The 144179-nt window shown below is 42.4% G+C and overlaps 6 protein-coding genes and 1 long non-coding RNA gene across 10 annotated transcripts; 2 read left to right on the top strand and 5 right to left on the bottom strand.

Moving 5' to 3' along the window:
- Positions 1–19960: 19960 nt before the first annotated feature.
- Positions 19961–23190, bottom strand: slc25a6 (solute carrier family 25 member 6; the record flags this gene model as incomplete). Its single annotated transcript, XM_080785253.1, has 4 exons — positions 22988–23190; positions 21155–21641; positions 20458–20598; positions 19961–20118 (listed from the first exon to the last, which is right to left on the bottom strand). The coding sequence occupies exons 1-4, from the start codon at positions 23096–23098 to the stop codon at positions 19961–19963; spliced, it is 897 nt and encodes a 298-aa protein (XP_080641379.1). The 5' UTR covers positions 23099–23190.
- A 16204-nt stretch (positions 23191–39394) lies between these two features.
- LOC308331120 (NACHT, LRR and PYD domains-containing protein 3-like) lies at positions 39395–73992 on the top strand. 3 transcript variants are annotated; one of them, XM_080786298.1, is made up of 13 exons: positions 39395–39480; positions 41199–41312; positions 53823–53936; positions 60717–60830; positions 61791–61904; positions 63407–63465; positions 63788–65570; positions 66253–66426; positions 68073–68246; positions 68328–68483; positions 71912–71961; positions 72351–72932; positions 73461–73992. In XM_080786298.1, the coding sequence occupies exons 1-12, from the start codon at positions 39413–39415 to the stop codon at positions 72911–72913; spliced, it is 3483 nt and encodes a 1160-aa protein (XP_080642424.1). In that variant the 5' UTR covers positions 39395–39412; the 3' UTR covers positions 72914–72932; positions 73461–73992. The 3 variants fall into 3 exon arrangements, with proteins under 3 accessions (XP_080642424.1, XP_080642425.1, XP_080642423.1); XM_080786299.1 differs by having other exon boundaries at positions 61794–61904; positions 72351–73992; XM_080786297.1 differs by having other exon boundaries at positions 72351–73992.
- Positions 73993–81587: 7595 nt separating this feature from the next.
- Positions 81588–84003, top strand: LOC308331062. The gene is made up of 5 exons (XR_013965540.1): positions 81588–82712; positions 82870–82961; positions 83369–83432; positions 83682–83732; positions 83909–84003. It is a non-coding gene; the product is annotated as an uncharacterized lncRNA (long non-coding RNA).
- Positions 84004–89672: 5669 nt separating this feature from the next.
- On the bottom strand, positions 89673–100936 carry asmtl (acetylserotonin O-methyltransferase-like). Of its 2 annotated transcripts, none has more exons than XM_080785503.1 (15): positions 100877–100936; positions 99317–99436; positions 98812–98943; positions 98616–98663; positions 98466–98530; positions 98309–98370; positions 98113–98221; positions 97329–97731; positions 96986–97222; positions 96737–96899; positions 92765–92964; positions 92501–92633; positions 92244–92384; positions 91273–91395; positions 89673–90948 (listed from the first exon to the last, which is right to left on the bottom strand). In XM_080785503.1, exons 2-15 carry the CDS (start codon positions 99407–99409, stop codon positions 90743–90745), a joined length of 2115 nt encoding a protein of 704 aa, XP_080641629.1. In that variant the 5' UTR covers positions 99410–99436; positions 100877–100936; the 3' UTR covers positions 89673–90742. The 2 variants fall into 2 exon arrangements, with proteins under 2 accessions (XP_080641629.1, XP_080641630.1); XM_080785504.1 differs by having other exon boundaries at positions 100881–100919.
- A 525-nt stretch (positions 100937–101461) lies between these two features.
- p2ry8 (P2Y receptor family member 8) lies at positions 101462–103450 on the bottom strand. Its single transcript, XM_080786719.1, has 2 exons — positions 103160–103450; positions 101462–102679 (listed from the first exon to the last, which is right to left on the bottom strand). Exons 1-2 carry the CDS (start codon positions 103441–103443, stop codon positions 101965–101967), a joined length of 999 nt encoding a protein of 332 aa, XP_080642845.1. The 5' UTR covers positions 103444–103450; the 3' UTR covers positions 101462–101964.
- Positions 103451–107659: 4209 nt separating this feature from the next.
- upf3a (UPF3A regulator of nonsense mediated mRNA decay) lies at positions 107660–113296 on the bottom strand (the record flags this gene model as incomplete). The annotated part of the gene is made up of 10 exons (XM_080785380.1): positions 107660–107833; positions 108634–108934; positions 109215–109348; positions 109937–110095; positions 110191–110246; positions 110675–110785; positions 110978–111076; positions 111551–111657; positions 112537–112643; positions 113153–113296. 10 exons carry the CDS (start codon positions 113294–113296, stop codon positions 107660–107662), a joined length of 1392 nt encoding a protein of 463 aa, XP_080641506.1.
- Positions 113297–115377: 2081 nt separating this feature from the next.
- On the bottom strand, positions 115378–128818 carry cdc16 (cell division cycle 16 homolog). The gene is made up of 19 exons (XM_080785590.1): positions 128655–128818; positions 128380–128434; positions 126640–126737; positions 126047–126085; positions 125742–125882; positions 124933–125092; positions 124686–124780; positions 123704–123837; positions 123343–123422; positions 123152–123201; positions 122999–123072; positions 122752–122877; positions 121684–121836; positions 120758–120821; positions 120570–120631; positions 119365–119500; positions 119031–119121; positions 117069–118028; positions 115378–115460 (listed from the first exon to the last, which is right to left on the bottom strand). The coding sequence occupies exons 1-18, from the start codon at positions 128700–128702 to the stop codon at positions 117769–117771; spliced, it is 1866 nt and encodes a 621-aa protein (XP_080641716.1). The 5' UTR covers positions 128703–128818; the 3' UTR covers positions 115378–115460; positions 117069–117768.
- Between the last annotated feature and the right edge of the window lie 15361 nt (positions 128819–144179).

The raw sequence follows: 144179 nt of genomic DNA, 5'->3' as shown, positions 1-144179 counted from the left end.
GCATCTATTTGTCCGATAGAAGCCAACGGTTGGTAAGAGGTTTGAGTTGAGTGGTGAGGTTGCTATTTGCCTAGAGAGTGCCTGAGGACGAGTGCCGATCAGGCTGCCAATGGAATCGGGCTGTCAGCTGGCAACTGGCATCCAGCAATAATTGCTTCCCATGGCAGGACCCCCTCGGCCGCGAGAAGAGGAGCAGTGTGGAGAGGCGACGCGGGAATCCATTTCTTACCACTGCACACTCATAATTGTTCCGTGAGCACAAGGATACTTGTTGCCAATCTGCACGAGGGCCAGTCTCTGATTGACATTCATTGACCAGAGAGAGCTATATGGAGTGGATGCAGGAGAGGACGGAGAAAGAGGGATGCACATGCTTCCCGTGGACCTCGACTATCACGCCGATTGTCACTCAAACATGAGAGGCAGAGAAGACACAACGTGACGGGAGGGTGTGGTAGAAGCTGAGGGAATGCATTGTCCTGTGAACCTTATCTCAGTATAGAGAAAGATCTGTGTGGAAAGGAAGGTTTGCAGGGAATGGGAAAGGTTGCTATTCCTCACAGTGTATGGCAGACAATTATCCAGGTTAAATCATGATTATTTCTTCTTTAATGTTTATCTTTTTTTAAATCCAGCTGCTCCCTAGTGAATGATCACTTACATACGTCAATAAAAGGCAGTAACCCTGACAACAGGAAGCATATACCAGTGATTTTCTCTGCCCTATACTCTTTGGGGGCAAATGTATATTTTATTCTACTTTAAGCTGAAGGAGAGCTATTGATTAGCAGTTGGTAACATCATCTCTTTAAAGAGGCGTGAATCCCAGTCCTCTTTATCGAAGAGATCCTTAACATTGATCGTGATTACCATACAGCTCAATTTGCTCTCCCAGGCACAACTTAATCTGTGCAGCGCTTGGCTGTCGTGCTCTGTGTGAACGGACCTAGATCTGTATCTAGTGAAAGCACGCAGTGGTCGCGGGGAACATATCACTCACCTGTCCAAAGCTAATTTCGCCCGGTGTCAAGCATGGAATTGGATTCAAGGACAGTGAAGTTGCGCGGGTCTGTCTGCTGTCAGTTAGGTCACAGTGCCCCTCACACATGTCACTTCAGCGACGGGTTAACATGCTAAATCTTTAACCGGCTAAAGGGCTATCACAGGCTATCTGAGACCCTGGGCAAATCTCTGATGACACTCTCTATTCCCTGTATACCCCACTACTTTTGACCAGGATCCCTGTGTATAACTCTAAACAGATAAACAGAAGCAGCAACACTGTATGGGGAATAGGAAGTCACTGCAGGCCTGACCCTGTGACAGTGATGTCCTATTATCTGTCAGGGAGACGGAGAGGGAGAAAAGGGCACTGTGTCATCAGGGAACAGTATTGCTCCACATGCTCGTCATACCTGGGGATCTTCACTGATCACAGTGCATTGTAGGTTTATATAACTGACCACTGCACACATAACGTAAGGCCTGTTGCATAGTGCACGATGCTGGGAATGATGAGCATGCTCGTTGTGTGGCTGGCTGCATCCAGAGGGCAGAAGTAATGTCCGCGCAAGAGCAGAGTAATTGCCGCGGTAACGGAGTTGTTTACAGACTGCTCAGGGTCAAGGGTGAGGCATTATCCTGAAGGGAGAAAAAAGATGGCTGCCATAGTACCTTGGCCTGCCGGCTGCTTAGCCTTGAGGCATTCAAATTGACAGGTCTCATTATCTGTGAGCCCCCCCCATATATTCCCTTTCGTATCCTATGGCCTGTCAGTCTCCACGCGCCTGTCCATCTCACTGCTGGATCACTGACAGACAACCTCCCATCACCAGCTCGCAGTTGAGAGCAAGCTGAGGAAGGAGTGAAAGAGAGGAGTTTAATGCGTTCGTATGTGTGTGTGTGTGTGTGTGTGTGTGTGTGTGTGTGTGTGTGTGTGTGTGTGTGTGTGTGTGCGTGCCCGTGACCGCATGCATGTGCGTGTGTGTGTGTGTGTGTGTGTGTGTGTGTGTGTGTTGTGTGCGTAAAGGCCTCAACTATAGCTACTGACCATCTGACAGGGCCCCTCTTGTAAATACTCCACTGTGGGCATACCTACAGTACTGAGCTGCAAATTCCAAATGGGACTGAACAACTCACACAGGAACAAACCTACACACGCACGCACACACATACACACACGCACACGGCCACACGCACACACACGCACATGCACGCACTCACTGGTACCTTAGCAGAATCTTAAGTACCTTATGCAAACTGTGTGTTTGTTGGGGAGGCACAGGCACTGATGAGTGGCTCATTATGGCAACACCAGCGCTACACACTGGGTATCGCATAATCAAAGCCTGGGGGTACGTATTAATTATCCTTTTGAATAGTGATGAAATTTTAAAAAGCCTCTCTCCTTAAGGCTCACATCACGGGTAGATGAAACAAAGCGTCGGCACAGCTTGCGCGCCCAGGCTCACATGTGTTTTTACATCTGTTCAGGATATTTCAATTTGATGCTCAACAAGCTGAGACCGAGATTAAAGGATAATAATGTGTCATCTTCCACACAAACATCTCTTCCAGAGTGAGTAATGGTACATCAGCAGGCAGGCGCGGGCGCAGCAGCGCAAGCATCTAGAGGAAGCTAGCTAGAAGCCATCACAGACACCGTCACGTATGTGTGCGTCTTCTTGTCTCGAGTCAAGGTTGGCTGAGGCACCATCTCTCTCTCTCTCTCTCTTCACATGTGTACCAGTTGTCTAGGAAAAGAGAGGGATAGGAAGGGGAGGGGGAGGTTTTGTATTGAGATTTGCTTGAAAGAAATATTTATGAGCCGGATTTCTTTATAAGAAAGCGATGTCTTTAATGAACATGCTTAAAGATTGTGTTGCGCCATCTATAATTTATGTGGTATGGCTTCGTCAGGCGAACGGGGCCAGTTTGTATGTGTGAATTCTTAATGGCGAGGAAAATGGCTATTCTACACATGTGCTCTCCTCCAGTAGAATCGTATAATGACACAAGTAGGGCACATGAGAATGCTCTACAGAGGGACTTACATGCATCAGAGGCTGTATCACCTTGTGTGTGTGTGTGTGTGTGTGTGTGTGTGTGTGTGTGTGTGTGTGTGTGTGTGTGTGTGTGTGTGTGTGTGTGTGTGTGTGTGTGTGTGTGTGTGTGTGTGTGTGTGTGTGTGTGTGTGTGTGCGTGTGCGTACATGTGCGTGTGTGCGAACACCAATCTATAGGAAACCGTATATGTCTTTGTTTTCTTTTCCTTTTTTCAATCTGCCTTGAGGGATAAAATGTACCCTATAGTCAAAAGAATGACAAGGTAAATGGTCACACAAAGTATATGGCAAAGAAAACAATTTGGCACAAAGTAACGAAGATACCAGATGAACATATAAAAACTGTCACTTTGTCTAAAACAAAATAATTGGCGGCCATAACTTAGTCTTCGTATAGGTCACCTGGGAAACAGAAGGTCCGCGGTTCGCGGCCCTGGACTATGTGTCGAAAGTGTCCCTGCATGAGCGAGATACTTAAACCCTGCCTGCTCCCCGAACGTTAACAGTGTCCGCTGCTCCTAATAATTAGGAGAGGACACATTTCACATATTATGTTGAAATATATATGCAGTCACAAAAATACTGTAATTATAGGGGTCGGGGCCACATTTGCATATTTTGTGTTCGTGGACAAGTAACCAAAGTGCATATTATAACCATACTATCTATCGCCACAGGGAGCCAGGAGGGAGAAGAGTCGGATGCTTGGAGCTTTGGCCAGGGTGTCACAGCTAGGGAAGGTACGTACTGACATTTTGTGTAACATAGCTGATCTTAGTGTGCAGGAAGGGGTACCCAAACGTTTCAGGTCGAGACCCAAAAGAGAGATTAGACGTTTGCCTATATATAGAACCCAAACTATAGTGAAAATAGCGGATCTACAAGCGCACAACGTGTCGGGCCTCGCGCGGCATTGCAAGCTTGTAGATCGGCTGTGTTCACTACTTCGTATTTATAATATATATTTTGTTTATGATATTTCTTAGATTTGTTTGTTTTAGAATTAATACAATAAAAATGTACACTTTTGAAATATTTATATATATTTAAATGTAGTATAAATTTTGTTTTTTTTTAACTCGAGTCGTGACCCATAAAAAATGGTTTGTGACCCACAAATGGGTCCCCGACCGCACTTTTTGGTAGGCTGATGCTAACGGGGTGCCATTCCATTAATTGCCTCATGTTTGTAATGGAATGTGGGGAACAACCGGAAGCCAGTGAAGGGAACGCGTATAGGGGCACGTGTGTGTAGGCTACCTGTAGCCTAGCCAATGTAGCCATGATGCAATTCCCCACCCTGTTAATTAAGTCCTTCATTACACAGAAGAGATACTGTATATGGAATCGAGCACCATAAAACCAGCTGTCACTCCTTTTTATCAAACACCATACAGTACCACCACTGTAATAGAATTGAGAGCTGATTTCTAAAGAAGGAAATATGCATTTGTGTGTTTCTGCAGCATCTAACGAGATCTAAAGTCACGGAGCCAAATCCTAATGACAACATGCATCAGCTCTCATGGGGTTCATCCCAGCAGCATTTGTCTCCTCCAATGACCAGAGTGGATGATCCAATTGAGGGAGAAGTGTAGATAATACACTCCATGATGACAGCATGGGGTGAACAGGTGAGGTCACAGTCAATTACACACTAATAGGAGAGAGATCAGCGACTGGCACTGGCAACTGTTCCGAAACTCTAACCATATCATTCTCAAAGCTGCACCTCCGACCTTATCAGCCTCAAAGGTGTGCAATGCCTTCAGTATAACGCCTAGCTTGGCCCGGGTGAACAGAGATTATCACGGCTAGAAAGGAAAAAGAGGGAAACACACACACTGTACTATAATACAGTATACCTTTGCTGTCAAGATTTCACTCTGACTGAGTTTCTTCTTTTTGAGTCCCTCCACTCGCTCGCTACACACACACACACACACACACGCGCGCACACGCACGCACACACACACACACACACACACACACACACACACACACACACACACACACACAGTCAAGAATGTTAGCAAACCTGTCACCCCGATCTCAAAGGAAAGTAAACTTATTTATTTATTTGAGTGCCGAGTAATTATAGGCATTATACACCTCTGTGCTTGCCGGTGACATTTCTTTATAAAATCAGCTGTGAGGGACTCAGGGTGTGCAGAGTTAAGACATGCCAGCAGAAAATGTGAGTCTCTTATCCGTATCCAATCTGAGTCTCTCTAATCAAATTAAATAGGTGAGCACTTTTTTCCCCCTTCCTCTTTTGCCTCTCTCAAAAGACATAGGACGTTGCAGAGGAGGAGCATTTGCCAGAAACTGCCAGGATTACATTCTAGATACTATGAAACATTCTGCTTGTCAGCACTTCCATAATTTTGGGGTCTTCGGGTGTTTTTCAATATGACTGTGCGAGTATACACATAGAGCCGGCGCATGGGGAAACACCATGAGCCAAGAATCCAATTGAAGGTATTTGTTTCCATTTCCGGCTATTTGGCAAAAGACGAGACTAGATAAATGTGTTATTCATTGCTACGGAACACAGAGGCTTCAGAGGAAATATGTTACTCTAGCCCCTTTTCTTTGACTCTAAATAATTGAACAGAGAGAGGAGGAAGGCCTCTGCAGGGTTCATATTGAGTTTTTACTGACTTTTGCACATCTGTTACTGCTGCTCATCTTTCTTTCCATTGACGCGCGCACACACACACGCACGCACGCGCACACGCACACGCACACGAGCACGCACACGCACACACAAAATGACAAAGTGCCTGTCTGAAGTTTATGTATACTTTGAGCTTTTGACATAAACGTGTGAGGATGAGCAGCGCAGGTATATATGCACAGTAAATTCCTTAATTCACCCATTTAGTAACTCTTGAGTACACCTATACAAACCTAACCATGAGGGTCCATTTGGTTTCATCTGTACACTCTCAGAGTTTAACGAACGCTGAGGATTTTTTTTTACTGTGCACAATATGGTCCGACTCCGCCGGGCGTATATAGCGACTGTAGCATTCCTCCTTTAGCAAGCAGCAGCAACCAGGCGCCCCAGGGCCCTGACAGAGGAGACATGACATATTAAAAAACTAGAATAGAGGAATGAAAACATCCCCCCCGCCCCCCCCACCCCCCAACCATCACCGCCGTTGCAAAGAGCTTGTGTTTTACATCTCCCCATCACAACGACAGCTTCAGGGACAGTTTACTGTATGTGTGAGCGACGACGGCACTTTGACACTGTCAGCTTCTGTCACTTGAAGCTATAGCGATGGTTGCTATATAGCGAGTTGCTACAGCAAAGCTGTTCCTGTTCCACTTGTGTGCGTGCGTGCGTGCGTGCGTGTGACTCACAGTCATACACATGCACACGCAGCCACGTGTGTGTGTGTGTGTGTGTGTGTGTGTGTGTGTGTGTGTGTGACAGTGAGTTGGTGAGTCTTCTGTGTGTGACTTGATGTCTAGGGGCCTTTATGATAATGAGCACCAGGTCTTTTCCCCCCACAAAAACATATCAATAAATAAAACATTGGCGCTTCTCCACTGTAGCTGATTCACATAGAGCTAGGGGAGAGGTATGTATCACTGTAGCTGATTCACATACAGCTAGGGGAGAGGTATGCGGGCCTTTCAGCTCACTGCCACTTTAAGGGAGCTATAGTGCAGCTGAGCTGTGATACGTGAACACACGTGCACACGCGCGCCGCGCACACACACACACACGCACGCGCGCGTATACGCAATCATAAACACTTAAGAGGAACAATCCACCTGAGACCAGTGAAGCATCCCTGTTATCCAGGGTGAAGGGGAACAATATACATAATTAAGAGAGGAAAGTGTAAAGATGTAATTGGTGGGATGTTGATAATCTTGATTATCATCATTAAGTAGTTTTTAAAGATACATGACTGTGAGCCATATTTAGAGGACCTAACTTATTAATCAGGCAGCTGTTTGCTGTAGCTCTTAGGAGAGATACAGTAGTAACTGCGTGTGTGTGTGTGTGTGTGTGTGTGTGTGTGTGTGTGTGTGTGTGTGTGTGTGTGTGTGTGTGTGTGTGTGTGTGTGTGTGTGTGTGTGTGTGTGTGTGTGTGTGTGTGTGTGTGTGTGTGTGTGTGTGTGTGTGTGTGTGTGTGTGTGTGTGTGTGTGTGTGTGTGTGTGTGTGTGTGTGTGTGTGTGTGTGTGTGTGTGTGTGCGCGCGCGTGTGTATGGTGGTGGTGGGGGGGGAGGGATTATTACATTGTTAAGTCACACTCCATCAACAATCACGCACGCGTAACCAATAACAAATTGATGAGTCATAAATCCATTCTCAAACTGACTGAGTCAAAACTCAAAACAGAGCTGCAGTATATGTTGTGCAGCATTCTAACGCTGCTCAGATCGAGGGTCACAAGCCGGATCCCCCTGCCCCCCCCCTATCCCCCCCCCCCTCTGTCTGAGTAATCAAAACTAAAGTCTTTGTTTCTTTGTCTTTCCCCTTGACTGTGGAGGTCAGGGCACTTGCCCTATACCCTCAGGTTTGAGGTTAGCGCTCAGGTGCTGTCTGCTAGCCAGGCATAGCATTTTACCCTTCCCACCCCCAGGCTGTGCACACTGCTCTTCAAAGAAGGCTCAAAACATGAAGTGGACGGGGGAGGAAAAGGAAAAAACATTGATTATGAAGAAAAAAATAGTTTACTTCCAGAGGCGTAATACTCTGTGAGTTGGAAGAGGTACACTGAGTAAATGTGAAGCACGTCTTGCATGAGTACCTAATAAAATGGGTTTTTGTACATGGATTGGTACAGTATCTCTAGATTTGTAGTAGACAGGGAGCATAAAAATGAACACGACAAACAATGAGTTGGAGACTAAATTACTGCCGTCCTGTTTCTCAACCATATCGATATAAATCACTCCAACGCAGTTGCACAGCCTACAAAAGAAAACACAGTGGATAATGATGCATTAAACGCTATTAATTCAGGGTTCTGGAATGTTATAAAGCAGTAGGTGGGTGGGGGTCAAACAGATTAGACAAACAGGCCAGCAGACCTGGAACACTATTCTGGATCTGATATCAGATCCCAGAGGAACATGTTTAAATGCTCATTAAAAAAAATACTGTAGAGAAAAGGACAATGTTTTCAGTCAGAATATTTACAATAGCTTTCCATCTAGATCTAGCATTCTTTATATGAGATCTGTTGTTATGGTATCCCGCTGAGTGGGAGTACACAGTTAATTGTTTTTCTATGTGACGCACAATGACCCCGTTCACATGTTAGATGAATCTGGAAATTAACCTATTCACCAGCGTTTCAGGGTGATGAAGAGAGCTCGTTTGGATGTCGGCTCCAATCTGGTGTGGTGTTATCATTATAGTCATACTGCCCTCCTTTGGCCGATGAATGATATTTCAACCTGTTAAATTCACTTCAGGCTTTTTGCTATTCAACCAAATAATGCAGCTGCGATAATGTTCAAACGTAGATTAACCGATTTAATATTTTGTGGAAATGATATTTATAAAGACTTATTTTGGCCACATTTCCTGCATTTCATCACAATGTATCCAATGAGCTCCCTTGTTTACTAGACTGGGGCAACAGTAGAGGTCTATTAAACTACTTCATTCTGCTGGAGGGTTTGGTCCTGTTCCTCTGTCCTCATCTCACCTTCATCTTCACCTTTCTCCTCCTCCTCCTCCTCGTCCTCCTCCTCCTCCGCTCTCACGTCAACTTCTGTCCTCTCAGAGTCAATGATTTCTATATCTACAGTATCACAGTCCATGCTGGGCTCAGTGGGAAGGCCATACTGTACCACTGTAACAATTTAGGCATTTAGTAGACAATCTTTATCCAGAGCGACTTAAAAATAAGCAAGATAAACACACATTAAATGCACAGAGACGGCCTGGGTCGTGGCTCAGCGGTCCAGGCACTTTGTCTGGTATTCCAAGTCTGGCAGTGTGTGGCATCTCTCACCCCCATTTATATAAAATAAAGGTGAAAGCCACAAAAAATTTTTTTAAATGCACAGAGACAGTGCCTCAGTAATCTATATGCTCATAAGTAAATGAAGAACCTAGCATCAGTCTAAACAGTATAATATTATATAAAATGGCTAAACAACAGACATGTAGTTTGCGATGAATTGGTGTATGCTACTTTAATTCTACTGTAGGTGCGGCCAAGTATCTTACCTGGGTTTGTTGTTCCAAACTTGTAAAATTGTAAATTGCCACACTATACATTCTGGTTCTGAAATCAATCACACAACTTTGAGTTGAAGAACTCTGTGTCATTCAATACAGTACATTACATGAATAAAAGCATTATTAGTCAATCTGAAATACCTGCCAGTCATGGTCACAGTTGTTCTTGAATCGTATTTTGCTCTCATTGCAGTGATCAATCATGCTATCTTGATTTTTGTTTTAGTGTTCCCCGACACCCGGACCCCTTCTAGGGTTTGGAGTGGCTCCTTGGAGCTTTATAGCTGAAGAGGGTGAAGAGTATAGTATAGTATGTACTGTATATGCTGTAGATTCACTGGCAGCATTTTAGTCTTTTAATATCACAGTCTAGCTGTTATTGAAGGATCCGCTGAAACTAGGACACCGTATACAGTATTTTCTTTCATGAATATTAAGGCAGATATGGGCGCACGGTGGTTCACCTGCATGGTAGACGGTGTATCAAATAAAGCAGACGAAGAAGAAAAAGAAGACAGGAGGTGGTGTTGATGCGCCACAGATTAAAATACAATGCAACCTTTTTCACAAAAAGGCATTTGGCAGGTTTTATTTAGCGAATGCAAAGTCCTTAAGCCAAGCAGTTGCCTCCTGGTCTGCTGTATGGAGGGTGATTAATCCTCCTTCCAGTCTTTGGAGAGGACACAGTGGGCTTGGGCTACTGCCCCATTTGTGGAGGCTGGCCAAGCAGGGGCCATGTCCAGTCCTGAATCTATTGAGCGTAGACCACTGTCTCCTTGGGAGGGTGGTGCCAGGGACCTGTTGGTTGGGGTCTGACACCAGGTGTTTGTTTGGGACCTCATTGGACTCCCATTTCCTTTTCCAAGCTGATTTGATGGTGAAGTCAGCTGATGGGGGGTTCCTCCAAATTGGTCGTCTCGATGGGAGTCGAGCAGTGGGTGGGTTGAATATGTCTGCATGGATTGGTAGATGGGGAGAGTCTTTGGCCTTTTGAAGCATCCTTTGAGAGACTGCTGCTCGCTGGATGTGTGGGGGTGCTATGTTTGATAATACTGGGAGCCAGGGGAGTGGTGTGGAGCGGATAGTCCCGGTTATGGTTTTCATGGTGGTATTGAGCTGGGTGTCCACTTGGTGTGTGTGTGTGATGACCTAGACCTTTCCACATTTCAGGCCCTGCAGGACTTTCTCCAGTTCAGCAACCACGAAAGGTTCAGGGTTTCTTTCCTCTTCAAGTGTTCTCTGATGTTTTAGCTCAGTTGTAGTAACTGCTCTTCTGGTGTGTTTGTCTTGCGTTGCCTTTGCAATAGAAAGTAGGTGGGATGCAACTTGGTTGGGCGTAACAAATGCTCGGCTTTGGCTAGGGGGCTTCTGTGCAGCTCCTAGGCGACGGATGAGGCTCCAACATGTCCTGCTAGAGTGGGTAAAGTTCAGGTCAGCTACTGTCTCCTCCCATTTCATTTATTTTCTTTTTTATGGCCAAGTGAAACACTGTACTGCAACTATCTTGTCAATTCAATAGTCAATACACTTTGCCAGTGTATTTCATTCAATTTAATGCAATATTATTATAGTGCCAAATCACAAGTTGAAGTTGTCAAGACCTTTTACAGTATGTATAAATTAGTCTAGGTTTCCCCCTGAGAGAGTTATTTGGCAACACCCCTGAGAGAGTTATTTGGCAACAAGGACATCGAAATCTTGAGCCAGAACCAAGCTCTAGGGTGGGCGGCCATCTACCTTGACCATGTCAGGGAGAGAGAGAGCGAGAGAAAGGGGGTGGACACCAATCAGAAGAGGGCAGGTTTAAGGCCTGGCCAATCAGAACAGGGCAGGTTTAGGGCCCGGCCAATAAGAAGAGGGCAGATTTTTTGTGCCCAGCCAATCAGCAGAGGTATTATAAAGTAGGCTACTAATTAATGACCTAAGTTAGCAGTTACTCCTTGGACTTGCGTCATGTGACGCCTACTTTTGAGAACCACTGATTTGTTACCCACTGTAACTCGTATCTTTCAGTGTGCTGTACGTATTTTTATGTTGACATTAAGACATCCTCCTAATTAGGATGAAACATACAGTCCACACAGGAGCAGAAGGCACACAGTATATGGTTTAAGCATGCTCTGTCACTCATTATTGCTTGACTGTTGACACCTGTGCTGGACCTCTGCTGGCCTCTCTGTCTTCTCTCCTTCCCTCTCACACGCACGCACGCACACACACACACACACACACACACACACACACACACACACACACACGATATCCTACTACAGTGTCTGTGACTGTAAACTTCAAAGCATAAGTGCTAACTGTCTGCACCGGAGCATAATGAACCTGCTCTGAGTCTGTAATCTCTCTCGCTCTGATTTCATCAGTATACAGTACATGTGCTGGATAGAGAAGTCATTCAGCCACGTCAACATCAGAAATTGTGTGGAATTATGACGTTTATAGACACCCCCCCCCCCCCCCCCCCCATACCCTTTATGTACCGTATACAGTATCTATGATATTACCATATACTCTACGTGGAAGAACATGGTCATTGGATAATTTTACCCTTTCTTTTATAATACAATACAGTACATCCATCCATGTACCATGTGTGTATGTGTGCATGCGTTGTGTGCATGTGCGTTTGTGCGTGTGCGTGTGCGTGTGCGTGTGTGTGTGTGTGTGTGTGTGTGCATGCGTGCGTGCGTGTGTGTGTGTGTGCGTGAGAGAGAGATAGAGTGTGAGTGAGAGACTGCACATGCACATGTACGTGTGTTCTGAACTGACAGCACCAGACTTTCCTGTGTTTCTTTCTTTAACTACTTCCAAGGTCGTGCAGTCAAGCTTAGCTGACACCTAAGTTCACCTCTCTTATCACAGATACAGTATATACTGTGTAGTGAAAGAGGAAGTCCTTGAGTTCTGATTGACTCGTTGCAGCACACCAGCTGTTTCTGTGAAGGTTGTGTCTCTGATTGATTGGCTGCAGCAGGTACCTTGACAAATAAGTCAATGTTCTAGAAGTACAGTATATAGTAATGATAAAGCCCAAGTAGTGTAATGACAGGTGGATGTGTCCATGTGAAGGAAGCTTGCCGACAATGATATTTAATAGGAACACCCTCCCATTGCCAACACAAAACCAACTCACCAAAAGTGAACACAGTAGTGTGTGTGTGTGTGTGTGTGTGTGTGTGTGTGTGTGTGTGTGTGTGTGTGTGTGTGTGTGTGTGTGTGTGTGTGTGTGTGTGTGTGTGTGTGTGTGTGTGTGTGTGTGTGTGTGTGTGTGTGTGTGTGTGTGTGTCTGTGTGTGTCTGTGCGTGTGTGTGTTAGGCTGCGCAACAGTTACACTTTAGGTCACCAAGTGGTATTGTCGTACTCAATACATACTGTACATATTGGCACATACATAGGGAAACACAAAGCTGTTTTCTTTTTGGAGACTGTGTGGCACTGCTCAAAAACAGGTACTGAAAGACCCACCCACCTCAGAAAGCATCAACATTATGCAAATTTCCAAAGATATTTGTTTGGGTGAAAGTCACCCGTGTTTAGTGTTCTAGAATCTAGAGCACTATAGTATAAATATTAAATCTCAAATTGGATGAGTAGGGAGTAAATGGAGGGTATTGCAACTCTAGATTCATCTCATTATTAAAAAATCTAGAGTTGCAAATTGTGGCTACGCTCCTTCCACCCTTCCCCCCGGATTTCCAAAACCACTTCCAGGATTCCCCATATGCTCCTAACAAACCACCCGTGACGTAAAGCTTTGAATTAAATTCCCTTTTGTTTACTCATGTCTCAGTGTCTTTGCCTTTGGGGTCCCTGGCACTTTTGGCCACTTAACACATTGAGCGTAACACCGACATACATATACATACCCAACCGATCACCTTATTGGCCGATGGAGTACTCCGACATACATACATTACTATTGACATTATACCAATTTTGAAAGATATACTTTAGTTAGCCCATACATCATCGAGAATAGTGGTCCCTCATTGGCCGGTGGAATATACCGACATACTGTACATACCCTAGCGATCGCTGTTCTTGGTCCCTGATTGGCCAATGGAATACACCGACAGACATACATGTCGGTGTATATTCCATCTGCTTGCGCAAGTAATAATTTAACTATACCCCATATTATAACACCAAGGCCGTGTGATGGATAGTGGCATCTATAGATAGTGTATACTGTAGAGCTCAAATGAAGAAAATAAGTTATTTTCATATTGTGATGATGACATTTAAAAATAAGATGTAGAAGTATAACATCTCTGTGGAGAGGGGACCTATACCAATGAAAAAGGCAAACTGTAACTGCTGTTGGAGAGAGGCCTGACTAGAATAACGATTAGCCTCAAGCTCTTGTCCCGGGGACGTAAGCTGAAGGTATGGGTGAAGATATTGCAGTGAATGATTGAATCCAGATGGTATTGAGAACGAGAATACCCCTACTTTGCATGTTCTGTTATACACCGTCATTTTGTATATGAAAGCCTGTAAGAAGTATAGCATCCATGCTCTGTATTTTTAGAGTTGCTCGGTGGAATCCAGAGCAGTGTGCTGTATGTAAATTGTAAATACACTGGTAAACTGTCTCTGTAAGCAACAATGATTAACACGGTCTATACATTGGACCAGACGTATCTACGTATACCTTCAGTGGGGGACAAAGTATAGGGCGACCCAACCCCCGTACTTGAGTTAACCCATTCTGACCTGAGATCAGATTCTAAAAATGTCTATTTGAAAATGACAGTTTTCTGAAAAAGCTATGTTTCTATGTCAGTCGTTCTTCGATTTAAAAGAAATAGCAGACCTACAAGCTCCATGTCGTCTATGAGCTTGTAGATCTGCTATTTTTCAATAGCTAAAGCATAACATAATGCTAACACCAAAAGGGGTTCCCGCCCAAAATGGGTTTCTCCTGGTCAAATATTACTCAACTACAAGTTTGTAATTGAGTTAAAGTACTAGAGTACTTGCTTTTAAAAATATTAACTATATAATAGTATTCAAAAGTACATGTTCTCAAAATACGTAATAAGCACAAAAAGTACAAATGTATCTTTTTAATATCAACACATTGCTGTATTACAATTTAGACATGCCTACAAATGATTTTCCAGAACTTCAAACATTATCAATAATTGTGAGCTAGTATTTTCACTATGAAATAGGGCTTAAGGTAATTAATTGTGTACTTTTTCACTTCCTACAAATGCAGCGCAGTCAGAAGTACAGTCTGCGAAATACAGTGGAGTGAAAATGTCATCCAGAAATACAGCTACTCAAGTAAAATAGCCTACAGATACAAACCTCAAGTACAATATTCAATTAAATATACTTTGTTAGTGTGCATGACTTCCTTGAACATTCTTTCAGGAAACAGTGAGGCTTGTATAGCAAGTTATAGCAATATATAGCAATATGCACTCATGTGGCTGCATACCTGGAAACATATAGGCTGTGAAAAAGAAAGAGATTTTCTGATGAGGTATCGGGAAGTGGCCTACCTTCAACACACCTGCCCCATATAAGCCTATACACTACAGATTAAAATAATAGTCAGAAAATACAATAATTCCTATATTACTAGTATTAGTATTAAATCCATATCCTACAATAACATGAATGAATATAACAATGCAGACAATACATGTATACAAAAACATGTACAAAAGAGTAATCGAAAGTCAATATCTAAATTTCAAACATTGTTGGAGAGCCTCCACTCACTGTTTGCTGCACTTCATGATGGTGTGCGCGTGTGTGTGTGTGTGTGTGTGTGTGTGTGTGTGTGTGTGTGTGTGTGTGTGTGTGTGTGTGTGTGTGTGTGTGTGTGTGTGTGTGTGTGTGTGTGTGTGTGTGTGCGTGCGTGCGTGCGTGCGTGCGTGCGTGCGTGCGTGCGTGCGTGCGTGCGTGCGTGCGTGCGTGCGTGCGTGCGTGCGTGCGTGCGTGCGTGCGTGCGTGCGTGCGTGCGTGCGTGCGTGCGTGCGTGCGTGCGTGCGTGCGTGCGTGCGTGCGTGCGTGCGTGCGTGCGTGCGTGCGTGCGTGCGTGCGTGCGTGCGTGCGTGCGTGCGTGCGTGCGTGCGTGCGTGCGTGCGTGCGTGCGTGCGTGCGTGCGTGCGTGCGTGCGTGCGTGCGTGCGTGCGTGCGTGCGTGCGTGCGTGCGTGTGTGTGTGTGAGGGTGTAGAGCTACAGCTCCGGTCCTCCAGGGCTATGGCAGGATGAGAGTCGGTGGGGTCCATGAGCCTTGAGGAGCAGGTCAACACAGGGAGTGAGGGGAAGGCGAAGGCAAGACGAAGCAGTCAAAGAAATCCGGAGAAGTCTTTGAATAGAGCGGAATTCCTCCTCCTCCTCCGCGGCTCCTCTGGGGAGGCGTCAGGAGCCTGTGGAGAGAGCGAGGTAAGACGGGGGCCTGTCAGGAACAAAGCTCCAAATTCACATGATATGTTTAGCTAAAAGGGTGAAAGAGAAATGAATCAAAGCTTGGCGGGGATCAAAGAAATGCAACAATAAAGTCAAGCCGGTTGCCATGGGACCAGCAGGAGATGCATATCATTTTTTAGGTGGTTCGTTGGCTGTGTCAGGTGTGTGTGTGTGTGTGTGTGTGTGTGTGTGTGTGTGTGTGTGTGTGTGTGTGTGCGCAGGGGTGTGATTGCTATTGTTTGGAAGACTGAACACTGAACTGATGCTGGATGGGGTTAAGAATGGGGGTCACCATCTCATAGTGAGAAGAGTAGATTTTCCTCATTTGTTTTAAGCAGCAGCCTCCTGTGATGTGTCAGAGGCCGTCACATGAACACATTCAACTCAACGATAATAGATGTCAAAACAGACACGGAGGCAACCATGCATGTCACGTCACCCCATAAACGTCATCGGCAGCCGGCACAAACAATTGATAGGCTAAACAACAGCCTTCATTTGTTTTTAACCTTTTGCTGACCTAGGTTGTTAATGTTACTGTTTGAATGTGAAATCAAATATGGGTGTGCAATGCATTTTCCTTCATGCAGTGTAGATTTCAATGGGAATATGCTTGGAGCACAACAGTAGTGAGAATACACTGCAGTTCAAAATGAATAGTTTTTCTTTTCTTTCTTTCTCTTCTGATTTTTTTTATAGGCCTACCAGTGATACAGCTTACAACTTATTCCCCAGGTGAGAACCACAAACTACAGGTTCCTTTCGCAGCTTACTCAAACCTTGAGTTCAGTTACATAGAGGATAATCTTAGAACTAGTCAAACTTAAAAGTTACATTTCATGCAAAATCTCCCAGTCCTTGTAATTTACTGTCTTTTGGTATCGATTCGATGTTATGTTATTGTGTTTATGGTAGAGTAAAACGCTTAGACATTGGCTTTAAAGTAATTAACTACGATCACTTTAATCAGTAGGGGTAAGCCTATATGTCATTCTCATAACCTTCCTGCCTTGCGCGCACGCAAGCACGCGTGCACACGTGCACGCACTCACACACGCACACACACACACACACACACACACACACACACACACACACACACACACACACACACACACAGATAACAGAACCCATGTGACTGACATAACAGTGAACATATCATTGGAGTTTTCGTGTGTGTGTGTGTGTGTGTGTGTGTGTGTGTGTCTCTCTCTCTGCTGGTCTGATATTGCACCCGTGAGAGATCCCAAAATAACAACAAAGGGCCCTCAGTGGGTAGGATGAAAGCCCCTGCCACCAACTATTTCAATACATATGTCAGAAAGTCCCCTTCTCACAATTATAGCATCATAGAGAAACAAATAGTATCCTTCTTCTTGACCAAAATTGATTCTTTCCATAATACAATTGTCCCAAATGAGTGGTGCTCACTGATTTCATTTGCTACAGTGACACACAGCCTGTTCGTCAAATTACGCTGTAAATGCTCCATCAAAGAAATTTGAAATTTGAAATCCATAAACTTTTTGGATATGATTTTTACACTCACAATTTCCACTTGATCTGACAGCAAGATCCAAAGAGAGAATAATTCATGAAATAGAAAAACAACACTAGTGTTTAAGCAGTGCCACAGAGTTATACCAGGGTTCAATATGACTGAAGAACTGAAGTCACAAAATTGAATTCCTATGCTATCACATAGTCACCGAAATCAGTTAAATCCATGTAAAATTCTTTCCATGTTCAACTTGTTTCAGTCTAGGAGTCTATAAAAGTACACACAGCCGAGAAAGACTCTATTGTAACATGGTAGAAGCCCTGAGGTTATTTTTTTCTCTGTCTTGAAACAAATCAATGGAGCAAAAACTCGCTTTGAACAATTGCACATTTTCTAAAATCAAATGTGGGTTGAGGAGCTGGCCATGGTCTGCCTTATTCTTTGTCGACATACTTGATAAAAATATGCTCTTTGAAACAGGCACTCAACAGAGTTAACATTTGAGACAATAAATAAACTATTAGGATCATTTGTTTTGTTGTTTTTTACGTGTATTACTGTGTAAACGTGTGTTTTCCTAAACACACGTGTACTTTATTAGCATGGCAAATGTTTTTGCTTTCACTTCTCTATGAAGAAAAAAAAGGAAGAATAATCAAATAATACATGTTTCAATAATCTCCACAGCAACCAATTACTTTTGCTTTGATACTCATTTGCTAAAAATGCATGGAAAACACCTACATTTACCTTGTCCAATATTGCCCCCAAGTGGCCACACAACAAAGCACAAAATTACACCAATGCGTGACAGTTTATTTACACTGCTAGAAGAATGTACTTTTTAAGGCCTGTATTTCCATCATTAGCTTCATCATAACAACAGTGTTATGACCCAATTTAATGTCCATTATATGAATAGTGAACATAGTCTATTGAGTTCACAATTCCAGCTTATCCTTGATATCAACATATGGAAGTGATTGCAAATCCCTTGCTATCTATGAGCAGCAAATGGCCTTAAATCAGTCATTTTAATATCAAAGCACTTAACACTACGATGGTGATTACTTGCAGGTGGGTGGATATCCGTGCTGCTTGTCAAGTCTGCATTTGAAGAAAATGACTGAGCTCTTATCCGACACGTACAGTACAGCCAGTATTCAATAGGCAAGATCACATTACAGAAGATTACTTTGGAGTTTCAGCAATTTTCCCAAATTACACTGGCCTTTGGTCTCTGGTAAACTTGATTGACTTGAATGGTTTTCATTACAAAGCCTCACCGAGTCCTTGGTATTGATGCTAGTAAACAAAACCTTCAGTGTTCAAGGGTGAGTGAGTGCAGCTGGTACAATAAGGAGAAAGGATACCCAAATCCTTTGAGGAAAATCATTGGTCATGTTAGAATATGTTAATCTGTATTTCTCAGTGTCACTTTGTTGTCTTTACACAGAACACTAATGTAACGTTTATGAGGTATTGAGTTTTATTGAATCAATACAGGCATTCACACTTAAGTCAATGTAGGGCCGAAATATTGCAAATATATGGCCGCTCAATGCATACAACATACATACGTGTATTCAGCTTACAACAAAGCTCATGTGCTATACACAAAGTGCCATGTTTGAACTTCATCCCACCCTCCCTGTCTCTCCCCATTGCAGGGACTGTCTGGGTAATGAGAATCAGCTTGATGTCACAAAGAGTCTAAGCCCAGACTGACAAGAAAATAGCCACAAATAACATGACCACCCTTATTACCTCTAAGAAAAATACTTAGAGAGGGATCCAGAATGAAGAATAATCGGGATACACTTGCAGTGTCACAAAGAATGAGAGCTATTTATTCTGGCTAGAGATATTCCCAGATTCACATCAACTGTTTGGCTGTTTCAGCCACTGCCACAAAGCTGACTGACAAGATGTGTATCTGAAAGGAATTATGGGCTGCTGTCATACACTTTCATGTATTTAAGAGATCGTGTAACCCAACCTGCACTTTTTCAATCTGAAACTTGGCAACATAACCCTTAATTGTGATAGTTATGCCCCCTAATTCTGATAGTTCCCTTTCATTTTATTGTCAAACGATTGCTTTAGCACACTCATCTAGTTACTGGAGAACATTCAACGGTGCAACATAGGCAAGTCTGTGTGTGCTCCTTCCAGTGAATCTCCAGACCCTCTATCCTCTTATGCGATTTAGTGATGCCATCTTGAGGCGCTTTTCTGACATAGCAAGGCGCTAAATAGCTCTGCAATTCTTTGAACTGCAAAGAAAACATTTGGGCAACATTCCTGGAATATCACATATCATTTAGATGGTCAACTACAGCAACAAGTGACATGGAAGCTATTTTCCTTACGACATCACTTGGGACAGATTAGGGTCAGGGAAGAAAAACAAGAGTCAGACTTTGATCAGTTTGTGCAAAAAATAATAATAATATAGAGAAAAGTAAAGACAATCAGTTATGGGCAAACAGACCAAAATGATCAAAAATATATGCCATATTAAAATAGTCTGTGTTTTGATGGGTTTGTCTGCTGTCATCATCATCTGTTCGCTATCATATTTGCGACTTAAGCCACTACCAGGTGGATTTTCTTTGAGATGAGTTAGTTTAAAGCTTAAATAATGCCAGTGGAACACCTATTCTACATGGTCAGAATTGTTGCCCATTTGCTGTGGTGGGAGGAGGAGAGAGGCTCAAGTTAGTTAGTGAGTTAGGCTAATTTCTTGAACTCGTCATAGAGGACCAAGACAAAGGCTCCGCCCATGCCTCGCAACACGTTGGACAGGGCTCCCTTGAAGAAGGCCTTGCCCCCCTCATCACGGGCGATCTTCTTCCAGCAGTCAATGGTGCCGCTGTACATGATGTCCGCTGAGAACACACAAACCGCACAGCGCGTGACACTCACATTACAAAATACAAATGCTCTGTATGCTTCATGGCCATAGGGCATAGGCAACAATAGGCAGTAAAATCACCAGTGTTCATTCAACCGCTTTGAAACCTGGAGTCCATATTTTGGGCATGTTATAATAGGTCAATATTTTTTTAACTTTCCAAATTCTTTGGGAAATAGCTAAAGTAGACGATCCACAAGCCACGACGCAATGCGTTGTGAGCTCGTAGAGCAGCTATATGTTCGCTGTGTGATTTGACAGTCTGATTTGACTGTGTACAAAACAACATGTCATCTTAGTTTTATTTAATTACCTCCTTTGCGTCCTGACTGCATCATCATACGACGCCTCACGGTGTCAAACGGGTAGGACACTATACCGGCCACGGCGGTCACCGACTGGGCGATGGCCCAGCTGACCACAATGTGAGTGTTCTTGGGATCAGGAAGCATACCTGTGTGCACAAAACAATCACAATGTGAGTGTTCTTGGGATCAGGAAGCATACCTGTGTGCACAAAACAATCGCAGACACAAGCTCAGATTTGGACTATAGTTTCGTACAAATAGGAACATGATTTAATCCGTTTTTTACAATTATAAAATGCAATTGGGCTTAGTTGAACCTTTGAACACTTTGGTAGTTGAATCCTTTGCTCCCCGACCCCCACCCCTGCTTTCTCTTGTAATGATGATCTGAGTTTTAACTTTTTACTGATATGTTTTGTATTCTATGTATCCTGTTTTTACCGACATGTTTTGTATTCTATGTATCCTGTATTACTGATGAATTGAGCAAAATGGTCCACAATGGAAACCTTTTTGCATAACCATTGACTGTACAACTGCACTAATTTAAAATCATAAATTCAATCAATCAATCAATCAATGTACCCCGAAGCCAACCATTGTACGATGAAGTATACATTTGACTCAATTCTCAACTGCTATGGATCTAGTGCACTTCGGTAGGCCTATTGGTGAGACACCATTATGTGACTTTCTTTGTACCTTTAGCAGTGTCATAAATGCCAAAGTAGGCAGCCCTGTAGATGATGATGCCCTGCACAGAGACACCAAAGCCCTGGTACAGGCCTCTAACCCCATCTGACTTAGAGATCGACTTCAGGCAGTCTGCCAGCCCATTGAACTCCCTAGTGGCGCCTGCTTTCCCCACGTCGGCGGCCAAACGGGTGCGGGCAAAATCCAGTGGGTAGACGAAGCACAGAGAGGTGGCTCCGGCAGCACCGCCGGAGGCCAGGTTTCCCGCGAAATAGCGCCAGAACTGAGTGTGTTTATCCACTCCTCCGAGGAAGACCGTCTTGTACTTGTCCTTGAATGCAAAGTTGAGGGCCTGGGTGGGGAAGTAGCGGATGACGTTGGCCATGTTTCCGCGCCAGAATGACGCGAAGCCTTGCTCTTTGGGGATGCGCACGAAGCAGTCCACGATGCCCTTGTACCGCTGGTCAACGCTGATCTGTTTGCTGACATGCTGGACCTGATTGCAGAACAGGGAAATAAAAGGTTATCAGCTCAGTAAAAGCTCTTTGGTTAAAATAAGTGTTATGAAGCCCTATATTGTGAGAGTACTCATTAGTGTTTGTTGCAGTAACAGGAGTCTCCATGTCTCTCCAGCATTTTATTAAACAGAAAAGGCATTTCATCTTCAGAAATGGGATACCAATTTTATCCAATCAGGATAGAGAACGCAGTCAGGATACAGATTAAACAAGCGGAATTGTAAGAGATGACACAAAGAAATGAGCAGACAAATTTGGAATTGGAACACTATACAAATTAAGCTCATTAATAGCTATACTCTCTCCTAATTAGCTGAAATGTTGTCACTTACATGAAAATGTATTTTCTGTTTATTAAAGAGCTGGACAGACATGGAGACCTCTGTTACTGAACACACACTACAGAATATAGTGATTTGACCTTTTAACAAAACACATTTTGTTTTTACTAAAAAATATCACTTACACTACCTTTAAAATAGGTTAATCGTCTTCATTGACATCAAAAATACAAAAGAAAATGTCAAAAGATTCCAATCATCCTGTCCACTTGATCTAAGTAGGCCTTGGCTGCTGTGCGACAGTGCGAGTGACGTCATGACAATGTACGTGTATTGCCAAGTGTCAGTCAAGTGTAATCCAATTCCTCTAGATTAGAAAATCTGGCTAGACCTTTACATAAATATAGCAGCCTGATGACACACTTATTTTAATTTCTAAACAAATGTGTTATTTATACATTCTGAGCATCATTCATTCATCTTTTGTGTTTGTGTTGTGTTGCAACTGTTTATTGTTGCCCTTCTTGGCCAGGTCTATAAAATATAATTTTAATCTCAAAATGGGACTACCTGGCAAAATAAAAATAAATAAATAATGCCATAGCCTCGTGACAGACGAGTATAGGCCCGCCCAATGTATGACACTGCAGTTATTTCTGCACCATATACTGTAGCCTAGGCTATACTGTAGTGGGATATGAGAGGACTGAACTGAATAATGTTGTCATCGAATTGTGCGTGCCTGCCTTCTATACAACATAACAGGCAGTAACATTACATTTTATAAAGTATATGCACTCAAATTCAAAACTTGGTCGTCTAGCTATGCAGTGGCTTTAATAAGCGCGTATCCTACTATACTGCAGCCACGCAGCTGCAATGGATGCAGACTAGCCTGAATAGGACTTAAAAACATGGCTCCCAAGGATAATATTAACGCGACAATAAGATGTCCTTTATGTTTAGTCTACAGCAGTGAGTGATTTGTGGACTATCATACTTCGATGACCATGCCAAGCCAACCCGAGAGATTCGCGATTTACCTGAAGAAGCAGTTTCACTCGCTCGATTGGTGCCACTGCAGTTTTAGAAATAGCTGCTGCGAATCCACCTGCCAAGAAGTCCTTAGCAAATGAAATAGCTCCTTCTGCCATGGCTGTTTGTTGGTGTGCACTGTCTGAAAGTCGAGTTGAAGTGCCGAGAGCTGAAATTAAGACAGCGGCGGATGAGTTTCAAACGTTGGGGTCGTTGGGGTACCACAAGTTCTGCATCCGTGAATGATTGAATGGACAAAATGGGAGAACAACCTGTCCTTGTAGAATATCGCGAGAGGATACAGGAAATGAATGTGCATGGGAGCAATGAGCATCCTGTGCCATTTAAAGGACGACTTCACCCATTTTCAACTGATCTTCATATAATATAAATAATAATATAATTTGGCCTAATATAATAATCCTCACTATAATGCTCATGATAAATGGTACTTTTTTGTCTATTCGGTGTGTTTCGATTTCGAAGTGCCTTTCAAAACAATTGTTAAGTTGCTGTACAATAAATTATGCTAAAACAAACAAGCGGCATGCAACAATAAAAAATAAGACACAGGAGCAGCAAAAACAGCATACATACAAAGAAACAAATACATAAACATAACAAACCAAAAATGTTTACCATACAAATTAGTTTCTTAGCAGCTTTTTAAAGGCATCCCCTCCTATGCCCAGGTTTGTGGTTCTGTGTGAACACAAATATTGGCTTGTGATTGGCTGGTTACCCCATAGCATGATAGCGATTATTTGATTGGCTGGACAGAGTACATATTGAAGAAAAGTGAAGACGCCAAAAGTGATTAGCCGGAATGACTTTTGTGATGATTTGATTGGCTGAGCACAGAATGTGATGTATAATGATATATGTTGATAAGAGCGCCCCTCACTTCACTCACAAGTGTGATTTTTGAGGGGCGCTAGGCGCTAGCCCCTCCTATGTCCAGCTTTGAGGGTTTGTGTAAACACAAACATTGAAGACAAAAGTGAGACAGTAATACCATGGTCATTACACCAGTTACTAGTCGTTTTGGCTCTGTGGGCAGGTGCCAAATTGAGCTGGAACAGACAATTAGCATCTTCATGAAGCTTGTCAACATACTGAAGCACAATCTACTCTAAAAAGATGGCTGTGTTGAAACCGTTGTTAACTTTTCACTGTCAGTGGACCAACACCATGCACATAACATGGCCTAAATCAGCACTGTGTAGTTTTGGCTCTGTGGGCAGGTGCCAAGTGCTACTGGAATATCTATTATGATATTTTACAGCACTGTGTGCCTCCGTACATTGACAAGCTTTATGTTGATGCTGATTTTCCTTTTCCAGCAGAACTTGGCACTCTGCCCACAGAGCCAAAACTACTAGTAACTGGTGTACTGACCAGTATTATTGTGCTTAACTGACCAGCCTGAACCTGGCCTGACCTGTCCGTTCAGGACAGGTCAGGCCAGGTTCAGGCTGGTCAATACAACAATACAACCTAGATTCTCTGTGGGGTTCACCCACAGAGAATCTAGGTTGTATTGTCAAGAGGAAGGTGTGAGACATAAGACTGAAACAATACAAATTAATTTACGGCTGTTATCAAAGCAAACCTGGGCTTCCATAACACCTCAACAATGCCACAGGTTGATCACCTCCATGCCACGCCCCATTGATGAAATAATTTCTTAAAAAGTAGCCCAGACCAAAGTATTAACTGCATACATTAATATACTTTTCAGATGGTCAACATTTCTCATTTAAAAAAAACATTTTTTTAGTGGTCTCGTAAAATATTCTAATTCATTGGGTTTATTTTATTTTATTAGCCATGATCATCAAGATTAAAACAAAAAAAAGGTTTTAAATGCTTCACTTTATGCACAATGAATTGAGAATAATAATGAAAGTTTCACTTTTTGAATTATATTACAGAAGAAAATGTACTTTTACAAAATATTATAATTCAGTGAGATGGAGCTGTATAGCTACAATCCCAAAAGACTAACCCTAGTGATAGGGAGTGTTACCCTGAGAAATATGACTTTTGGTCATGTTCTGACCATGATATTGTTTTTTTAAGTTTGGACAAAGTTGTACAAATCCATACAAAATCACACTCATGGCATCTGATGCGACTTTGAAAGGCCTTTCTTAGTGTATGTCGTTCAGTGCTGATAATTACTGCAAGCTGGAGAAATAAAATAAAAAACCTAACCCTTTGTCACATGTAAACATTGCAATTGCAACATTGCTCAATGCTCATCAGGCTGCACACCTGCTGCTCATTTGTGATTGCAGATGCTGCTCCGCCCAACACCCTATAAATACTGCTGACTTCCTGACTTCAAGTTTTCCACACTCATGTTCTCTCACTCACACTCATGTTCTCTCACTCAGTCAGTCAACTCCTCTGACACTTTTTTTTGTTGGGGAGAGTGCTTAGAATGGTCCTATGTGGGGCTTGCCTAGCTACTCTCCTTTATTTTTCAGTTTGGCTGACATATCCATTATCCAGGCACTTTTGGTTATTTTTCTTTCTTGATTGACTCCTGAGTATAATCGTACTTTAAAATGAGTCCTCATCCACATATTTCCTGCATTGCAAGAGAGTGACCCAAGACATATCTTTTCACTTTGCCCAAATTAATCCATGAACTTATTAGCAGTTTTTTGGAAACTTGACTTGAGTTAAGGAGTCCCAAAATTATATGTATGGCTGTGCCAGGGACCCCCCCAGAAGAGAATGATTCAACATAATAAAAAAAGGACAAAAGCATTGCAGCATAGCTTGTACAACTGCAATTTTTTCAGAACCGCTGTTCTAAAGAGTGTTCTAAAGAACATGTTGCTATATAGCTAAAGTCCCAAGACAGATGCTTTCCCTGTTTTAATGGGTTAAAGTAGTATGCTACTGTGTTATCCACTGAATAATCTTTCTTTCTTTTATCAAAAAACAACTTGTTGTGGAGGATAAAAACATGTGATTGATTTATTTACACACACTGTAGTTAGCAGAGCAGTGTGTTGACATGCCATAATCACAAAAACAAAAGGGAACATATTTAAGTTAAGTTTAAGTTACTTATCATTGTGGTCATTTTAGTCTGTGGGGACAGACTAGAGAAACATTCACTCTTAAAGCAACAGTATTCCTCCCTGGTCTGAATGATGACATTAATCTTACATTAATGTTGAGTTATTGATACTGACTTCACTCTAGTCCCCTCAACAACTCAGTCACAGTGTTGATTTCATCGACTAAAACTATGACGAAGAATGTTAGTCGACTACCCTTTTTCACTGATAAAACAAAACAACTGCTATGATGACTAGAGCAGGGGTGGGCAACTGGCGGCCCGGGGGCCACATGCGGCCCCCACCTTCACTTAATGCAGCCCGTGTTTACTATGTATTGAATGACTAGTACTAAATGTTGTTGTCTTTTTGTGTCCAATGTAGATGTTAACAGTTCATAAAGTTAAGTCGCATTGCGACGTGTTTTGAGCTTGTAGATCGACTATTTTTGCTACAACAGTATGCACTGTGGCCCCTCTGGAGTGAGTGTGGAAATATATTGGCCCTCTCCATCGTCAAAGTTGCCCACCTCTGGACTAGAGGGTATGCGCGTGACATCATCATCAAACCCGGAAGTTATGCAGGAATGCCTACTGAGTTCTGGCCTTGACAACCCATTCATCAAAACAGAAAAGTCCAATATGATTGCATTAAACGTTAAACAATGTTAAACTCACTTTGCATGTTGCTTTGCCACTCACTTTAAGCATGTGCATACCCTCTATTGACAATTTCATCAACAAATAAAAACTAGACTAAAATGTTAGGGAGGTACTAGTGGAGAAGAGATCCAGTAGAACTAAGCGCTTGGGTGTGAAAATAGAAGATTTTCTGAACATCTTAAAGCTCAGCTAGTAGAACTGCTATTTTCAGCATGCAACAAAGTGTAAATTCATCATCCAAGCACATTCTAGTCAACAAAATCAACTGTAGATTTAGTCGACTAAAATATTGTCCAATCATAGTGATATTGACTCATACAGAACTGGCAGGATAGCAGCTTGAAGGGAAGGGAGGAATATTGAATATTCTACACTGGTGTGACAAAACACTGCAAGGCTGCCTCCTAGTGGCACAATAACACCACCTCAGTGTCAGTATCTGAGCGGTGGAGGTAGCAGTGCACAACAAAACAAAGAAGTGATGGCTATTTATTTAGCAATTAGCCAAGTAGTCAGTGTGCAATGTGCATTCTCAAAGCGTATTTACGACTCAAACCAGACAGATTGTGCCACCTAAGGTCAGATGTCACCCCCTGACACACCACGGGATGTCGGGATGGGGCACAAAGACAAAAACATGTCAATGAATTCAAACTGTGTGTACTAGGCTGTACCATGTTGTTTGGTTACCCAAATAATTCTGCTACCCTCATTCTATTTGACCAACAGTCTCATAATATTACTGCTGTATAATGAAATGTATCCAGAGTTGTTTGCTCACTTTTCTGTCCATTTTGATGGATGTTTAAAGCTATTCAGGCTGTTAGCATATTCATTTCAAATAATCTGTTTCACAGGTAAAAATAAATGCAAAAATGTAAATTTCACACACTAATTTATTTACAAGAATGTATTTACAAGAACAAGAAATGTATAAACAGTACAATAACAGGCAACAGCTAAATACACAATAAAAACAATATAAAAGTATTTACAAAGATATATATATACAGTATATACAAGTCTCCAGGCCCAGGGCATCAAGGCGTCACTCTAAAGCCCAAACCACACCAAAGGGTCGGGTCGGGACAACACCAAGGTCAACCACTGCAATGAGTTGCATTAATGTGGTTGAACTTAAAAAAACGTTTTGACACGACTCGACCCTTTGGTGTGGTTTGTGCTTTAGTGGTAACTAACCCTTCCGCCGGGCGAGTTCTGCGACTTCTGTGTCCATTGAACCATTGTCCATTGTCTTAAGTTTTAGGGTGGATGAATCCACCCTAAACAAGGCTTGGGTTCATGGCCAGAGGCTGCCCATACACCTCTCTCAAGACGTCGTCCCACTTGAACGTCACCACATTCTGCCTCGGGCCCCTCCTACGTCTCACCAGGTCCACTCCTGCTCTCACCAGGAGTAGAGCGAGGACCTGTGCGTTGCACCAGAGTCCCAGCACCAGACATAACAGTTCATTCAGGAGTGGTGGGCAATGGTTCCGCTGGGTCATGGTGCTGCGGTTCCGCTTGCTGCTTGCATGGCCCTCCCAAAGGCCTCACCGAGGCTTTAGTGGTAACTAACCCTTCCGCCGGGCGAGTTCTGCGACGTCTTGTCCATTGTCTTTTAGGGTGGATGAATCCACCCTAAACAAGGCTTGGGTTCTTGGCCAGAGGCTGCCCATACACCTCGCTCAAGACGTCGTCCCACTTGAACGTCGCCACATTCTGCCTCGGCTTCCTCCTCGCCACCCTAACCCTAGGAGGAACGGGTGACTCGAGAGAATCAGACTCAGAATCAGGTATGATTATGAGTCTGATTCTCTCATGGGTCTCCCGTTGGAACTCCTGCACCTGTGTAGAAAAGAAAAAAGAAAATGGGTTAGTTTATTATTGTTGTTAAGAAGCTGTTATGATTTTATGTGTTTACATATACTATATATAAATTATCGTTGCTGTCTGGAGGAAACCACCTAACTCCATTTTTTATTGGATTTGATTTTTTTTGTATTATATATAAATCAGTGCTATTGAACTAGCATATTGAATTCTAGCTATTGACGCCAGAATTACGTCTGTGAGTCGTTTTGAAAATATTGAATCAATGGAAAGTAGTAAAAAAACGCTTTAGACATAACCTCTTGACTCCATTGGACCCTCAAACTGTATGCCAAAGCAACTAACTCCACCACTTCTCCCCCTCTCATGCAAGTAATTGATAATATATAAAGTCACACTCACAACACCAACTGATGAGGCAGTATTGCTTTGTTTTCAAAATATAAGGTTTTCTTAATTTCCTGAAACATTTAGGTGGTTTCTTCCCGACAGCAGAGCCAGAGATATGCAATCATGCCAATGTAACTAACGTATTATTAATGAAACACTCGTACCTGAACTTGAGGGTTAAATGTGACTCTCTTCACAGGCTTCTTGGAGCTGGGGCGAGTCGTGCGACCACGGACTGTCTCCAGAGTGCCGTATCCATCATCGTTTACTGCAACCTGGCAGAAGAGAATATAGTGTTAACCATTTTAATACTTATTTCAGATTAACTACAATATTTCATTTAAAGTAGAGCTGGTAGTAAAACAAAAAGATATGGTTACAATTTTATTTATTTTTTATCAAAGAGCTTGAGAGACGGGGGAACCCCAGTTACTGAACAAACACTCTAAGCGATGATTTAATACAATCAGAATGTAGAACTTCTATGTGAAGTGCCTTGGATAAAGGAGCTATATAAATGCACCATTTACCCAAGTGTACAGTAATTTTGCTTTAATGTGGCAAGCATGTCCATTCAACATTAGTAAATACACGAAATGACATTCATGGTCATTTCCTCATATAATTCCTCATGAAACACTTACCTTCAGTGTGGGACCTGTAGCTGGGAGTGGCAGGATGGCACCATTCATCTTCAGATCAACCTGGAAATTAAACAGATGAGAATATTGTTATTTATTTACTTCTCCAAGATTAATCTGATTGAAGCACACACACACACACACACACACACACACACACACACACTGAGAAAGCAGCCCGCAGTTAATGTCCTTTTCACATAGTTGCATTTACCTCTCCACGGACAGAGCCAACGGAAACGTTTCAACCTAACAGGTGTACCTGACTTCGGACCATGTTGGTTTCGGACGGTTAATACATTAGGCTAGCCAAGGACCACCATTTGATACTGCAGTACAATCTCACTGTAAAGTGTCAATTTAACTCTGAGAGAACGTCCTAATCACAACAAAGTATGTTAGCCAGAAATTAAGGAGCCAATGGTCAATCCATTTGGTTACATTTGTATAAGTCTCCGCGTTAATACAGACCTGTAATACGTTTAACGTCCAGTCTATTTTCAAATCAAAACGTGCATGTAGGACGGACAGACAGTCCGGTTACCGGTCTAATTTAAAATCAAAATTTAGCTAACTACATTTTGATTTACTATGCCGTTAACACAAGCTCAAACGATATCAAAATAATAACCACTATATAATAAATAACATATAGCGCAGAAGTCCACAACTTTAGAGCTAACCGCCACCGGCTTCCATTTTTAAACGCCCGTTAGAGCTCAGCCACCCACGGCCACAGGCTCCCATACAAAACCGTAGTGTGGTCGCACAAGCATATGTCGTCTCTAGTCTAAATGCACCGTCATGTCAACTTCCCCATCAAACTAAAACAGGTTGGACGACGATGATGATGATATTAATGACATTTACCTGATTAAAGGGCTGAAGGGAGTCCAAGCTGGTCTGGGTGTCGCTGACTGGATCCGGACGACGGATGCACTGGCCCATGATGGAGCAGTTAGGTCGGTTGGTTAGCAGCAAAGCAAAGTTACTATGTTTACCCTGCAGGGTAACTGGATTAAGCTCAACTGGTCGGTCGGTCAGTTCGTTGGTTGGTCCGGGATGGTAAGTTAGTCAGTCGGTCGGTAGTATTTGTAGTGATAACAGTTAACTGGTTCTGAGTCTCTCTCTTTCCGTGCCTTCTCTCTCCTCTCTCGCTACAAGACTACACCTGCTCTGCTAGCGTCGACGGTATTTGCCGCTGAAGCGTTCAAAGTTTGGCCAATCGGTTGAGTTGACCAATCAGAATCAGGAATGAGGCCCGTGGCGCATGTGTACTGCGGTTTCTCTGAGTAGACGTATGTACGTATAGTATCGCGATACATTTTCGAAATAAATGAACTTTTATCAGTCATAATTTTAACGTTGTTACATTTACAGATCGACTGTATATGTGCTAATGTGCGTGGTGCACACGCAACCAAAGTTCTTTGTTTACCCAGGGAAGTGGACTAAACTCGAGATGCTTGTTTACAGCCACACCCTGGCCTGCTCATAGAACATTTCATGGTAGGGGTTCATGTAGCCCCTCTCGGAACCCCCTGGGTTAGCCCAATCTATCGTGCAGAACCGGGCTGGAGTCTAAAAAATGTCAGAAACTTCAGTACCATTGGGTTCTGACTCGCGGGGCTAGTGTTCATGTATCTCTGAATATTGAATACTTTACTTTTTCTAATACTAACTAAACTAAGCAACAGCTACCTATAGCCTTAAATATGTTCAATATTATTAGCCTGCACTTGTATTATGTCTTCTGTAATCTCAGCATCCTTGAAAATGAAGACTTTGTCCTTTTTTATGAGAAAATAAATAAAGGTTAAATGTACTTTTCTGAGTTTAAGTTAGTGACAGTGCAATATAATTAATATTATACACCAAAGACAAGTCCCTTGGCATTTTATCTGTTGAATTATCCTCCATTTTCAATTAATCTGAACATTAAAGACATACAAATACACTGAAAAACATGGAAAAAAGGAATAACAGTTAAATAAAGTTACGAATTACAATACGATAATTATTGCAGATTTGCAGTTTGGCCACACAGCCTTATTTATATCCTACCAAAACGTTTGAACTGATGCTGGAAAAACATGCAGGGAAGATGGCCCATTTTTAGCATTTCAATTCATTCAGTGAGTGAGAGAGACAGTCATTTGAATGCTTAGCATAGTAGCCTAAACCCACCATCACAACTTGTTTAGAAGTCCATTCAAAACATTAGCATCTATTCTAGACACTCACTGGCAGACAGTTGATCACAGCCTGACAGAAGTGGGTATGGGTAAGGGAGGGAGCAGTGCTCCACCTTGTGGTACCAACTGGGATTGGCTGTGCTTCCAAAGCACAATCACAGATATGACAAACAACAACATAATATCAATTAAATTTAAAAAAAATACTTGTGGCAGGAATTGACATATTTTGCAGCCAAAACTGCACATTGTTTCTGTTCCCCCAGAAGGAGTGGTACTTTCTCCCTTTGTCTGTCTGTCTGTCTGTCTGTCTGTCTGTCTGTCCGTCGTGTCCGTGCACATTGTCAAAGTCTTTCTCAGGTTTGTATCAGTTACTGTGGTTAGGTGTAGTCTGCCACAGTATACTGTCTGTTTAGAGCCACATATGTTTCTAGTTTGTGTTGTGATTGATTGTGTGAGTTCGTTCCAATATGTGATGCATTTATCTTTTTCTTTAGTTATAATATAATAGTCTCTCTCTCTCTCTCTCTCTCTCTCTCTCTCTCTCTCTCTCTCTCTCTCTCTCTGTCTCTCCGCCCATCTCCACTTTATCTAATCAGGACACGGAAGTCATTTTATTATCCAGTCCAAAGTCTACAGTACAGAAGCAGAACCAAGGGTGGTGTACAGGATGGACAGGATTCATGACAGGTAAAGATTCAAACAAACATTTGATGACTTGTAGGTCTACATAAAATAAACTATAAAATACTAGTATTTTAATCAGTTCAGAGCGAGCCTTTGGGGGGTTTTATGTTACATACGCATAACATCTTTGTGGTGTGAAGTTGTCCACAGTGGGACAATAAAGATGAGATTTCATAAGATGAAGCGGTGAATTAATATTCATAACTGGACATGTAACATTTTATTCAAAGGATTTACTCTTGTTTTCTTTCTTAAGATTTATGTTTTGGGGCTTTTATGCCTTTTATTGATAGGACAGTAACTCACAGCATATGGGGAGTAACACGCAGCAAAGGTCGTCTGGATCGGGATTCGAACCATTGCAGCCTAGGGCGCCCGTACCACCACACCGGTGAACCGGGGTGTCTTTAAAAAAAAATGTTGCTCATTTTATCGTCTACTCGTGCTTATGAGAACACCACAGACAGTTTTAAGTTGCTCGAAACTCCTTCAACTTGTTTTGTTTCATAAATATGTTAGTAACAACATATCAAAAGGTCCTATAAGAAATCCCAGTGGCGGAACATATTGAAAAATGCTGAAATAGGTCATGGTTACCTTCACCAGTATTCACCCATCACCTATTAACAATCAATGTTTGGTAAATGTTTAATAATTCTGTCATTTAATTAAGTTACATTAAAAGGTGAAGTGTATTGTAACAGGTTTCTACTGCTCTCCAGTGGTGGAAGTAGAAAGTGAAACGTAACGGGCCAGCAATGCATTTCCCAGTAAAACGAAACTCTGTAGGGCCAGCATTTCACCACGGAACAGTGAGCTGTGCGCATATAATTATTATTTAATGCTTTGCCTTGGACATTATTGTCTGTAAGTACTTTGAAGTTCTAGTTAATCGGTTCAAAGAGTATATTTCATTTAGAATGTGATGTTTGCAGAATGCCTTTGTAGTTGGTTATTATGTGTTTGGAAATTGTGTAAACACTTGTGGTCTGCATGTCAGTTTCCTGCTGCAGTAGCAGTAGCCATTTTCTGTGTTTGATTTCAACATTGTGTACCTAGTTCAGTGCAAATAGCCTACTAATAACTATGCATACTATATTACTCACACATATTCCCTGTGTGTTAATTAATTTGTTCGTGTATTTCTGTATTGTTTCAGTTTTACAAAATGACCTGCAGAGACCCAGTAAATTCAACAAAGTCAAGCCTCTCAGAACACTGTTAACTAGCTGTCTAGCTACACATGGGCACGACGTGTTGCAAGGGCAGCATAGAGGGTTTCACTAGACATTATACCACAGACTGGTTGTTAGAGTGTTTCACTAGACATTATACCCACAGACTGGTTGTTAGAGGGTTTCACTAGACATTATACCCACAGACTGGTTGTTAGAGGGTTTCACTAGACATTATACCCACAGACTGGTTGTTAGAGGGTTTCACTAGTGTAGTGACCACTTATCCTTTTGTTTAAAAACACTTTTCTCCCTTTGTGTGAGCCACTTCTTGGGCAGACTGACTATACTAAAGACGCTTGCTTGTTGTTGTTTGAATGAAATGATAGAATGTCCATTCCAGGTTGGTTCAGTTGTTAAATTAAAGTTGTTTATTTTCTTCCTTTACAGGGATGCAAAAACGGGAAACTTAAACTTGTAAACAAAAATGAAGTAACACAGAGATCCTTCAGTTGCAAGGTCAAAAGACTGGGTGCTTGCCAGTCTGTCACGCCCCTATTGTGAGTTTGTGACACACAGTTCCTTATAAGGTATCCTGCAGTGGGCAGAGAGCAGACATCATTAATTTACAGAACACCACCACCAGAGGGCCAATAAATAAATAAATAATAATTGAATATGAGGATTTGGCTCCTACAACTAGGACATTATACCCACAGACTGGTTGTTAGAGGGTTTCACTAGGACATTATACCCACAGACTGGTTGTTAGAGGGTTTCACTAGGACATTATACCCACATACTGGTTGTTAGAGGGTTTCACTAGGACATTATACCCACAGACTGGTTGTTAGAGGGTTTCACTAGACATTATACCCACATACTGGTTGTTAGAGGGTTTCACTAGGACATTATACCCACAGACTGGTTGTTAGAGGGTTTCACTAGACATTATACCCACATACTGGTTGTTAGAGGGTTTCACTAGACATTATACCCACATACTGGTTGTTAGAGGGTTTCACTAGGACATTATACCCACAGACTGGTTGTTAGAGGGTTTCACTAGACATTATACCACAGACTGGTTGTTAGAGGGTTTCACTAGGACATTATACCACAGACTGGTTGTTAGAGGGTTTCACCAACCTGGGATTCCCCAAAAGGAGGTAAAACACCATATATGGCGGAGAAACTGTTACTTTTACCCATAGAGTGCTGAGTGACATGTCTATTGTATCATGAAAACACATCCCATGGTTTTGTAAAAGTAACTCTACTGCACCATTAATATTTGTGCCCTTCGATGCATCTCCTTTGTGTTGACATAAATAGATGGTTAAAATGTATGTCTGTGTGTGTGCGTGTGTGCGTGCGTGCGTGTAATCTTGACAGGTTTCCTGAAGACCAAAGATGAGTCAGTGTGAGGAGAGAGAGGAGGAGGAGGGAGCTGACAAACATCACATCCACAGACCAGAGTCTCCACATACAAAGTATGTTAATCCTGCTATTGGATTTTACTTATAAACATCACGGTTACATTTTTTTTGCTGCCGCTGAACCAAGTCCAATCCGGGTGAAATTCACATCGTAAAATGTATATAACGGCGCGTCATTCGGCCATTCATCGTTTTAAGCCAGCTCACCTTAATTCATTATAATATGGGCAACTGTAGCTGTGTAGGCTGTAGGCTACTACATTGATCTCATCATGAGATCAATCAGGTTTGGTGCCAACTAAAGCCAAATGTCCCGCGGATCATTTTAATATGAGGACATCATGAAATGAACCTGCACTTATACATCTGACAAAGAGGATTTCATGATTCTGAATCCATTCCAAGCACACTTAGTGTGTCAGAAACAGCTTTCCATAAAGCAATTATACATTTTGAACTCCCAAAAGTGACTACTGGCCAATATCAGCGCGTCTTTTCCGGTACTTCTGTTTATATTAATAATGAAATAAAAAATGACGCTCCTTAAGTTATTCACATATTGTACACATATTGAATAAATGGTCTTCTTCGTTTCTGTGATTCCAGAAGCCTGTACCACAGAGCAGGGTCTCCAACACCCAGCCTTCTGTCTATGAAGAGTGACGTGTCTAAAGGAGAACCTCCTAACTTCAGTAATGAACCTGGACCTCCACGCACACAGTATGTCAATCCTCCTGTTCAATATACACACTATGGACCTCATTTACAACAGCATTTACGCTCATATCGTGAGCGGAGCGTGAACAAACGGGCATTTACGAGGATTCCCACATTACGTTGGTCGTTAACTCCGCTCAGTTCCACGTCAGCTCAGAGGGTAGTGTACTTGCGATCAATGCATGCGTATATTTATTCAGAAGGCTTTAGTCTTCATGCTGAATCAATTAATAGTTGCCAGACCCATATAAAATATGTAGGCATGTGTCCCCAACATTGGTCAGCACATACATGTTTTTAAAGCAGAGTATCACGCATGGCTTGCGCTTGTATGCCTACAGTATATGCATGCATTCTACAGGCATTGGTCAAGTTAGCCTACAGAAACTGCCCCGCAGCCGAAGCCCGACACCTTTTTATTTATTTATTAGGATATTTCTAGCATGCGACTCACTCTCAGCAGCCTTCTGCTCGCAGTGCAACGCGTTGTGAGCTTGTAGATCGGCTATGGCAGACTCGCGCTGCATGTTAGAAAACAAACTCACAGTTATAATAAGAACGTGCACTTATCTGCACTGTACAAACCCAACGTTGTTTAGTGTAGTAATGCCTGCAGTATAGGCCTATTTAAATTGTTTTGTTACGGAGCTCCTCTGAGTCAGTTATGACTGTGTGTGTGTGTGTGTGTGTGTGTGTGTGTGTGTGTGTGTGATTCAAGATTCAATAATTTATTTGCCATGTCAACAAATTGATAGGAATTTGTCTTGGTTCATACTCAACATATACAGACAGTCAGACAACCATAGATACACAAACAAGAAGGACAATACAAAAACAAAAACCAGCAGCATAGGAAATTACATTCAGTTTTTTAAAGTGCTATAATTATGCATATACTATGAGTTCAGATGTCTAATGGCTACGGGATAAGTGCTATCCCTGAAGCGACATGTTGAGCTCTGGATACTTCTATATCTCCTGCCTGATGGGAGGAGATTGAAGAGGTGATGTGCAGGATGGGAGTTGTCTGCAATGATTTTATTTGCCGTCCTAATTATTCTGGTGGAATAGAGTGAGGAAAGTGTAGGGACGCCTGGCTCCTGTGTGTGTGTGTGACGGACGGACGGACGGACGGACGGACGGCAGCATGCTGCCGCTGAACCAAGTCCAATCCGGGTGAAATTCACATCGTAAAATGTATATAACGGCGCGTCATTCGGCCATTCATCGTTTTAAGCCAGCTCACCTTAATTCATTATAATATGGGCAACTGTAGCTGTGTAGGCTGTAGGCTACTACATTGATCTCATCATGAGATCAATCAGGTTTGGTGCCAACTAAAGCCAAATGTCCCGCGGATCATTTTAATATGAGGACATCATGAAATGAACCTGCACTTATACATCTGACAAAGAGGATTTCATGATTCTGAATCCATTCCAAGCATTAGTTTTGCATGAAAAACTCTCCTTGGACTTAGTGTGTCAGAAACAGCTTTCCATAAAGCAATTATACATTTTGAACTCCCAAAAGTGACTACTGGCCAATATCAGCGCGTCTTTTCCGGTACTTCTGTTTATATTAATAATGAAATAAAAAATGACGCTCCTTAAGTTATTCACATATTGTACACATATTGAATAAATGGTCTTCTTCGTTTCTGTGATTCCAGAAGTCTGTACCACAGAGCAGGGTCTCCAACACCCAGCCTTCTGTCTATGAAGAGTGACGTGTCTAAAGGAGAACCTCCTAACTTCAGTAATGAACCTGGACCTCCACACACACAGTATGTCAATCCTCCTGTTCAATATACACACTATGGACCTCATTTACAACAGCATTTACGCTCATATCGTGAGCGGAGCGTGAGCATACGGGCATTTACGAGGATTCCCACATTACGTTGGTCGTAAACTCCGCTCAGTTCCACGTCAGCTCAGAGGGTAGTGTACTCGCGATCAATGCATGCGTATATTTATTCAGAAGGCTTTAGTCTTCATGCTGAATCAATTAATAGTTGCCAGACCCATATAAAATATGTAGGCATGTGTCCCCAACATTGGTCAGCACATACATGTTTTTAAAGCAGAGTATCACGCATGGCTTGCGCTTGTATGCCTACAGTATATGCATGCATTCTACAGGCATTGGTCAAGTTAGCCTACAGAAACTGCCCCGCAGCCGAAGCCCGACACCTTTTTATTTATTTATTAGGATATTTCTAGCATGCGACTCACTCTCAGCAGCCTTCTGCTCGCAGTGCAACGCGTTGTGAGCTTGTAGATCGGCTATGGCAGACTCGCGCTGCATGTTAGAAAACAAACTCACAGTTATAATAAGAACGTGCACTTATCTGCACTGTACAAACCCAACGTTGTTTAGTGTAGTAATGCCTGCAGTATAGGCCTATTTAAATTGTTTTGTTACGGAGCTCCTCTGAGTCAGTTATGACTGTGTGTGTGTGTGTGTGTGTGTGTGTGTGTGTGTGTGATTCAAGATTCAATAATTTATTTGCCATGTCAACAAATTGATAGGAATTTGTCTTGGTTCATACTCAACATATACAGACAGTCAGACAACCATAGATACACAAACAAGAAGGACAATACAAAAACAAAAACCAGCAGCATAGGAAATTACATTCAGTTTTTTAAAGTGCTATAATTATGCATATACTATGAGTTCAGATGTCTAATGGCTACGGGGTAAGTGCTATCCCTGAAGCGACATGTTGAGCTCTGGATACTTCTATATCTCCTGCCTGATGGGAGGAGATTGAAGAGGTGATGTGCAGGATGGGAGTTGTCTGCAATGATTTTATTTGCCGTCCTAATTATTCTGGTGGAATAGAGTGAGGAAAGTGTAGGGACGCCTGGCTCCTGTGTGTGTGTGTGTGTGTGTGTGTGTGTGTGTGTGTGTGTGTGTGTGTGTGTGTGTGTGTGTGTGTGTGTGTGTGTGTGTGTGTGTGTGTGTGTGTGTGTGTGTGTGTGTGTGTGTGTGTGTGTGTGTGTGTGTGTGTGTGTGTGTGTGTGTGTGTGTGTGTGTGTGTGTGTGTGTGTGTGTGTGCACGGACGGCAGCATGCTGCCGCTGAACCAAGTCCAATCCGGGTGAAATTCACATCGTAAAATGTATATAACGGCGCGTCATTCGGCCATTCATCGTTTTAAGCCAGCTCACCTTAATTCATTATAATATGGGTAGCTGTGTAGGCTGTAGGCTACTACATTGATCTCATCATGAGATCAATAAGGTTTGGTGCCAACTAAAGCCAAATGTCCCGCGGATCATTTTTATATGAGGACATCATGAAATGAACCTGCACTTATACATCTGACAAAGAGGATTTCATGATTCTGAATCCATTCCAAGCACACTTAGTGTGTCAGAAACAGCTTTCCATAAAGCAATTATACATTTTGAACTCCCAAAAGTGACTACTGGCCAATATCAGCGCGTCTTTTCCGGTACTTCTGTTTATATTAATAATGAAATAAAAAATGACGCTCCTTAAGTTATTCACATATTGTACACATATTGAATAAATGGTCTTCTTCGTTTCTGTGATTCCAGAAGTCTGTACCACAGAGCAGGGTCTCCAACACCCAGCCTTCTGTCTATGAAGAGTGACGTGTCTAAAGGAGAACCTCCTAACTTCAGTAATGAACCTGGACCTCCACACACACAGTATGTCAATCCTCCTGTTCAATATACACACTATGGACCTCATTTACAACAGCATTTACGCTCATATCGTGAGCGGAGCGTGAGCAAACGGGCATTTACGAGGATTCCCACATTACGTTGGTCGTAAACTCCGCTCAGTTCCACGTCAGCTCAGAGGGTAGTGTACTTGCGATCAATGCATGCGTATATTTATTCAGAAGGCTTTAGTCTTCATGCTGAATCAATTAATAGTTGCCAGACCCATATAAAATATGTAGGCATGTGTCCCCAACATTGGTCAGCACATACATGTTTTTAAAGCAGAGTATCACGCATGGCGTGCGCTTGTATGCCTACAGTATATGCATGCATTCTACAGGCATTGGTCAAGTTAGCCTACAGAAACTGCCCCGCAGCCGAAGCCCGACACCTTTTTATTTATTTATTAGGATATTTCTAGCATGCGACTCACTCTCAGCAGCCTTCTGCTCGCAGTGCAACGCGTTGTGAGCTTGTAGATCGGCTATGGCAGACTCGCGCTGCATGTTAGAAAACAAACTCACAGTTATAATAAGAACGTGCACTTATCTGCACTGTACAAACCCAACGTTGTTTAGTGTAGTAATGCCTGCAGTATAGGCCTATTTAAATTGTTTTGTTACGGAGCTCCTCTGAGTCAGTTATGACTGTGTGTGTGTGTGTGTGTGTGTGTGTGTGTTTGTGTGTGTGTGTGTGTGTGTGTGTGTGATTCAAGATTCAATAATTTATTTGCCATGTCAACAAATTGATAGGAATTTGTCTTGGTTCATACTCAACATATACAGACAGTCAGACAACCATAGATACACAAACAAGAAGGACAATACAAAAACAAAAACCAGCAGCATAGGAAATTACATTCAGTTTTTTAAAGTGCTATAATTATGCATATACTATGAGTTCAGATGTCTAATGGCTACGGGGTAAGTGCTATCCCTGAAGCGACATGTTGAGCTCTAGGTACTTCTATATCTCCTGCCTGATGGGAGGAGATTGAAGAGGTGATGTGCAGGATGGGAGTTGTCTGCAATGATTTTATTTGCCTTCCTAATTATTCTGGTGGAATAGAGTGAGGAAAGTGTAGGGACGCCTGGCTCGTGTGTGTGTGTGTGTGTGTGTGTGTGTGTGTGTGTGTGTGTGTGTGTGTGTGTGTGTGGGGACGGACGGACGGCAGCATGCTGCCGCTGAACCAAGTCCAATCCGGGTGAAATTCACATCGTAAAATGTATATAACGGCGCGTCATTCGGCCATTCATCGTTTTAAGCCAGCTCACCTTAATTCATTATAATATGGGCAACTGTAGCTGTGTAGGCTGTAGGCTACTACATTGATCTCATCATGAGATCAATCAGGTTTGGTGCCAACTAAAGCCAAATGTCCCGCGGATCATTTTAATATGAGGACATCATGAAATGAACCTGCACTTATACATCTGACAAAGAGGATTTCATGATTCTGAATCCATTCCAAGCATTAGTTTTGCATGAAAAACTTTCCTTGGACTTAGTGTGTCAGAAACAGCTTTCCATAAAGCAATTATACATTTTGAACTCACAAAAGTGACTACTGGCCAATATCAGCGCGTCTTTTCCGGTACGTCTGTTTATATTAATAATGAAATAAAAAATGACGCTCCTTAAGTTATTCACATATTGTACACATATTGAATAAATGGTCTTCTTCGTTTCTGTGATTCCAGAAGTCTGTACCACAGAGCAGGGTCTCCAACACCCAGCCTTCTGTCTATGAAGAGTGACATGTCTAAAGGAGAACCTCCTAACTTCAGTAATGAACCTGGACCTCCACACACACAGTATGTCAATCCTCCTGTTCAATATACACACTATGGACCTCATTTACAACAGCATTTACGCTCATATCGTGAGCGGAGCGTGAGCATACGGGCATTTACGAGGATTCCCACATTATGTTGGTCGTAAACTCCGCTCAGTTCCACGTCAGCTCAGAGGGTAGTGTACTTGCGATCAATGCATGCGTATATTTATTCAGAAGGCTTTAGTCTTCATGCTGAATCAATTAATGGTTGCCAGACCCATATAAAATATGTAGGCATGTGTCCCCAACATTGCTCAGCACATACATGTTTTTAAAGCAGAGTATCACGCATGGCTTGCGCTTGTATGCCTACAGTATATGCATGCATTCTAGAGGCATTGGTCAAGTTAGCCTACAGAAACTGCCCCGCAGCCGAAGCCCGACACCTTTTTATTTATTTTTTAGGATATTTCTAGCATGCGACTCACTCTCAGCAGCCTTCTGCTCGCAGTGCAACGCGTTGTGAGCTTGTAGATCGGCTATGGCAGACTCGCGCTGCATGTTAGAAAACAAACTCACAGTTATAATAAGAACGTGCACTTATCTGCACTGTACAAACCCAACGTTGTTTAGTGTAGTAATGCCTGCAGTATAGGCCTATTTAAATTGTTTTGTTACGGAGCTCCTCTGAGTCAGTTATGACTGTGTGTGTGTGTGTGTGTGTGTGTGTGTGTGTGTGTGTGTGTGTGAGAGATTCAAGATTCAATAATTTATTTGCCATGTCAACAAATTGATAGGAATTTGTCTTGGTTCATACTCAACATATACAGACAGTCAGACAACCATAGATACACAAACAAGAAGGACAATACAAAAACAAAAACCAGCAGCATAGGAAATTACATTCAGTTTTTTAAAGTGCTATAATTATGCATATACTATGAGTTCAGATGTCTAATGGCTACGGGGTAAGTGCTATCCCTGAAGCGACATGTTGAGCTCTGGATACTTCTATATCTCCTGCCTGATGGGAGGAGATTGAAGAGGTGATGTGCAGGATGGGAGTTGTCTGCAATGATTTTATTTGCCCATTATTCTGGTGGAATAGAGTGAGGAAAGTGTAGGGACGCCTGGCTCCTGTGTGTGTGTGTGTGTGTGTGTGTGTGTGTGTGTGTGTGTGTGTGTGTGTGTGTGTGTGTGTGTGTGTGTGTGTGTGTGTGTGTGTGTGTGTGTGTGTGTGTGTGTGTGTGTGTGTGTGTGTGTGTGTGTGTGTGTGTGTGTGTGTGTGTGTGTGTGTGTGTGTGTGTGTGTGTGTGTGTGTGCCCATTATTCTGGTGGAATAGAGTGAGGAAAGTGTAGGGACGCCTGGCTCCTGTGTGTGTGTGTGTGTGTGTGTGTGTGTGTGTGTGTGTGTGTGTGTGTGTGTGTGTGTGTGTGTGTGTGTGTGTGTGTGTGTGTGTGTGTGGGGACGGACGGACGGACGGACGGACGGCAGCATGCTGCCGCTGAACCAAGTCCAATCCGGGTGAAATTCACATCGTAAAATGTATATAACGGCGTGTCATTCGGCCATTCATCGTTTTAAGCCAGCTCACCTTAATTCATTATAATATGGGCAACTGTAGCTGTGTAGGCTGTAGGCTACTACATTGATCTCATCATGAGATCAATCAGGTTTGGTGCCAACTAAAGCCAAATGTCCCGCGGATCATTTTAATATGAGGACATCATGAAATGAACCTGCACTTATACATCTGACAAAGAGGATTTCATGATTCTGAATCCATTCCAAGCATTAGTTTTGCATGAAAAACTCTCCTTGGACTTAGTGTGTCAGAAACAGCTTTCCATAAAGCAATTATACATTTTGAACTCACAAAAGTGACTACTGGCCAATATCAGCGCGTCTTTTCCGGTACTTCTGTTTATATTAATAATGAAATAAAAAATGACGCTCCTTAAGTTATTCACATATTGTACACATATTGAATAAATGGTCTTCTTCGTTTCTGTGATTCCAGAAGTCTGTACCACAGAGCAGGGTCTCCAACACCCAGCCTTCTGTCTATGAAGAGTGACGTGTCTAAAGGAGAACCTCCTAACTTCAGTAATGAACCTGGACCTCCACACACACAGTATGTCAATCCTCCTGTTCAATATACACACTATGGACCTCATTTACAACAGCATTTACGCTCATATCGTGAGCGGAGCGTGAGCAAACGGGCATTTACGAGGATTCCCACATTACGTTGGTCGTAAACTCCGCTCAGTTCCACGTCAGCTCAGAGGGTAGTGTACTCGCGATCAATGCATGCGTATATTTATTCAGAAGGCTTTAGTCTTCATGCTGAATCAATTAATAGTTGCCAGACCCATATAAAATATGTAGGCATGTGTCCCCAACATTGGTCAGCACATACATGTTTTTAAAGCAGAGTATCACGCATGGCTTGCGCTTGTATGCCTACAGTATATGCATGTATTCTACAGGCATTGGTCAAGTTAGCCTACAGAAACTGCCCCGCAGCCGAAGCCCGACACCTTTTTATTTATTTATTAGGATATTTCTAGCATGCGACTCACTCTCAGCAGCCTTCTGCTCGCAGTGCAACGCGTTGTGAGCTTGTAGATCGGCTATGGCAGACTCGCGCTGCATGTTAGAAAACAACAGACATGCAAAAGTGTAGCTTTTCGGCGAAAATCGCCGTTTTTATCCCAAATATAGGACCTGTGTGATTCATGCAAATCCGTTAAAAAAATGTTTGGGGGGGGTGAGGGGGTCTGTGGAGCCCGAGCTCGCTGCCCGGAGAATTATCTGACAGACTACTCTCGTGAGTCACTAATGATTCTGAGCGATATTTCTGCTTGCATCTGGGCGGCATGATGTGCGCAGCCGCTGGTCGCTCCGCGGAAAAAAAACCTGTTTGTGTGGACTCGGCATGAATTTTGACACACTGTCTGTGACTCGCCAGTCGATCCATTAGTTTAGCTGCTACAGTTAGCATTAGCAACGTTAGCACTTTGCGTTATACTGTCTGTGGTGTGGACGCGCCGGCGTCAGTTTCTCTCGCTGTGTGTGTGTGTGTGTGTGTGTCTGTCTGTGTGCTCGTGTGTGTGCATGCATGCGTATGAGTAAATAAATAAAGCACGCGCGCGCGTGTGTGTGTGTGTGTGTGTGTGTGTGTGTGTGTGTGTGTGTGTGTGTGTGTGTGTGTGTGTGTGTGTGTGTGTGTGTGTGTGTGTGTGTGTGTGTGTGTGTGTGTGTGTGTGTGTGTGTGTGTGTGTGTGTGCGTGCGTGCGTGCGTGCGTGCGTGCGTGCCAGGGCTTATACTAAATGGATATATTAAAAACGAAAACATGCAGCTCAACTGTTGAATAAGGAGAGGATGTTACTCTACATGTCTTAAATTGACTAAGGCTAAAATAATGAAGTAAACTGACCCTGTTGACTAAACCATCCCAAAACATTTTATTTGTATTATAATTCATTATTTTGCCAGTGAATATAATTTTCTATTTTACATGATGTGAAGAGTGAAAAGTGTTTCTTTAAATCACACCTGTGTGAAGTGACCCTTATCATCATACATCATCCATTCATTGTCATTTTTGTGACAATGAATGTGTAGGATTGTGTAGGACAAAAATAGCCGATATATGACAATTCATTCATTGTCAATGGCATTTAGGACACAAATCTACTGAATATAGGAGGGGCTAGTGCTCCTCGAGGGGCTAGTGCTCCTGTTGGAGTAAATTAATTGTTCTATGACTATCAGGACATGAATGTTAACATCTTGCTCAATACTGACTAGATTTGTACTGATTTAGTAAATAATCATCTGTCATTTTTGAGTGGTGCAGCCACTCAACCACACTATAGACAGCTACAGTATGTGTCCCTGTGTCTGTCCCTGGCTGGGTCCCTGTGTCCCTGGCGGTGTCCCTGTGTCCCTGTGTCACTGGGTCTGTTCCTGGCTGTGTGCCTGTGTCACTGGGTCTGTCCCTGGCTGTGTCACTGTGTCATTGGGTCTGTCCCTGGCTGTCCCTGTGTCACTAGGTCTGTCCCTGGCTGTCCCTGTGTCACTAGGTCTGTCCCTGGCTGTCCCTGTGTCACTGGGTCTGTCCCTGGCTGTCCCTGGCTGTGTCCCTGGCTGTGTCCCTGTGTCACTGGGTCTGTCCCTGGCTGTGTCCCTGGCTGTGTCCCTGTGTCACTGGGTCTGTCCCTGGCTGTCCCTGTGTCACTGGGTCTGTCCCTCGCTGTCCCTGTGTCACTGGGTCTGTCCCTGGCTGTGTCCCTGTGTCACTGGGTCTGTCCCTGGCTGTGTCCCTGGCTGTGTCCCTGTGTCACTGGGTCTGTCCCTGGCTGTCCCTGTGTCACTGGGTCTGTCCCTGGCTGTGTCCCTGTGTCACTGGGTCTGTCCCTGGCTGTCCCTGGCTGTGTCCCTGGCTGTGTCCCTGTGTCACTGGGTCTGTCCCTGGCTGTCCCTGTGTCACTGGGTCTGTCCCTGGCTGTCCCTGTGTCACTGGGTCTGTCCCTGGATGTGTCCCTGGCTGTGTCACTGGGTCTGTCCCTGGCTGTCCCTGTGTCACTGGGTCTGTCCCTGGCTGTCCCTGTGTCACTGGGTCTGTCCCTGGATGTGTCCCTGGCTGTGTCCCTGTGTCACTGGGTCTGTCCCTGGCTGTCCCTGTGTCACTGGGTCTGTCCCTGGCTGCCCCTGTGTCACTGGGTCTGTCCCTGGCTGTGTCCCTGGGTCCCTGGCTGTGTCCGAGCACGAAACATAGCGTTATAGCATTTGTTCACCACCAAGTGTCACTGTTGCACAGCCTAACACACAGACACACAGGCCGGGAGGAGGGCTAGTACAGTACAGTGTAGTATATACTGTCCCCCATGACACCCCCCCCCCCCCCCCCCAAAGTGGGTTTAGTACCGATAAACGCTTAAAAGATTTGCGCCGCGGTTTTGCCCGCGGCACAGCGTTGGCCCCGCACACTGTCACCTTTTTCACCTTGGGCCTGTTTGCATGCCTGAAACAAACTCACAGTTATAATAAGAACGTGCACTTATCTGCACTGTACAAACCCAACGTTGTTTAGTGTAGTAATGCCTGCAGTATAGGCCTATTTAAATTGTTTTGTTACGGAGCTCCTCTGAGTCAGTTATGGCTGTCGGTGTGTGTGTGTGTGTGTGTGTGTGTGTGTGTGTGTGTGTGTGTGTGATTCAAGATTCAATAATTTATTTGCCATGTCAACAAATTGATAGGAATTTGTCTTGGTTCATACTCAACATATACAGACAGTCAGACAACCATAGATACACAAACAAGAAGGACAATACAAAAACTAAAACCAGCAGCATAGGAAATTACATTCAGTTTTTTAAAGTGCTATAATTATGCATATACTATGAGTTCAGATGTCTAATGGCTACGGGGTAAGTGCTATCCCTGAAGCGACATGTTGAGCTCTGGATACTTCTATATCTCCTGCCTGATGGGAGGAGATTGAAGAGGTGATGTGCAGGATGGGAGTTGTCTGCAATGATTTTATTTGCCTTCCTAATTATTCTGGTGGAATAGAGTGAGGAAAGTGTAGGGACGCCTGGCTCGTGTGTGTGTGTGTGTGTGTGTGTGTGTGTGTGTGTGTGTGTGTGTGTGTGTGTGTGTGTGTGTGTGTGTGTGTGTGTGTGTGTGTGTGTGTGTGTGTGTGGGGACGGACGGACGGCAGCATGCTGCCGCTGAACCAAGTCCAATCCGGGTGAAATTCACATCGTAAAATGTATATAACGGCGCGTCATTCGGCCATTCATCGTTTTAAGCCAGCTCACCTTAATTCATTATAATATGGGCAACTGTAGCTGTGTAGGCTGTAGGCTACTACATTGATCTCATCATGAGATCAATCAGGTTTGGTGCCAACTAAAGCCAAATGTCCCGCGGATCATTTTAATATGAGGACATCATGAAATGAACCTGCACTTATACATCTGACAAAGAGGATTTCATGATTCTGAATCCATTCCAAGCATTAGTTTTGCATGAAAAACTCTCCTTGGACTTAGTGTGTCAGAAACAGCTTTCCATAAAGCAATTATACATTTTGAACTCACAAAAGTGACTACTGGCCAATATCAGCGCGTCTTTTCCGGTACTTCTGTTTATATTAATAATGAAATAAAAAATGACGCTCCTTAAGTTATTCACATATTGTACACATATTGAATAAATGGTCTTCTTCGTTTCTGTGATTCCAGAAGTCTGTACCACAGAGCAGGGTCTCCAACACCCAGCCTTCTGTCTATGAAGAGTGACGTGTCTAAAGGAGAACCTCCTAACTTCAGTAATGAACCTGGACCTCCACACACACAGTATGTCAATCCTCCTGTTCAATATACACACTATGGACCTCATTTACAACAGCATTTACGCTCATATCGTGAGCGGAGCGTGAGCATATGGGCATTTACGAGGATTCCCACATTACGTTGGTCGTAAACTCCGCTCAGTTCCACGTCAGCTCAGAGGGTAGTGTACTCGCGATCAATGCATGCGTATATTTATTCAGAAGGCTTTAGTCTTCATGCTGAATCAATTAATAGTTGCCAGACCCATATAAAATATGTAGGCATGTGTCCCCAACATTGCTCAGCACATACATGTTTTTAAAGCAGAGTATCACGCATGGCTTGCGCTTGTATGCCTACAGTATATGCATGCATTCTAGAGGCATTGGTCAAGTTAGCCTACAGAAACTGCCCCGCAGCCGAAGCCCGACACCTTTTTATTTATTTATTAGGATATTTCTAGCATGCGACTCACTCTCAGCAGCCTTCTGCTCGCAGTGCAACGCGTTGTGAGCTTGTAGATCGGCTATGGCAGACTCGCGCTGCATGTTAGAAAACAAACTCACAGTTATAATAAGAACGTGCACTTATCTGCACTGTACAAACCCAACGTTGTTTAGTGTAGTAATGCCTGCAGTATAGGCCTATTTAAATTGTTTTGTTACGGAGCTCCTCTGAGTCAGTTATGACTGTGTGTGTGTGTGTGTGTGTGTGTGTGTGTGTGTGTGTGTGAGATTCAAGATTCAATAATTTATTTGCCATGTCAACAAATTGATAGGAATTTGTCTTGGTTCATACTCAACATATACAGACAGTCAGACAACCATAGATACACAAACAAGAAGGACAATACAAAAACAAAAACCAGCAGCATAGGAAATTACATTCAGTTTTTTAAAGTGCTATAATTATGCATATACTATGAGTTCAGATGTCTAATGGCTACGGGGTAAGTGCTATCCCTGAAGCGACATGTTGAGCTCTGGATACTTCTATATCTCCTGCCTGATGGGAGGAGATTGAAGAGGTGATGTGCAGGATGGGAGTTGTCTGCAATGATTTTATTTGCCTTCCTAATTATTCTGGTGGAATAGAGTGAGGAAAGTGTAGGGACGCCTGGCTCCTGTGTGTGTGTGTGTGTGTGTGTGTGTGTGTGTGTGTGTGTGTGTGTGTGTGTGTGGGGACGGACGGACGGCAGCATGCTGCCACTGAACCAAGTCCAATCCGGGTGAAATTCACATCGTAAAATGTATATAACGGCGCGTCATTCGGCCATTCATCGTTTTAAGCCAGCTCACCTTAATTCATTATAATATGGGCAACTGTAGCTGTGTAGGCTGTAGGCTACTACATTGATCTCATCATGAGATCAATCAGGTTTGGTGCCAACTAAAGCCAAATGTCCCGCGGATCATTTTAATATGAGGACATCATGAAATGAACCTGCACTTATACATCTGACAAAGAGGATTTCATGATTCTGAATCCATTCCAAGCATTAGTTTTGCATGAAAAACTCTCCTTGGACTTAGTGTGTCAGAAACAGCTTTCCATAAAGCAATTATACATTTTGAACTCACAAAAGTGACTACTGGCCAATATCAGCGCGTCTTTTCCGGTACTTCTGTTTATATTAATAATGAAATAAAAAATGACGCTCCTTAAGTTATTCACATATTGTACACATATTGAATAAATGGTCTTCTTCGTTTCTGTGATTCCAGAAGTCTGTACCACAGAGCAGGGTCTCCAACACCCAGCCTTCTGTCTATGAAGAGTGACGTGTCTAAAGGAGAACCTCCTAACTTCAGTAATGAACCTGGACCTCCACACACACAGTATGTCAATCCTCCTGTTCAATATACACACTATGGACCTCATTTACAACAGCATTTACGCTCATATCGTGAGCGGAGCGTGAGCATATGGGCATTTACGAGGATTCCCACATTACGTTGGTCGTAAACTCCGCTCAGTTCCACGTCAGCTCAGAGGGTAGTGTACTCGCGATCAATGCATGCGTATATTTATTCAGAAGGCTTTAGTCTTCATGCTGAATCAATTAATAGTTGCCAGACCCATATAAAATATGTAGGCATGTGTCCCCAACATTGCTCAGCACATACATGTTTTTAAAGCAGAGTATCACGCATGGCTTGCGCTTGTATGCCTACAGTATATGCATGCATTCTAGAGGCATTGGTCAAGTTAGCCTACAGAAACTGCCCCGCAGCCGAAGCCCGACACCTTTTTATTTATTTATTAGGATATTTCTAGCATGCGACTCACTCTCAGCAGCCTTCTGCTCGCAGTGCAACGCGTTGTGAGCTTGTAGATCGGCTATGGCAGACTCGCGCTGCATGTTAGAAAACAAACTCACAGTTATAATAAGAACGTGCACTTATCTGCACTGTACAAACCCAACGTTGTTTAGTGTAGTAATGCCTGCAGTATAGGCCTATTTAAATTGTTTTGTTACGGAGCTCCTCTGAGTCAGTTATGACTGTGTGTGTGTGTGTGTGTGTGTGTGTGTGTGTGTGTGTGTGTGTGTGAGATTCAAGATTCAATAATTTATTTGCCATGTCAACAAATTGATAGGAATTTGTCTTGGTTCATACTCAACATATACAGACAGTCAGACAACCATAGATACACAAACAAGAAGGACAATACAAAAACAAAAACCAGCAGCATAGGAAATTACATTCAGTTTTTTAAAGTGCTATAATTATGCATATACTATGAGTTCAGGGGCTGGATTTTGAAGGTGCGTTTTACCATGTGGTAATACATAAATTGGCCTCGCTCTGCGCACAATCGTATTATGAAAGCCTTATCGTCCCGTGTTGAACGCACACACATATGGAATACGACGTTGCTGAATATTTTAGCATTGTGGGAGTGTCCATATGTTAATTATTTTCGCTTTGCGCAATTTGCTATTAAGCCCCTTGACCTGCGCATAACGATTAGACGTGGGTCTAGGCACCTCATAAACGCAAAAAGAATTTAAAGCACTGTTTGATTTTACACTTGAGCGGCTCTGGGACGCTGCTGGAGTGTTGCCAAGTCTGTTTATTATAAGCGGCTTCTTTTTCTGTAAAGTTGCTTGTAAATATTGGTAGTTGTGGTTGCTTTTCTTGTTTCTAAAGGTTTCTCCTAATGTTGTTTAAACCAGTGATCCTCACACAGCACATTCCCATGTCAAGGATCCCCAGATTAATGCATTTGCCCAACTTAAGGACGGCTAATACAAAAATGTAATTAAAATGTTACTTTTGAAAATAGCAGATCTACCAGCTCACAATGAATCACATTCATTCATTAAAACTATGAACTCTGACTGCAGGCGGATATATAATGATCATTATAACAATGTGCAAGAAAATATTTAAAAAGATGGAAGGACTTTATATTTGTGGACAATCAAAATATGTTTTTTATTTTAATGTGGTGTCATTAAAATTAATCTGGATATAGCAGACTCACTATCTAGAAAATAAAAACATGGCACTTCATTTAAAATAGGTTACAGACCCCTGTTATATGCGCTTATTTTGGGATTATTTTTATAAACCTATTTACTTGTTTCTATGAGACATGGCAACAGCCAGCAAAAGACGCATCCATTCTTTTTGAAAGGTTGAGATTAGAAACGACCATAATTATTTCATTTCTCAACCTTAAAAATAAATAAAAACATCTCCATAATCCTTGAGAGGTTTGCTTTCATACGCTGTATCACACTCGATCCAAGTCTTCTTCAATAAAATGCTACGAGCGAAGACCATACCATCACGGGCATACGCACCACGCATTCAACTCATTACTCATTTCAAATATAATATAATTATAATTTAAATTAAAATATAATTTTACTGGTGTTTCTCAATAGAAACAACTTATTTTGAGGCATAAAGGTGACAGCATGCAGTGCAATAGGAATAATTAACCCAAATGTGACAAAGTCATATGTCATGTCTTCTATGGTGCCAGCCTGAAGAAATGTAATAATAACGATCCCCAAAGTGCGCATTCCGTATGTGACATCAGCTGACTGGTAAAGAAAATAGTACGGACATGTTGATTGGGTAACTCTCAAACACGCCTTAAACACTCCCATGACTAATTCAAGGCCGTTTTGCGCACTCCACAGGGTGTCGAAAGCGCTTCTTAACATGCTTAAAATTGCAATATGACATACCTCACGCCCCCAGCTCATATTACTGTAATAGGTAAAACGCACCTTCAAAATCTAGCCCCAGATGTCTAATGGCTACGGGGTAAGTGCTATCCCTGAAGCGACATGTTGAGCTCTGGATACTTCTATATCTCCTGCCTGATGGGAGGAGATTGAAGAGGTGATGTGCAGGATGGGAGTTGTCTGCAATGATTTTATTTGCCTTCCTAATTATTCTGGTGGAATAGAGTGAGGAAAGTGTAGGGACGCCTGGCTCCTGTGTGTGTGTGTGTGTGTGTGTGTGTGTGTGTGTGTGTGTGTGTGTGTGTGTGTGTGTGTGTGTGTGTGTGTGTGTGTGTGTGTGTGTGTGTGTGTGTGTGTGTGTGTGTGTGGGGACGGACGGACGGCAGCATGCTGCCGCTGAACCAAGTCCAATCCGGGTGAAATTCACATCGTAAAATGTATATAACGGCGCGTCATTCTGCCATTCATCGTTTTAAGCCAGCTCACCTTAATTCATTATAATATGGGAAACTGTAGCTGTGTAGGCTGTAGGCTACTACATTGATCTCATCATGAGATCAATCAGGTTTGATGCCAACTAAAGCCAAATGTCCCGCGGATCATTTTAATAGGAGGACATCATGAAATGAACCTGCACTTATACATCTGACAAAGAGGATTTCATGATTCTGAATCCATTCCAAGCATTAGTTTTGCATGAAAAACTCTCCTTGGACTTAGTGTGTCAGAAACAGCTTTCCATAACGCAATTATACATTTTGAACTCACAAAAGTGACTACTGGCCAATATCAGCGCGTCTTTTACGGTACTTCTGTTTTTTATTAATAATGAAATAAAAAATGACGCTCCTTACGTTAATTCACATATTGTACACATATTGAATAAATGGTCTTCTTCGTTTCTATGATTCCAGAAGTCTGTACCACAGAGCAGGGTCTCCAACACCCAGCCTTCTGTCTATGAAGAGTGACGTGTCTAAAGGAGAACCTCCTAACTTCAGTAATGAACCTGGACCTCCACACACACAGTATGTCAATCCTCCTGTTCTCCTTTACAACCAACAGCTCCATCTGGTGTCTGAATTGTGAACTCCAAGTCAAATCAAATCAAACTTTATTTCTAAAGCATCTACTGTATCTGAGCAGATCTAATGGGGAGGGGCAAAAATGGAGTAATGTGTTCACGTTTTATAGTGCCGGTGAGAAGGCGGGAAGCTGTGTTCTGCACTAGCTGTAAACGCCTGAGTGACGCCTGGTCGATGCCAATATATAAAGAGTTCTTGATGAAATCAAAGCATGGATAACCATCTCCAGCTGTTTTTAGGGGAGGTAGGATTTGACCGTGGCGATGATTGGAAGAAGAGAGTTTTAACGACGGAGCTGATTTGTTTATTAAGTTTAAAATCTTTATCAAAAATAAAACCAAGAGGGGGGACAGTGGCACAGTCGGTAGTGTTGTCGCCTCACAGCTAGAAGGTCCTGGGTTCGATTCCCGCTGTGGGCGCTGGGGGCGTGTTCTCTCCTCTGCGTCATCAATGCCCATACCCGAGGCGGGGTTGGCGAAAATGCCTTTCTGTGTGGAGTTTGTATGTTCTCCCCGTTTTTCCTAGGGTACCCTCACATGTTCTCCCCATGTCCCCTAGGGTAGGTGCCCTCACATGTTCTCCCCGTGTCCCCTAGGGTACCCTCACAAAAACATGCAGTAATCCTGGTCGGAATGTGTTAAGGAGATAACTGTTACAATTGCTCAATTCAACAGACCCATTCAGGATTCTAAAAACGCCTTCTCAATCCTGACCTAAGTTTGAAGTGTTTAGAGAGGCACTTGTCTTTATCTCCTTGGGCAAATCATTCCATTGCACCGTTTTTACTACATGGAATACAAGCTACTGTTATGCTAATTACTGTCTGTTATTTACTTAGTATTATTTCTAGTAGTATTATTCACTGTCTCTGTTATTTATGTATTGTTATTTCTGTCTGTATGATTCCAGAAGTGTCCACCACAGAGCAGAGTCTCCAACTCCCAGCCTTCTGTCTGTGAAGAGTGACCTGTCTAAAGGAAAACCTCCTGACTTCAGTAATGAACCTGGACCTCCTGATTCACAGTATGTCAACCCTCCTAAAAATAAACACTATAACACAGTAACACTATACAATATACACTATAAGATATTTTATAGTGCCGGTGAGAAGGCGGGCAGCTGTGTTCTGCACTAGCTGTAAATGCTGGTCGATGCCAATATACAAAGAGTTGCAATAATCTATTATTGATGAAATCAAAGCATGGATAACCATCTCCAGCTGTTTTTAGGGGAGGTAGGATTTGACCGTGGCGATGATTGGAAGAAGAGAGTTTTAACGACGGAGCTGATTTGTTTATTAGGTTTAAAATCTTTATCAAAAATAAAACCAAGAGGGGGGACAGTGGCTCAGTCGGTAGTGTTGTCGCCTCACAGCTAGAAGGTCCTGGGTTCGATTCCCGCTGTGGGCGCTGGGGGCGTGTTCTCTCCTCTGCGTCATCAGTGCCCATACCCGAGGTGGGGTTGGCGAAAATGCCTTTCTGTGTGGAGTTTGTATGTTCTCCCCGTTTCCCCTAGGGTAGGTACGCTCACATGTTCTCCCAGTATCCCCTAGGGTAGGTACCCTCACATGTTTTCCCCGTTTCCCCTAGGGTAGGTACCCTCACATGTTCTCCCCGTGTCCCCTAGGGTAGGTACCCTCACATGTTCTCCCCGTGTCCCCTAGGGTAGGTACCCTCACATGTTCTCCCAGTGTCCCCTAGGGTAGGTACCCTCACATGTTCTCCCCGTGTCCCCTAGGGTTGGTACCCTCACATGTTCTCCCCATGTCCCCTAGGGTAGGTAGGTAGGTACCCTCACATGTTCTCCCCGTGTCCCCTAGGGTAGGCACCCTCACATGTTCTCCCCGTGTCCCCTAGGGTAGGTAGGTACCCTCACATGTTCTCCCCGTGTCCCCTAGGGTAGGTACCCTCACATGTTCTCCCCGTGTCCCCTAGGGTAGGTACCCTCACACAAACATGCAGTAATCCTGGTCGGAATGTGTTAAGGAGATAATTGTTACTGTAGTGTTTGCCCGAACGCGGCTGGAAATGAGCACAGAGTCAGATGTACAAAAGCAGCCACACCGTGGTTTATTCCCAAAAAGGAGATGAACAGCATGGAAATGGCAGCACGCAGGCAGCAACAAACAAACAGGGCAGGTGGGTGTGCAGCTCCACCCTGCCCTCTCACTGAATTCAACACTGAGTTGGTGAGCTTCCTGGCAGCCTTTTATAGGCAGCTGCACCAATCAGTGTGGGCTGTACCATTTCACCTGCAAACATGCAACCCCCACATAACCCACATCACATTATCCTTAGCAGCCCCAATGCCTCCCTCAAACACCCCCGTGGCTATTCCACCGTGGTCCAGTCCAGTACATGGTGCCCTGGTAGCCTGGTTCCCTGAACACACTGGAACAGACAGAACAGAAGCAGATATTACATAATTGTATTTTCATTTCATCATACTTTCAATAACCCAGTTAGACTCATGACTCTTCCTTTATGCCAATATACATACTTAAATGTGCCCACTCTCAGTAACGGAGGACCACTTCGTTACATTTCCCCCCTCCTCTCGATGCTCCTCAATCTTCATGGATGCGTGAGAGGCAGTCCGCCACCACATTGGACTTCCCTGACCGGTAGTGAACAGTAAAGTCATATGGCTGTAGGGAGAGATACCAACCCGCAATGCGTATGTTTGCATCCTTCATGCGGTTCAGCCACTGCAGTGCACGATGGTCAGTCTCTAGAAAGAAGTGTCGTCCTAACAGATAGTATCTGAGGGTGTCAATGGCCCACTTCATCGCCAAACACTCCTTCTCCACTGTTGAATACCTGGTCTCTCTGTCTTCCAGCTTACGACTCAGGAATACCACTGGCTTCCTCTCTCCATCCGCTTCCTGCAACAGCACCGCTCCAAGGCCCACTCCCGAAGCATCTGTCTGCAGGGTGAATGGCTTGTCAAAGTCTGGAGTGTGAAGGACCGGATGGGTGCAGATTGCTTCCTTGAGGTCTTTGAATGCTTTATCACACTCCTCAGTCCATCTCACTTTAGTGGGGAATGCGTCTCTCGTGAGGTCTGTGAGCACTGCTGATCTCTCTGCAAAATGGGGAATAAATTTCCTGTACCACCCGACGAGGCCAACAAACCCTCTCACCTTCTTCTTGGTGGTTGGAACTGGGAAGGACCGGATGGCTTCAACTTTCCCAACCTGTGGTTTGATCTTGCCATAGCCAATTACAAACCCCAGGTATTGCACTTCTCTTTGTGCAATAGCACACTTTCGAGGGTTGATGGTTAGGCCGGCTGCACGAATGCATTGCAGGACTTGATGTAGGTGGCACACATGCTCTTCCCAGGACTGGCTGAAAATGATACAATCATCAAGGTAGGCTGCAGAGAATTCAGACACATCCCTCAGTACATGATCCATTAGTCTCTGAAATGTGGCCGGTGCTCCATGGAGTCCAAATGGCATGACACGAAACTGGTACATACCAAACGGTGTCCTGAATGCTGTCAGTTCTTTACCGTCTGGTGCCAAGGCCAGCTGCCAATAACCTTTGCTCAGGTCCAGAGTGGTGATGTACCTCGCTTTGCCGACCCGCTCCAACATGTCATCAATCCGAGGCATTGGATAAGGATCAAAAGCAGATACAGAGTTAAGGTACCTAAAGTCAATACAAAAACGTAATGAACCATCTTTTTTCGGCACCAGAACAACCGGACTGCACCACTCACTGCTGGAGACCTCGATTATGCCTCCCTCCAACATAGACTGAATCTCATTCTTCAGTTCGGGGATCAGCCGCTCAGGAATCCTGTAACTCCTCTGACGAGCTGGAGCCTCCCCCTTCAGACGAATCTTGTGCTGTACAAGAGAGGTAAAACCTGGAGTCTCCCGGAACAGCTCTGTGTCCAGGAGGGGCTTAATGTCATCCTGTTGAGAACGTGACAGATAAGACAAATCCACTGGGGTGGACTCAGCGGCACCAGTGGGCAAAAACTTCTCATTCACCTCCTCATCATGGACTGCACGTGCAAACAACTGCTGCACTGGCTCTGGTCGAACCTGGAATTCCTTCAACAAGTTTACATGGAAATTCTGATATTTTTTCATTCGCTCTGGCATATGTATTTCATATGTGACTGTACCCACTCTTCTAGTGACCTTATATGGTCCATGCCATTGTGTAAGCAGCTTACTGTCACTGGTGGGAAGCAACAGAAGTACCTGCTGTCCTGGGCTGAGGACCCGCTCTCTGGCCTTCTGGTCATACCATGTCTTTTGGTGGTTTTGCGCCACCTTCAGGTTCTCCTGTGCCAGTGCCGACATCTGCTCCAGCCTCTCCCTCATTTTGACCACATAGGCCACAACATTCTCCCCCTCTGGTTCAGCCCTTTCCCAATAGTCTTTCAGTAGGTCTAGTGGCCCCCTCACTTGCCGACCATAGAGTAGTTCGAATGGGGAAAACCCGGTTGATGCCTGTGGCACCTCTCTGTAGGCGAACAGCAGGTACGGCAGCCATTGGTCCCAGTCAGCACCTGTGTTGGAGACAAACTTGCGCAGCATGCTTTTCAGTGTCTTGTTGTACCTTTCCACAAGCCCGTCCGTTTGGGGGTGGTAAGGGGTGGTCTTAATCCCCTTCACACCTAACAACTGGTAAACTTGCTGCAGTAATTTAGACAGAAAATTTGTTGCACAATCTGTCAAAATCTCCCTGGCTATGCCCACTCTGGAAAATAGCTGTAAAAGGCAATTAGCAACCTGTCTGGCCTTGATTGACCTAAGGGGGAAAACTTCAGGGTACCGTGTTGCATAGTCACAAATAACCAATATGTAGCGGTGGCCTGATGAGCTCTTCTCTAATGGCCCCACAATATCCATAGCTATTCTCTCAAAAGGTGTCTCAATGATTGGCAGAGGTTGTAATTGGGCACGTGCCACCCCCCTCCCTGAAGTCAATTGGCATTTCTCACAGGAGCTACAGAAGTGAGCGATTTGAGTATACATGCCCGGCCAGACAAAGTGACTAGCAATCCTACACAGTGTTTTGTGGGAAGCCATGTGCCCTGCCCATGGAATTGAATGGCCCCATTCCATCACTTTTTGTCCAAACTGCTGTGGTAGTGCTAAGGCCTCAATATTTCCCTTTCTCTGGTAGAGTATTCCCCCTTTCATTATATAGGTAGCCTCTTCCAAACAGCCTGCCGTGCCCTGTTTAACTCCATCTACCTCAGTCACCTTCTCAAACCAAGGTTTTAAAGTAGAGTCCTCTCTTTGCAACCTACCTACATCTGGTGGAATTTCAACATCTAAAGGACAGTCTGGTATAGAAAGCTGTTCTACACCATTTTTTACTGTGCCAAGCACCTTCTCTCTCCTTCTCTGGGTCTTTGATTTTAGAGGCTTCACTGGGCCCGCCTCCCATTCTACCTCAGCAAATGGCAACTCTCTGAAAACTGTTCTTGCAGTCTGAGCTCTCGTGGTAACCACATTGCAAGGCTGTACTATTTTTGTAGCTGGTTTGCCCCCTTCACCTGAGCTCTGTACCTTGCTGGTCTGTACTGGCTGGTTCACCAGGTCTAGTAGAGTAGGAACATCATTACCTAGAATGACTGCATATGGCAAAGTAGGAGCTAGCGCTACCAACAAAGAAAATGTCTGGCCTCCTACTGTCAAATACACCTGTGCTGTGGGGTACTCATGTTTATCACCATGAACGCAGCTAATTGTGGCCTTCTCTTCACTCCACCTTTCTCTTGGGATAAGACTGGACAGTATTATTGACTGAAAACTCCCTGTATCAAGTAGGGCTTCCTCCCGCTGACCATTAACCAAAACAGGTACAGTACTGGCTTTCTCCTGACATGTAATTATGTTGGTCGCTCTAGGGGCTGCAGTGAACATAACTGGTTTATTATCACCATTTGCTGGGCAAAAATATTGGGTGTGGCCTAGACCATTACATAGATAGCACCTAATGTCTTGTTTTGAGGATCTCTTAGAATTAGCTGAAGGAAAATGCCTACCACTAGAACCCCTCCCCAGACCAGAGCCCTGTTCACCCCCATTGGACTTACTGGACTGAGCGCTGTGGTTCTCGTGGCCAATGCTGCTCCCCCTTCTGGCTGATGTAAAGACCTCAGCGAGGCGTGCTGCTTCCTCTGCCGTCTTGGGATCGTGTTCGCGGATCCAAACCTCCAGGTCAGGCTGCACCATCCTCAGAAACTGTTCAAGGATCAATGTCTCTGCAATATCTTCCTTTGTCGATTTGTCTGGTTTGACCCATTTTCCAAACAGGTCTTTCAAACGTACGTACAGCTCCCTTGGAGTCTCTCCCCGCTCGATGTTCAGGGACCGGAACCTTCTGCGATAAGTATCAGCTGTTATTTCATATTTTGATAAAATGGCTTCTTTCACTTTGGTGTAGTTGTCAGAGTCAGCAATGTCCATTAAGACATACGCACTACGGGCTTTACCAGTAAGCAATGGAACAAGGCGAATAGCCCACTCTTCTCTGTGCCAGCGGCATACGCTGGCTATTCGTTCAAATGTGGTCAAAAAATGTTCAATGTCATCCTCTGGAGATAATGGAAGCAACTTGGGTTCCCTGTGGGAAGGTGGAGCGCTGTGGCCTGTGGAATCACGCCCCCCATCGGCTCGCCCATCCGGTTCTTCCTCCTCCTCCTGACTACTGACCTCCTGGTACTGCTCATGTCCATTGACCTGCAGCTGGAGCTGCTGGAACTGGTGCTGCATACCCTTCCATCTCTGCTCATGTCGAGAGGCTTCCCTCTCCCTCTGCTGGTCTCTAGTCATCTGTGCCCGAACCAGACTTTTCACCATCACTGTGAGCTCCTCCAGATCTGTCCCCGGCTTAGCCGCTGCCACGACCCCCGGGTCAGCTGGCGCGCCCACGTCATTCTCTGGTGCCTCCTGGCCGGCATCCTTCTTTGCTGGTTTGGGTGGCATGACTCTGTGCTCTGTTGTGGGCCCCACTCACTGCCACCAATTGTAGTGTTTGCCCGAACGCGGCTGGAAATGAGCACAGAGTCAGATGTACAAAAGCAGCCACACCGTGGTTTATTCCCAAAAAGGAGATGAACAGCATGGAAATGGCAGCACGCAGGCAGCAACAAACAAACAGGGCAGGTGGGTGTGCAGCTCCACCCTGCCCTCTCACTGAATTCAACACTGAGTTGGTGAGCTTCCTGGCAGCCTTTTATAGGCAGCTGCACCAATCAGTGTGGGCTGTACCATTTCACCTGCAAACATGCAACCCCCACATAACCCACATCACATTATCCTTAGCAGCCCCAATGCCTCCCTCAAACACCCCCGTGGCTATTCCACCGTGGTCCAGTCCAGTACATGGTGCCCTGGTAGCCTGGTTCCCTGAACACACTGGAACAGACAGAACAGAAGCAGATATTACATAATTGTATTTTCATTTCATCATACTTTCAATAACCCAGTTAGACTCATGACTCTTCCTTTATGCCAATATACATACTTAAATGTGCCCACTCTCAGTAACGGAGGACCACTTCGTTACAGTTACAATTGCTCAATTCAACAGACCCATTCAGGATTCTAAAAACGCCTTCTCAATCCTGACCTAAGTTTTAAGTCTTTAGAGAGGCACTTGTCTTTATCTCCTTGGGCAAATCATTCCATTGCACCGTTTGTACTACATGGAATACAAGCTACTGTTATGCTAATTACTGTCTGTTATTTACTTAGTATTATTTCTAGTAGTATTATTCACTGTCTCTGTTGTTTATGTATTGTTATTTCTGTCTGTATGATTCCAGAAGTGTCCACCACAGAGCAGAGTCTCCAACTCCCAGCCTTCTGTCTGTGAAGAGTGACCTGTCTAAAGGAAAACCTCCTGACTTCAGTAATGAACCTGGACCTCCTGATTCACAGTATGTCAACCCTCCTATAAATATATACAACACTATAACACTGTAACACTATACAATATACACTATAGCATATTTTATAGTGCCGGTGAGAAGGCGGGCAGCTGTGTTCTGCACTAGCTGTAAATGCTGGTCGATGCCAATATACAAAGAGTTGCAATAATCTATTCTTGATGAAATCAAAGCATGGATAACCATCTCCAGCTGTTTTTAGGGGAGGTAGGATTTGACCGTGGCGATGATTGGAAGAAGATAGTTTTAACGACGGAGCTGATTTGTTTAAGTTTAAAATCTTTAACAAAAATAAAACCAAGAGGGGTGACAGTGGCACAGTCGGTAGTGTTGTCACCTCACAGCTAGAAGGTCCTGGGTTCGATTCCGGCTGTGGGCGCTGAGGGCGTGTTCTCTCCTCTGCGTCATCAGAGCCCATACCCGAGGCGGGGTTGGCGAAAGGGCCTTTCTGTGTGGAGTTTGTATGTTCTCCCCGTTTCCCTTAGGGTAGGTACCCTCACGTGTTCTCCCCGTGTCCCCTAGGGTAGGTACCCTCACGTGTTCTCCCCATGTCCCCTAGGGTAGGTACCCTCACATGTTCTCCCCATGTGCCCTAGGGTAGGTACCCTCACATGTTCTCCCCGTGTCCCCTAGGGTAGGTACCCTCACACAAACATGCAGTAATCCTGGTCGGAATGTGTTAAGGAGATAATTGTTACAATTGCTCAATTCAACAGACCCATTCAGGATTCTAAAAACGCGTTCTCAATCCTGACCTAAGTTTTAAGTCTTTAGAGAGGCACTTGTCTTTATCTCCTTGGGCAAATCATTCCATTGCACCGTTTGTACTACATGGAATACAAGCTACTGTTATGCTAATTACTGTCTGTTATTTACTTAGTATTATTTCTAGTAGTATCATTCACTGTCTCTGTTGTTTATGTATTGTTATTTCTATCTGTATGATTCCAGAAGTGTCCACCACAGAGCAGAGTCTCCAACTCCCAGCCTTCTGTCTGTGAAGAGTGACCTGTCTAAAGCAATGCCTCCTGACTTCAGTAACGAACCTGGACCTCCTGATTCACAGTATGTCAACCCTCCTATAAATATATACAACACTATAACACTGTAACACTATACAATATACACTATAACATATTTTATAGTGCCGGTGAGAAGGCGGGCAGCTGTGTTCTGCACTAGCTGTAAACGCCTGAGTGACGCCTGGTCGATGCCAATATACAAAGAGTTGCATTAATCTATTCTTGATGAAATCAAAGCATGGATAAGTTTGTATGTTCTCCCCGTTTCCCCTAGGGTAGGTACCCTCACATGTTCTCCCCGTGTCCCCTAGCGTAGGTACCCTCACATGTTCTCCCCATGTCCCCTAGGGTAGGTACCCTCACATGTTCTCCCCATGTCCCCTAGCGTAGGTACCCTCACATGTTCTCCCCATGTCCCCTAGCGTAGGTACCCTCACCTTTAAACCTATTCAGGATTCTAAAAACGCCTTCTCAATCCTGACCTAAGTTTTAAGTGTTTAGAGATGCACTTGTCTCTCTAAACTCCTCTCTCCTTGGGCAAATCATTCCATGGCACCGTTTGTAGGGATGTCAGGGGGTAACCGGCTAGTAACCAGATCGTTTTTAGTAATAGTACAACATAAACATTACAGAGACTGTAGTTGTCACTGTACAAACAGTTTAAAACAGTTGTCATGTTGCACACATGCCTAAAATTGCTGTTATTTGCGCCGCCCAGCTTGTCACACTCCAGGCTGCATGAACAGCGCTGCTCGGACGCTGTTTTCTGCCCCCTCAATGTCCCAAAGTTCTCCCCACACTGGCACGGCTTACGGCTATCAAGTTAGCCATGTGCTATCGATGTTTGAGGGTTTTCTCGTCAGTGAAAAGTCAACAAACATGCATGCTGATCTTCCTTAATAATAAAAAGAGGCTTAGCCCATGCGTCCAGTGGCTTTATACATAGTTGGGCTATAGGCTGCTCAGATCTGGACTGGACTTATTTATGTTTTGGAATAGAACCGGCGGACCTCTGTACTGTAGACAGACACGCATATGCATGCATGCAGATGCGATGCGTTGTTTATTGATGATTAAGCCTACAACAATTTATTTATATTGTTAAATGTTGCTTTAACAACATTTTGTTTGTCTTTTAAAAAGGAGCATAAATAAATGTATACCATTCGTCTACCAACTTTATTTATGTAGCCTATACATGCATATTACATTTGGGGTAGCCTATTAAAAAAATTAATTAATAAAATCAACAACCGTTAATTAACCGGATAATGCCATCGGCTACCCGGCTTGAAAATTAACCGTTAGATACATATGTATCTATATGTATATATTCTATTGTCTTCATCTATATGTATCTATATGTACAGTATATATTATATTGTCTTCATATTTATGTATGTATATATTCTATTGTCTTCATCTATATGTATCTATATGTATATATTCTATTGTCTTCATCTATATGTATCTATATGTATATATTCTATTGTCTTCATCTATATGTATCTATATGTATATATTCTATTGTCTTCATCTCCACAGAGAGACATTCAGAAACACACCTGGACAGAAGACATTCAGTCGAACCACACCTGGACACAGTAAGACTGGACACATTTTACACTAACATTTTATTTCAATGAATGAAATGTTTAAATAGCAGCAGACTCATCAGATTAAATATACTCGTTGTATTCCTGTCTCATTGTCCAAATACAAATACTGATGATAAACACATACATTTAGACTAAAAAAACGATCCAATGTTGTTTATTTTAGCCAATTTTCTCATTTTTTTTCCTTTTACAAATTTAGATTTTCTGGAGGATGTATACATAGTTGTTTTAATGCTATGGATTGTTCAATGTAAAGTTGTAAATGAAGCATAATGTTTAACATGTATTAATTGTCTCCTCATATCAGATGTCCGTCTGCCGGGGTATTTAAAGGTCTATAGGGTCACTATGGACGGTCTTGAACATGTGACATTCGTCACTGAACATCCCTCCCTCTCCAACATCTACACAGACCTCCACCTATCAGCGGGAGGGAGTGAAGGGGTTAATCAGCAACATGAGGTGTGGCAGCTTGAGACCTCCTCCAGCATGAAGACCCTCTATGACGTCCTAATCAAGTGCCGTTCCATCTTTAAGACCGTCCTCCCTGGCAGAGACACACCCAGCAGCAGAGTTCTGACCAATGGCATCGCTGGCATCGGAAAGACATTTTCCGTGCGTAAGTTCGCTCTGGACTGGGCGAGAGGTTTGGAGAACCAAGATATAGATCTCCTGGTTCTCTTCGCATTCCGGGAGCTGAACTTGGTCCGAGATAAGCAGCACAGTCTTCTCTCACTGATCCATGGTTTCCATCCAACGTTAGAGAAGGTCACAGCAGAGGAGCTCGCTGCCTGGAAAGTTGGCTTCATCTTCGATGGTCTCGATGAAAGCAGGTTTCCGCTGAAATTCCAGAACATTGACGTCGATTCTGACGCCTTCGACAACAATGACGTCGTCTCTGATGTCACGGTGACATCATCGGTGGGCCTGCTGCTGACGAACCTCTTCAAGGGGAATCTGCTCCCCTCGGCTCTCTTCTGGATAACCACCAGACCTGCAGCAGCCAATCAGATCCCTCCTGAATGCGTTGACATGGTGACAGAAATACGAGGGTTCACAGAGCCCCAGAAGGAGGAGTTCTTCAGGAAGATGTTCAGTGAGGATGAGGAGCTGGCCAGCACCATCATCTCACACGTGAAGACATCAAAGAGCATCCACATCATGTGTCACATCCCAGTCTTCTGTTGGATGACCGCTACCGTTGTGGAGGACCTGGTGAAGACAGGCAAGAGAGGACAGCTGCCCAAGAACCTGACCGGGATGTACAGCCACTTCATATCGCTCCTGATAAAAAGGATGATGACAAAGTATGATGAGACTGACAGGGATCTTCTTCTGCAGCTGTGCCTGCTGGCGTTTGTACATCTGAAGAAAGGCAGCGTCACGTTCTACCAAGAAGACCTGGAAGAGTGTGGTCTCGATGTGAACCACGCCGCGCTGTACTCGGGAGTGTGCACAGAGGTCTTCAAAGAAGAGACCGTTCAATCTCAGAGAAAGATCTACAGCTTTGTTCATCTGAGCATCCAGGAGTTCCTGGCTGCAGTCTACCTGATGCACTGTTTCACACAGAAGAACATGAAGGTACTGAAGACGTTCCTGGGAGATGATGTCAGTTCCTTGGAGGACTTCCTGCAGAGAGCCAGCGAAAAAGCCCTGAAGAGTAAGAACGGCCACCTGGACCTCTTTGTCCGCTTCCTTCATGGCCTCTCGCTGGAGTCCAACCAGAGTCTGTTAGGAGGCCTGCTGGGTCACACAGAGAACAGTCCAGAGAGCATCCAGAGAGTCATCAACAACCTGAAGGAGATGAAAAATAAAGATCTGAGTCTCTCTCCTGACAGATTCATCAACATCTTCCACTGTCTGATGGAGATGAACGACCTCTCAGTACATCAGGAGATCCAACAGTACCTGAAGTCAGCGGACAGATCAAAGACACAACTGTCTGAGAGCCAGTGTTCAGCTCTGGCCTTCATGCTGCTGACGTCAGAGGAGGTTCTGGAGGAGTTTGACCTGCACCAATACAAGACACCACCAGCATGGGGGGGGAGATCCAGACTACTCCCAGCTGTGAGGAACAGCAGAAAGGCTCGGTTAGTAGTCATGTGGATAGAAAACCTGTTAGAATCAATCATCACACCTGATTACTATAATAATAATCAGGTCTCTGTGTGTGTGTGTGTGTGTGTGTGTGTGTGTGTGTGTGTGTGTGTGTGTGTGTGTGTGTGTGTGTGTGTGTGTGTGTGTGTGTGTGTGTGTGTGTGTGTGTGTATGCGTGCGCGCACAATATTTATACAGCATTTTTGCCTAAATGGAACTGACTGACACGCACACAGAACAAAGTAAAAAGAATAAATAAGATAACATTCATAGATCAATGCAAGTTACACACTGTAGTATTAATACAGATTATCTGTCTTTCACTTTGATGTTTTCTGGTTTCCTGTTCCTATTATGACCTGTCAATATCTGACCAACTAGACTGTTCTTATATGACCTGTCAATATCTGACCAACTAGACTGTTCTTATATGACCTGTCAATATCTGACCAACTAGACTGTTCTTAAATGACCTGTCAATATCTGACCAACTAGACTGTTCTTATATGACCTGTCAATATCTGACCAACTAGACTGTTCTTATATGACCTGTCAATATCTGACCAACTAGACATTGGTACATTTACATTACACTTTATAGTTCATTTCATTGAACATGAATTTGATCTAATCTGTGTTGATGATCACTGATTTTTACATCATCTACATTTACAGACTTGTTGGCTGTGCACTCGGAAAGGCACAATGTGAGATTGTGGCTTCAGCTCTCAGCTCTAATCCTTCACATCTAAGAGAATTGGACATCAGTTATAATCCCATAGATGATCCATCCATGGACCTGCTCTCTGCTGCATTGAAGAGTCCAAACTGTCATCTGGAGATACTGAAGTCACATTATTATTACTTGTGCAAGCAGAGCGTGCAAGTAATCATTTCGCTTGGTCTCTTCAAAGTGACAGCCAAGTTTTTCTCAACCGTAAGTCTGTGCCTGGTTTGCTGGGACCAGTTACATACGTATACACACCATGTACTCTGGTCCCAGTTCTCAACGATGACGTAATGTGGTAACTGGTCCCAGCAAACCAGGCACAGACTTACGGTTGAAAAAAACTTGGCTGTCACTTTTTGGAACCAAGTAACCACAGTATACTGCTAATCAAATTACAACTACATACTCTGTATGTAGTTGTAATGTGATTTGTAATTTGTAAATCTGTGCCTGGTCTGCTGGGACCAGACTACACAGATGACCATATCTCTTACGTCATCACTGAGAGCTAGTCATACATATACACACCGTGTACTCTGGTCCCAGCTCTCAACGATGACGTAATGTGGTATCTAGTGGGACCAGATTACACAGATGACCATTTCTCTTACGTCATCACTGAGAGCTAGTCACACACCATGTACTCTGGTCCCAGCTCTCAACGATGACGTAATGTGGTAACTGGTCCCAGCAAACCAGGCACAGACTTACGGTTGAAAAAAACTTGGCTGTCACTTTTTGGAACCAAGTAACCACAGTATACTGCTAATCAAATTACAACTACATACTCTGTATGTAGTTGTAATGAAAAAAGTAGAACACGTATGTATACATGTAAAAAATAAAGATCTATATATCATTCTTATGTACAGATCACCTAAAACAAACCTTTCGGAATTAAACACATTTCTCAAAAAAATGGTAAAGTATCTATCATCTCCGACTTCCACAATTATGATAATAGGAGATTTCAATGAAGACCATTATACTGAAAAAGATATAAATATAAAGACCTTCATGTCAAGATTAGGCTTTAAACAATTAAATACAAATCCAACTACAGATTTCGGAAGTATTTTAGATCATGTATATTTCAACAAATTTGAAAGTATTATTACAGAAATTGAAGTTAGAGACACATATTACTCTGATCATGATTTAGTATTAATATCACTATAGTACAAAATTAAATACATTTAAAACAATTGACAATTTACAATAAGTAATAAAATAATTATACTGTATAATATATTTTAATTCAGTTTATATACCTTTTTTTCATCACATATCAATGATTCATTTTTCTGTAAAAAAGTAGTTAGGTAGCAAATAGTTACACGTAATGATTATACATTTCAAACGTTCCTTCACAGAGATACTGAGATGTGATAGTTTCCAGCGGTCGAAAGTACTTGCGCGCTCTGCTTGCGCACTAGTAGGCCATTTATGGCCTACTAGTGTGCAACAAGCAAGTATGCACTCGGCAGAGTGCAGTTCTAGTTTACATTAGTTCTGTTTTATTATTTATAGTTTGATTCTTAATAATGAGAGTGTTAATAAAGTTGACATCATGGTATCCCACTGATTAGAATAATAACATGGTCAGAGTTTGTGTTGTCTAGTTCACACTCTCACATCACAATGCTACGGTACAGTAACTACAATATGTGATCCATCATGGCTGCTAGGAAATTATCATTATCAATGCTTTATTTACTACTACTTTAATTACTTATATGATATGATATTTCATGTGTAATTACAGACTTGCTGGCTGTAACTTCACACAGGCAGGATTTGAAGTTCTGCTCTCAGCTCTCAGCTCTAATCTTCTCCATCTGAAAGAATTGGACCTCAGTTTCATCTCCCTGCAGGAATCACAACTGCTCCAGCTCTCTGCGTTACTGAAGAGTCCACAGTGTGGACTGCAGATCCTGGGGTAAAGAATGTGTGTTCTCTCTGTGTGGATCTCTACTTGAACATCAATGCAGCACTTTGTTAAATGTGTATTTCTCTGCAGGTTGTCAGGCTGTGGAGTCACAGAGGAAGGCTGTTCTTCTCTGGCTTCAGCTGTGACCTCCAACCCCTCCTCCCAGCTGAAACAGCTGGACTTGAACTTCAGCCACTTAGGAGACTCTGCTCTGAAGAAGCTGTCTGCTGCCCTGGAGACTGTCAAGTGAGTAGACTTGTGTAGAGCGGCCGTCAAAGGTTCCAGGTTAAATTCCCGGCTCCTCCTGGCTGCTACATGTCGAAGTGTCCTTGAGCAAGACTCTCTGAACCCCTAACAGCTCCCGATGAGCATGCATGTTTTCCTCTGCCATCGGTGGGTGAATGTGAACTACATTGTAATGTAAAGCACTTTATAAATGCAGTTTCCCATATTATCATATCATATCACCATATGATCCATGGTTCATTCTAGCAGAGATTTAATATACAGTAGATAGTGTCTATGTTCCATGGTTCTATAACATAGATTAATATACAGTAGATAGTGTCTATGTTCCATGGTTCTATAACATAGATTAATATACAGTAGATAGTGTCTATGTTCCATGGTTCTATAACATAGCAAACATAGCATAAATAGCAAAAAACATAGCAAACATAGCAAAACATAGCAAAAATAGCTGATCCACAAGCTCAAAACGCGTCGCATTGAGGCGTGTTTTGAGCTTGTAGATTGGCTGTTTTTGCTAGGACAGTAGTGTGCAATGTAATGTGTAATATGTGTCCCTCTGGGGTGAGGGTGGAAATATAGCAGAACTCTGTGTGTGTGTGTGTGTGTGTGTGTGTGTGTGTGTGTGTGTGTGTGTGTGTGTGTGAATGGGTGAATGTAATGCACATGTAGTAAATCGCCTTGGATAAAGGTGCTATATAAATGCACCATTACCATTTACATACAGTACATATATATATATATATATATATATATATATATATATATATATATATATATATATATATATATATATTAATAGTGTATTTTAAACCAAAAAGGCTCTTTCACACACTTATGCCGCAGTGTGCCAGTGATCACCCTCCTTATTTGTGCCAATGTTGGCACTGGTGCCTAAGGTTGCCTATACGTAGACACTTTTAAAATAGCCAATTACAAGCTCCGTTGTAACCAAATGGACCCAAAACAATCTCAGATTTAAAGGTGCAATAGACCACTAGATGTTGCTCTCTGAACACCTGTTTCATGAGGGTTCTTGCTTGACTCACATCTGTTCTGTAGGGCAGCAATATTATGCAGTTTGCAACGCTGCAATATGGTAGCCTGGCCAGTGTTCATTTTGACAGCTAATTCCAATTTAGTCTTTTGAATAACACACGCTTTAGTTTTACTCATCTGAAATCGTCTAGTCTTAGTCTAGCCTTAGTGTTAGTCAACAAACCTGGTGGCAGCTTCCTCCAAGCGTTCCTTTAGGGGGGAAAGTACAAAGTTTTATAACATTAATATACAGTATAGTCGGTGTCTGTGTTCCATGGTTCTAAACATTTTGAATGTACAGTGATTGATACAGACAGTGATTTACAGTGAGTGTTATGATGTTCACCATGATATACTAGAATGATAAACGGCATCTAAACAGTGTTCTAAATGACACCATAGTCTAAAGACATGAGGATAGAAGTATTGATATATTTAACATGTCTATAATCTATCTATAGAGATGATAGAAGTATCAGTGTATAACAATCGCCCTGTTCACAGCAAGGCTAATTATTAACTAAGGAATAAATCAGCAGGATGGTGGGGTTTACTCTGAACACTTTATGTAGGAAGTTGTAATTGACGAAATCACAGGTAAACAGTACACTTCACAATGACGTCTCTCCCTGTCTCTTTCCCTACTAAATGAAATAAACAAACAAGACAACAAACTCAAACCAACAGTCAATAATTACATTCAAAACCCCCCTCCCGCCCCAAACCAGTCCCAAAGTCAGCGGAACGCAACTGTGCTTCGACTTAAACAAATAATAAAAACCTCGTCCGACCTCCTCTTCCAACGAGGCGCGCACACGCGAGAGTCTAAAGTCACAGTAGTTTAATCCAACGCAATGAACGCAACGCGTGGGGTACCCCCTTAGAGTATATATGATATACTCATATATACTTCATATATACTCTAAGGGTACCCTTTAGTATTCACAATCCTCCAAGAACACTTTGGAATGATCTCACCGGTCACAGCGGCTCCGTTAGCCTCCAACCGCCGGCAGGTTTAATCCTGATTCCAACGCCGATCCCCGACGGAGACACCAAGTGTGATGCTTTGCCCGACGGGCACGACTTGTTACGGCTGCAGATAACTGTGTTTAAACTTTAAGACGGGCACGACTTGTTACGGCTGCAGATAACTGCGTTTAAACTTTAAGACGGGCACGACTTGTTACGGCTGCAGATAACTGTGTTTAAACTTTAAGACGGGCACGACTTGTTACGGCTGCAGATAACTGTGTTTAAACTTTAAGACGGGCACGACTTGTTACGGCTGCAGATAACTGTGTTTAAACTTTAAGGACGGTTCGAACGCTACCTGGCGTCTGGAGCTCCTCTAATGGTGGCATTAATCAGTCACTGACACCTGTCAATCACCCTAGTATCAGGCCATCAATCAGTCACTGACACCTGTCAATCACCCTAGTACCAGACCATCAATCAGTCACTGACACCTGTCAATCACCCTAGTACCAGACCATCAATCAGTCACTGACACCTGTCAATCACCCTAGTACCAGACCATCAATCAGTCACTGACACCTGTCAATCACCCTAGTACCAGACCATCAATCAGTCACTGACACCTGTCAATCACCCTAGTATCAGGCCATCAATCAGTCACTGACACCTGTCAATCACCCTAGTACCAGACCATCAATCAGTCACTGACACCTGTCAATCACCCTAGTACCAGACCATCAATCAGTCACTGACACCTGTCAATCACCCTAGTACCAGACCCTTTCACATACAGATAGGAAAGAATAAGACTCTCACGACCAACATGCATTCATATCACACGTATACAAATAACATGCACAGAAAATAAAGCAGAACAACATTAATAATGTGCTTTTGTCACAAGTGTTATAAATAATCATACTATAATTCTAACAATGTCTGTCTGTCTGAATGTCACTGACAGCGCGTTATCTCATCATTGACTGCACCAATCACACAGGCATTGACCATATGAATATGGAGGTCTTAACGGAGCCCTTTTTTCGATTTGACACATTAATGATTAATAATGAATTTATTAGTGAATAAAAACAGCCGTTTACAGCCGTTTACAGCAGTTTATCCGTGGTCTATCTCCGACCGAGCCACACTATTAGCACACATCTCTCCATGCCAAAAAAAACCTGCACGCTCCCAGAAACCGGCTAGGCTACTTTTTACAGACGCAACTGTCATATTTACTGTTCAAATATTGTTTTTACATCACCACACCATCCCACGGGCAATGCGGTCTGTGGGAGAATGATGACAAAATGTGTTTAGTAATTATTTGATGGGCCTAAAACAGGCCGATGTGAGACATTAAGCAGCAGGTTTTGACTTGATTCATTGTTGTTCTCTTCCTACAGTGTGAATCATGGAGGAGAACACTGGACTAAAGCTCAACTCCTTACAACACGTGAGTCTGTCTGTCTGTCTGTCTGTCTGTCTGTCTGGGATCTATCCTCGGACCCTCCTTTTCCTTCTCCTTTTAGCACGCCACTCGGTGGCGCGCTATGAGCTTGTAGGTCTGCTATTTTTCAATGGCTAAAGCATAACATGATGCTAACACCAAAAGGGGTTCCCGCCCAAAAATGGGTTAAACACTTTATCCATATTTTATACGTTGGCTATTTAAAAATAGCAGATCTACAAGCTCGCAGCGCATCACTGCGTGCCGCGCTTTGAGCTTGTACATCTGATCCTGTTTGTGTGTGTGTGTGTGTGTGTGTGTGTGTGTGTGTGGTCCGTGCACGTATCATTCAGTGAAGGATGTATTTAATGTGTACTGTGTTGTTTTCTCATCAGATTTCCAGCGTCTCACTCTGGACACAAACACAGCACGCTGTGACCTCACTCTGTCTGACAACAACAGGAAGGTGACCCGTCAGGATGGTCAGCGTCATTCATATCCTGACCATCCTGACAGGTTTGATAGAAAGGCTCAGGTCCTGAGTTCAGAGAGTCTAGATGAACGCTGCTACAGTGAGGTACAGTTCAGTGGAGAGGTTGGGATAGGAGTGACTGACGGAGACATCAGTAGGAAAGGAGCCGGTCTGGACTGTCAGCTTGGAGGGAATGAACGGTCCTGGAGGCTGCTCTGTGCTGATGGTCAGCGTGGTGACTATTACTCTGTCAGACACAATAGTAAGACGACTACCCTTCCTATCCGTCCCTCTGGCTCCAACAGAGTAGCCGTATATCTGGACCGTCCCGCTGGGACTCTGTCCTTCTACAGAGTGTTAGAGGACACTCCGACTCACCTGTACACCGTCCAGACCACGTTCACTCAACCGCTCTACGCTGGGTTTGGGTTGAACACTGACTCCTCTGTGTCTCTGTGTGAGGACAGACAGACAGACAGGCTGTGAGGACAGACAGACAGTAGTAGTCTGTAGTTATTATCGGCAAAGGATGTCTGCTGCCGCGCCTCCTTAATCTGGCTCTTACTCCACCTCTTGATCCTCGTTTCTTATCTTTATTCCATTTTCGCGTCCCGGTATTTTTAAGTTGTGGATACTTGTCCAGTGAATCCAAAACAGCGTCTCCTGGTTTGTCTGGGTGCCTGAGCGATAACAGCTGATCGCGAGTATAGGCGAGGACGCCGACTTGTCCGTGTAAACTCCATACTTCAGTGATTAAACAACTGAGAAGTACCGTGTAAAGTTAAGTTCCGTGTAAACTCCATACTTCAGTGATTAAACAACTGAGAAGGCACACAGCCAGGCACAGTATCATGCCGACGTTAAACTTCATTTTGCCACAAAGATAATTGAGGTGCGATTGCTTAAAACGACATACAATACATAAAATAACAGCAGACGAGACAGACAGATGAGACACTGGGTCAGCAGCAGAACCGCGCCCCAATTCGACCTTAAGTGTAACGATGCAAGAGTAACGATCGGGCGAGGACAGACAGACAGACAGACAGGCTGTGAGGACAGACAGACAGGCTGTGAGGACAGACAGACAGGCTGTGAGGACAGACAGACAGGCTTTGAGGACAGACAGACAGGCTGTGAGGACAGACAGACAGGCTGTGAGGACAGACGGACACACACACACACACACACATAGTGTGTGTGCATTGGGTCCAGATGGTTCAAATGGAACCAAATGGACCGCGACGGGGCACGGCACCTCCGATAAACATCCACCCAATCCACTTCTCTCCACCTGAGTCGTGCCCTGAGAGACAAAGACTTTGAGAAGCTGTCCAGTGTTGTCCAGTGTGTCGCAGCGTGAGCTTGTAGATCGGCTATTTTGTGTAAAAACTGTCATTACGACCGCATCAAGGCCCGCCAAATGTTTTATTCCAAAGACTGACTAAAACTAAAATAGAAATGTGCTGCCCAAAACAACACTGTTGTCACAATGCTGTTATCTTATATAACTATATATTTGTTGTTATATTTGAGATGTGTTGATTAAAAACATATTTACATTTCATGCTGTTGAACGCCTTCTTTGACCCTCCTATGACCCTTCTTTGAGGGGCGCTAGTCCCTCCTATGAGCAGCTTTTCAGGGTGAGTGTGACCCTCCTATCAGCAGCTTTTCAGGGTGAGTGTGACCCTCCTATCAGCAGCTGTTCAGGGTGAGTGTGACCCTCCTATCAGCAGCTTTTCAGGGTGAGTGTGACCCTCCTATGAGCAGCTGTTCAGGGTGAGTGTGACCCTCCTATCAGCAGCTTTTCAGGGTGAGTGTGACCCTCCTATCAGCAGCTGTTCAGGGTGAGTGTGACCCTCCTATGAGCAGCTGTTCAGGGTGAGTGTGACCCTCCTATGAGCAGCTGTTCAGGGTGAGTGTGACCCTCCTATGAACAGCTGTTCAGGGTGAGTGTGACCCTCCTATGAACAGCTGTTCAGGGTGAGTGTGACCCTCCTATGAACAGCTGTTCAGGGTGAGTGTGACCCTCCTATGAACAGCTGTTCAGGGTGAGTGTGACCCTCCTATGAACAGCTGTTCAGGGTGAGTGTGACCCTCCTATGAACAGCTGTTCAGGGTGAGTGTGACCCTCCTATGAACAGCTGTTCAGGGTGAGTGTGACCCTCCTATGAACAGCTGTTCAGGGTGAGTGTGACCAGAACGCAAACATTGAAGCTAAAAGTGAGGGCAGAAAGATTGAAGACGGAAACGGTGAGGACACAACATTGCGATTGGCCGGAATGACATTTCGGATGATTTGATTGGTTGAACACGGAAAGTGATGTATGATGAATGATAAGAGCGCCCCTCACTTCACACGGGTGTGATTTTTCTTTTTCCTAACCCATTTTGGCCTGACGTCGAAATTTTAAAAATGTCTTCAAAATCCTGACAGTTTTCTGAAAAACCTTAAGTTTCTGTGTGCTCAATATTTCATGTCAAGGACCCCAAAATAATATGTAATATGCCACCGACCCCCCTCTGAAAATATGTTGTTCCAGGGACCCCTCAGAAGCAAAGATTTGAGTTAAAATGTTCACTCTGTAATAATATATATTCAAACATTTTCACGCTTAAAAAAAAAAATAGCAGATCATCTACAAGCTCATAGCGGTGCCGCGCTAGCCTATGAGCTTGTATAGATCTGCTATTTTTCAATAGCTAAAGTACGGTATAACAAAACAATAAAACAACAAAATAGTTTAATGAAAGATGTTATACTTCCAGATGACTTCCATGTGTAACCATCAAACCAGGCGTTGTTACACTTTAAACTCCAGCTTCTCGCTCAAAGGTTTTCAACAACACTTTTCAGAGCAATGTTTAATTATAATAAACATAAACATTGTTCAGCTGTAAATGAACATTGCGTGTGTGTTTACGTCGTGGCTGTCATGTTGGAAACGGCAGTAAATCAAGCGGGCGCAGCTGGTGCTCCGAGGCTTTGATTAGGCATCGGTCTGTGTTACGGTTACGTAAGAACTTATTTCTTACGGTCCGTATAAGAACTTAATCACACCCGTGTGAAGTGAGGGGCGCTGATATATTAAAGTAATCAAAACTCATGTTGATTATTATATAGGTGATGTAAAACAAACATTACGTTCTCTTTATTGTTAATGGCATTTAATGTTTGTGTTTAGGGACAAGATGACGTACATTTTCCCTTCGTTGTCAAGGGTTAGGGTTAGTGGCGTTAGTACTAATGGCGTCTTTAAAACAAACACTGAACTATGAACTAAAAACAACCTAATAGAATATTTTATATATGACAGAGACCCCCGTAATAGAATATTATATATATGACAGGGACCCCCGCAATAGAATATTATATATATGATATTATTAAATATATATGACAGGGACCCCCGTAATAGATTTTTTTAAATATATGACAGGGACCCCGTAATAGATTTTTTTCGACACTGAATGGACTCATTGGACAGATGACAGACCCAGGCCGTAGTTCTGTAAGGTACACTTCTACCATCAGAGGACACTGAATGGACTCATTGGACAGATGACAGACCGAGGCCGTATAGTTCTGTAAGGTACACTTCTACCATCAGAGGACACTGAATGGACTCATTGGACAGATGACAGACCCATGAGGCCGTAGTTCTGTAAGGTACACTTCTACCATCAGAGGACACTGAATGGACTCATTGGACAGATGACAGACCCATGAGGCCGTAGTTCTGTAAGGTACACTTCTACCATCAGAGGACACTGAATGGACTCATTGGACAGATGACAGACCCATGAGGCCGTAGTTCTGTAAGGTACACTTCTACCACCAGAGGACACTGAATGGACTCATTGGACAGATGACAGACCCATGAGGCCGTAGTTCTGTAAGGTACACTTCTACCACCAGAGGACACTGAATGGACTCATTGGACAGATGACAGACCCAGACCGTAGTTCTGTAAGGTACACTTCTACCACCAGAGGACACTGAATGGACTCATTGGACAGATGACAGACCCATGAGGCCGTAGTTCTGTAAGGTACACTTCTACCATCAGAGGACACTGAATGGACTCATTGGACAGATGACAGACCCAGGCCGTAGTTCTGTAAGGTACACTTCTACCATCAGAGGACACTGAATGGACTCATTGGACAGATGACAGACCCAGGCCGTAGTTCTGTAAGGTACACTTCTACCATCAGAGGACACTGAATGGACTCATTGGACAGATGACAGACCCCAGGCCGTAGTTCTGTAAGGTACACTTCTACCATCAGAGGACGCTGAATGGACTCATTGGACAGATGACAGACCCAGACCGTAGTTCTGTAAGGTACACTTCTACCATCAGAGGACACTGAATGGAGTCATTGGACAGATGACAGACCCAGACCGTAGTTCTGTAAGGTACACTTCTACCATCAGAGGACACTGAATGGACTCATTGGACAGACGACAGACCCAGACCGTAGTTCTGTAAGGTTCTACCATCAGAGGACACTGAATGGACTCATTGGACAGATGACAGACCCAGGCCGTATAGTTCTGTAAGGTACACTTCTACCATCAGAGGACACTGAATGGACTCATTGGACAGATGACAGACCCCAGGCCGTAGTTCTGTAAGGTACACTTCTACCATCAGAGGACGCTGAATGGACTCATTGGACAGATGACAGACCCAGACCGTAGTTCTGTAAGGTACACTTCTACCATCAGAGGACACTGAATGGAGTCATTGGACAGATGACAGACCCAGACCGTAGTTCTGTAAGGTACACTTCTACCATCAGAGGACACTGAATGGACTCATTGGACAGACGACAGACCCAGACCGTAGTTCTGTAAGGTTCTACCATCAGAGGACACTGAATGGACTCATTGGACAGATGACAGACCCAGGCCGTATAGTTCTGTAAGGTACACTTCTACCATCAGAGGACACTGAATGGACTCATTGGACAGACGACAGACCCAGACCGTAGTTCTGTAAGGTACACTTCTACCATCAGAGGACGTTGTTACATTTACAGATCCACTGTATATGTGCTAATGTGCGTGGTGCAACAGCAACCAAAGTCAAACATTATTATTATTATTATTATTATTATTATTATAAATACTCCCACCCTGCCACAACAAAAACAGGCTCCACACATAAACTAAGTGTTTCAACTTTCAAAACAAAAAAAGCACATAACACAAGTGTTGTGTCTCACTGACAGCTGTTTGATGGTGCTGCGCTCATTGCATATTCCTGTGTTGCCTTGCCTTGTCTACAACACCTGTAGACCAGAATCCCCCAGGGCTTGGGGGGATTATCTGGGATCTGGTACTTCAGTCTGATACAACATGATGTGTGTGATGTTGCTGCTTCTGCCGTTGTTGTTATTATATATTAAGTAAATAAAGTGTGTGTGTGTGTGTGTGTGTGTGTGTGTGTGTGTGTGTGTGTGTGTGTGTGTGCATGCGTGCGTGCGCATGCGTGCGTGCGTGCGTGCGATGCGGTTGAAAAGTGCGGATTCATTGAAGGGAATATAACCATGGTGCCATTTTCCAAGGGGATCAGTAGGGGGCGCCATTTAGCCAAAGATATAAAATCAAATGATATGGGTCATCCTAATACATACTCTAAGGGTCCTAGGTCCTACACCTGTAGACCAGAATCCCCCAGGGCTCGGTGCTAGTGTAACAGTATTATATAATTACACAAAATATGATACAAATAAGTGCTTCTACCTGACTTAATTCTCCATGGTTCATGTGTATAGGAATACATAGTGCATTAAAGGTCACAGCTCCTTTAAGTCTCCTCCTTTTTCCCCCTGTATAAATGTCCTGCGACACCTCCACCTTTTCCTTCTGTACTTCCGTCTTGGAACGAGGTGGGTGTCTTTGTTGAATGCTCTGTATAACATGATAAGCATTGCTGCATTGTACTTGCAAATTGATTTATACAGTGTTTGTTTAACCCTGTTTAGAGAGGAGTTGTTGCACTATTGACTAAGAACTAACGTGGAGACGTGTCTGTTATTATTCGTTGTCAGGTATGTTACGTTCTATTATTTGTTGTGTTACTGTCGCGCTGTCTTGCTTCTGCACTTCCGTCTTGGAACGAGAGAGGAGTTGTTGCACTAAGAACTAACGTGGAGACGTGTCTGTTATTATTCGTTGTCAGAATAAAGCTGGTTTCCAAAGAGTTCTGGGTCCGTCTGTCCATGATTCAACACAACGCAGAGAGAGACAGATTACACCAGTTACACTAGTAAGTAAATAGCCTATGCGGTCCTCAGGTCTCACAATCTCAGGTGGACCAAACAGAAGGAGATCAGAAGACTGCAGCTTCTTGTAGCCAAATAGTAAATACCGCAAAACCAAAACAAACACCGACTCTTTTAGGCACATTGTTGCATGCAACCATTATCCCCAATGGCAGCTGCAAGGAGTTGCATTGGTGTGACATGTCCTTAAAACTGTTTTGTTGCAAGGAGTTGCATTGGAGTGATCCTTAAAACTGTTTTGTTGCAAGGAGTTGCATTGGAGTGACATGTCCTTAAAACTGTTTTGTTGCAAGGAGTTGCATTGGAGTGACATGTCCTTAAAAGGAGTTGCGACTAGTTGTATAGCTTGGATGGATATGTGAGTGTTTTATGCTTTTTGAAGAAAACTATTTTGAATCTACACAATCATGTCTGAATAATATATTAATATGAATATTACTGTGAACCGGAATATGCAATAGGAACGCAAGTATGGTACTCATGGCTGGATGTACACATTAGTATGTATTATAATGTACATGGATCTGGATGTACACATTAGTATGTATTATGTACATGGATGTACACATTAGTCACTGTTGTGATTTACTGTCACACAAATGACTGATTAATGATTTCATGATTTAATTGTAGGGTTTTTTTGTCATTGTTGTCATTGTTGTCATTGTTTTTACTGTTTTGTGAAGCAACTTTGGGTACCTTGAAAAGTGCTATATAAATTGTATGTATTATAAAAAAACAGACACAGCAATTGTCGCCACACAGACATCACAAATTCCTATTGGCAGCAGCAACAAGTGAGTGATGCCATTCATAGACTATAACCACCATGTTTTCATTCCAGATGCTGCGAGGCTCAACCGGAGCCCCTACAGGTGGACATCTGCAGTTCTCGCTGTCCATGGATGAATCTGCATGGGGGGCTCTGAAGGCGGCTCAAAGTAAGAAACCACTTAGACTTTTCTATTACTGCGAGTGGTATGGTCGGCTTCTGTTTTAAATGTTCTCTATACATTTTGTATATGATGTGAAAGGACACAATGTACGTATATCTGGCTCTTGGTCACTTAAATTAATCTTTCGTTCTTTCTTTCTTAGGGTGGATGGGTCGTGGTAGACGTCGTGGAAGGACAGAGATCCGTTCCAAAGCTTCCCTCCCGGGCGTTTCCTCTGAGGACTTCTGATGAGCTGTGAGTAGGAATATTTCTTTTTGAGATGGATATCTGTTGTACTGTTATGGTACGAAGTATAGCATGGCAGTATGATTCCTCTTAGTGGCACTGGTTGAATGTCTGTCAGCTCTCCAAGCTAATCAAAGTCTTAATGACACTTTTTTTAACCACTTCAACCCCAGCATCTCTATTCTGGGGGGAGCCTTCAGCCAAATTAGCAGATCTACAAGCTCACATGTTATTATAATAACTGAATAAATAAAATCTATTTATAAAGCGCTTTTGGAAAACGGTGTTTACAAAGTGCTTTAGGGTGACAATATATAAAGAACATCCAACAACAAACCATTACAATTCATAGATAAGAAAATAAAACAAAACATATTGGAACTGTAGGAGCCATCTTATTTGATTTTGGAGGGTATGAATTGATGTCGCTATTAAGCAAGCTTTGTGCAACGCTAAGTTTGGATCTGGAAAATAAGCGCTGCTGTTGTATTCTAAATACGGACGTCACGTTTTACTGATGTCTGTAAATGAAGCGGATGAATTACTCCAGTATGAAAGAGGCCTGTCCGTTTGTTTGCTAATACAAAAACAGCTTAACGACTAAGCATCAAAGCAATATTTTAAGTACTTTTTATTAGCAAGTGCATTCCATAGCGCTGGACCACACATGGACATCACAAACCTGCGACGGGAACAGTTCCTATGTAGTAAAAGATTATCTATTCATGAAAGAAATAAAATATTTAACTGGTTTATATTTTAGTTATAGATGGCAAGTATAATGTTAAGTATTATTTGTCTTATTAGCCAGAGATCCTTTTAAAATGTTTCTATTACAGTGATATGGTCAGCTTCTGATGTCTTTCTTTCTTTCTAGATGTAGATGGAGATGACCGTAGATGCTGCTGGAACACTGAACCTGGTCTCCTGTGTTTGTATAGAGAGACTGAGAGAAGAGCTTTGCATATCAGTCGTTTCTTGCTGCTGCCAAAGTCAAATTGTGATATCTGTAGTGTTTAGTTCATGGCCGATTATGAGATGTAGATATAAGTACACCTGACTGGTGGAAATAGCCTAACTAAAAGCTACACAAAATCACACAAATCAAGGGATGTCCGACAGTCCGTGTTGGATATTGTCCAACTCCTAATTGCCGATATCAACAGATACCGATGTATATATATATATTATATGCAGGCTTTTTCCAGTGGTGGAAACATAACTCAAACTTTTTACTGAAATAAAAGTAGGCAATACTGCAATATAGAAATACTCCGTTACCATTCAACATGTACTTGAGTAAAGGTACAAAGGTCTTGGTATAAAATGTACTTAAAATACCAAAAGTAATTATTAATAATTACTCATTATGCATCTAAAATGATCTAATCTCTCATCTCAAAAAATGTATAAAAATATTTTGAAAATAGCAGATATACAAGCTCACATGTGTCTTATTGTATTGTGAGCTTGTAGATGTTTTTAATGTAAAATAATAAAGTAAAATTAAGGGTTGGGGTTATTAATTTTTAATGCCTTTATCGGACATCCCTAACAAAAACGTATATCAAACGTGTCAATACATTTCAAAGAATGCCACAAGTGGCACTAAAACTTCACCAATAAATAAAGAAACATCCACATGTTCCATAAATTAAATGCCACAAAGGTTTGCTGAAAAAAATACAAAAAATAAGTTTCTTAAACATCTTCTGCCGTATGTCCATAGAACTTCAGCTCTGTTGCAGCAAGCCAGTACAATGTGTCATTGTCTAGGTCACCTAAGCCACGATCACCATTCGGTGGCCGGTATTTGGGGCAAATGGTCATTACGTGTTCCACAGTCTGTAGTGGATCCTCGCATTCACAGTGGGCACTGTCCGAGATGTCCCACTTCTGCTTTGAGGGTTGTCCACTCCTTGCAGGGGAGGTGCTGGCAAAGAACATATTTGGGGTCCTCGATGTATTCCACTGGTCCCTCTGTCTTGCCTTCACCCAGGATGCCTTGGAGGTGTCAGCTGGTGTTGTGTGGAGCAGTTCCTGGGCCTGTGTGGCAAAGGTCGCCGTGACTTGGTGTGTGTGTGTGTGTGTGTGTGTGTGTGTGTGTGTTGTGGCAAAAGGCACCGTGACTTGAGGCACGTGTGCTGTGGTGTCTCTGACGACCTTGTGGAGGAGATGGCTGGGATTTACTCAGCTGTGCCTTCTCAGTGAGGGCCAGCGTGGCTGCTTCTCGTCTGACCTCTGTTGGAGTGATTCCAGCGAGAACAGGCAGGCAGTTTGTTTGGGGTGGCCCATCCGGTGTTGAGGGCAGCATCCAGCTTCTTGACATGAGAGCTACGGCTCCAGACTGGGACACAGTAATCGGGTCGTCTGCATAGCCATACTTCATTGATGTTGTTGCAGGGAGGTCGTGGATGTAGCTGTTAGTGTTGAACAGCAGTTACTGGTGTGGAACCCAAAAGCTTCACAAACATGACAAAAAAATCTGGTTTTGAACCTTTTTAATCTAGTTTATTTTCAAATAAATTTGTTTTTACTGTTTTGTGAAGCAACTTTGGGTACCTTGAAAAGTGCTATATAAATTGTATGTATTATAAAAAAACAGACACAGCAATTGTCGCCACACAGACATCACAAATTCCTATTGGCAGCAGCAACAAGTGAGTGATGCCATTCATAGACTATAACCACCGTGTCTTCATTCCAGATGCTGCGAGGCTCAACCGGAGCCCCTACAGGTGGACATCTGCAGTTCTCGCTGTCCATGGATGAATCTGCATGGGGGGCTCTGAAGGCGGCTCAAAGTAAGAAACCACTTAGACTTTTCTATTACTGCGAGTGGTATGGTCGGCTTCTGTTTTAAATGTTCTCTATACATTTTGTATATGATGTGAAAGGACACAATGTACGTATATCTGGCTCTTGGTCACTTAAATTAATCTTTCATTCTTTCTTTCTTAGGGTGGATGGGTCGTGGTAGACGTCGTGGAAGGACAGAGATCCGTTCCAAAGCTTCCCTCCCGGGCGTTTCCTCTGAGGACTTCTGATGAGCTGTGAGTAGGAATATTTCTTTTTGAGATGGATATCTGTTGTACTGTTATGGTACGAAGTATAGCATGGCAGTATGATTCCTCTTAGTGGCACTGGTTGAATGTCTGTCAGCTCTCCAAGCTAATCAAAGTCTTAATGACACTTTTTTTTAACCACTTCAACCCCAGCATCTCTATTCTGGGGGGAGCGTTCAGCCAAATTAGCAGATCTACAAGCTCACACCGCATTGCAACGTGTTGTGAGCTTGTAGATCTGCTATGTTTGGCAAATCAATTTGTGTAGAGTGAAATCGGAGCATATACCAAATGCTCTTTCAAGGTCTGTTTTATCAAATCTATAGAGGGTTTAAGTGGTTCTGAATATGCAGCTCAACAAAAGCTAATTTGGTCCTTATTTCTTTCTTTCTTAGGACGGAGATCTGTGTAGATGCCGGAGGACTTCGGACATGGGCCTGCCCGGTGAGGAACCGCACAGTAAGAACCGCTCTACGCCTTTCACGATTATGAGGTTTCTGTTTCAGTACAATTTAGGCAGTTCTCACATCCAGAGTGACTTACAGTAAGCAACAACACATAGTAATACATCAAATTCATAAACAATTGTCATCAAGAATAAGAAGTATAGACTATCCAGACTATTGGCAGCAACAACAAGGGAGTGATGTGCAAAGCTCTTTTCTATGAGGCCATTCATAGACTATAACGGCCATGTCTTTCTTCCAGATGTACTGCAGGTCTCTCCAGGAATCTGCATTCCTCTGAAGACGACTCAAAGTAAGACCATGTTAGGCCTGTCAAAAAGAACCCTAACTGAAATGTTTATTACTGTAAGTGATATGTTTAGCTTCTGTTTAAATGTTCTCTATAAATAAAAGTTTTATGTATATATGTTGTGACAGGATGGAAATATATCTGGCTCTTGGTCACTCTAATCAATCTTTCTTTGTTAGGATGAAGATCGCGGTAGACGTCGCTGGAACGCGGCAGCTGGACAGGGAGTACACACACACACACACACACACACACACACAGAAAGACTAATTTGGTGTGTGTTTTATTTTCTTTGTTAGGATGGAGATATCGATAGACGATCTGATGTTCCCTGGACAGAGATCCGTTCCAAAGCTCCCCCCCCCCGGGGCTTCCTCAGAGGACTCTGATGAGCTGTGAGTAGGAATAGTTCTTGCTTGTTTCTGAGGATGGATAACTGCTTTTGTACTGTTATGGTACGAAGAATGGCATGGCAGTATGATTCCTCTTAGTGGCATTGGTTGAATGTCTGTCAGCTCTCCAAGCTAATCAAAGTCTTAATGACACTTTTTTTAACCACTTCAACCCCAGCATCTCTATTCTGGGGGGAGCGTTCAGCCAAATTAGCAGATCTACAAGCTCACACCGCATTGCAACGTGTTGTGAGCTTGTAGATCTATGTTTGGCAAATCAATTTGTGTAGAGTGAAATCGGAGCATATACCAAATGCTCTCTTTCAAGGTCTGTTTTATCAAATCTATAGAGGGTTTAAGTGGTTCTGAATATGCAGCTCAACAAAAGCTAATTTGGTCCTTATTTCTTTCTTTCTTAGGACTGAGATCTGTGTAGATGCCGGAGGACTTCGGACATGGGCCTGCCCGGTGAGGAACCGCACAGTAAGAACCGCTCTAGGCCTTTCACGATTATGAGGTTTCTGTTTCAGTACAATTTAGGCAGTTCTCACATCCAGAGTGACTTACAGTAAGCAACAACACATAGTAATACATCAAATTCATAAACAATTGTCATCAAGAATAAGAAGTATAGACTATCCAGACTATTGGCAGCAACAACAAGGGAGTGATGTGCGAAGCTCTTTTCTATGAAGCCATTCATAGACGATAACGGCCATGTCTTTCTTCCAGATGTACTGCAGGTCTCTCCAGGAATCTGCATTCCTCTGAAGACGACTCAAAGTAAGACCCTGTTAGACCTGTCAAAAAGAACCCTAACTGAAATGTTTATTACTGTAAGTGATATGTTTAGCTTCTGTTTAAATGTTCTCTATAAATAAAAGTTTTATGTATATATGTTGTGACAGGATGGAAATATATCTGGCTCTTGGTCACTCTAATCAATCTTTCTTTGTTAGGATGAAGATCGCGGTAGACGTCGCTGGAACGCGGCAGCTGGACAGGGAGTACACACACACACACACACACACACACACACACACACACACACACACAGAAAGACTAATTTGGTGTGTGTTCTATTTTTATTTTAGTTAGAATGGAGATATCGATAGACGATCTGATGTTCCCTGGACAGAGATCCGTTCCAAAGCTCCCCCCCGGGGCTTCCTCAGAGGACTCTGATGAGCTGTGAGTAGGAATAGTTCTTGCTTGTTTCTGAGGATGGATAACTGCTTTTGTACTGTTATGGTATGAAGAATGGCATAATTTACAGTAATCCAAATGTTTTAAATATTTTAGGATAAATCTAAATGACTCTGCACAATAGTTTGAGAGTCAATATCTCATATCATGAGCGTGCCTCTTGGTCTTTGTAACAACTTGAATACAAATTACAAAAGATGTTGAGGACTGTACATGTGTTGATGCCTCCTAGTGGCACTCTGGTTGAATGTCTGTCAGCTTTCCAAGCTAATTAAAGTCTTAATGATACTTTTGTTAACCACTTCAACCCCAGCATCCCTATTCCGTTCAGCAAAAATAGCAGATCTACAAGCTCACACTGCAACGTATTGTTAGCTTGTAGAGCTCATGGTTTCTTTCTCTCTCAGGATGGAGATCATAGACACAGCTGGAGGCTGGAGCCTCTAGAGATGGAGCCTCTAGAGATGGAGATCTGCAGGTCTGTCCATGGATGGGAGGACGGAGATCTGGGTAGACGCTGGAGGACTTCGGACCTGGGCCTTCTCAGTGAGGAACTCAACGGTACGAACCGCTTTAGGGTTAGGGCTTTTTTAGGCTGCGTAAAAAGCCAATAATCGTCCGTTGCAGATAATTGGTCGATCCCTATTCTTAAACGTTACTGTAAGTGCATGTGTATGTTGTGACAGGACACGCACACACACGGCAAAGCTAATTTGGGGTGTGTGTCTTTCGTTCTTTGTTAGAATGGAGATCTCAGCCGATGCCCGAGATCCGAAGCTTTCCCCGGGTTTTTCCGCTGAGGACTTCTGGGTCGCTGGGAGGCTCGGACGGAGCTAGAAGGTTCGGTTGACGCCACTGGAACCTGTTTAGGCCTGTCAGAATTTAAGGTTTTATAATGGCCGATTTTAATTGTCGCTCAAATAAATTACAAGTAACAATTTAATTGCGTCGTACTAACATTCTAAATAAAACTTTGGCTTTTGTAGGCTTTGTAAACAAAAAGCTGCACATGGCATAATTCAATAACTTTATACACTAAAAAAAGAAGTAAATTACAAAGTGACACATTTAGAGCTTGTAGATCGGTTGCTTGCATTATTTCTTTAAAATGTTTGACAATATATGAACATTTTCAACATGGAGATGATTATGACTAATCTCTAAAAAAGTATCTCAAATACTTGGCCATTAGGTAATTGTGACAGGCCTAAATCCTTCTAGTTGTGTTTTTTTATATCATGTTCTGTAATCAGTTAGGGTTGACTATAGACTTTTTTTAGGAACAAGATCATCATGCCGGTGAAGAGCACGTTTCTAGCCGATGGAGCAACTATTTCTGATCACCTTTGGAGTTACATCACAGCAAGGTAACTATACAACACACGCACACACACTATGATCATGACATGACATCAGCTTGTGACTGCAACTTGTTCCTGTTCACAGATGACTCTGCACTGCTAGTCTCGGACAGGAACAAACTGCAGGTTGAAAAGGCCCTCAGCTCTGAACTCGGTAGAATCTGCACCTGGCTCGCTGATAACAAACTATCTTTACACCTGGGAAAAACTGAATCCATTCTCTTTGGATCTAATAGTAATCTCAGCAAGGCAAATGGCTTCTTGGTTAGAGTTGGTGACAATGTTATCACACGTAAAGATGAAATTACCTACCTAGGTTCCATCCTGGAGGCTAATCTTTCCGGTGATAAAATGGCCACCAACGTAATCAAAAAAGTCAACCAAAGAACAAGATTCCTTTACAGGATCTCCTCACTGGTCAACAAAAACACCTTGAAGACCTTAACAGGAGCCCTCGTACAAGGTTTCTTTGACTATGCATGCACCTCCTGGTACCACAGCACCTCAAAGGCCCTTAAAACTAGGCTCCAGACCTCCCAAAACAAACTGGTCAGGCTCCTACTTGGCCTCACCCCCCGAACCTACCTCACTCCTGCCCACTTTGACAGGCTGGAATGGCTTAGGGTCGACGACAGAGTACAGCATCTTGCAATGGGTCTGGTCCACAAGATTCGATACACCACCAAGATACCCATGTACCTGTCTAGATACTTCCTTAATGTTAACGAAGTCCACAACCCCAGAGGGAGTGCAACGAACCATGTACAACCCAGATTCGGCACAAACAAGGGACTAAATTATTTTCACTCCTATGCCACCAAAATGTGGAACGCCCTACCAACAGTCATTAAGACATGTGAATCCCTTGACTCCCTTTTCCCCCTCACTGTATACGTTTATTTTCCCTTTTTACCTCCTTTATGATGAATTCCTGTTCTGTTCTTTGACTATATAGAAGTGTCTTATTTGTACGTCTCTAAATGTTTTGATGAATTGAACATGGTGGACCCTCTTGTAAACAAGTGTAATGCTTAATTGGGTTGTCCACTTACAGTTAACAGTCTTTGTATTGAGTTTGTGCTTGACATGTACTGTAATTCTGCAAACTGTTAATAAATATTTCAATCAATATTGTTTTATGAACAAAGTAGTAATGAGCATTTCTTTCTTTTCTTTAGGACGTTGCTGGTCTCCTGTGTGGCTCCATCTGGAGGGTTCTGAGTCACTCAGATCCTGACTGGTAGTGGTGATATGTAGATGTGATCAATCAGGGCTCTTTGAAAATAATAAACAATAAAATAATAAACCAATATAAATAACTAGATAATAATATAAATAAATGGATAAAACGAACGTTAAAAAAATAGATTATAGTAAAATAAAAGTAAATTTAAATAGTAAAATAAAAGTAAATTTAAATAGTAAATAAAATTAGTAATACATAAAATAAAATTAGTAATACCATAGTAATGGATAAAATAAATATAATTAGTAATATAGACAATAATACATAAAATAAATTAAATTATCAATATAGTAATGCATAAAATTAGTAATAACAGTAATACATAAAATAAATAAATGCATAAAAAATAAAATTAGTAATAACAGTGTCAGTAATACATAAAACAAATACAATTTGTAATGCATGAAGTAAAATTAGTAATAACATAGTAATACATCAAATAAATACAATTAGTAATATAGTTATACATAAAAAATAGTAATATATAAAATACAATTAATACATGAAATAAATTAAATTACTTTGTGTTGTTGTTATAGAATGACTTAAAAAAATAATAATAATATCAATCACATCTACATATCACAACCAGGCAGGTGGACTGTAGACTCACTACAGCTGTCACAATGTGGTATACTTTTTTGACCCAACTGGTATACTGTTTTGACCCAACTGGCCTCCAAGGAGAGGCGAGCATGGAGCCGGACATCTGATGATACACGAGAGAAGACGCCATAGTAAAAAAAAAATGTAATAAAAGTAATATGTTTCACGTTGATTGTAATTTATGCATGATGCCATATATCTGTAAATATTCATTATTTTCTTGTTAATAAATTATTGCATTTATACCCGGGTGTCTGTTATGTGTCCATTACCCTTAGATCAAATGGTTCATAACGAGGATGAGGAATATTTAGTTATAGTTAATGTATTTTACAGATTTAGACCATCTAAAACCTAGCCGAAGGTTTTCTGAAAACCTTCAAATTCTTATTAAAACAATAAATAAAGGATGTAGACGGGTGGATCCCGGCATGAATGGTATAACGCAGTGATACTCAACCTCAGGCCCGCGGGCCACATCAGGCCCACGGGACCATTATGACTGGCCCACCAATGAAAATCTAAAAAGAAGAGAAAAAAATCTGGAAAATGAAATAAAAATAAATAAATCTGAATGAAGTTATCTTTAATTACATTATTATAAGTAATACTATTAGAGTTGTACTATTACTCGAACGAAAATAAAAGCTTGGGGGGGGGGGGGAGATGCAATGCAAAGCAAATGAAAGACATATACTGAGTATCCCTATTCCCTGATAATTTTATAGCTAAACGGACAGAATTCTATTTTATTTGAATGATGAAACCCAGCTGCCATTAATAGTTGGAAATGGAAATTGCGGAAATTGTAATTGCGGAAATGGAAATTGCGGAAATGCGGAAATGGAAATTGCGGAAATGGTAATTGCGGAAATGGTGGAAATGGAAATTGAGGAAATTGCGGAAATTGCTCTTCACTTATAGCTATCTATTTTCAGGTAGATTGTTTTATTTTACTCAGTCAGCCATATCACTACTCATTTTTTTTCATGAAAAAGGTCATAGCTGGGTAATCTATTTTCAGGCAAATTGTGTTTATTGTATTTTATTTTACTCAGCCATAACAATTTATTTTCTGTTAACCAACTTGCTGGCTGGCAGGCAGGCAGACAGCTACTCATAGACAGGCAGACAGACAGACAGCTACTCATGGAGAATTGAGTAGCTAGAAATTATTGTTCCTGAATGTGTGCAAGCAAACAAAAATAATAATTGTAGTATAGTACAAATGCAGTGAAGGTCCCAGCAATCTGTCCGTCGTGTAGGAATTACTGACAAATAATTTGAATAAAGATTTTATTGTCAAAGTCATGTGACCAAATAGTTTTGAGGATTTTCTTTCTCTCCAAATAAAGGGTGTGCATGTAGGCACAATTCCGATCTCATCCAGATCCGGTCCATATGCCTAATGCACTTTGCTCTATGGGACTGTTCCCTTCCTGCCGTCGCATGAAATGCAGACCAGCCTCTCTGTAGTGAAAATATTAAGAACGTTTTACCTAAACCTACTCACCAATACAAAGGCAGCTTGTGTAATTAGAAAGCCTACGTTCCTTAGTGGACACACTCTGAGCCCCCCCAACCACATGTATAACATTTACCTTTTGTTTTTCCACTGGAAAAAATATACTTTGTTACTCCACTGCGGCCTCTACCATTATTGGCAAGAGAAAACCTCAGACAAGATTTTTCGTTCCGGTGAAAAGAAATCCCTTTCTGGCCAAAGTACATGTGGTGGGGGTCTCAGAGTGCATCCACTATGGTAAAACTATAGAGACAACGCTAATACCGGAATAGTGATATATTATTGATTGCAGCTGTTACAATTCCAAACATGCAGCCACTTTAATTTAATTTTAATTAGTAGCTTAATGACTATAGTAATACAAATTATTGTCTTTTTATGTTTCATAAAGTTAACATAAGTAATCAATGCAGTTGAAATCAACTTTTGTGTGACCAGTAGGGCATTAATTACAAAAATAGTTAAAATACAAAGATAAGAGGTTTCTGCCTGACAGTATGCAATGTGGCATGAGTGTGGAAATAATATAGTAGCCCTCTCCATCTTCACGTTAAAAACTATCCTGAACCGGGCCTGTCGGTGTCCCACAATCGTAGATGTATTCCTAAACGTATAGTTTTGAAAAGGTTAGCCTTAATAATATCATGTGAGATCTTATTGGTTATGGCTGTGTTAAGTCACTCTTTGATGCAGAGCATAGCGTCCAGCAGTCTGTCTGTGTGTCGTATGTGTGCTGTGGTGAAGCCATGGCTCTTCAGCAGGAGGCTGTATTCTGTGGCGCTCCTCTGTCTCCCGTCAGTCATGCTGAGAGCCTGGAGAAGCCCGCGACTCGGCCCTCTTCGGTCTTCATCCAGAAAGATCTCACTGATCAGGAGCCCACAGTCTGGCAGAACATGTAAAAGCACATAACATGGAAGTAGCCTACATGTATGGTGTGCAAAAGACACTAGCGCTAGTATGTCATAAGAGCATAATACCCACTGTTTGAATATGGTCAGTTATGTTTGTTTATGACATCAGCAAAACAGCGTGTGAATATGGTCCTCTCTCTCTCTCTCTCTCTCTCTCTCTCTCTCACACACACACACACACACACACACACACACACACACACACACACACACACACACACACAAAACTAGCATTTGAGTGATACAAAATATTGAACCATCATTGTGAGTTTCACATTGCATTCCCTGAGCTTTACCTGGTGTGCAAGCATCTGAAATTTTACTGAGCAAGGTATGCACGTTCTCTTCCGACCAGTCATGGAGGATTCTTGCCAGGATGTACAAGTCTGCTTTGGGCAGCTCATCCTTAAAGAAATCTCCTGCGAAATGTAGTGAAAATGAAATGAGTAATAATCACCACTTGGTACAGATTATGTCCTGTGACTCCTGTGTGTCCTGTGAGTTCACACAAAATCCAACAGACTTGCATTGATGAAGAGTGTCACGGGGCAACCCGTGCCCTATATACAAAGACACTTGAAACTGCTTTCTATAACATGCAAGGACTAATGTTTTAAACTTGTGTATGGAAAACTGTGTTTTCACTGATTGTTTGCTAATTGTCTCTCCTGCACTGCTGGTGGCATTGCCCTTGATTTATGAAGGGGCCAAGTGCTATGCAGGGGAGGGGGGTTACTTCTTATGCTTTGAGTATTTGTCATTGAGTGTTCATGTTTATTTATATTTGTTTAATGGTAACACATCTTTAGTATGTTTAGGTTACTTTTATACAAGGGATTATTTATGGCAGTATTTATTTATAAGTATTTATTGAGAAGAAAGGTTGCTAATTGCTCTGTGTGCTGTGGTATGATCCACCCCTATTTAAGGGAGGCTGCAGGGACAAGTGGGTTAGTTGGTTGTGGGCCTTAACACGGGTAACAGTCCTGAGGGAGAGCTACAGGGCCTTGGGTGACCAAGGTTTAACCTGAAGAGAGTTCTCATCCTATGTGATCTTGTTCAATTGTGTTTGCCTAAATATTTGTTCTGTTGGTCTATTGTTGGCCAGTATTTAGTTTGTGCATGTGAATTGCACTGAAGAAAACTGTCTGGAGGTTGGTGGAGGAGTTTGGGGAAAATAAAAGCCCTTAACGAACATTTCTGACTGTTCTTGGAGCCTTGGCCGTTCGGGCAACTTCACAAAGAGAATTAGTTCACACAAACTTACCTGCAACAAATGATACCCTGTTGTCCATGTTCAGTGGGCGGAAGTGCCCGCTCATCTCAACAACCTCGGGCAAGTCAAACACAGTCACAGTTAGCCCAGGGTGGGCACGGGCAAGCTCATATGCTATGGCACCAGTACATCCTGCAGAAAGACAATACAAACGTTAAGTGACATATATATCTCAGAATCCTGTAAACGTGACTCTACCAATAAGTCAGAACACGCCTTTAAAATGCAACACCATCTCCCTGCAGTACCTCCAAGGTCACACGCCGTTTTAAATCTGGAAAGATCAAAGGCTGTTGCTATAGCTTGCCCTGTCACTGTGACAACGCTGTGCATGGCTTTCATGAATCTCAGCTTGACCTCGTGTCTGTTGTAATAAGAATCCTGTGAAAATGGTCACAAACAGAAGTGCAGGAGTTAAGACAGACCAGTATGGACATCATGTTTCTACCAGTATGGACATCAATATTCCATCCACATCCTGAATATGTCTATCTGCATTGGAAGGCAGTCACCTCAAACAGGTTGTTAGGCTTCTTGCCAAAGACCTTCTCATGTTGGTTGGTTCCTTCCCTGACAGCATCCTCAAGATGAGAGAAGATGGGCCACACCAGCTCGTTACAGTGCTGGATGTAGCCTTGCAGAGTGAGGGGAGCATCTGACCACAAGAATCTCTCAGCCAGGTCTGTGTTCTCATAAACTGGCTTCTGGTATGCTGACCGAGGGGGGGAGCCAAACAAATTATTATTTAATGAAAAGGTTTATATTCAGAAGTTACAACCAACCATTATGTCCAGCCAGATGCATCCAGCTCATACCGAATATAACTACAAAATGTGGGGTTTTGCGATCCACCACATAGTTTGCCTAAAATATGTTATGGTGAATTTGTATGATGCATTGATCTATTCTACACATTCAGTGGCCTCTGGATGTTGATAACAGTGTAGCGTTGCCACACAGGTTATGAAGAATCAACATTTAAAAGTACATTGTTGTATTATTTAATATTTCTAATTAATGCCATCTGTCAAGGGTAAGGTCCTATATATTCTGTGCCGTCTACGTTGTGATTTTGTTATTATTTGGGGGGTTTTAAAGACTATGTTTATGATTTGATATCATTTGATTTGAGTGACATGGGTCTGGAGTTGGATTGACACCCATAAAGTAGGCGTCGGTTACCGGCCTGAGGAGACCTGACGGGGAGAGACAAACAAACAGGGAGTCTACGAGGGACCTGTATACGTTTTCTCTTTAATACCTCGTTTAGCAAAGCTATAGCTACACGAACGCATGCATGCGTGCGTGCGCGAGACACGGACGTTCGCTTCGATTCATTCATTTACCCAACACTGCTTAAGCTGTCTGTATTATGTTGATTCCTTGAGTTGACGAGATAAACGGGTCATAACTTGAGTTTTGTTTCTGACTCTGTATTTACTGCTTGCTTATTTAGGCTATTTCTTTGCATTCCACTTTATCAGTTGTATCCTAAGAGATCATTCACAACCCGTGATTTAATAATTAGTAGCAGTGATATAAATATCTGACCGTTACATATGGTGGCCCATACGGGGAATGATTTAAATTGATTCTGTTTTTTGTTTGGTTTTGTATTTTTGGCCTACAAGAAAAGTGAATACAGTCAAGTTCACTCATTTAATTTCCTCTATTCATGATGAGATGTTGCAAGAGTTGTATGTAGAGGATAAGAATCAAATTACGCTACAGGGTAAAGCACCTGTTGAAAATAATGATGAGTATGACCATGAGGATGAGGATGATGATGATGATGAGTATGACCATGATGACGATGATGATGATGATGATGATGAAGAAATTGGAGATTTTGAGGCACTGTGTTGCGAGCTTAAGAGGGAAGTGAAGGTTCTGAAGGCTGAAAATGAGGAATTTAAGAGAGAATTAAATTATCTGAGGGAACAGGTGGTAAAGCTGGAAACTGATTTCAGAGATTCTGTAAATAGTGCAGTAAACAGGGAAATCCACTTGAGGCAGTCTTTTGATGCTGCTATAGCCACGCTGAGAGCAGACATACATACGCTGGAGAGGGAAACTGTGAGCTGTATGTTGCGAAGGGATGACAGTTTGAGGAGAGAGCTAGCTAGCTTGAAACCCACTAACACACCCCTGACAACCAGACCCACAGCCGTGTCCACTGATGTCAGCCTCATGCCACTTGCGCCCGGCAGTCTGCCTGGTGCACATTCACTCTCCTCTCCGGCTCTCCTCTTCCACGCATCAACTCCAGGTGAGGTGAGAGGTGGCTCGACCAACAACACCGAGGCCCAGGCTCCTGAGTCGTCGTCGTCAGCTGGGGCATCCCCTGTGGCGCTGGTAAACATCCCAGACGGGACCAAAAGGCTCCGCGTGGACCGCAGGAGGGTGACTGCCGGGACTTCACAAGACACTCATCCGACGCCCATCATCAGTGACATTCTGAGAGAAGCCTCTGCAGAGAGCTACTTTGACTTACCAACCTCCTTGGAAGAACTGGCCCTGGCACAAGGGAAGGACCAGGGTGTGAGGGACTTGAGGAAGGACAGCGGTCAGTCTACATCTTCACCAGACCGCATCCGCCTCTGTGAGTTCCAGGGGGTACTGTACAGAGGAGTGCCTGGCCAGGGAGGGAAATGGCAGGTGATCGTTCCTCAGTCTCTGGTGCCGGGGTTCATCCGGTACCTTCATCAGAAACCCTTCAGTGGTCATCGGGGGAGACTGAAGACCCTCTTGAGAGTGATGGAGGTGGCCTGGTGGCCAAGTGTCCGGAAGGACGTGTGGGGTCATACGAAGGCCTGTGTGACATGTCGGCAGGACGAGGCAAAGAACACTAAGCCATCACCGTTACCGAACACCCGCCTTGACCAGAGAGGTCCAGGTTCAAGGAGAAGCCCTGCCAATGTTTACCTCCTGGTGAAGAAGAGACAGCAGAAGTGGGCGGAGGAGGTCAGGGGGAGAGTGGGTGTGCACCAGGCTAGACAAGCTAGGCCAGAGAATGCCCGCAGGAAAGTAGGCCACTTTCAGCAGGGTGACCTAGTCGGGTCAGGTCGCGTCCTCTCTCACCAGGCTAACAAAACATTCTCTGCCATGCTAGCGCCTGAGTGGGAAGGACCAGCAAAAAATAGGACAGAGACTTATCTGATTGTGATGGGAAAACCCACCTGATGAGCAGGATTATGTGTTGGTGGTAAATATTATTAAATTTATAAAATGCTATGTATTTGTACCAAACCCTAGATGCCACTGGCTGGAGAGGGGGGGGTCTATATGTAGCGTTGCCACACAGGTTATGAATAATTTATTTTAATATAAACATTTAAAAGTGTTTAATATTTCTAATTAACGCTGTCATAGGGCAGCCCGTGCCCTATACACACACACACACACACTGATTAAGGACATTGCACGCACGCACACACCACACAGACTGTGGGTAGTGGGGCAGACAGGTCCTATATATATGTCAATACTGTTGATGTATGCATTTACAGGATGTACAAATTAAATGTTACACACAGGGAAAACATTCAGTTTATTAACCTGTGTGTTTATTGTAACCTCAGTGTTTGTATGGCCTCTCCAGTGCTGCCACTTTAAGAAGGGGGGAAGGTGCCAAGTACTGTTGAGGAGTAGGGGTGTTCCACAATGTCATTTATCAAAGTATGTCTATTATCTGGGGAAATTAATGTAACCCCATATGAGGATTAATCTAAAATAGAACATCTACGTATGGGGTTACTTATTCATGTTCAGCTGATATCTGTGAGCTTGTAGATAAGCTGGGTATATTTAATTGCTTCTCTGTTGGTGGTAGGATCCTCTCCTATAAAGGGGAGACTGCAGGCAGAGCTAGTCAGTTAGGCTCGGGCAGGCATCATGCTGACACCCCTGTGAGAGAGCTGCTAGGGCCCATGTCATGGGCATAGCCTGGTGCAGTTTGTTATTTTTCCTTTTTCCTTCGTTGAGTGTTAAGTATTTTTGAGTTCTTTGTTTTGTATTTTGGCCAGTATTATTTTTGTTGTTTGATTTTTCCGTTATATATAATATCTGCACTGGAGCTGGAGTTTGGAGCAATAAAATCCACCAAAAAGCATCGCTGACTGTTTTTGGAGCCTTGGCCCTCGGGCAACTATACAAACGCCATCTGTCAAGGGTAAGTCTACGTTGTGATTTTGTTATTATTTGGGGGGTATGGGGGTAGCCTACCTTTAACTGGATTACGTTCGCTACGGGGATGTATTAAGTTTCGTTCATCTACTTTGCTTTATAGGGAGTTTTACGTTGGGGAGGGAACTCTTGGAGAAACAGACTGTCACTTGTTTGGAAACGACCACGGAACGATACTAAACAATAAGCGAGCGCGTGCATGCGTGCGTGCTTGCTAGCGACCTTCCGATATCAAGGCCGCTCCGCAAACCGTTCGGCCACCGCTGCCCCAAATGCAGACTAACCAAGTGCAGACTAACCTCTCTCCTGGCTTTCTAGCAGTCCCAGAGATACACAGGCCTCCAACAAACGTTCAGTTCCTTTCACGGAGGCTTTGATCTCCTGGGCCACCTCTGTTGCTTCCAGCCCTGGTCTGCTGTGTAGCAGGTCAAATACACGCATCTTGGACGCTGTGAACATTGCCTGAAACAGATCAGAAAGGTCACAGAGGCACAAAGACCTTTTTTTTATAGGGTATAGAATAGTTGTATTGTATAACATGGGCAAACCTTTGAGGCTTTGAATCCGTCCATCAGCTCAATTAATCGCCTCAAGTCCTCTTTGGTATTTGCGTGGTCCTCATGTTCTTGCAGGTTAAACTCATTCACATGCCCTCTGGTGGTTACCAGTGGTAATGTTGCATCTTCAAAGTCTTGTAACTCTGCCACTCTACTCTCTTTAGATAGGCTGTTGACCAAAGTCCAGGAGCTGTCACCCACTCCACTTTCACTGTCCTGTCTTTTCACCTAGATTGGGGTGGGGTGGGGGGGGGGGTCACAATAAAAATGGCACAATAGCTAAGAGAGGAGCAAAATGATATAATTCCACTTCATATCAGAATTAAACTCTTACCTTATGGGCTGGACTTTCAGAGGGGCTGTTCTGGACGTGGATGTCTGCCTTGTCTGGAGAGCTGTGACACGTTTGATTAGCAGGTGGGCCATTGATGGTTGGGCTGGGTGGCGGGCTGTGTTTGGGAGTAGAGCTCGTTAGTGCCGGACTAGCTGGAGGACTGTGGTTCACCTGGTTGGCTGGGGGGGGACTAGTGAGCGTCGGCGTGGTTTGAGTGCTGTTGTCGCTCAGGCATACAGAGGCACTCTCCAGGTCTAGGGAGGACGGAGGTCGGTTGTAGATCAAGTCCAGTTGCTTGCAGAAGTGGTTGAGGGGGAAACCGACGACGTTGAGAAAGTCTCCATGGACGTATTCAACCAGCATTCCACCCAGGGCCTGGATGCCATAGCCACCAGCCTTATCCCTAACACACAGAACAACATACAGAAAAGATCATACACTCACATTATTGACACAAAGGAGGTGTTAATGTGTGTCATGTACAGTGACGGACTCTCAGCATATTTCAGTACAAATAAGTTAGAGCTCCACTACATACAGTACAACCCAATTTTCCAAATCCATGTCAATGCACTCTGTAACACTACGTCAATCATTTATTTCTGACTGAATAGAGCCAAAAGGGACATTTATTGCATCAAAGTCCAGCAAAGCAGCAGGTCTATAATGTTTGCAATTCCTGGAGTTCCAAGATGACCCCCTGCCCCCCCCAAACTAAGCTGTTGCATGGCGAGGTTACAAATCAATATACATCTCTGCAGGTTCAGGAAGCATTCACACTCACATGGGTTCACCACTGTTAATGTATTCCCACAGCATATCTTCTGAGAGATCAGCAAACTTCACCTTTGTTTCTTCATAGAAGTGAATCATCTGATAATCGAGCTCTTCATCTGGCGGAGAAGTGACAACCGTTATGAGGCCGTTAGGGGAACTAAAAAAAGATTTTGATTTGCACACTAGATTACATTTTGACTTACGCATTTCGTGGCATAGGATAATAGCTACTCCAGTGACAACACTATGCTCTTTACCACTCAAGCTGGAAAAGGGAGACAAAGTTACAAGTGGGACGGATGTTCTTTCTATGTCATGTCTTGAGTGTTGACATTGACAAACGATCTCAAAGACACTAACCTTGAAAGCATCCGGTAGGCATCATGCTTATCCACCGGCTTTTCCAGAATCAAGCCATCTACTGTCTTGAGGGGAAGAACATAATACATTGAAACTAGCCAGAATAAATGCAAACGATTTCAAATTCTTCTATGTCGTTATTTCTCTTACCACAATGGTATCTGCTCCAATCACCATGTCTGGAGTCTTCAGATGTTTCTAAAGCAAGCGAAAAAACAAAATGTTCCTGTTAGTAGCAAAATCAGTGATTTTATTGTGTTCAACAAAGGGCAACATTTTGTTTCTAGATCACTCGACACAATACAATCTCACATGCTTATGGATAGGTCATTGTAGAGCTACTCACAAAATGCATTCTCTTGGCCACCTCCAGAGCTTTCTGCTTCGCCGTCTCAACGGCATACTGATGCGGTTCTTTGAAAAGTCTCTTGTCAAGGGTTTCTTTGAACCAGGACGGCACCACTTCAAATCGTAATCCCTGCCACACATTGGAGTCAACATGGCCACAAAATAATTATCATTGGCATCGATCTTTCTGTACTAATTCTCATAGTTACAAGCTGGTGATGCACACATATAACTACTTAAAACTCTGTACAGTAACTGACTTGAGTTGCACACAACTTGGTGCTATTCTTTCACTCTACACCAAATGTCTTCGCCACAAATAGCCAATCTACAAGCTCACAACAATCGCGTTGCGATGCGCTGCGAGCTTGTAGATCGCCTATTTTTGGTGGGCGTTGCCCCCAGAATAGGGATGTCGAGGTTCAGGTGGTAAAAACCACTGCAACACCTAAGCAGATCAGAGTATAGCTCATGACTTTATTGAGCAGTAGGTAGCTTCTTACCACATTGGTGAGAATCTCCAGTCTCCTTGGAGAAGCGCTGGCCAGCACCACCAGCTTGCCAGTGAGCTTGGAAATCACAGGGTTCATCACCATGTTGGCCTTCTCCTCGCTGCCCTTTCGCTGTAGAACAAAGTTAAACATTGAAAACGTTGGCAGTGGCACAGTTGTGTCAAACAGCCTAGCCCTAGAGACAATGTTGGGTCAGATGACTACAGCTGTCGAGTTATGTGTTACCACTGAAGTCAAGACCCACAATTCACATGCGAGTGTGCATGTGACACAGTAATGTATGCAACGTAGACAATGAACTACAGTTTGTCCTGAAAGCAATTTCCCACTCATTGTAACTGGTGGCTCAAGGCACGCATGTAAATAACGGGTACAACTTTTCAAACAATTGCATCCAATGCTCATGTTAATGCGTGCCTACACCCTACGCTGTGCCAATCTATCCCAATCTTCCGCCGTAGTCTGAAAACCCACCTTTTCAGACTCCATCATGGCCCATATCACTTACCCTACCCCCTTAGATAGCATTTCTGTAGACTGAGATAGTGTTTGATACAGATTTATAGCATGTTATGTAGACAGCACTATAATTGCATCGTATGTAGTCATAGCACGTCATAGTACATGTATAGCATAGTATAGTATATATGTAGTTTCATTACTATATAGATATTCCACTGTTACGTTCTTAGCATGATAAATGCTTTATGTGATGTATTCCCATGCTTTTTTGTTCTTGCTGAATGTAAATCGCTCTGGATTAAGAGCGTCTGCTAAATGCCTAAATTGTAATCTATCCTCAAGTGGGGTTTTGCTGAAGATGCAGCATATTCATAATACAGGATGAATGATGATATACATTTTCAGGTAGGCTATGTTTGGAATAAAATCACTTCATTGATTTAGTGATAGAAACTCGCATGCATAAGAATACCATGTTTAAATAAATTCGAAATTATATCAGTTATAGCTTTAGCTCTGCTGTTCTGGCAGCCTATTGAAATGGAGAAAGATAGATGATGAGCATAATAATTTGCACAGATCTCATTTAGCTAAAAGGCCAGTCAGTTCACACTTCACACACAGTTCACTTATTGCGCATGCAGCAACTCCGTGCAACATGCAACTATACTTGTAAGAAACCAATGCCATTATATTGCAGTTGTATGATCGGCGTGGAAAATGTTTTTTTGCAAGGAGTTGCGAGAACTTATTGCGACTATAGTTGCATTGGTGCGCGGTCTGCTGCGTTCTCTAATGTTGCGTGCACACTAGCAGACGCAAAGACGCAGGCTAGTAGGCTACCATTCATTGTCAATGGAAGCCAGCGACATGACGATGAAAGACGCAACGATGCATGTAGCTTCCCCAAATGATACTCCCGTTGTCTTTGCGTCTGCCCGTGTGAACGTATAAGTACTATGTAGCGAAGTTGGCCTTTTTCCGTAGGCGGCGGCCTATTGTATAAAAAAAACATAACGTGTAACCTTTAAGTGTCATCATTAGACATCGTTCATTCATGATGTAAAAGTACACTACAAAGTTACTCACCTACCAGCAGAAGGCTTCAAGGCAGTTTGGAAACTGAATGAAATGAACCTTTCTTTTTACTAGATTGTTTACTATGCAGCGTGCATACGTGATGACGTATCAGCGTCGTATGCATGAGAAGGGGGAGGAGGAGGAGGGGGGGGGGGGAGTTCAAAGAGTGAGCGACTGAGACTACTTTCACATTCTAAAAAAAGACAAGATCTAAACTACCGGTATGTATCTTTAGAGCTTGTCATGTCAGCTAATGACAGCCAGGGTCTTCGGTGCAAGTATTATTGCAAACTGCTTCTGTTCCTAATATCTCTTAGCTTCCTTTTCTTTTTTGCATAACATTAAGAAGCAATTTTTCAACAAAAATAAATACATAAATACATAGGCCTATATATATCACGAGTTATTATGTTTCAGCTAATTTGGAATTCTATTGCATATTTTATTTGCATGATACAATTAACAGTAAAGAATGAACATACTGTACATACAAAAACAATGAATAATCAAATGATACACATATCCTTTAACGAAACTCACAAAAGCTGAAGTGTGATGTGGAAAACAAAGGATGTTGCAAAATGTCATGTGCACACTTTCCCTGGCTCACCCCCAATACAACGGTGGACCACAGTCACCACATGATGGAAAGTCCCACAAAGTCCCCAAGACTTTTTGTGTTATCCTTTTATGTCTTATCTTTTTATCCTAAACCTCTGCAATGTTTTCATTTCTGACTATATTGATATATAATGACCTACAAACTAATGTACATTAAAACTGACCACATTGGTACCCCTGAGTGGTTTTAAAACCTTGGTGAGCTTACAGATCCCCACAATATGTAACCTTTTTAGATCGTTTTGAAATTTGTCTTAGCTTCTATTTGTAACCTATGTAATTCATATGTAGGCTATACCTTTTGTAATTCCTTTTCCTGATCTTCTGATGTATTGTGATGTTGTATTACTCGACGACACTAAAAATGAGTTTAATTTCGAGAATAAATAAAACTTGAATGAATGATATATTCAATCAATCAATCAATCAAAAAACACCACCACCACCTCTACCATCCCCCCAGCTCCAGCAGAAATTTACAAGCTGCTTGCATTGTGCTTGTTGGAGTAGAGCGTCTCCCTGTGCTCCAGTCTCACTGAGCTATCGCTGTTCAGACTCAGTCGTAGCATTTTCTGCAGCTTTTTCCGGAACTCCTTGGAAGCCAGGTAGTAGATGACGGGGTCCAGGCAGCTGTTCACGCAGCTGAAGGTGAGAGACAGCTTGTAGGCCGTGTAGAGGGAGTCCCCATAGAAGAGCCGGCGCACGGTGTGCGCGACCAGGAGGATGTTGTTCGGGGCAAAGCAGAGGGTGAACACCAGGAGAACAATGGCCGTCAGGCGTATGGCCCTGTCCTTCTGCTCAGTCTGGGAGTCCCTGGACAGCGTGCGTATGACACGGACGTAGCAGAACGTGGTGATGAAGAACGGGAGGAGGAAGAGGACGAAGACCATGGTGAAGAGGAAGGCGGCCCAGGCCGCTTTAGACGGCAGCATGTCTCTCTTCAGCATGTCAAAGCAGGTGGTGATTCCCAGGTCTGGAAAGTGGTAGGTGTGGTCCGTGGTCATTAGAGGGTAAAGGACGGCCAGGACCACGGTCCACATGGCGAGGCAGACGAGGATGGGGATGCACTTCGTCTCCTTTGCCTCCCTGTACAGCATGGGATGGACTATGCCCAGGTAGCGGTCGACGCTGATGGCTGTCATGGTCAGGATGGAACAGTACATGTTGGCGAAGAAGACCACAGTCAGAATCCTGTGGGAGACATTATAAAGAGTCAGGGTAGATTTAGTTTATACAGACATAAAGCAGGTTTTAAACATGGCTCACGTACATGACAGCATGAGAACAGAATTCAGAAGTTCCTTCATAAAGTACACACGCTTTCAGCTTCTATAACAAAATACATACATAAATGGTTGCACCTGGGACGTATCCTCAGTGATGTATCCCAAGGTCATCGGGGTTTCGGGTCTCCCAACATCATACCCCTCACTCAGGTGACCCAGCCCGGGTGATCAAGTCCCGACTTACATCTCAGTAGCTACAGTACCCTCGATAAGTCCCATTAGGGAAAAACCAGGGCCACACAATCCGTTCCTCCTGAACTACTCTGCCGGGACTGGGAGGTACCATTCTGGCTTCATCAATATTAATGTAAAAACAGTGTTTTTGCCTATTATACAAAGCACAAACAACAACAACAACAACACAAACAACAACAACAAAAGATACCTGCACATGCTGGATCCCAGGGTCCAATTGTATCCTTGCAGCAGATAAACTATTTGGAATGGCAAGGCGACGCCAACCGCCAAGTCTGTAAAGGTCAGGTTGATCATGAAGATGATGGATGGCGTCTTCGGAGACGTGCAGAAGAGGAGGAGGCACATGGAGAGGCCATTGCCAGCTAGATTGAAGACAGTAATGAGGATGTAAATGGCAGAGATGGCGATGCTGGCACCTGTGTTCTGGAACAGTGACAGGGTGGCATTGTCCAGCTTGGTACTGTTAGACATCTCTCATCACCTGTGTGCGGTTTAAACAGAAAGGCAAATGCTTCAGAGGGAATTACAGTGACATGCATTTTGACCTTTGTTTCAAATCTGTATTCTCTATACATCTGAAGAACAAACAACACATTGCAGTTGTATTATGAAACAAAAGGTAGACAAGACTGACACATCCTTCAATAATTCAAAGTCCCCATTTTTTTAACGTCTTGATTGGCAATATACAGTAGATGACTATAGATAGAATACTGTACATGTCACTGATATGTCTATACCTCAACGTCGATAACAATTGTCATCAGTGTTGCAATAACAGTCTTGTGCTTGCTCTTGTTATGTGTTATGTTATGCTACTATATAGTCTTCACACAGGAAATGGGCATGTTTTATTTTGTGGTGAGGCATAGTAACTGCCATTGTAACTGTTGGCACATCTGCTTGAAGCCCTCCAACTACACATTTTTTGATTAGTTCATGCATGCACCGGAATGCTGGAGAAGTTGAATGGGATGTGATCCGATAATTATAAATATCTAAATGTTGAATCAAGTAACTTAAAAAGAAATGTCTTTAACAGAAGTTAAAAAACAAATGTGTAAACTGCAGACTTGCAAAGAATAGGATTCCAATATAAGTGTTTTAACATGAAGTAAATTGTTAAATTGATCAACCATGTACTGTAGTGAAACAAATACAAATACATTTGCCTACACAAAAAAGATGCATGGATTTAATTCTGTCTGACAAGAAGCAGGGATAAAGGTACACCTGCCACCAAAGTTAATTAAAATGAATGAAGTTGGTGATATCAAGAACAGACTATAGGCATGGATTCCACCCCGCCCCCACTCAACAAATTGTAGAGTATCTAATAAAAACGAATAGAATACTATAGCACATCACTTAGTTCGGGTCCTGGGTTGGAAAGTGACATCAGAAAAAGAAGAATAAACCTGCACACTCATCTGCTCCAATGTAACATTGCATTGGAGCAGATGAGTATGCAGGTATTCTTCTTTCTCTAGTATCTAATAAATACACGTGTACAATAATCGTGAATCTTTGTTCACATTCCTTCATAGATTTATATTCCTTGTAATTCTGAGACACAAAACATTTAATTTGTTATTGTAGTGACTATAACAGAACTTCCTTGCCAGTCCATGGTGCTAATAGCTCTAAAAGTGGTTCTTTGGCTTGTAATCGGGGGAACCGCTTTTGGTGCTAATATACAGTAGCGGCATAGCCTATATAGCATCAATCTTTAAAGGTGGTGCTATATACATTGAACCATTAGACAGGTTCGGAGCTTGTACAGATGGAGCTGCGCAGTAATGGCTGGCAGGCATGTCTCTTTTGAGGTCCCTGGAATATTTCCTTGGACATAGGGCCACGGAAACATAGGGCCTTCAATGAGGCATTCACATTGAGAACTAATATACTTTATGTTATCCTTTATGGTGTTGAAATGTTAAAAACATTGTAATATCACTCCATTGTTCTAATGTACAGTATCTAAAGCTATTTGCTACACCTCAAAAGGTTTACTATCGTCATTATCTATAAATATTATAATACTTTTAGCATTAGCATTGTATTATTAAACTGAAAGAAAGTAAATCAAACTAAAAGTTGAAGTCAGTTGAGTACTCACCTACTGTATAAGAAGACCACAGAAACAATTAAAGTAGAGTTGACATGTGATCCAGTTTTCGATGAAAGCATACAGGCACTGTATACGATGGACAGAGGAAACAAGGTCGTTTGGCTGTTACTGTACATGAGGAAGTGACTTGTGTCGTTCACTGCCAACCCCACACACATCCAGTACAGAAATGATTTTGTTTTAGTTTTTGCTGTTATCTGGAGGCCCACCAGACCAGTAAGAGTGAGACACTAGTGCACTCTATCTTATCATGTTGAGATAGGAGACACAGAAGCCCATATTCCTTTTTTTTTGCTGAAAAATGTAATGCCCTCTTTTTCATAATCCAGATGTAATGCCCCTTTTTAACACCCAATTTGCAATATAAAAATATGTATTGAGTTTCCTATAGGTCAGTGTTTAAATGGTCCATTCATAGACATAGATCAATGGTTGTGGTTTTCCAGTGCCTTTTGAAGAGAATTACACTACATTTCTAAAGAAATCTTTAAATGTGAAAGCCCCCCTTTCAATGCAAAGAAAGAGTGGGAGAGGAAGAGCAATGATTGAGTAATATCTCCCCACCCTCTCTCTCTCTCTCACACACACACACACACACACACACACAGTGACACACACACACGCGTGCGCGCCATTATGAAAGACAAAGTGTATATTTTGAGTGAAGCAAGGTTTTTTTCTTCATGGCACATACCACGTGTTCACGAGCTCGTGTTTGTTGCTTCCAGTTTTTGGTTGAACTGCCTAAGGGTGTCATGTGACACAACACAGCCAGTGCTGTGATGCAATACAATTGTCACATTAATTACTACTTCATAGGTAATGTCGCTAACATATTATCACCTTGATGTTATCCTAAACAAACCATAAAGCAGATCATTTTTTTATGAGCTTCGGATATCACCTGCTCACATAATTATGTTAAGAACTTTTTACATTTATTTCCGAGCACATGGCTACAACTACAAACCTTAGTACATTTACGTGCAAATTACTTATATGATGTCACACACGCAAACTATTAATATGAGTTATACAGCAGACAAACGTGGCCTGTTGATCTAGCCAGAGCCTTCTTTTTTTTCCAATGTATTTTTATTAAGGCTTTGAAATTTCACATCTGTTCGATCGCAATACAATGCATATACAGTAGAATGCATATAGACTTTTTTTTCTCCTTTTTCTTAAACACAACTAGCCAGAGCCTTCTATAAGGCTCGGGATCTATAGCTAACCATTCAGACTGAATTACAACGTTTCAATTTCTTAAATTACTTAGCTTTATTAGATTAATTTCATATTTTCACATCAAAAATTACATTAAAAATAAAATTAAATAAATTAAATAACACGATTCACAAATGAGCAGAAAAAGACCCCAAACAAAACACCTAGGCATTACACCCAATTAATTATGTTGATATTACAGCCTTTCCATGACACATTGAAGAACTGATAGCAATGATGGAGCATTTTAGATATACCGCATCATATTTATTTTTTTATCTCTCATTGAATAGATTTGGAATCGGTACTATTTCTTTTTAAATATTGTTTTCCTAGGGTACAGTATGTCACCTCCCTGGCCAATTGGTGATACTGTATACATACAGCTGTGCTGCCTATACAACACCAACAGAACAAGCTTATGGACAAATTGTCATATCTATATAAAAGTGGGGGTGATTTCTCTCATTCACATGCATTCATCACACACAAAAACACATGAGACTTTTTCGAGTTAAATGTTTAAAGTTTCTACATCTGTTGTCTTTAAATACAATTCTACTGGCATTATATTGTTCTTTATAATAAAATCTATAGACTCTCTTTAAAAACATCCAGGTTACTCTCTCTACAAAGGCTTAGAAATAAGTTCTCTTGTGGAGGTTGAGGTCACACGTTTCACAGGCAAAATGTGGACTGCCTTGAGCTGGTTCTTATGGGTATAGAGTAGTTCAAAATCAAGAAAGAAAGCAACTGCACGAGACTGTCTCACATAAGACATAAGCTCATGTCACCAGGATTTCCGCAGTACCTGTGGAAAGCTTGGTTTTCATTCCGAATTAACCAGTGCGATCTGGTCTAGAGCCCGCCTTCCATTTGCAAACACATACTGTACATATACACGCACCCACCGTTACCGTATGCGTGCTATACCCAGACCAGATCAGCAACCTACAAAGCAAATTGCTCCCAGTCCAGTCTCACATGAAGAATAATTTACAATTTTACAGGATATGGAACCCTGGCTCTAGCAGACAGCAGTTCAAATATCTCACATGAGAATTAGCATGAAGCTTCAATGTACGACATTACACGTACTGCAAAGACTGGGTTGTTGTGCTATCATGATAAGGAACCATTTATTCCTTTTTCTCATGGTATTCCGATGAGCAATTTCATTGCTTCTGTACCATATTACATTACATTTATTTGACTTCAAAACAACAAACATATTTCACCATTTTGCCATTCTAAACTCATCATTCTGTTCCCATGTGCTGCTGCTGAATGCTGAATTGTTCATGTACTCTTGCAACATGAGATTGCAGACTATTCGTCTCTATTCTTTTCTGATCCACTTGCCATAGTGACAGCCTCATAGCAGTGCTCTGCCCCAGGGTCCGGTGAGTGGCCAACAGGAACGCAGTCGAAACCTTTTCCCGCTGAGCTCATGCGCTTCCGGTTTCGCGCACCAGGCTGGTAGAGCTGCATAGCTGGACGGTCCTGTGTAGAGAGACAGGAGAACAGAGACATGGGAGAGAGAAGAGCAACACCCTTTGCCAACACTGGCCACTATTCTCCATTATGCAGAAGGCGGCCATATAAGTTAATGGCAAGGTGCTACCTGCAACTTCCAATGGCAGCCCATTCATCCAAACAGAAAAGTCCTATCTAATTGTATTAAACAACGTCAAACTCACCAACAACACTGCAGCTGTACGGGAAGCTTAAATGATCCTCTTTCTATTATCAAAGTGTTTGTTTCATAAAAATCAAATCAATGTTATGAGCTACTTTGTGTCCTCGCAGGTGATTCTGTTTGCAGTTTGCAGTTTGGAAGCGCTCGTTAGATATCACTCAACTGCCACCTGTTTTGAATTAGCACATAACGCAAGAGGCAGCGGGACATTGCTTTACTGAAAACGAGTGCTTCCAAACTCTGCCGTGGTCTGCAAATGGGCAATTCAAGCCATAGTGGCATAGTTAGTAGTTACTGTCAAAGGCTTCAAATTATGACTTCAAGTGAAAGGTCCACACTCCACACATTTGAGTACATATTTTCAAATAGTTTTGGGCTACTTTGTAATATCTTAAAACTCTTGATAGGAGCTATTAAAGGCCAAGTTGTGCTATGCTATTTTCTGAACTGATGCTGTGCTGGACAGGGATAATCTATATAGATCTCATGCGATGATCAGAATTCTGGAAAAGTGATGGGGGTTCATATCATAATATTATAGGCATGGTGTATAATCACAACACGACTCAATAGCAGATACCCCCACCTTCCATCTCATGCTCACCTTCTCGCTCACCTTGTTTCGGAGGCGCTCTTTCCTGCTACTCAGGTCGTCCCTGTCCTCCTTGCCCATTTTATCCCCACTATCAGGGCAATAGGAGTAGCCATGGTGGTGCCCCTCTTTCTTTGCTCTGTCCTGGCAGTAGCCCTTGCCCCATTTAGTCTCGTCTTTTCGACGCATAAACTTGTCAAATTCATAGTGGTGTCGTTGGCGTTTCCTCTCCTCGTCTTTCCCACGGTGGTCCTTGTCTCTCTGTCTGCGGCCATGCTGCTCCCTCTGCTCCTTGTCGCTCTCAGGCTGACCTCTAGTGGCCAAAGTGGAGATTGCATAGACACCAAGATGGTTAACCACTTATCTTTATGTATCATTCTTTTACTTCACAATACGATGGTGTCATGGGGCGAGAATTGCCAATATGCTTTGTGAGCTTTGTAGCTCTTCTAATCGAGCTATTTTTGAACATTTCGGACAAATTTCACCTGCAATGGCATGCCAAAAATAGGGACCGCAGGGTGAACATGAGTATTGCCACTACCTCTATGTCCTGGACAATTGTCCATTGTAATGTCCTACAATATCCTTACTTGTCCTTAGGTTCCTTTGACTTCATTTGTCCACCGGCTTTCTCCCATTTGCCCCTCTCCGTCTCCCCACTGTCACCTTTGTCCTTTAGTCGGTCTGAGTCTACATCATCATCTCTGTCACTCTTCTTCAGGAGCTAAGGGGATGACAAAAAACAGGATATACAGTATGTGCTGGATAATGAATTGACTGTATGTATGCTAGGTCCATTGCAAAATCCTCCGTGTTAAGGTGTATTCCTACTCGTTTTAGGTGATAAGGTGGCCACAGGAAACTACAACATGACGTCACGCCAACACTCACCGCTCACCCAAAGACATCTCTCTGTTTTTACTAACCAACCGGGGTGGTCACCATATCACCTAAAACTGGAGTATTATTGGCCTTTAATGTTGCTCTGGGGTGTGTAAAGATGGACCCTAATTGTGAGCCTACTATGTTATTTCCACTCTTTATTCCGCCATCCCCTGTGAATTTCACCATTGAAATGAATGGGATTTCTTTTGCAATTAATTCCGCACTCTAGTTTATACTTGCTGTTGACCAGACAGTGATGCATCGTGTTGTTAGTTTTAAAATCACTTGGGAAGTCTCATATTGTCCGCAAGTGACACTATTGTGTGACAAAGTATAAAGTAGGCTTTATGGGTCTATTGTTAACACTTTCAGAATGAAGTAGACACGTGTTAGTAGATTTAGGTTATTTGGTTAAAAGGAGAGATACCTTGATCTTGATCTCTTTGTCAGACAGTTTCTTCTGCTTCTCGGCCTCCTTGCGTTTGCGTCTTTCTTCCTCTCGTCGCTTCCTCTTCTCTTCCTCCCGTTGCCGTTTCTTCTCCAGCTCCCTCCGTCTCCTCTCCTCTCTCTTCTCCTCTCTTATCCTCTGCGGGGGAAAGATCTGATGACATTACACAAGTACTTTGATATGGACTGTATATATATTAATTTAGACATTTATTTTTGAAACATTCTTCTTGCCTGTTTCTCAAGTTTCTTATTCTTGATGTACTCCAACAGAGGTGTGGTTCTTTTGGCTAATGACAAACAAGAACAAACGGGGGAGAGAAGAAGTAAAATATCATACATTTTGAACGTGGCTGCAGCTCTGCATGGTTAGATCTTTATCGTTGGAAATCTCAAGGCAACTAATAAGCACAATTCAGCATTACGTTATACTTTAGCTATTGAAAAATCGGGAAAATGTGGCGCAAATCTTTGAATATATATTCTGTCACAGTGAACGTTTTAACTCAAATCGTTGCTTCTGGGGGGTCCCTGGAACAACATATTTTCAGATGGGGGTCTGCAGCCAAATACAGATAATTCTGGGAGTCCTTGAGGTTGAGCACCACTGACATAGAAACATAGGGTTTTCAGAAAACTGTTTGGGAGCCTTTTTTTAATCGACCTCAGTCCAAAATGGGTTAATTGCTGCTCCCTATATGGACTCATACAGTTGTACCTATTAGTTCCCTTGTCCTGGCCTCTATCTCTCCCAGCAGGGTCTCGGGGTTGGCCATGGACTTCTCCTCATCACAGGAGTAGTTCTCCAAGAACCGCTTATACTCTGGGTCTGAGGAGCAAGGAATTTCGGACAAAAGCCTCATTTATACGCCTTCAGCGTGATGACGTGTCACTTGCGACAAACAGATTTTTCTACAACACACTCCAAATTGGGTTTTTCGGCAAGCAACACGTACATTTAGCTTAAGCATATATACAGTCAGACATTCACAAATGCGTAAAAGATCATAATAATTAATACCTTCCTCGATGCTCCCAGTTTTGGCATCTTTCTTTTTCAACTTCTTTTTGGAGATCTTCTGAAAGGGTGCAAATTCTACCACCGCGGGAAATTCCTGACCTGTGTCAATATTGATGGAGAAGCAGACCATTAGATCCTGACAGGCTACTAATCAGATGGTAACTATGGCACTGGTTTAATGTGTCCACCTCTGTGTCCATAAAATACACATTGTATTTCTTTCCCATCATTTGATGTGCCGCTCTTTAACTGCATGGCAACCTCCTCTCTCTCTCTCTCTCTCTCTCTCTCTCTCTCTCTCTCTCTCTCATTTAGTTACTATACTCATGCATGCTGAACGGGTAATCATGTAAGAATGCTTTTGTAATGGTACTATAGGACCATCAGATTCATCTGAAGAAAATGGTGGGTGGGGAAGATATTTAAAAACTAAAATCTGAAGTTGAATATAAATGTGAACACGGGGTGGCAAATGCCATCCCCTGGGACACCAAATGACGCCCCCGGTTCTGGTGTATGGCCATGTGATTTTAATTTAAAGAGCATTATTTTAATGTGTTCCACCATGGTTACCTTTGTTGTCAATAAAGACATAGCCATCAAAGCGATCCCTAAACAGAAGGATATCCTCAGGGTTTTTGAAGTTGATGTATGCCCTGGAGAACAGGTGGGGATATAGACTGCAGAGAGAGAAGGGTGTTAGGCTCACATCACAAGAATGAACATGTCCATCATCAACACAATGTCAGCTGTTTCTGACGACAGCAGAGATTTCCGTATCTCTGTAATTAGTCGATCAGGGTTACTGCACTGTGTAGCCTATAATCCGAGAACGTTGGCAACAACTATTGCATAAATCGGTGGATGCATTCCCAACTTGCATTGTTCCCGACTTGTATCGCTCCTGAGTAGGACAGGCCCATTTATAACTGTGGTAACGGGTACCACACTGGGGAACAGTGAGTAGCAGGTACAACATGAGGGGAACTGCATAACGGGCGGGTGGGACATGCATTCCCAACTTGTAGGTACAGTACCAGTCAAGTACCTTCAAATACAAAATCCTTTTTCTATAGGCTCACAAACATACAATAAACTTAAACATAATGCAGACTTGCCAGCACATTTCAAGTCACACATCTCTTCCTCGGGCAGCAATGGAAATAATGAATTAATAATGAATTGCATTTTTATAGCGCTTTTCCAAGTGCTCAAAGCGCTTTACAATGGTTCATTCATTCATACATTGGGAGGTGAAGCGGCGAACAGTCGACGCCAGCGTCCTCACTTCCCACCCCCAATCCAACCCTTGATGCTGAGTGTCAAGCAGGGAGGCACTGGGTCCCATTATTTAGAGTCTTTGGTATGACCCGGCCGGGGATCGAACCCCGACCTCCCAGTCTCAGGGCGGACACTCTAACCACAAGGCCACTGAGCTGGAAATGTTTTTGGACAGTTTGGTTTCCCTCCTTATTTTATATTTGTATGCCTCAACGCCAAATATTTTACACCATGATTCAAAGACATTATATTTCTACTATAATTGCATGCAGTGTTACCTTTGGTCAGCGGGGAAGAACTCAAAGTAATCATAGGATGGAAGAGGACTGAGTTGCTCCTCTAGTTGGTCCTTTGACAGGTTAGGTGGAAGCCTTCGAATCACCACCTATGGTAATTTGGAGCATTTTAACCATTATTGCAGGAAAACCATCTACCTCCGAGTCTAGCTATATCTCTGCACTGCATGGATAAAGTAGAATGTTCTCCCGTAATCTATAGCATAATATAGTAGGCTACTATGATAGGCTACAGTAACTATAGCCTTGCACACCATGTCGAAACAAATACGATGTGGCATGTGGTGCAGGAAATAATGCAAGGAATCGATTTTCTTAATTGCAATACAATTGTACGAGCTAAATGTAGCCTACGGTATAGCCAATCTATTCTGCATTCCCTCTCTGCTGTGCAACATATATTTAACACGAAGTCATAGCCTGCCTACTTCAATTCACACAGAGATGATTTGGACGAGGCGAGGTCATGTTCACATGCAGTCGCCCTCGTATATTCCTCCTGTCGCTATCCACGGTGCTGAAACTCTCCCACCTCCATAGAGAGCACTATACGTAAACAATGCGCCATATCACAAGAGCGGTGTAGCCTTTACTTTACCTTTGTGAAAACCTCTCTCTTCTCTTCTTTCTGTTTGGAATTGCAGGAATTCGCGTCCTGTTCTCTTGGTATGTCTCTGAACTGTATTTCAACGACGGGTTTCTCCCTTCCTCCGGTCAAGATTTGGTCCTTTTCAGACCTCATTTCTCTCCATCTCCCTCTCTCGCAAGCGAGTCACTGTGCCCTCGCGAGAGTTTACAGCATAATACCGCGATAGTGGAGAGGTAGCTCAAGGCAGTTTTAATTATCATAATTATATTCCCTGATATTGAACTTTTAAAAGACAGCCTACCTACCTATAAGAATGGACATCGTTTTAATTCTACTACCGTATATTGACCGTCAATAAAAACCATTATGTGCACTATATTTCTTCCATTTAATTTTAAAATGTGGTAAACTTCAATAAATTACGATTGACACACACGTACGTTTTTCTGATAGTTCTTTAATCGGAAAACTGCTTACTTGTTCTTGCACAATGCAAAGATTCACAATTTACAATTCAGCCCAAATTGCCAATTAATTTGACATGAACAAACATCCATTAAAAACTCAGCATGGCCCTGTATATAGACAACAAAGCCTATATTTCATTTTCCACCAACAGATCTTTAGTCACGAATCACGATCTATAGTCCATGATATAACCTCGTGTATATTCAGTGAAATGACAAATTAATAAAGATAACATAAATTAGCCTCATTGAATTTAGTAGGCCAGGATGGACGTGCAGTTCTGTAGCCTACGTGTCACCTCTTGCTGCATCCTGGAGTCATATCAGGAGTCATACAAGCTTCAAGGTCACTGTCGTCCTTACTGTTGGTGTTGAGACTGGACCTGCTGGGCAAGATGAACGGGCTTGTTGTTGTAGTTGCGCTGCTTAAAGTGCTCCATGCGTCAGGGCTTGATGGCTGACTCAGGGACCGGCCGTAGACATCTTGGCAAGGAACTACAAAAATATATATTATTATTTTAAATAAAAGCCACACAATTCATGAATGATTTGCAATGGCTTAACTTCGAAGTGTTCAAAGTGACTGTCTCTCCGTGAACAATTAACTCACCACTGAGGAAAGTCTGTTTGCCACTGCTTGTCTCCACGCAGAGTGAGGGTCTTCCTGGATCCGTTGACACAGAACTCATTAGGCTGGGCACGAAGGTAGAGCAGGTGTCCAGGTCTCGATGCACCCTCTCCTGGGGCTGGGTGTATGTGACGGCAGACTTCGACGGAGTACAGCCCATCTCACCTGATGCTGCTTCTACTCTCACATGGCCCCACCAAAGCTGAAAAGGGGTGGCTGACTTTATAAAATATCCAGCCTTTATGACTGTCGGCTAGGAAGGACACAGAATGTTTACTGATCTCATTTGACATCAGCCCTCCCCTATAGCCGGGCCCTGACACTTCAAGGGGTGTGTTCTGTCTAACACAAACTGCATGGCATTGTAGGGCCCCAGTATAGCCTATAAGCATCACATCAATCTATATTTCTTTTTAGTTCAGCTTGGAGGAATTTTCTGAATTGTCCACCACAGCCCTGCTGACACAGACTGAGTAGACAGAAATAGGCATTGGTGACTCTGTTATCCCCATGGGTCACCAAATTATTTTTTCTATTGAAAATAAATACCATAATATGGCATTTATGACCCGATTGATGACCCAAGGTCATCAAGAATGGCGTCATATTATATATGACCTGTGTTCCAAAAACAAATTGGCCTGGCGATTCTATACCAGGACTCTGACGTTTATATTGAGTTACAGTTTATGTTGTCTGGGATTGGAGAAAATTTACGCACTTGTTTTAAATGCAGAGAATACAAAGAGCGAAGTCAACTGCTTTTTACAAATTTCCAAATTTGCACATTGTCTGGTACACTACTTCAAAGAGTTCAACACTATATCCGTCTCTAGATCGATGATAAATTCTCCTTCAAGTCCCATACTGAGAAAACAAAGCCTTAAAGGGCCACTTTTTGCAACGTTTGGGAGACAAGAAAGTTGCCCTTTAAGGCGCCCTGTGGTTCATCACAGGGCTCAATGACCCAGGAGGATAGCGGCATCTAGTGGCAGTGAAAGAGACCCCTGGACTGGTGCACTCTCTACAAATTGACACCTCATTTAAGATGAGCGTCAGCGTGATTATGAATCCCACCAACGTTCTGGGTTAGAGACTTTAAGACTTACCATGTGTCTGATTCGACTGATTGAGTTAGTTTTACTTATAGGTTTAGGTTGAGGCATAGTTTAAAAAACGAGAACTGTTAATCAAAGCGATAAGCGGCCAATCACAGAGGGGGCTCCCTAGGCCAGGGATACTCAAATAGATTTACCTGTGGGCCACATTACAAAAATGGCAAGGGGCCAGTAGATAAAATTACGACATTAATGATACTTGATAACTTCTCTCTTTCAATTGCTTTATTTTCGCAAAATGTATCAAAGTACAATGTGCATGCACACAATATGTAAATAAATAAATGTGTTACATTTTCTTGCATAAACACAAAGAGCTGTTTCCATAACTGCACAAATTATTGCACATAACATGAGTAGCTGTTATAATAACATAATAACATAACATGAGTAGCTCTTTGCCTGCCTGCCTGCCTGCCTGTCTGTCTGTCCATGAGTAGTTATTTGTCTGTCTGTCAATGAGTAGCTGTCTTACTGTCTGCCTGTCTATGAGTAGCTGTCTGCCTGCCTGTCTATGAGTAGCTGTCTGTCTGCCTGCCTGCCTGTCCAATTGTCCATGAGTAGCTGTCTGCCTGTCTGAGTAGCTGTCTGCCTGCCTGCCTAATTGTCCATGAGTAGCTGTCTGTCTGCCTGTCTATGAGTAGCTGTCTGCCTGCCTGCCTAATTGTCCATGAGTAGCTGTCTGTCTGCCTGTCTATGAGTAGCTGTCTGCCTTCCTGCCTGTCCAATTGTCCATGAGTAGCTGTCTGTCTGTCTATGAGTAGCTGTCTGCCTGCCTGCCCAATTGTCTATGAGTAGCTGTCTGTCTGTCTATGAGTAGCTGTCTGCCTTCCTGCCTGTCCAATTGTCCATGAGTAGCTGTCTGTCTGTCTATGAGTAGCTGTCTGCCTTCCTGCCTGTCCAATTGTCCATGAGTAGCTGTCTGCCTGCCTGCCTGTCCAATTCTCCATGAGTAGCTGTCTGTCTGCCTGTCTATGAGTAGCTGTCTGACTGCCTGCCTGTCCAATTCTCCATGAGTAGCTGTCTGTCTGTCTGCCTGTCTATGAGTAGCTGTCTGCCTGCCTGCCAGCCAGCAAGTTGGTTAACAGAAAATAAATTGTTATGGCTGAGTAAAATAAAATACAATAAACACAATTTGCCTGAAAATAGTTTACCCAGCTATGACCTTTTTCATGAAAAAAAAGAGTAGTGATATGGCTGACTGAGTAAAATAAAACAATCTACCTGAAAATAGATAGCTATAAGTGAAGAGCAATTTCCGCAATTACCATTTCCGCAATTTCCATTGCCGCAATTTCTATTTCCACCATTTCCATTTCCACCATTTCCGCAATTTCCGCAATTACCATTTCCACCATTTCCGCAATTTCAATTTCCGCAATTTCCATTTCCAACTATTAATGGCAGCTGGGTTTCATCATTCAAATAAAATAGAATTCTGTCCGTTTAGCTATAAAATTATGTCAGGGAATAGGGATACACAGTATACGTCTTTCATTTGCATTGCACCCCCCCCCATTTTCGTTCGAGTAATAGTACAACTCTAATAGTATTACTTATAATAATGTAATTAAAGATAACTTCATTCAGATTTATTTATTTTTATTTCATTTTCCAGATTTTTTTTTCTTTTTTTTAGATTTTCATTGTTGGGCCAGTCATAATGGTCCCGCGGGCCTGATGTGGCCCGCGGGCCTGAGGTTGAGTATCACTGCCCTAGGCACTGTTGCCAGAATGTACCATTCCCGAACACAAAACACAAAGAGCACAGTCTAAAAAGAAAATTCTATGGTTTATTGTAGGAATTACCATTCTTGTTTCTCTCTTCACTGGAACGGCTTGCATTCAGCCAGTTAGGTTTAATCAAAGTATAAATCCACAGGTAAGCAACACAAGAGGGTCCTGCCATGGGCAGAAATAGGTGACTACAGTCTGTCAATGATTGATGACTTGAGGAGTGCTGCCACATTTTGTCCTTTCAGTCAAGCATCAGAGGATCACATCTTCCCGCTGTCCCTAAACCTTAATCCCCAGGTCCAACACTAAACCAAGCCCTCAACCTGATAACCGAGACCATGTCGGCACCCCCCTTTTAAAGTGCATTTCTAGAGCAATCTAGAGTAATCTAATGTAAAGCAGACACTGTTTACACATTCACCAAACTTTTAAAAGTGTTAGTTAAGTTCACAATGGCACGTTCTACATCATGTCACTTAACAGCAACACAATAATACAGGATGCACAAGGGGGGGGGGGGAACTCGACAAGTGGTCTCTGGTGTGGAGGATAAATGTCAAGGGTTTGGTTTTGAAATGGTCCTGTGGGGTTTTCGGGACGTGCATGCGTGCATGCATGCTCTCTCTATCGCAACCCGTCACGACGACAGTTCTGGCCTCCAAAAGAGTCCGACGTTCACGTGCTGGTGTCCGACATGGATGTCTCTAGCATCATGTCACTTTCGTACATGTCGCACTCCAGGGTGAGCGAGCGCCGCAGGGACGGCTCCGACGGGGTCTTGTCCTGAGTCAACAGTGGGGTCTCCAGGGACATATTGCTGTCGTCCAATAGGCTCGGTGTCGCCCGCGCGTCGGCAGGCTCAGACGACGTGTTCAGCATTTTGATGAGTGCCGGTCCACTCAGGTTCCCTCGCACCTTGTCCTTTATGTCAGTACCTTGGAGGAGCAACGTTATACAAGGTTAGAGGGATACCTTCTTAAAAGGCAATTCTTTCAGGGGGGAGGGAGGGGTGGAAACATATGAAGGGTGGGTACTGGGTTGCATAGAATTTATGCTGAGCAACTGAGACATTGTACACAAAAAAGGCAACATGACATGAGAAGGTGCGCACTGGTAAGGAAAGTTACATCATGTGATATTTTCTTGCTTTCCTTAAAGACAGTGTAGTCTATTTATGTTCCAGTCAAACAAAAGTTCAGTGACATTCGTTTGTTCATCTTCAATTTCCCGTAGCCTATTCTGTCCAAGATAGCCAAGTTTGACAGATGTTTTCCAAGCTGGGCAAATCTTTCGGAAATTGAAACTGCTATTAAGCCAGCTCTCCATAATTATACATGACCAGATCATTCCTAATGGAAACAGTAAATATATACTGTAAGTGTGACTGTGTATAGCTGCTTTGGAGGACTACTGAGGCTGTCCTGTTCCACATATATATACAGGACCAATGCTTCCTGTCCAGTAGTGCAGCTATCTGTCTTTACCATGTTCATTTGTCTGAGGATTTGTAGATGTAGGCGTCGGTGTACCAACAATAGTGCATGGTGGGTCGATTAGAGCATTGGTAATGCAATTCACTTTTTGACCTCGCTCTTTGAGTCTTCATGCCATTTTAAAAATGTATTTATTTGAATGTTCATAACTCTGAACTACCGCCGTTCATGTCCTTTTGCAACCTTTCTTGCATTCAGAGATGTCTCTGCTAAGACATGCAAACAATATAATATGTTTTATTTTTGTACTTTTAATGCTTCTATTACGGTCAGTAGAGCAAAGTTTAAAGCTCCACTTCTCAGCCATTATTGCTGACATTTTGCCTAAATGAAGAGGAGTGTGTCATAAATTAATTAATTCTCAAAATAAATGTTTGATCCGATATATAATTATAATTAGCTTCGATGGATCCACATTTTTGTTTTTACCGTTCGTTGCCTTACCTATATAGGCATCCGTGTCACCAATGTACATCTCAATACAGTGGCCAAGCATTGTCACAGAAAATGTGTCGTCCCTTTTCAGTCCAAGAGCCTGTCGGAAAGAAGTGAACCAAATAAATCTGAAATCTTGAACAGATTGGTTTTAAAGAGGAAAATGAATAATTGCACAGTGTTTATTCGACCTTGCAAAAGCAAAGAAGATCTGATTTATCCAAAAGCCAGGTAATGGCATGCATTTATGTAAGAAATATGTTTTCTACCATCTACCAGTTCTAAAGGCCTTGGGGGATGGGGAGACAGCGGGACTGAGAATTTAAGGAACTACATTATGTACCGTATGAAAGTAGTCAATGGCGCTCTCAAAGTCGCACATAAGGCTGTGCACATATCCTATGGCAGCATATGTGGAAGCATGCTGGGGGATTAGCACCAGGGCCTGACGATGGTACTCTAGAGCCTGGTCGTACTTCCTGTAATAGGGACAAACGCTCAGTCAGACAGTTTTCCTTGACATATGAGACCAAAATGATTCAAATCTATATAGAAAATAGCAAATGAGTAAACACAATACATGGACTGTGAATGGTAAAATAATAATTGCATAAATGACTAGTACACTTCATCTTGAGAGAATAAGGTATTTCCTGAGAAACGGGGAGAGACAGTTTGATAAGGTTTGGCTGCCCCTTGTCCATTACCCGAGTAGAAACAATTAATAGACAGGATACCATTGACTGTACGCCATTTTCTTTTCAGATGTTTTCCATGAGCTTTCTATCATCTTATTATATAGTATGCAGTGTCACTGAGCAGTATGGGTGGGAGGGTTAAGGGATTTCTTTCTCTTTTTTGTCTTGTTTATTTTTTTTTTCATTTTGTTTAAAAAAAAAAAGTATTTCATATCATAACGTTTGTAATAATTTATAATCTGTTCAATAAAAACATATTTGACAAAAAATAATAATAATTGCATGAGTGACTCGAGCTGAAAAATAAAAACAGACAATGCCTTCATTACGACCAATGACGATGAGGCATTCATTCATTAGGGTATTTTGAGATTACCATTCAAATTCACACGAACCTTTCAAAACAGCCACTTGTACTGCACACTTTCGGCGAGCCGCTCTTATATTTTCCCAGAGTGGCTTTGCATAATTGATTAAAGGATCTTTGCATGAATTCTCAATGAGGGCCCTACTTATGTGGAATGACTGACTGTAGCAGAAACAAGTGTGTACATCTCTGAATATAGTCTGCGAGAAAAGGTAATGAAATAGACGAGAGTGCACTGGGCCGTCTTCCCTAAGCATTCAATCAGGATAATTTTAGCCTCCCGTCTAGCTGTACTACATCAAGAAACCCTGGCTGAACGCTAACATGACCTCAGGGCCTATAGAAATTCAGAAGAGGGACCAACAACATAATTTAGAACAAAGGCAGAGAAGTGTGTGGGAGCTATCACGCTATTATTAAACCCAAACTACACCATTTCGTATCTAGGAGCCAAGTATAGAACATAATGGGCTCAACCCTTACTTGAGTTTCCGACAAACATGGCCCAGGTTGTTCAGCAGAGGTTCCCATTTGTCTACAGTAACCTGTGAAAACAGAATAAGACTCCAATGAATGAAGCTCACCTTCTAGAGACATGGCTATTTTCTGAGGACAGGACACCCTTTATTATTAATGAATGTTTTTCATGTAACATTGAATAAAGTACCTACTTCATTCCCTATGGCTTTAATCTTTTCCATTGCGTCAAGGAACAACTTCTCAGCCGTCTTCCAGCTGAAAGAGAGTTGTAGAAAACTTGGACATGAGAGCCTTTCAGGACAAGGCATTGAACATAAACACCTACTTGACCAGTCAATTTTCCCATTTCACGTATAACATGCACTATTCACAGCACATAATCTGATCGACAGTAGAAATTGACTTTTACAATACACTGTGACGTTTGATCAAACAACAAACATCAAATATTATAATATATTCATTTTTTAATTATCTTGCCCACAAAAGAAATCTGGAAAATGCTCAAATTTTCTGATTGTCATTTGAAAATGAAAATTAAACAGTAAAACACACATTCTCTGTTTTCTGATGTTCGTTTCAGAACAAACATCAAATATTGATTACATTTTCAAATTTTCTAGCCCTGAAAAAATGCTCCAATTTTCTGATTGTGTCTTTCATATTTTGCAATTACTTGATTTGGAACGGACAATGGTAAGAGCTCCTAAAATAAAAGAAGGCATCTTATTCTTTCACCCCAAAACAAAAAACAGGCCCAATATTCAATGTTCTAGTCCAGGAAAGAATCATTCTTACTTAACCACGTGGCCTAGGCCTACTGCAGAAAACTCTAGCAGCTAGAGTAGCTACTAGCTAGTTCTGTTCTTTAACTATATAGAAGTGTCTATTTGTACGTCTCTTAATGTTTTGATGAATTTAACATGGTCCCTCTTGTAAACAAGCGTAATGCTTAATTGGGTCGTCCGCTCACAGTTAACAGTCTTTGTATTGAGTTTGTGCTTGAAATGTACTGTAATTCTGCAAACTGTTAATACATATTTAAATCAATCAATCAGCTAGTAGCTAGTGCCCTGCTTGACCAGTGTGTGTGTGTGTGTGTGTGTGTGTAACTCACTCTCCATTCTGAAAGGCAACGACAGCCACCTCATGCATGACAAAGGGGTCCTCAGGTGCGATACTAAGTGCCTGGCTGAAGAAGCGTTCTGCCAGCTTGGAGTTGTTAGTCAGACCGTACTCTAGACCGATGTATAACATGGGTAAGTGACACCTGGACAAGAGGGAGGATTGGGTGACATCAAAGATGGATAAAACTGTCAGCATGGGTAGTTGATTCAATTCCCAATAGTATTAATTTATTGTTTATAATACAATAAGCCAGTGGTTCCCAAACTTTTTCGTGTCAAGGACCCCCCCAAAATCAAAATGTATTAGGCCACGGACGCCCCATTTGAAAACATATGCCAGTGACCCCGATAAGGGAGGATTTGTACGGCTCTAGCAGTGATTCCGAAAGATATTCATTTCATGGACCCCCAGTTTCACACACTAATGTGTGTGTACTGTGTATGGCTACGGATCCCCGAATGAATGGCATTTTTATCTCTGGTACCCCAATTTATATTGTAAAACCACTGTTAATTTAACTCTGAGAGTGTACAAATGGAACCAAATGGACCCGTTACCATTTGTACACTCTCTGAGTTACAGACCCATAAGGGTCTATTTGGTTCCTAACTATCTCTAATTGAGCTAGGTACCCCCTGGAACTCCCTCAAGTACCCCTAGGGGTCCCCGGACACCACTTTGGGAACCCGTTCAATAAGCTATACATCTAGAAATCTAAAAACATCTCCATTAGACACATTTCAAACATCTCTTAAACCATCAGGAGTACTGGTCCATAATTAGGTCAAAACATATTTGCATCGCCTTGACGAGGGGCAATAAGAGCAGCTTAAAACGTCTGCACATTTTCTATTCTGACGAAGAAATGTGACTGTAGAAAGTGTAATCTGCGGTCATTGAGAAGAAGCACTGTGTTACACAAACATTTACTACTATCTACTTTACTTCTAGAAGACCACTCTCCTCACTCCTCACTATATATCTTACAACTGCATGGCTCAGCTCACCATGTAGTTATAGATTTGAAAATGTCAAATGTAGGCATAAAAGAACCCACCCTTTCATCAGCTGTGCAGCAGTGAAGTACGCAGCCATGGCTTGGTCATGTTCACTCTCTACTGCAAATGAATGACCATATGCAATCCACGCTGGCCCGTATGTCCTCTCCAGAGTGGTTGCTTTACTGCAGTAGACATACAAAAAAATAGTACCGACACCATATATATATATATAACGTGTAAGGCAGTAGATCTGAAACACAAGTCGTTCCCTTTGTCGAGTGTGAATACTTATACTGTACCTACCTAAGGTATCTCCGCGCATGTTCGTTTTTATGGCCGACCATCAGATAGTAGCATCCGACAGCAAACCAGGACACCTGGGTAATGATTTGAGTGGGTTACCAAACAGCGAGATGAGGTGTAAACACAGGAAAGAGATATGGAGGGGCAACTTACGGGGTTGTTGGGATACAAGTCCACAAGCTTGTGTGAAAGGAAAAACAGCTCTGCAAATGAATTGCAAAAACAATGGTAACCAACAGAAAATGGAAGATTTTTTACCTCGTTAAATCGACAAGTTAGCGAATAGAATAAAGTAATCAATCATATCCCTGACACAATAATTCTTCTAGGCCTGCTTATTTTACCATTTGCTTTGCTGAGCTCCACTAATGTTCCTATGTGTACGGGTAAACAGTTGGCATGGAATGGGTCTTTCACCATCACCCTGAAAGAAAGGAAACAAACAAAAACAAAAGAATAATTAGGATTATATTGCATTGTAGGCCTCCAGTGCCTGGCACTCAGTTGTAAATGTATTTCAGATTTAAATCAGATTACAAAAATGGAACTAAATGTCTTGAAATTACATAGTATACAATGTTGAGAATGTTCCTGTTCGGTTACTGTATAGTAGGCATCTACTAGATTTATGTATTTTTTATTTTCCAGTAATGTACCCATGCTGCTGGTGAGTAATACAAAAGAAAATGAAAATCAAACACCTACATAGACGTGAGTTTGTAGCACATCTTGAAGTCACAGTTGTAATAATGCCTCTCAGCGAGAGAGACCACTACATCCAAGTTGTCCTGGAGTCCATTGACCATCTCTGGCACCACCAAATCACTAGGCTTGTTATACTGCAAACGACCAAGACAGATGGACACAAGTGGAGGATGAAAATGAGCATGAGACAAAGGAGAGATGAGACAAGGGAATGCACTAGGCAGAGAGAAGACCGATGAAGAGCGACTGGAACAAAAAGAGGCCACAATCACATTACCATTTAAATTAATGCTAACTTAAGATAAATTAACGTCGAGGATCTGCAACATTGGAGCGCACATGTTGCCATCGTTACTGGCCCTCTTGTGTCTTATGAAAGACGTGGCTGGATATTTGGAAGTTGACCAAGTTAGGGAATAATGTTGTCATTGCTGACGAAATCACTATATCTCTGCCAAAATGTAAATTATTCAGGAAATTAAACATATATATTTTCAGAAAAATTAAGAAAAACATATATTTTCAAAACAATGGCATACTGCCTCATAAAAAGTTGGTATTGTGACTTTATATATTGTCAATTAATTAATGAGAGGGGGAGAGGTAAATGGAGGATTTATATAGCGCCTTTATCCAAGGCGCTTTACAGAGATTGTGTGATGCACATTCACCCATTCACACACACTGATGCCGGAGGAAACCGTGCAAGGTACCAACCTGCACATCGGGAGCAATTAGGGGTTCAGACTCAGAGTCTTGCTCAAGGACTCTGGGGGCCCCGAGAGGTGGTGGAGTTAGCTGCTTTAGCAGACAGTTATTTTTTAACCAACCCACAGCCATAAGTGTCCAATGGCATTGATTTATAAGAAGTTTTTTGAGTTAGGTGGTTTCTTCCAGACAGCGACGAATACAGTATATACTGTGTGTGTGCGACTATTAAAAAACATTTGTCAGAGATGATATGCAAGTCATCAGACTGTACCTTCTTTAACTTATTCTCAAAGAGGAAATGCAGCAACTCCTCCTCTTCCTCAGTACACTGTTGACTCAGAGGAAGCGAATCCAGGAAGTCTTTTTCTAGCGGGTCATAAAACAAGAGACTTTTTTTAAATAGAAAAACAAAGTCACAGACCAGAAGTTTTACTGGCACCTAGAGGAGAGGAGTTATTCAATACAGGTTGGGTATATTAAAATAACCCCTACACCTCGTGGCCGAGCCTCAGCCTCACCTTCCAGCGCCGTCAACATGTGGTGGGACGTTAAAAGGTCAAAGGCTTCAAAGCAGTACACGTCAAATTTCAAGGCCTCTTTGTAGCTAGAGGTGGCCAGGGGCCGGTTGTCCATTGCATCATAGATCTTCCCCCGCAGTAGGCAGATGGAACTGTTGATCTGAAAGAAGACAGCGAGCAGGTGATAGTGTGAGGGGTGCAAGTCTATTGGTAAACAAAAACAAACAAACCCCATATTCATCTAGCAGCACCCTACAGGTCGGCAGTGGCTCAGGGGCAGAGCGTCCGCTTGGGCACCGGAACGTTACGTTAACGTTCGATCCCGGGCTCCCTCAGTGTTAGTGTCGAAGTCCTTGAGTAAGACACTGAACCTCTAATTGCTCCCAATGAGCACGTTGGTGCCTTGCATGGTTTCCCCTGCCATCGGTGTCTGAATGTGTGTGTGTGTGTGTGTAAATGTAATGCACCATCTATGTAAAGTGCCTTGGAAAGGCACTAAATGCACTATTCACCATTGTTTAACCTATGTTATCTACCAATCTTTCTGTAACTTGCTCTAAGAGGTATATTTATGCATGTTTGTTATGCATGGTTATGCAATAGCAAGTTAGCAACATCAACATCTGAAATGTAACAATCCATGCTTTGGCTAGATGTACCCTTAAACTGCATTTTAACACAGAGTTGACAGCCCAATAGTGCTTGTTTTAAGGATAGCAAAAACAAACTGATCACAATCTCGAAATTAATGTCATGGGTATATAGCTATATGTGATCAGTCCAGAGCTTCAAAAGTTGCTGGGACTTACAGAGGCAGCAGACATCTCCCAATCCTTGGCAGATTCTGGTAACCCATTGTCCTCCTTCCCACTCCTGTCCAGGAGCTTCTTACTGGCCGACTCCTCCATGTCCAGAATGTCCAAGGCTTGCTGGAACTCTTTGGCAGCATACTAAAGAAAATGTGAATTCACTTTAACATCTCCGACAACGTTCCATTACAAGTTACCTTAATTCTGCAGCAGAAAAAAAAAACAGGCTATGTAAACTCAACTTGACTAGGTAATATTTGCAAGATGTTAGTTCAATTCTAACAGTAAAGAGGCCAAATACTCACGTGACACCTAGCAGCAAGATATTGACAAGATCCATACAGCTGTGTGGGAAGGGACAGAGTGTTAACTCAGACTTGAACAACTTGAAAGATTGCATTCAGAACACAGTGTCAGATTTAGACAGTACAAGAGCACTCGCAACTAGAGATGCACAATATAATCGGTACCATGAAAATGCCACATCGGACCTATATAATTCAGATTATTTGCGCCGATATTGACGCAATAATAATGTAACCGTCAATGGTTTTGTACTCGCAGAGCAGCCAGTCTGACTGTCTCTGTCTCTTTAAGAGCATCAGTGGGGAGGGAGGCTTACCATCTACGTTCACCAGCAAAATAAAAATGCAGCAATGAGTTCAATAAAATAATGTAATATATCTGTATCGGAATCGGTATGTCGGACGATATGACTCTGCAAATAATCGGATATTTTCAATATCGTGCATCTCTCTACTCACAACTCGCATTCTTCTTTCTGATACTTAACAGCTTCAACTCTTAACTCTAGGCTTTGTAAGTTGGGCTGCTGACTGCTGTGCTGCGTCCAAGCTTGGCTATGGCCACCTATAGTGCATACTTCTCCAGAACTTACCTTGTCTAGTTTCCGTGAGCGGAGTGCATGGGAGGCTCTGTGGTACTGAGATGTCAGGTAAAGGCACTGGGCTAGCCAATAAATGTCCTGGGGATCCTCTGTATACAAAACCGGAGAGCAGATTATTATAGACATTAAATAAATAGACATTGACTGGCCTGTGATGCATCCACTCTTACATACATTTTATGTATTCCAAAAAAGACATAGATCGGTCCCATCTGCACGCGGGTGAGCGGCATATACAGTGCCTTCGGAAAGTATTCACACCCCTTCACTTTTACCACATTTTGTTTTCCTCATCAATCTACACACAATACCCCATAATGATGAAGTGAAAAAAGTTTTTTCAAATATTTTGTTAATTTATTAAAAATAAGAAACTGGAAAAACACATGTACACTACAGTACATAAGTATTGACACTCTAGAATTAGTACTAAGTTGAGGCACCTTTGGCAGCAATTACAGCCTTAATACTTTTTGGGAATGATCCTACAAGCTTGGCACACTTGAATTTGGGGTATTTTCCCCCTTCTCTGCAGATCCTCTCAAGCTCTGTCAGGTTAGACGGGGAGCATCGCTGCACAGCTATTTTCAGGTCCTTCCAGAGATGCTCAATGGGGTTCAAGTCTGGGCTCTGGCTGGGCCACTCAAGGACTTTCACAGAGTTGTCCTAAAACCAATCCTTCGCTATCTTAGCTGTGTGCTTGGGGTCGTTGTCCTGTTGGAAGGTGAATCGTTGACCAATCGGTGAAGCATGGTGGTGGCAGCATCATGCTGGCAGACATATACCAGCAAAGGTGCATCAGGAGAGCAACTGGTATCATTAAGGATGCCACCCACCCCTCTCACAGCCTGATCTCCCTTATGCCCTCTGGGAAACGGTACAGGAGCCAGGTGCCAGGACAGAAAGGATGCAGAGCAGCTTCTTTTCCCAGGCAATCAGGCTCCTGAACTCTAGCCTCCCTGGCAGATAGGACATGAACTGATGATCTATGTTCAGTTTTTAAATGGTTTTATTCTATTTATCTTTTTAATGGATTCCTGTCGTTTTTAGGACTTATTTATACTCAGAGTATTGTCTTGCACTGATATATTTATTATTGTATGAGCCTGTGTTGTCTTTTTAACTAGGAGAAACGTAATTTCGTTTTTTTCTGCTGCTACAGTTGGAAATAATGACAAAATAAAGCAATCTTGAATTTTGAATCTTGAATGCTGTGGGGATGTTTTTCAATGGCAGGAACTGGGAGACTTGTCAGGATAGAGGGAAAGATTAATGGAGCAGTGTACAGAGACATCCTGGATGAAAACCTGCTCCAGAGCACTCAGGACCGACTTGTCACTGACAGGTGTGTTGCTGCAATGGTGCAGCCGGCAGCGTAATTAATCACACCAGCTGCCAATTGTGCCCAGTTTTGAAACTTTTTGATATGTTCAGTCCTACACTCACTCAGGGCCCCTCGCCCTGAGAGAATCTCGTCTGTTGTTCATGGAAAAGTGGAGATATTTTACTAAAGACCTTTTCTGCCAGAACTATTAAATGGATATGAAACTAGAGGACCTGTTACAGCGCCAAACATAAGTGACGTTTATCCACTGAGGACAGCTTCAAAGCACCACCGCCCTGGGTGTCCGTTCGCTGGTAAGTAAGCTATAAATCATAATAACAACGGTAAGGCTTAAAATGTTACCAAGCTACGTTAGTCCCAAACACAACTGTTCATCAATCACTCACCGTGGGAAAGAGATGCTATCTTGTCGGCCCAGAACAGAGCACTTTGATACTGTTGCTGAAAGCACAGAGGCATACATGGAGATATTTCAATGCCATGTAATGGAGACTCGTCGTAATTCTATGGGTGTGGATATGGTTAGCTGCAGTGCAGAATGAGTTAACATAGCTTAGAAAACTAACTAAATGTTTGAACGTTCGTTCGTAATATTATAATGCTTATTTGCTAGCTGGCTAATGTTAGCTACAGAAACTCAGAAGGAAATCGTCTTGCTTACTTGATCAATGTAGTGCCGTACTCTCTTTCGAAGTCTATCGAGATTCATTGTGATTTTAATACAGTTGTCCCTTTGAATATTAAAAGTGTGACATTATTAAACTAAGGAAGAAAAGCAGTCTGGGCTAGCCAGTTAGCAACGTTAAATCAAACCCGCGGCTTCTCTCTGCAGCGACTGTTCCGCTGTTGAATTCTGTCGTAAGGAAACTGTAACTGAATTGAATAGTTCCGCTCTTACTCCGTGTTTCGTTCAAGAGCGGGATATGTTACGTAACTCTATTGTTTACTAATATTAATAACAGTATAATAATAAAGAAACAAAAAAGAAAAATCACAATTCATGAAACACAAGAAAACAAACACATAAATGTTATTCAGGAGCCAACCAAAACAAAAAATGTCCACTATTATGCAGGCCTGCCCCTGTAGTGTAATGCTTAACACATACAGTAAAGCCATTTAGTAGTTAAGATACACATAACAGTAACACACACAACCAAAGCCAGTAAATGACCAAAGCATACATAACAGATGCACAAATATCTAAATATACCACAAATCACATGTTGTCGACAAGCTTTATACTGAAAGCAAAAAATACCTTTTCAAATATTGTATGGAACATTTATTGGTATAATATTTCTTTTGCATGGACAAGGACTGGAAAGTACAATAGCTCTGCTAAAAGGTTGAATCCAAGAAAGCCTTAATTTCTGCTTGTTTCCATTGGTAGGCTACTATAACCACATTTGTACATTCTCTGAGTTAAATGGAATAACACTTGCTTTTTCAGTGTACAGTAGGCTACCCTACCTACCCACATAAGCTATAGGCCCTCTACTGCCCACAAACAAAACATGTTCCACACACTGGATTAAGCTCCAAAAAATATTTATTAAGGTTAAACTCCTTCAAGTAGCTACACACATTCTCAATCCTCCTCACTTGTGTCCTTGTATTCAGTGGTTCCGTCCTTCATTGTAGCCTATGCGTTTTTTCAGGGGAGTTAGGCCTACTTGTGTGAGGTGTGTGAGGATTGCTTGACCTTTCAGATCTGTCAGACAAAGATGAACTTTCAAATGTGTGGGGCTGTTTGTCTGGGGTGTTTGTTTCTGTTTCGGATGCACTGCATTCCTCAGTTGAGATGGACATCTCTGGCTGGTTGTTGGTTTCCTTCCCCTGTTCCCTCTGCTCACATGTTCCTGTGCCATCAGTCATTTTGTTGTCAGAGGTTTGTGCTGTTTCGTTAGTCTCCTCTCTGGTGCCACTGTCACTGCTCTGGCTGCGTCTCTGACATTTGGATGAATTCTGCAACCATCATATTCATAATGGTACTGTGACAAACATCGCTGTGATACTGATAACATATGAATGATAGTGGCCCCTGAACCAGCAGCATCATGTCCTCAATGCGTATTATTTGAACAGCCAGATGGAGCCCAATATAATAATACCCAGTATAATGTTAAAATGGTGGTGTTTAGACATTTGGTTAACTTAAGTTTAGGCCAAAAGTGTTTCTGTTTAGGTGCTGTTAGAGATGTTTTGAAATGGCATTATTAGGTAAGGTAAGGTTATAGATGGTTAAAACAAGCTTGGTTATGTGTTTTGTGTCGTTATAAGGTCAGGGTAAGGAGGTTGCTGGTTGGCCACTGATATTAGCCTACTACATAACATCAGACTCCTACATTTGGAGCTTGTGTAAATTGGGTACCAATTCAGGAGCTATGACCTACCAGCATAATGAAGAACTTCGTTGTAATATGGGCTATAATAGTCAAATAAATTACAATCTTAATTTAACGTCATCACCTTTGGCTCACTTGCCCTTCCTCGTGGGTAGAGTGCAATGTTGTCCATTAACTTGAGAGTCTTGAGCCAGTCTTCATGCCAAGCCATCACGCTATAGAATGGTTTGCACTGGTTCAGACGAAACTGGATCACCTGGTTCTGCTTTGTGATACGTAATAGCTCCTGCTCTCTCCTCTCTCTGCCAAGGCTACCATGAAAAGTAAAGTCTCGTTTACTGTGTGTGTGTGTGTGTGTGTGTGTGTGTGTGTGTGTGTGTGTGTGTGTGTGTGTGTGTGTGTGTGTGTGTGTGTGTGTGTGTGTGTGCGTGCGTTCTCAGTGCAAATACAGAGCAAACCTTTTCCTTTCGTAGTGATTTCTGTTGTCAATTTGTCCAGTGGTCCTCATTATGTGGGATATTTTCCCCAGAAGCATAAGGTTTTCTCTGTGGGTCTTCATTGCCTGCTCTTCTTCAAGCTTAATGTGGAAGTTATATTGACATGATGACACAATCTATATGACACATCCAAATATCTTAACTAATGCTGCACAGTGTGCACACATTGCTGTGAGCAGCATAAAAACCCATTCTAGTTATTGCTGCCATCTTGTGGACATATAGTGAGTATGTCCTATAATTACCTTCTGCCTTTTAGTGTTTAGAGCTAGATGATGATATGTCCTTGGGGGACTGGTATTTATTGTTGCCATAGCTGATTTCACCTGGACAAAAGAACAAAACAATTGTATTAAAATAATAGAAAAGGTATTACAGGCTGCATGGGTACGGATTGATGCATTGTATGCCAACTGTCTGGCACTGCAAGGCACTTGATTTTTAACAAAAGTAAAACATTTAGATCTATATACAAGGAATATGGTACACTGAAAGCAATCTTATAGAAGTGATTTTGTTATGGCACAAGTTACAACACAAGTTACACAACACGACACATTCTCTTCCTTACCTTTCTCCTGTGTATATCATATGAAGCCTTGTCCCATTTCTGTTGCAGATATTTGTTCCCAGCAGGGAGCAATGGTTGATATGCCCAGTGCTGCATTTCTGTCTGCTAAACAAAAACAAAAGAAAGCCAGGTGGTAGCTATAGGACTGTCACGATCATGACATTTTACGTGACGATTAATTGTCACACAAATAATATTGTGATTAATGATTTAAGTGTGTTTTGGTAAAAAAAAAAAAAGTATTAAGTTGTATTTGTCCTACGCTTATAAACAAAAATTGCACACAACAGATATGTCAAATAAGTTAAGTAGGCTATACAATCTTACAAAGAAACAACTTTAATAACTTTTAACTTTCAAAATGTTTTAAAGTTAGTGGAAATAGCCAATATAGCCTACTGCTAACCAAATGTTTGAAAATCTATGATTTTTTTCCAACATACTCTATAAACTATCATGTTGATGTAAAGTAATTGCGATTAGGCTTCTCTGGCTTACCTCACTAGGGGGTCCAGGAGACTGACCTCTCGGTATGAACTTTCCCAAGACTGCAGTCTGTCTCTCAGACAGACTGCAGTTTGAGTGAGAGAGAAAGGGGGGGTTTGTTTAACAAGTTCCATAGTGACATGTACTATAAAGAGAATTGATGTGTAATTGTGCGGACAATGACTAGTTGTAAAGTTGAAATACATGTTGTAGATTACAAGGTTCCTAAAGTGTGGTCCGGGGACCCCCAGGGGTCCTTGAGGGAGTTTCAGGGGGTCCCCAGCTAAATGATAGTTTGGAACCAAATGGACCCTTATGGGTCTGTAACTCAGAGAGTGTACAAATGGAACAGGTTCATTTGGTTCCATTTGTACACTCTCATTTTCAGTTAAAATTAACATTGATTTTTCAATATAAATTGGAGATCCGAGAGATAGAAATGCCATTAAATTGGGGGTCCGTAGACTAATGCATGTCAAACTGGGGGTCCTTGAAATTAAACGGGTTGAGAATCAGTGAGCCGTGAAAATCTTCTCTCATGGGGGTCCCTGGCATATCTTTTCATATGGGGGTCCATGGGTAATTAGTGTCAATTTGGGGGTCCTTGACATGAAAAAGTTTGGGACCCACTGTTCTACATTCTACAGTTTAAAGTTGATTCTAAACGGCAAGAAGAATCAACTTTATGTATGCATGAGAATTTCTCATGCATACAGGAAAAACATGTTTGCTACCAAGTGGATTATTTTAAATAACACAAGATAGATAAAGGTGTAAGATAAATGCTGGGAACTAAGTTAAATGTGGTGGTTATCATAAGAAATGATTCCCTAACCTATATGTCATAACGTCGTGTTAAAATAAGTTATGACATTTTAGTTTTCAAACATATACTGCATGATTATTACTTTACATAATGTGAAAAATTGGAATCGTGACTGGATTGAATCTGGTATATCAAAGGCTTATACTAAAGGCTATACTTAGCTGCCGGTCAGAGACAATAATGGCCTTGGTAACAGTTACTTGGAAACAAACATTGCAGAGACTTATAGCCTACCAACACAGTCACTGTAAACACAACTATTTACAGAGGACGCTCAACCTGCAGTCATAAAGCACATGCTATTAAGTTCCTGTGTGACCTTCTGACTTATTTGTTCTTGTGAAAGAGATTTATGCCAGTAGCATTATACTTTATTCCTACATGTTCATATTCTTCCAGATTAATATAGGCTACTTCTAGTCAGACAGTGTAAAGTGAGGAACATATCTCTGATGGTCTGCTTTTTGTTTGCTTTTTTTCCACTCTCTTTATCTTATATCTTTTTTGCAGATTTTTGTCTTTGTTATCTATGCTGCTGCATTGTCTGAAGGAAGCCAAACTAAAATAAATTTGACATGTTGTTCCTGTACAGAAGATATAAAGTAGGCTACAATAAAGTACAACCTTGAAGCTTTGAATTCAACACATTGAGGATTTTTAAAGCTTCATGCACGAAAATGGGAATTTCTTTCTATTACAACACTTCCCTCTGCTGGTAAGAATTGGGATTTACAGTATGTTTGCGTGCAAAACCAAATGAAATCAAAGCAAACAACCCTGCATGATCAGCAGCCAAAGACAGCACATGTGCATTTAGTAACACCCTTGCTGATCACCTGACTGTGTGTGCCTGTGTGAGTTGCATCTGTCCTCAAAAAATCACAGCTGTGTGAACTGAGTGGTGCAACTCCCCTCCTCTCTCTCTCTCTCTCTCTCTCTCTCTCTCTCTCTCTCTCTCTCTCTCTCTCTCTCTCTCTCTTTCTCTCTCTCTCTCTCATTAGCAGGCAACAGAGCAGCACTATCTCTCTCTCTCTGTTTCTGGCACAGCGCCCCTACTGGTACTGATACTCGTGCTCATGGCCACATACTGTATAGGTACATAGGTATACACGGACATTGCTGGTTGTAGGAGTGGTTGCACCACTCAAAAAGGCTGATTCTCCATGTCCCCCGTCCCCCCCGAGCCAATTAATTATCCCCCATCCCGGTCACATTCACTGCACAGGAATGAGTCCTCATGAATGAGTCCTCATGAATGAATTATGGGTGGTAAAATGTATCCAGTCTAATTTGTTATTTAGTCGTATAAGAGGAGACGTGTTTATTGGACAGATGGCATATACCAGGGTGACAAACGACTGTTTGGGAGATTTAACCTGCCACATTGTCTCTCATTTCATTGCATTTCTTTCCCTATTTTTTTTGTTTTCTATGCACAACCACCTTTATACAGAAGAAGCTGAAAACTCGTTAAGCTTAATTTATTCTCCGTCATACGACAGTGTTGCGCAACGAAAACAGCAGATGTGATGCTTGTATAGATCTCAGTGGTGTAAAGTAAAGTTTTACTTTACTTGAATATTTCCAATATTCAATACTTTCACTTCTACTCCACTACATCTCGGATCCAAATATTATACTTTTACTCCACTACAATTATTTGAAAACTTTTATAGTTACTGTTACTTGGCAGCAAATTCTGATGTTAGTTTTAGTCGTAGTCTCTTCCATAGTTTAAATTTAGTTTCAGTCACATTTTAGTCACCTGGAATGTTTTAGTGTTTAGTCTAGTTTTAGTCGACTAAATGTCATAACATTTTAGTCGACGAAATCCACAGTTTATTTAGTCGACTAAAATGTGTTTTGGTGGGCCTTGATGCCGTCTACAAGCTCACAAAGCGTGTGCTTGTAGATCTGCTATTTTCAGCATGCAACCAAGTGTAAAATGACTTATACTGGATCTCTTGTCCACTAGTCCCTGTCTAACATTTTAGTCTAGTTTTTATTTGTTGACGATCAGTATATTTAGTCTTAGTTTTAATCATCGTAGCTTAGTTTTCATGTAGTTTCCATTTAGTTTGTCAGTGAAAAAAGGTACTTGACGAACATTTTTCCTCCTTATTTTTTGTCGACGAAAACAACACTGCTAGCTACTTTGTAGAGTTTGATTACAAAACATACATTAACCCATTCTGACCTGAGATCAGATTCATACGAGGTTTCCACGGGACACACACTGGTCTGATGAACCCATTCTGACCTGAGATCAGATTCTAAAAATGTCAGTCGTTCTTCGAATTTTTCAAAAATAGCAGACCTACAAGCTCGTATCGCGCCACTCGGTGGCGCGATATGAGCTTGTAGATCTGCTATTTTTCAATACATAAAGCGTAACATGATGCTAACACCAAAATGGGTGCCCGGTCAGAATGGGTTAACTACTTCAGCCTTATATACATTTCAGCCATTTGAAAAATAGCTGATCTACAAGCTCACAATGAAAACTGAAAAATGGCACATTCTGCATACCGTAATTAGTATAGGCCTACTTTTACTTTTGGTAATTTAAGTACATTTACACAAGTATTGATGCCAATACTTGTGCGTTTACAACCAAAGGCATGAATAAATGCATAATAGGCATACATACATATGCTATACATAGCTGTGTTGCATCACGCCTCGATCCATTTGTTACGTTGGTGCTTGTGCATAATGAGAACTAATCTGTTTAGTATTGTTACGGTGTTCTGGCTTCGTTGCATGCGTGTGCTCATCCTGTTAAGAATGGGGATGTTGCTAACCTCTGAGATGATGATGCATGTTTATTATGTGCTGCCCAGTGGCAGGGGATGTTACAGTAATTGTGCCACAGCTGTCTCAACGGTGGATATGCCATTGTATTGTTATGGGAATAGGTGGAGATAGTTATAGTCTCTGTGGGAGAGAGACAAAGTACAGTATGCTGGAAATTGACGCAAGAGACACATGTCCATGTCCAATGTGCACTTGTGTGTTAGAGAGAGAGAGAGTGTGCGCGTGCGAGCGTCTGTGTGTGCTGTGCTCTGTGCACGTGTGTGTGTGTGTGCAAGTGTTTCATGTGTGTAATGAAATGTGACTAAATGCTTCTTTATGCCTGCCTCCAAAACGTTGCGTGTTTAATTGTTTATGATAGGTATTTCGGGACTCATTTGTAGATCTGTTATTTTGTGAATGAATTTACATGTGCCCTGCTTAATTATAAATCATAGGCCCTATGCCCAGCATGTATTTTTCATGTGCCTCAGGTCACGATGTTCCACTAAGATTTCATCTCACTCCATGCCCTCCCTGTGTCCCACTGATGTTCATATCATGGCTGTCTCTGCCCCGTGAGATATCTCCTGTATGCAACATTAAGTGACGTCTTGCATTATATACCCCTCTGTGAACAACATGTTTTTTTTTGGCCTTGGTGCTTTGCCAACGCAGACATCCGTCTCCAACTAACTAGCCTTAACTTGACTAGAATCCAGTTATAGACTTCAAAGTCACCCTTAAACTACATATTCCATGCATTATGCTTCCTGGTTTTGACCGGATGTGATTGTGTGAACTTCCTTTGGTTGTTTGACACGTAAGCTTTGTGTAGTGTTCTCATATCTCGATTAAAATGATATATATACCTATACCGTCTCCATTTTGCGAGACGTGAGAGACATTTTGTATTGGGCTATATGTGGATCTGTTCTGTGCTCTTTGAACTAAAATGAATTGGCTAAATCATATAAGCTCCTGACTGGACATTCCTACTTTCTGTGGACTCTATTGGGTATTTTAAAGGTATTTTTCTAAAAGTATTTCATGCTTAAGGTAACATTTGGATATTGATCATTCTCCTAAAAAGTATTCTTGTTAAAGCTAATTATTAACTTTATAATCTAAAAGTGTTTATAACCGTTTTTGTAAATTGTTACAGGCTCTCTGCCTAGGTTTTTGGTACCTAGTATTTATTTGTACTCTGATTACTTTCAAAAGTATTTTTACATTTCAGGAGTTTCTTGCTCTACTATCGAAGTTAAATTATAGTCCTTTCTAATTAGCATTATTAAATATGGATTCTTGTAATTTTACCCATTAATTGGTATCTTCTCACCGAATTTTATTCCCATTAATAGGTATCTTTAATTTATTTCTATTAGTTTATAGCGGAAATAACATTGTACACTTGACTGTATAATGTACTACCCCAAATAATTTATCTAATCTCCAAATCAGGCCCTTAAAAATGGGACATTCTGCAATATGAGTACTTTTAGTACTTTAAGTACATTTTGATGCCGATACTTTTGTACTTTTACTCAAGTACATTTTCAATTCCGTACTTTTACTTGTAAAGTACTTTTTCCACCACTGTTGGTAACCCTGTCTCCAAGGGTTTGTTTTTCTGGGCTGCATCTCTGATGTTGCCACTGGTCGGTGTGGCCATCTCTGCTGTAGGAAACAGCAGGATGAGAGATGCAATCCCCCCAAGGTTAGGATCAGTGTTTTTTTTGTTTTGTTTCTGTTGTCTGTGTGATGGAAAGTGACTACGGTAACAGTTCTCACGGGAGGAGTGCTGGTTCATCCCGGACAGGCCATACAGCACCACCGCTCACTAACACGGCAGAACAGATGGCTGCGATGAAAGTTTTTTTTTTGTGGTTGTTTGTTTGTTGCTGTCAGTTGACTTTCTTTGTCACTGGCTTTTTAATAGTTTTGTCTTTACTCTGCACTGAGGTCATTCTAAATGTGGCACCAGTAGCAATATGGATCAATCATTTTATGGTAATGATATAACGAAAACAGAAAACCCATTAGCTTTTCCTTGGTTTCCCTATTATTCCTGTACTTTTGTAGGCCTATTTCCGATCCAAATGTTTGTAAAGTGATGCATAGAAACAGACTTAAGACACTCCTTAACACTGCAATGCGTAACGTTCAACGTTCAAGTGTCACAGTTTCTACCACTGAGCTCCTGTAATAGTGCACACCTGTTTGCTAATGGGAGAAGTTAAATGTTGACCTTCAGGCAGTAGCCTACCACAGGATCGGTATACCAAGTAAAACCAGATTGGTCAAAATGGTATTCTCTTCACTAAAACATTTTTTTTTTCATGCAGACAAATTGCATGTAGTATACTGTATATCTTTTCACACACACGCACGCACGCACACACTCTCAGTTATACTGGTAAATGCTGTGTAAAGCATTCTACAGCACAATATTCTGAAATACCTTTTTACTTTTACACGTCAAAAACGATGAATAGAGTAGAGAATATAGGATGATGAGACATAATGGCACTATATCATTGCTAAATCCTCTATGGGTCCATTTGGGTCTCACATGGGGAGTTTTCTGTGTAGCCTTAATGTCCCGGATAGATGTGTGTGCTCCGCCAAGGTTATAAATAATGAAACGTATACAGTCCTTCTTACAAGTAAAGAAAAAGAGTCTTTCCAATTGCAAAGCATGATGAAATGCTCAGTTTAGTGCTTTTACATAACTAAGGAATGAGTGATGAATAAACTACACTGAAAAATCCTCAGTGTTAATTTAAAGTGAATTGAAACCCCAGGCTAATTTTGTAGTTTGTTGAAAACATCAGAACTGTGTAGCCTTAATGTCCCGGATAGATGTGTGTGCTCCGCCAAGGTTATAAATAATGAAACGTATACAGTCCTTCTTACAAGTAAAGAAAAAGAGTCTTTCCAATTGCAAAGCATGATGAAATGCTCAGTTTAGTGCTTTTACATAACTAAGGAATGAGTGATGAATAAACTACACTGAAAAATCCTCAGTGTTAATTTAAAGTGAATTGAAACCCCAGGCTAATTTTGTAGTTTGTTGAAAACATCAGAAGAGTAGCAAGCAACCAGCTGCATCTCATAAAATGAATAATGCGTTTGTTAGATTTAGTTCAGAGTCCAGACAGAGCCATGGGTGTGCAAATGTACAAGCATAGAAAGTAGTAAACAAGCCTACAGTAACACACCCATTATTAATTAATTGTATTAGTTCAACTGCAGCTGTGTTGCTTATAATATCACAGTTGTTCTATAGTTTTTGCATGTTTGCGTGTGTAGAGAATCTCATAAAACACTGAATAGTGAAAAATTACTTCTATAACTATCTATAAATGCACATAATGTGTGTTTGACCCCCACATAGAAACCTATATACACAAATCTCTTAATCTGTCTGTTTATTTGTCCCTTTAATGCCCATACAGTATCTATCAATCATCAATGTTTGAGAACTCTTATCAGAGTAAAAGTGAAAGTCAGTCAGCGCCATCTTCATAATAGAGGGTTTGCACATATGACATCATCATCAAACCTGGAAGTTATGTAGGAACGTCTACTGAGTGGCAAAAACTACTTTCCCATACATCCAAACAGAAAACTTGAATTTGATTGCATTAAACGACGATAAACGACATTAAACTCACTTTGTCACTCGATTTGCCATTCACTTTATGCATACCCTCTTCATTGATGTACTGTTTATTTTTTTATTACAAGGGAACCGCTCTGCTTACGGTGGACCAGAGGAGGTGGGAGGATCTGAAGAGCCGGTTGAAGATAGCCCAGCCTCTCCATCTGCCCCCACGCCCAGGTCTGATCATCACACACACACACACACACACACACACACACACACACACACACACACACGCACACCTCTACTTAAGACACACAAAATAGGGCCCAGTGTCTTGCTCGGGCACAGTTCAACATAAAGTGGGTGAACTGGTGACTTACTTATTCCCAGACTGCCTCTCTAGTCTCTACATAATGAGCTACGGTTGAGAACAAATATTTGTGCAGACAGAAACATACCTGGCAATAAAAATAATTTCCTTTGCAAAGCGAGCCCCCTATACATGTTTTCTGCAGAGTGTCTGAGTTGACATATTGGTAAGGTTGGCCATACACTTATGTATCTGGCAGGCCTGGTAATGCAAAATGCTGTATACTGGCTTGGACCATGGATTTAAAGGGGTTCAGTAGGGCAGGTCCCTGAAACAGGCAATTACAGTGGTGGTATTCACTCTGTAGCTATAACATATCTATATACATCTTTCTTCTATTTCAGAAGTGGATGAGGGAATATGCACGCACGCACAGGCACACATACATGCATAGTTGCGCCCACACATGCATACCCGCAGGCTACCTTTTTAACCCATTCTGACCTGGCACCCATTTTGGTGTTAGCATCATGTTATGCTTTAGCTATTGAAAAATAGCAGATCTACAAGCTCATAGCGCGCCACCGAGTGGCGCGCTATGAGCTTGTAGGTCTGCTATTTTTGAAAAATCGAAGAACGACTGACATTTTTAGAATCTGATCTCGGGTCAGAATGGGTTAATCAAGACCAGTGTGTGTCCAGTGGAAACCTCGTATGAATCTGATCTCAGGTCAGAATGGGTTAATAGTATGTGTGTCATGGCACTTAAATTGTGTCCTATGATGATTCGAAAACTCATTGAAAGCGTATTGATTATCACCTTCTTCCGCATGTCCCCCGTGTACTGTATTGTCACTTAATGAGATGGAATGTATCTATCTATTTTTTTTGCAGCTTGGCACTTATGTCCTTGATATGTGTGTGTCCTGGGTGTGGACAGGTCTCAAGGGACCAATGCTTTGTTGCCTCCGTGGACGTACATTTCTATGGTGTTCCTTGACCACACAAATCAAGTTTCCGGAACTGGGCAGACACACTACTACATTCTGTGGGAATCATTAGGCTATCAAGAGAAAATATCCTTTATAGGAGATGAGATATGTTCTTTGTTGCTGGTCGAGTGCGTAGAGAGTAACGCTGGTGTTCAGAGTACATGGCAGATCAGTGGACACAGGGATGTTGACATGGCTGAAGTATTGATTATCTGTTTGCACATCAGGAACCAATCAATTGCATGACCGCACAAGGCTGTATATGTGCACAGGGGCAAACTCATCCCAGAGCATGACTATGTAACCACACGGATACAAGTATGTACAGTAATGAGATCTTCTGTCTTGGAGGCCATAAGAGAGAGCCTTGACAGTTAAATAAGAAAAAGAGTTTGCGCATCACCAATGGGCGCATCACCAAAGTACTCGGATCAGATTTCCTTTTTTATTGGCACACCTGCAATTAACAAACGCTTGCATGTTTCGGATATGAGCCTTCATCAGAGCGTGTGTGTGTGTGTGTGTGTGTGTGTGTGTGTGTGTGTGTGTGTGTGTGTGTGTGTGTGTGTGTGTGTGTGTGTGTGTGTGTGTGTGTGTGTGTGTGTGTGTGTGTGTGTGTGTGTGTGTGTGTGTGTGTGTGTGTGTGTGTGTGTGCAGGTGCAGGTGTGTGCAGTGCCAACCGTGTGTGTGGAGGGTCGTGTTTCAAGGCAGTGAAGGAATGGCGATACCAAGCCAATCTTAGAGTTACCACTGTAAAATTAAATCTCAACTCACTCTCCGATCCTTCTGATCACTCTTCTGCGTAGAGTGCTCACTCAGTGAATAACCATCCTTTCAGAACTGGCGCTTATACTGTACAATACATCAAAATCGAGTTGGGCTCGCCCCCTAGTGGCCTGTTTGCATAGACCGGCAGCCATCGTGGACACCATCTTAAAAAGGATGCCTTTCCAGTAGTTTGTTTTTCCAAAATGTTCAGTGTTATTTAGCACACCCAATAGTAACAGAAAAATCTCTTCTAGCAATTATTTGGGTTTTCAACAATACATTGGAGTCACTGCAAGTTCAAACAGAGCCCAACTTGTTTGCGGTGGCTTTTGAAAACCTTTATGCCTATACCTACTGTAACACCATACAAAGGAAAATAAGGTCTGCACACTGGAATAAGGAATGGAATTACACCATAGTGGACATGACAATTCGAGCCTCACGACTCTTCATCAGACGTCTGATGAAGAGTAAAATAGAACACACTCTGTGTGACTGTGCTCTTTGTAAGTTTCTCTTGACTTAATGTCCAAAAAACATTCCAATATTCTAAACAGAGGTTGAATGTGCAACTTAAAAAGTAATAATCCATATTTATATAAAAATTGTCACAGATTAAATGTGTGTTTCTGTGGTTAAATTGTAGGCTATTAAAGCACTAAGCAGGTACAAGACAGCATACGTTGACAGGGGTTGAACGACAGAGAAAAAAAGGACGATAATGCAAGCCCTCAACATTGCTAGTTGATAGTGTTTGTCTTAGCTCACTGCACCACTGGCCACATCCTACGTTTGGATTCATTGTGTGATTATCATTATGGGGCCATGATGTTTCCAGATGGACCAAATTGCTCTCTGCTTTATGTCTCGTCCTATACACCGAGATTGGCTCTGTTGAGGAGCCTGCCTTGCTCTGACCGTGCTGGTGCCCTTATCTCTCTGGAATAATGACTGGTTAGAGATGATTGTAAAGAGGAGTTGTTTATTACTGTACTGTGTGTTTGAAATTTGTGAATTTGTTATTTACATCATTGGCCCAATTAGTCAGTATGTACTGTATGTGGGAGCACTGGAGAGGTTTTAGTGTTGTTTTGAGCCAAATACCGCGCATCTCAATGAATAAATCATAACCGCTATAAAGATGTGCCATTTGTATCGACTATTAAGCCAGCTCTTTTGACTACCAAGTACCAACACATTGACCGTTTTCCTGGATTGTTCGGAATCGTAATAGGTATGAAATAGTTTTGCCTAGTCATTGCTGACAGCCTGGATGAAGGTGTGCAGGAGGAGGAAAACATTGGGCAGATGGGGACTATCTATTACTACTGCTTAACCTTTAAGTAATGACTCAGCCTGAAACAAGCTCTCACTCTCTCTCTCTGAGCAGTGCCAAGTAGAGGGCTCACCCATCTCCCATTGGTGGAGCAGTTGGCCAATGCATGGCATTCTAAGTGAATAGAGCACCGAAGTCCTGACGTAACTCGCTCATCCCTTCGATTCCCCTGGTTCACGGAAGTAATTTCTCTATGGAGATTAACATGGGGTGATCTTAATATCGTCTACTATAAGCGTCCAAAAATAAACAAGCTGTCTCGGCGTTATTGTCTGGGAGGTGTCTCTGTATCGTTTGCAACAGTCAGTCACTTATATGATACAGTCTGCTTCTAGAGAAAATGTAACTAATTCAGTAGCAGTAACATTAGCGTTTTCTCTCAGTCAGTTGATTCTTCATATCCATATGAGTGAAGCGGCCGGGGTGAAATGTTTTTTTTTTTTTTCAAACACAGTTCTTATATGAGGCGATCTAAAATCCCTCTATGAGGATTATAATGCAAATAAAAAGTACATGAAACTGTGGATTTGCGCCCTCTGCCTCTACCGATATTGACGTCAGACTTCGTTGCTCTATTATGGGGTGAAGGGAACCATGATGTTTTTAATAGTTAGTGGAACTTCCCAGTGTTGTTTTAGGGAAAACACTGGCTGGAATCGTATGTTTCATTTATTACATGAGTAATTGAATGTGTGAAGATACATTCACACTATACACACAATGAGTAGCTTAAGCTTTCACACAGAAATGGGAGTTTGATTGATTTGAAATTTATTTGAAATCTTAGTGTGTGTGTCTCTCTCTCTCTCTCTCTCTCTCTCTCTCTCTCCCCCCAGTCCCAGAGATTTGCATTCAGTACAATATGTCCAATTATGTACACCACTTTAGGCTTTAATTGACCCTCTCTGTAATAGGTCACATATACAGTATATGTTTCTTTTTATTCTAGTGGGCCTTTCAATAGAGTTCTGCCTAAGGGATACAAGTATGCAAATTTGATATAATAATAACTTGCCGTTGACTATGCAATTTTGTCTCTATCACCTGAGGGTAGGGAGACAGGCTGATGTATCTGTCTTGGCTTGCATAATTGCAAGTCAAATGAAAAACCTTATTAAACAACTTGTCAACTGTCCTATAACATTCATGAGGTGTCAACAACTATTGCTACTTTTGGTTCTGTTATTGTTCTGTTATTGTTCATTGAGTCCTGAAATAATGTGGATAAACTCTCTGGGGTTAATGCCAGATGCCCTTCTGGTAGTTTCAGCGATGATGAAAGCGAAACATGTCTGTGTACTATGCACTTTAACCCAAGGTATACATCTTTCCTCCATCTGTACAAAACAGGAATCAGACAAAAAAAAAACTCACAAGGGAGCCACTGCTGACCAGGTGCAGATGAGGGCAATCAAAAAGGAGTATTCTATTCTAATGATGCCTGACAAAATTCTCAGATGATATCCTCCAGGGTGCAATGATACTTTACATTCCATGCAGACAGATCGATATGGAGGCTGACATGAGAGGCCTCTGTGCAGGGCGATAAGGCTGGACGACTGCAGGGCCTCTGTTCAGTCCACTGGGTGTCAAAGTCCATCTCACCTATAGTAGGCCTATGAGGGAATTCGGCCCCAAATCATCAA

Source organism: Protomyctophum bolini (genome assembly GCF_963924005.1).
Source record: "Protomyctophum bolini genome assembly, chromosome: 16".
Lineage (NCBI taxonomy): Eukaryota > Metazoa > Chordata > Actinopteri > Myctophiformes > Myctophidae > Protomyctophum > Protomyctophum bolini.
This window is presented reverse-complemented; position numbering and strand designations above follow the sequence as displayed.

Bases quoted from the DNA above. Each gene is read 5' to 3' on its own strand.
- LOC308331120 (XM_080786298.1), top strand. From the start codon at position 39,413: ATGAAGAGTGACGTGTCTAAAGGAGAACCTCCTAACTTCAGTAATGAA. The intron at 61,905-63,406 runs GTATGTCAACCC...TCATCTCCACAG, and splicing joins CCTGGACCTCCTGATTCACA to AGAGACATTCAGAAACACAC. The intron at 71,962-72,350 runs GTGAGTCTGTCT...TTTTCTCATCAG, and splicing joins AGCTCAACTCCTTACAACAC to ATTTCCAGCGTCTCACTCTG.
- asmtl (XM_080785503.1), bottom strand. From the start codon at position 99,409: ATGGTGATGAACCCTGTGATTTCCAAGCTCACTGGCAAGCTGGTGGTG. The intron at 98,944-99,316 runs GTAAGAAGCTAC...AATGTGTGGCAG, and splicing joins TGGAGATTCTCACCAATGTG to GGATTACGATTTGAAGTGGT. The intron at 92,385-92,500 runs GTACTGCAGGGA...GTCTTTCTGCAG, and splicing joins AACGGCGTGTGACCTTGGAG to GATGTACTGGTGCCATAGCA.
- p2ry8 (XM_080786719.1), bottom strand. From the start codon at position 103,443: ATGTCTAACAGTACCAAGCTGGACAATGCCACCCTGTCACTGTTCCAG. The intron at 102,680-103,159 runs GTATCTTTTGTT...TGTCTCCCACAG, and splicing joins CTGGGATCCAGCATGTGCAG to GATTCTGACTGTGGTCTTCT.
- cdc16 (XM_080785590.1), bottom strand. From the start codon at position 128,702: ATGAATCTCGATAGACTTCGAAAGAGAGTACGGCACTACATTGATCAA. The intron at 120,632-120,757 runs GTAGGTACTTTA...CTGTTTTCACAG, and splicing joins TTAAAGCCATAGGGAATGAA to GTTACTGTAGACAAATGGGA. The intron at 119,122-119,364 runs GTACATAATGTA...TCTTTCCGACAG, and splicing joins CCATTGACTACTTTCATACG to GCTCTTGGACTGAAAAGGGA.